Source organism: Lagenorhynchus albirostris, chromosome 1 (assembly GCF_949774975.1).
Source record: "Lagenorhynchus albirostris chromosome 1, mLagAlb1.1, whole genome shotgun sequence".
In the NCBI taxonomy this organism is placed as follows: Eukaryota; Metazoa; Chordata; class Mammalia; order Artiodactyla; family Delphinidae; genus Lagenorhynchus; species Lagenorhynchus albirostris.
In genome coordinates this window covers 17,587,190-17,731,368 of record NC_083095.1, presented here as the reverse complement: position 1 = coordinate 17,731,368, position 144,179 = coordinate 17,587,190, and positions in this window count along the sequence as shown.

The following is a 144,179-nucleotide window of genomic DNA, read 5'->3' as shown; positions in this document are numbered from 1 at the left end:
ATGAATACTTGAGTTTTAAAGTGCTTCCATATATGTTATTTCAAGAAGACATGATCTCCTTTAGGAGGAGAGAAACATTTCTGTTTTTGTTTCTGCTGAAGGTCACCCTGAGCGATTGAAAAGAAAAGCATTCCTATGCATCCAGATTCACCTATTTTTGGCATGGATTTTGTAGCAGAGAAAAAAACACCAATTCCCCACTGCTTCCTGTTCTTAGCAGGTCCAGCTGTCTGAGGGGTGGTCTGTACAGTGATGGGAGCAAAAGCTTGTCACATGAAGAAGGGAGTTGCCCGTGGTCTTTCAGCTTGGGGTTCCTCAGGTGGAATTTCTGAGATTTGGCACAAACTCTAGGGAGAGATTCTAGATTGGAAAACTCCTCCCTTTAATTAATGATTGTGTCTATATTTTAGTATAATTCTTCCTTGGTTGAAGCTATACTTACATTTACGTATTAATTTTTAATATTGGTTTTGTTGCGACATTACCTTAAGATAACACTTCTACAAAAGGAATTATATTTCCTATTTTTTTGTTCCAAGTCAATGTACAATGACTTTTGTCTGAATTAATGTGTAGTTCGGCATCATATAGATTATGGAAATGAGATGGTGGTCATTTCAACTTAAATTTTTTTTTAAATGGATGCAAATTTTCAAATCAAATATGTAACTTAGAAAATATAAAGTTGAATTTATGTTAAATTATTAATATGAAAAATGTAAATTTTATACTTTTCTATCTAGGCTACTTATTTGAAGTACCAACTTTGTTTCCAGAAGTAAATTGATATAATCTAGTCTTTGTGCTATTTTTTTTTTTGAATGAAACTTCTATCTCCAGTACTATTTTATTTGACAGTTGTTTGAGATATTTTGTGTTTCAGGAATGGTGCTATGTTCTGGGTATTAAGAGATAAAAATGATGTACCTGGTATTCAGAGACTAGTGGAAGAAAATAGTGCACTCTGATAGGAACAGAATGAAGGAAGTACAATGACTTTATAAGACAGATTGTTTTAATCTACTTTTTGCGCCAATGTGGAAATGAGAAAGAGGAATGGCTTACTTACCAGCAGTTAATCATGTTCAGTAAACAGGTATTGGTTGGTGACCCTTTGGTATTTGGCTGACCTTGCATGAGTTATTATTAGGGATGAGAGAGCAGAACATTGAAAAGGATAGACTGCAGAGTTAGATGGGGTGAGTGTGAATTGCAATCTAGCCCTCCCTCCCCATCTCTGTGACCTTGGGCAAATGATGAGGTCCCCAGTGTACATGACTCCATTGCAATAGGAAGATAATAATAATCATAGCTACCTCATCAGATTCTGGGGATTAAGAGGTGATACACAAATCACTTAGAACACTGCCTGAAGTATTAATAATGAACATGTGCTGTTGGTTTTGAACTGCAAATTCCATGTAAACCTTACAAATAGAAAATAAAAAAAATAAGTTCTTGGATCATAAGACAAAATATTTTGATAAAGACAAGATAACCCATTTGAAATCAACATTAGATAAAGTATCCAGTATTTGGTGACATTGCACTAACCAATAAGAAATCTAGCAGGATATCAGTGACAAGAAAGATGAAAGGACTCTGGCAAAAAGTTAATTATAGACTTTAAACTTATAAGAGCATTTTCTACACTTGAAATCATGGCCTTTGATAGGTTCTTTAAATAATCTAGTTTAATGTGCACAGGAATCTTATGAGATTTAAAATATTATCCCCATTTTACAGGTGAGTAAACTAAGGCCCATAGAGCTAAAGTGAATTGCTCATAGTTATACAGCTAGCAATACACAGTTTCTGGATTTGAACCCATGTCTTTTAACTCTGAAACCTGAGCAGTTAACCACTTCTTACCTCTTTTGTGGAGGTTGAACATGGCCTGTGCTTACACAATATAAATTTGGATAAGTCAAAAGAGAAGGGGCAGCCATCTCACACTGGGAAATTAGGTGGAGCAAAGGCACAGGGATGAGCAAGCTGTGGTTGGGGGACAGTGAGAAACAGCTTGAATGACTTGGTCGGATTGAACATGGGATTGATATAGTTGGGGATGCAATCAAAAGCATATAAGAAACTCAGCTTAAAGTAACAAACTAATCTGTTCTTTTCCACATAACAAGAAGTTTAGGGGTAAGTGGTTACTAGGTTACTAGGGATAGCTTAATGATGCTACCTGGGCTACCATATTTTATTTTTATTATTTCTCTTTTACATTTGTAATGGAGTGAATTTTTTCCACATGCTTGTCATTTTATGGTTATGTACAGCTTGAAGTAGAAAAATGGAAGAAACTTAAGGAAGAAGCCTTAAAGATCTATGCCAGACACATCTGTCTGCTTTCTTTAGGAAATCTATAGAATTCCCAAAATGACTACCACCCCAACCCCCAACCAAGTAGACTCTTGCCTAGGTCTCACTGGCCTGAATTAGCTCACATTGTCACGCTAAACTACCTGGGGGCTGGTCAACTTTCAGTACAATTTTTAGCTTTGGGGATATATTATATTAACAGCAGCACAATGACTTCCCCTAAATCTTGGCGACTGTAAGGACAAGGGAAAAGAGAGCATGGAAGAGATATAAGATTTTTTAAAGCATTGATTTGGAAGCAATGCTTTTTATCCTTTTCACGTGTTCTTTACTTGACTAATAGAAAAGATTCTATTTGTGTTGAAAAATTTAAAAACAAGAAGAAACGGTGTAAGGAAGTGAGAAACCCTTATTCAAATGCTGCTTCTGCCATTTCCTGAGTTTATGCTCTTATTTACTTATTTGTTAATTAAGAGGAAGCCATAGAGACAAGTATTGGGTTAGTGTAACATGTTTTCTGAGTAAATCCTTGTGGCTTTGAGAGTCAGTAAAACATGGATTTAGATCACAAACTTTACCATATTCTTAACTCTATGACCTGATTAACTTCCTGAACTTCCCTAAAATTTAATTTCCAACTCTGAAAAATGAAGGTAGACCCTCCTGTGTGATATGGGAAAATTGACAGGACGGGTGACTGGCAAAGGAAGGAGTTATTCTAGCTTACTAAATCCCTGCAGTTTTCAGCCATTGTGTTGCCTGCACTACACAGCCCAGGACCAACCTCAGTATGAATATCTAACTGAGTGGGGATGCTTAGAAATCAGGAAACTAAATTCTGAAAGGGACTCACAAAGTTTAACTCTGGTTTGAATAATCCACAGCTAATCTTGGGGATGGCTCTGGCACTGATTTTTGTGGGAAGGCATTCTGGTACCTGCATTTACATCTCTTCTTCACGTTGTTCACTTTCACATCTGCTGCTTTAAGTATTGATGACCATTGCCTCTTGTCCACTTACTGTTTCTACTGCTCAGAACAGGTTTGGCCTGTGCTGTGGATTAAAAGTTTCTTTCTTCCCAACTCTTATGTTGAAACCTAATCCCCAATGTGATGGTATTTGGAGGTGGGGTGTTTGGGAGGTAGTTTGATCATGTGGATGGAATGCTCATAAATGGAATTAGTGCCCTTATAAGAAGAGCCATGAAAGAGTTTGCTTTCTCTTTCTCTCTCCTCATCAAGTGAGGATATAGCAAGAAAGAATCCATCTACAAAACAGGAAACATGTTCTCACCAGACACAAACCTGCTGGTGTCTTGATCTTGGACTTCCCAGCCTCCAGTACTGTGTAAAGAGACCACCTCATTTTTATCTCAAAGAGATTCCTTGTATTTAACATCATTTCCCATTTGTTTTTCATATAGTAGTAACAGCAGTTGTATTTGTATCATAGTAATTTTAAGACAGAGTTACAGAAGGGATAAGGAAGCAAAATAGGTTGTCTTAGACCCAGGCAATACAGGGCCCTTCCCAAAGTCCTACACTTTAGATGACTCTGTACCCTGGCTCTCCTTAGCTTTGTCCCATAGGACAAGAAGTGCGTGGGTACAAGGGGCCTCTTCTAGGTCATATTAAATTGCTTGCAGCCCTAAAATTGCCTGACCCAATGTTCCTGAAACCACTTCTGGTCCTGCACAGGCCTCTTGAAGGCCCAGATGTATAGCCATTATAGCCTCTGGGAGGAGCAGGTGTATGGGAATGAATGGAACATGGATTTTAGGGGATGGGTGTTCACACACATGGGCAGACATCCTTCATGCTGAGGAGCAGAATTGGAGGTGGGAAGGGAAGAGGTGAAGTCAAGGGGTCTCTAGTGATACCCTTGTCTCAGGCCTGGCAAATTGTTAGGGTAAGCCTTATAGTAGAAAGAGAGGGAAAACAAGAGGGTGTGGGTGGGAGGGAAGAAAATGCAAAGGTGCACTTGTCATTTCAGGTCCTTGAAATTGCATTCCTATTTAGGGAAAAGAGAGCTGAATCTTCTGTAAAGAACTTGGTAGGGTCAGATCAGGGAACTTTCTTTGGCTTTACTGCGCCCTGACAGGAAGGAAGCACATATAGGCACAGTGAAAGAAAAAAGAGAGCAGCTAAGTTTTAAGATGATTATAATTGCTACTGGGAAACCAAAGCTGCTGTTGTATCTTGATTTAAGGAAACAAAACAGTCCAGTTCCATGAGCTTTTAGATGTGGCTACTGAGGCAGCTCTGTGTTTCCAATCCTCCCCAGTGTATCGCTACAATTTAACTCCAGTTCCCTGGGGCTCCATTCAATTTCTTGCAAATTCTGTTTCTTATAACCTAGAAGAGCTGGACTAACACAGTTGTCTAGGGGAATAATTATCCCCAACATCACTGCTGCTCTCCTCATGCCTCCAGAGACCCATCACTAAGATGTTATGAGAGATCCCTATGTTTGGGTTTGAAGTTTGCAAAATCAAAACACTTTAACAAACTACAAATTAGCTCCCTGTTCCCTTCAGGTGATTGGAGGCAAATGCTATGAAAGCCCAGCCCATGACTACTTTGCAGATGGAGAAATTGACCTGGAAGCAGTTTTACTGGCCCCAAGCAGTGGCTGAGTCTCCATGTAGTCCTAGGCAGCTGTTTGACCCTGCTTCCTTCCTCCATCTGTGCATTCATATTCCTTGACTGTACATTTTAAGTGAGCAAGTTTTCCTTAGTCTATTTCAAAAATTTGGTACCAAATACAGTATCTAGTTCAAATCTTTTCCCTGCCTTTCTTTTTGGTTGCTTTTGCAAAGTGCTGAGAGATTCAGCTCATTGACTTTGCTGCACAGGCCCATCCTTCTCTGCACAATTCTAATTTCTAACTCCTGTTGAGAACCATTGTGTGAAGCATTGTTAGGCTTCCATGCCCACTCCATCCCCAGCCTTTCTTCCTAAATTGCCAACAGCGCCAATTAGTACCACATGTGGTGTGAGTTTGCACAGTGCCTGTTGTAGCCAAGTCCTTAAAATGTGGCCAAAATGCAAACTGGCCTGTAGACAAGTTCTTGGGTGTGAGATTAGGGGAAAAAGTTTAATCACTGCAACATAAATATCAGCCCTTTTATTCCCCATCCCTCCTGGAATGCTTTACACCTTTTAAGTGAAATAGGCAAAAAGACTTGGAATGCTCCAAAAGAGAAAATATGACAAAATACTTTAAATAAAATTATGAGTAAATCATTTCAAACTTAGCTGAGGAGCATTAGAGTTTTGCACCTGTAACCACTTATCATCATGACAGGAGCAAGTCCAGATCTCCTTGCCCCTCACAACCCCTTGGATCTTTTGCCAATTACAAGAAATCCCATTGTTTGGGTCAGGTACCTTTTTTTGTGAATATGGACATCTAATCCTGATTTCCCTGTGTGCTTCTTCCCCACAGATGTGCTCTATCATTCCAAATTGTAACAAATCCCCTTGAGGGTTTTTTTTTTTGCCACATTTTCTTCTGCTGTAGTTCTATCTTCATGCTGAACTCAAGTCTGGCTCTGTCTTCCCTGGAGAGTTAACAAAGATTCTAGACAAATCTCCTTATTCATCTCTGCCCCAATCTGGGAAAAGTGTGGGGAGAGTAATGACATAATAAGTGGACACTGTTAAATGCTGGAGGCTCTCATAGGCACTTTATTATATCATTGATTTAATGATCAAATGATCCCTGCAATGTAATTATTGTTCCCCCAATTCTAAAGATGAAGAAACTAAAGTTGCTCTAATTTATAAATTTATACATGAAAGTCAAACCCAGGTCAGCTGATCTGTACAGTCTCAACTCCTTCATTGTGCTAAACTTTCTGCTCCATTAAGAGTCCCCAGTTGTTTGTGAGACACATTAGTCATTGGGTCCCTCCCCTCTCAAGAGGAACACCAGGGCAAAGTGGGACATCACAGCTCCAAGGTGTCCTATCAAGAGGATATATGTAAATCACTGGTTCTGTATGTTCACTTATAAATTTAGTTTTCATTTTTTGCTTGTATTGGATTGGCCAAAAAGTTCATTCAGGTTTTTCTGTCACTTCTTAGGGAAAAACCCAAACAAACTTTTTGGCCAACCTAAGAGGAGATCAGCCAATGCACTCTTCAAGAACCCTGAAACATGATATCATGTTTCTTAAAATAAGCAGAAGGCTCTCAGTCCCTGAACACTGTTTCCCACATTGCTATAAGATCCTGTTTCCCCAAGTTTCCCACTTATATGAAATTGCTGGGGCAAATAGGGCATTCGGGGGGAATATTCCCATGCTCTCTTTCTGCCTGATGGCAGGTCATCCTCTTTAAATAACCAGATGTGGGCTCACCTTGTTACATCACTGACATCACTCAACGAAACATATTTGTAGTTGTGCTGGCCAGCTGGTATTTTGGCCAAATCAGAATTGAATTATTTCTCTGTGTTTCTTCTGCTGAGCATGCCAAGTGGTTGTCCAGATCACAATTTGGGCTTTAGCAAGAAAAGAAAAATCTTGCTGACTAGATCAACTAATTTCCCTAATGTATCAAGCTTTCACCTCAAGATTAAAACTGATCATTCTTGATCCAGCTGGGTATAGTCAGTGACCTGGGGTCTGTGTGTATCTTATTACCAACACCCAGCGGCACAAACCACAGCCTAAGTGTATGCATGGAAAACAACCCTAACCAAAGATTACGCGGTTTGGGCTGGGAAAAGCAATTCGTTCCATTTACAAACATCTGCCGGAAAGGTCAGACATAGGCTGGCCAATCTCTGGGCTCTGATTCTGGAGACTATTTTGGTTGCAAGTACTGTGTCCAAGGGATATTAAAATTCAAAGAGAACCCAACCTCGGGCAGAAATTTTCGACAGTTAACTCCAATTCAGTCCAAAGTAAGATTTCACAGTCTTTTTCTAAAGGTGTTAGACCAGAGAGACAAGTGAGAGAATTTATTACTTTTATTCAATTACATAGAGGAACAGTAGAGAGAAAGGATGTGTGTGTGTGTGTGTGTGTGTGTGTGTGTGTTTCAGAGAGAGAGAGAGGGATATTACTGTTAGTACCTCTTAAAGTCAGGATTTTGTTTCCTTGTCTGTCAAAAAGAAATTATTTTCAGGTTACCAATGTGCTGCTAACAAAATATGGGGCATTTTATTTAATTTTTTTCATGGAAAGCTATGCTACCACTCAAGTTAATTTAAAATAAAGTCCCTCATAATAATGTGCAGTTTAAGCAATGAAAACAACAGAGACTATCAGTTTTCATTTCAGAGTATTGGAATGAAACATTCTTTCAGCTTGGGGGTCAGTGAACACATACTGTTATAATTCCATACAAGCCTGTGCTCCAAAGAGCTCATTTCCCTGATCTGATCTGAGCAGGGATGTATCTGTCAGGGAAATTCATTACCAGTCTCCCAGAATTGCCAAATGAAGTGAACCGCTCAGCAGGGCACACTGCACATGTACAAGAAGCAAAACCTACTACTATTTATTGGCTACTAAGAGAAATTTCCTTTTAGGATCCACAAACATGGCTTTAATTTAGTGGGGTTTATTTTGAGGTGGTGGGGAAAAATGGGGAGATAAAAGAGGAGGGGAAGTTTCAGAACATTTTTTCTCATGTAAACGGAACAGCATGTTTCCCCTCCTGGTCTACCAACAGGAGAAAAACACCAATCTAACAATTTTTCTTGCGGGTATCAAATTCTCACCTCTCCATTTGGGCTTGAGTGTGGTAAGGGCTGAATCCAGAGGGTGCCTTACCCTCAATAGCTGGGAAACGGCATTTATCATCTATCTTTTTATTTTTACTGTCTTTATTGTTATGCTAATTACAATCTAGCAATTCTTTATCCATCAAAGTGAAGAGACAGAATTTTTTGCATTTGTGTTTGAGGTTGTGCTTGGATTTGCACGGGTGTTTGTCAGAATGGTATTAGGTCTTCAAACTTAATCAGAATTTTAGCACAGAGAGCTTGTGTTGGTTTGTAATTTGAAACCTATTGTGACTTGAAGCTCAAAGGGCTACAAGAGTGTGGTAGATTAAAGACAGCTGTAAATTCTTTGAGGGATGCAGTCTAATTCTACTCCCCTTAGGTTGGTCTAAGTGACTTATTCAACTAATAAGATGTGAATGAAGTGGCAGCTGGACATTCCAAGTTTAGGTTGTAAGAAGTCTGGTAGTTTCTTCCCAGGAATGCTCACTCTGTTAGCCCTGAACTGCCATGTAAGAAATTTGACAATCCCCCACCCCAAACCAAGCCCATCATCATGGAGGCCCTTGGTCAACATCTGAGCTGAGTCCAGCATTTGGGTCATTCCTGCCAAGGTGCCAGAGATGGTTTCTATCCACTAGACCAGCCTGTCCACCTGCTGAATACCACCAAGTTGACAATGCTTATAGTAAGAAAAATTTCCCAGCTTACGTGTCCATCCCAAGAACCATGAGAGCTAATAATAAATTGTTGCTTTAAGCCATTAATTTTAGGAATGTTTGTTAAACAGTAATAGATTACTGAAAAAAGCAAGATTCAACAATGGAAGCATACTACTTTATACACTAGAATGGTCATGTAGTTCTTGTCTTTTTTTGCTGTATTTTTTATCCATTGAATCTCAGATTGATTCTCACTCCCTCTTAAAGCAACCTCTGTCCCTATTCCTGCCCAAGACAGATTAGATTCTCATTCTCTTTATTAAGCCCTCCTCCCTCAAATTCAGTGCCTTTAGGGGAGGTAATATTTTTTAATTAATTGTATGTTTATGTAGGAAACATAAATTATATATCTACCAATGTAAATCATCATGTTCACTGCTGGAAAAATTTGGGAGCCTCTCAGTTTCTTTTCTGTATTCCTCAAACCTAGCACACATGTAGTTGGAGCTTGATATATGCTAACTTCTGCTAAATTCAAACTGAGGATGTACTCTCTTTTCATCCAGTTAATTGGTTTGATCTGAATTTCTGCATTTACTATTGCACAGTAGTATGATGAACAGTGATAGCAAATAGAACCAAGTGCAAATCCTGGCTTGGCCGAATATAAGGTGCATGAATGGAGTGAAACTTGTTTTCACTTTCTTTTATGATGAAGGTAACCTGATGAAGCCAGAAGACCTGGGGGTTAAATCCCAATTCCACCACATCTCAACAGTTCCTCAGTTTCCCAACTGGTAAAGTAAGAATAATATTATTCAACTTCTAGGGTGGTTATGAGAATTGAATAAACTAATGTGTATAAAGTGGCTTAAAACCATGTCCTATACATAGTAAGCACTAGAAAAGGGTTTGTTAAATAAAATTATTTAAAAATATATAACATTTAGAATAGTACCTGGTATATGTAATAGACATGATGAAAAATATTTTTTGTCATGCCATTGCCCTTTTGTTTGGCCTATTGGCACTTAAAAAGAAGTAACAAATTTATACATTGTTTATCTTTTTAAAATCTTAAGTAATGTGTGGATTGGAAAATAATTTGGTTTAATAATACATGCCAAATTTATGTATGTATGTGGATAAATCCAGCTGTTTATTAATTCACAATTGGCTCATATGAGAAGGCTCTCAGGTGGGCATGAGCCCAGTGTTTTAATTCTCCATCTTTTTTTTTTTTCAAAATTACCTCATTTATTGTTGGTTTGAAAATCTAATACTACTGAATGGTAGTGAGTGATACTTGGTCAAAATCTCACCAGTGCATCTACTGTATACTTTGTTTTCCCTGAAAATTATTCCGGTTATTTAATATTTGAATCACTGCTGGGAAGAGAGGTGAGGGCGAGAATACAAAGAAGGGAGGTAGGAATACAGAAAAAGCAGATACATTATATATTTCCTGGTAATTCCATGTCATTGGATCCAACTCATTCCTGTTTCATACCAATCTTTATACTAAAGTCATAGAAGTTTAATTACATTTAACTTGCTAATTATATTCTTTAACTTGGGTAAATATAGAAGTAGGAATTTCTAATTTTTATAATTACTTATGGGCAGATAGATAACCTAGAAGCTGGCAATTACACTGGCAAATTATACTCTTTGTGTATAGCTACATAAATATGAATATATACATAGATGTGTACATTTATTTCTCTGCATATATTACTGGCATTACATGTTTTATTTAAGCCAATCATGCCCCAAGTAAAATTCAGTGGCCTATAGATAGAGAAACATAAGGGCTTTACAAAAAGTACAGCTAATTTCTAGTAAGACGTTAAGTGGTGATTGCCTTAAAAAAAACAGAAAAATGAGACAGCAGTTGCAAAGGCATGGAATTAAATAAAGCAATTACTGAACATTGTATAAAACAAATATTAAAAGTAGTACAGATGACTGTAATGAGTGAGGAGTCGGGGGCTGTTCTCTGAGGGGTCAATCTGACCTGTCATTTTTTTCTCACATAGCACCTTACATTCTGTACCCTAAGTGTTCATACTCTTGATTTATTTTCTATCAGACTGTGGATTCTTTAAGAGATGAATCTCTGTGTGACTTGGTTTTAACTACAGTGTGTTGAGATGATTTGTTTACCTGGCTGTGTTCTCCACTTGCCTATGATTTCCTGAGGGACATAGAATACATCTTACTCTTGCCCAGCTTTTTATCTCAGAAATCCAGCACATGTCACAGAATTTCAAGTGGAACTTTTCTTCATGTCTGAATTTGTCTAATGACCTAAAGCTAATTGGTGACAAGAAATCCTGTGTTATAATGAGGGCTGCTTCACACATTCCCCATGAGATTTAGCAAGAGCTCCGGAAACTGGCTCTCTGACCACCAGCATGCTTACCCATCTTCTCTGTGTATAAGAAAAGGCTAGAAATTGAAACTTTAAAAGTGTGTTGTTTTTTTTTTTTGTAATGAAAATACAGAGGAGAAGAAAGTGCTATTTGTGCTTTCTGTCCTCCAAAGGTGAGGGAAAGAACCAGATATTTCTCCCTCTCCTTTTCCCTACCCCCAGGTTCAATGAGAGGGAAAACCAGAAGAATGATTCATAAACACTTGGGATTTTTTTCAAAACAGTTTTTCTTTTCAAAATGGTGACTGGCCTCTTCATTCCCATCTAGACTTTTGCTGAGATGTAGGTCGATCCCATGCTGTCACAGGAGCATGGGAGTGTTCTCATGAGAATCTGATATGTAGCTATGAAAAGACTTGTGCTTACTTTTTGCCTGGAAAAGCCAGAAGAAGGGAGAATATCAGTGGTAACCTGATATTCTCTGGTTACAGAGCTGGACAAGAGGGTAGATCTGCAATAGGGACAGCCATTATTTTTATTATGTACCAGAGAAAGAAGAGCTAGTTACTGGTGACCAAGTTTGCTTCAGGACGGAAATTGGGCTTTAAGTCCCCAACGGGCCAAATGGACCCTAGCAGAAAGAGGCTGTGGGTGTATTGTCAAGGGCAGGGACTGAGGGTGTCATGCAGGCAGGGTGGTCACCTTGTCAGGAAAAAGTACAATTCAGTCATTGGTGGGAGGTGGAGTAGGAAGTGCCTTGGAAAAATCACCCGAAGAACTCTATGCTCAAGCGTCAGTATTTTGATACCTGACATAGAAGAGGTACCAGTCACCTGGCTTTTCCTCCAGGACTTTACTCCTTTTCCTGTAAGGACTCCTAACCCAGGAGATCCCGGGCATTGGAAGACAAATTCACAGGAATGGGGGAAGAGCAATGGAAAAACTAGATGGTGCTAAACATCGTACTAAACATTTTACTAAACAGCACCTAGTTTTATTTTAATTAATTAATTAATTTTAACATCTTTATTGGAGCATAATTGCTTTACAATAGTGTGTTAGTTTCTGCTTTATAACAAAGTGAATCAGCTATACATGTACATATATCCCCATAACTCCTCCCTCTTGGGCCTCCCTCCTCCCACCCTCCCTATCCCACCCCTCTAGTTGGTCACAAAGCACCAAGCTGATCTCCCTGTGCTATGCAGCTGCTTCCCACTAGCTATCTATTTTACATTTGGTAGTGTATATATGTCCATGACACACTCTTACTTCGCCCAGCTTACCCTTCCGCCTCCCCGTGTCCTCAAGTCCATTCTATATGTTTGCATCTTTATTCCTGTCCTGCCCTCGGTTCTTCAGAACCATTTTTTTTTTTTAGATTCCATATATATGTGTTAGCATATGGTATTTCTTTTTCTCTTTCTGACTTACTTCACTCTGTATGACAGACTCTAGGTCTATCCACCTCACTACAAATAACTCACTTTCATTTCTTTTTATGGTTGAGTAATACTCCAATGTATATATGTGCCACATCTTCTTTACCCATTCATCTGTCAATGGACAGTTAGGTTGTTTCCATGTCCTGGCTATTGTAAATAGAGCTGCAATGAACATTGTCGTACATGAGTCTTTTTGAATTATGGTTTTCTCAGGGTATATGTCCAGTAGTGGGATTGCTGGGTAGTATGGTATTTCTATTTTTAGTTTTTTAAGGAACCTCCATACTGTTCACCATAGTGGCTGTATCAGTGTAAAATCCCACCAACAGTTCAAGAGGGTTCCCCTTTCTCCACACCCTCTCCAGCATTTATTGTTTGTAGATTTTTTGATGATGGCCATTCTGACCAGGGTGAGGTGATAACTCATTGTAGTTTTGATTTGCATTTCTCTAATGATTAGTGATGTTGAGCATCCTTTCATGTGTTTGTTGGCAGTCTGTATATCTTCTTTGGAGAAAAGTCTATTTAGGTCTTCGGCCCATTTTTGGATTGGGTTGTTTGTTTTTTTGATATTGAGCTGCACGAGCTGCTTGTAAATTTTGGAGATTAATCCTTTGTCAGTTGCTTCATTTGCAAATATTTTCTCCCATTCTGAGGGTTGTCTTTTCGTCTTGTTTAGTTTCTCCTTTGCTGTGCAAAAGCTTTTAAGTTTCATTAGGTTCCATTTGTTATTTTTGTTTTTAATTGCATTTCTCTAGGAGATGGGTCAAAAAGGATTTATGTCATAGAGTGTTCTGCTTATGTTTTATGCTAAGAGTTTTTTAGTGTCTGACCTTACATTTAAGTCTTTAATCCATTTTGAGCTTATTTTTGTGGATGGTGTTAGGCAGTGATCTAATTTCATTCTTTTACATGTAGCTGTCAAGTTTTCCCAGCACCACTGGTTGAAGAGGCTGTCTTTTCTCCATTGTATACACTTTCCTCCTTCACCAAAAATAAGGTGCCTGGGCTTCTGTGGTGGCGCAGTGGTTGAGAGTCCGCCTGCCGATTCAGGGGACCCGGGTTTGTGCCCCAGTCCGGGAAGATCCCACATGCCACAGAGTGGCTAGGCCTGTGAGCCATGGCTGCTGAGCATGTGCGTCTGGAGCCTGTGTTCCACAATGGGAGAGGCCACAACAGTGAGAGGACTGTGTACCACAAAAAAAAAAATAATAATAGGGTGACCATATGTGCATGAGTTTATCTCTGGGCTTTCTATGCTGTCTCTTTGATCTATATTTCTGTTTTTGTGCCACTACCATACTGTCTTGATTACTGTAGCTTTGTAGTATAGTTGGAAGTCAGGGAGCCTGATTCCTCCAGCTCCATTTTTCTTTCTCAAGATTGCTTTAGCTGTTCGGGGTGTTTTGTGTTTCCATATATATTGTGAAATATTTTGTTCTAATTCTGTGAAAAAAGCCATCAGTAGGTTTTTTGTTTTTTTTTTTTTTTTTTTTTTTTTTTTTTGTGGTACGCGGGCTTCTCAGTGTTGTGGCCTCTCCCGCTGCAGAGCACAGACTCCGGACGCGCAGACTCAGTGGCCATGGCTCATGGGCCTAGCCGCTCCACGACATGTGGGATCTTCCCAGACCGGGGCATGAACCTGTGTCTCCTGCATTGGCAGGTGGACTCTCAACCACTGCGCCATAAGGGAAGCCCCACCATTGGTAGTTTGATAGGGATTGCATTGAATCTGTAGATTGCTTTGTGTAGTATAGTCATTTTCACAATGTTGAGTCTTCCAATCCAAGAATATGGTATACCTCTCCATCTGTTTGTATCATCTTTAATTTCTTTCATCAGTGTCTTATAGTTTTCTGCATACAGGTCTTTTGTCTCCTTAAGTCTCCTTTTTGTCTCCTTATTCCTAGATATTTTATTCTTATTTTGCAGTGGTAAACAGGAGTGTATCCTTAATTTCTCTTTCAGAATTTTCATCATTATTGTATAGGAATGTAAGAGATTTCTGTGTGTTTATTTTGTATCCTGCTACTTTACCAAATTCATTGATTAGCTCTAGTAGTTTTCCGGTAGTGTCTTTAAGATTCTCTACGTATAGTATCATGTGCAAACAGTGACAGCTTTACTTCTTCTTTTCTGATTTGGATTCCTTTTATTTCTTTAACTTCTCTGATTTCTGTGGCTAAAACTTCCAAAACTATGTTGAATAAGAGTGGTGAGAATGGACAACCTTGTCTTGTTCCTGATTTTAGTGGATATGGTTTCAGTTTTTCACCATTGAGAACGATGTTGGCTGTGGGTGTGTCATATATGGCCCTTATTATGTTGAGGTAAGTTCCCTCTATGCCTACGTTCTTGAGAGTTTTTATCATCAGTGGGTGTTGAATTTTGTCGAAAGCTTTTTCTGCATCTATTGAGATGATCATATGGTTTTTCTCCTTCAAATTTTTTATATGGTTTATCATTTTGATTGATTTTCATATATGGAAGAACCCTTGCATTCCTGGGAAAAACCCCACTTGATATTGTGTGTGATCCTTTTAATGTGCTGTTGGATTCTGTTTGCTAGTATTTTGTTGAGGATTTTTGCATCTATGTTCATCAGTGATATTGGCCTGTAGTTGTCTTTCTTTGTGACATCTTTGTCTGATCTTGGTATCAGGGTGATGGTGATCTCATAGAATGAGTTTGGGAGTGTTCCTCCCTCTGCTTTACTGTGGAAGAGTTTAAGAAGGATAGGTGTTAGCTCTTCTCTAAATGTTTGATAAAATTCGCCTGTGAAGCCACCTGGTCCTGGGTTTTTTGTTGGAACGTTTTTATTAACAGTTTCAATTTCAATGCTTGTAATTGGTCTGTTTATATTTTCTATTTCTTCCTGGTTCAGTCTCGGAAGGTTGTGCTTTTCTAAGAATTTGTCCATTTCTTCCAGGTTGTCCATTTTATTGACATATAATTGCTTTTAGTAATCTCTCATGATCCTTTGTATTTCTGCAGTGTCAGTTGTTACTTCTCCTTTTTCATTTCTAATTCTATTGATTTGAGTTTTCTCCCTTTTTTTCTTAATGAGTCTGGCTAATGGTTTACCAATTTTGTTTATTTTTTCAAAGAGCCAGCTTTTAGTTTTATTTATCTTTGCTATCATTTCCTTCACTTCTTTTTCGTTGATTTCTGATCTGATCTTTATGACATCTTTCCTTCTGCTAAATTTGTTTTTTTGTTTGTTTGTTTTTCTTTCTCTAATTGCTTTAGGTGTAAGGTTAGGTTGCTTATTTGAGATGTTTCTTGTTTCTTGAGGTAGGATTGTATTGCTAAAAACTTCCCTCTTAGAGCTGCTTTTGCTGCATCCCATAGGTCATCGTGTTTTCACTGTCATTTGTTTCTAGGTAATTTTTGATTTCCTCTTTGATTTCTTCAGTGAGCTCTTGGGTATTTAGTAGCATATTGTTTAGCCTCCATGTGTTTGTATTTGTTACAGATTTTTTCCTGTAATCAATATCTAGTTTCATAGCATTGTGGCTGGAAAAGATACTTGATATTATTTTAATTTTCTTAAATTTACCAAGTCTTGATTTGTGACCCAAGATGTGATCTATCCTGGAGAATGTTCCATGGGCACTTGAGAAGAAAGTGTATTCTGTTGTTTTTGGATGGAATGTCCTATAAATATCAATTAAGTGCCCTTGTTTAATGTATCATTTAAAGCTTGTGTTTCCATATTTATTTTTATTTTAGATGATCTGTCCACTGGTGAAAGTGGGGTGTTAAAGTCCCCTAGTATTATTGTGTTACTGTCAATTTCCCTTTTTATGGCTGTTAGCATTTGCCTTATATATTGAGGTGCTCCTATGTTGGGTGCATAAATATTTACAGTTGAAATATCTTTTTCTTAGTTTGATTCCTTGATCATTATGTAATGTCCCTCTTTGTCTGTTGTAATAGTCTTTATTTTAACGTCTATTTTGTCTGATATGAGAATTGCTACGTCAGCTTTCTTTTGATTTCCATTTGCATGGAATATCCTTTTCCATCCCCTTACTTTCAGTCTGTATGTGTCCCTAGGCCTGAAGTGGGTCTCTTGTAGACAGCATATAATACGGGTCTTGCTTTTGTATCTATTCAGCCAGTCTATGCCTTTTGTTTGGAGGATTTAATCCATTTACCTTTAAGGTAGTTATCAATATGTATGTTCCTATTACCATTTTCTTAATTGTTTTGGGTTTGTTATTGTAGGTCTTTTCCTTCTCTTGTGTTTCCTGCCTAGAGAAGTTCCTTTAGCATTTGTTGTAAAGCTTGTTTGGTGGTGCTGAATTCTCTTAGCTTTTGCTTGTGTGTAAAGGTTTTAATTTCTCTGTTGAATCTGAATGAGATCCTTGCTTGGTAGACTAATCTTGGTTGTAAGTTTTTCTCCTTCATCACTTTAAATACGTCCTGCCACTCCCTTGTGGCTTGCAAAGTTTCTGCTGAAAGATCAGCTGTTAACCTTATGGGGATTCCCTTGTATGTTATTTGTTGTTTTTCCTGTGCTTCTTTTAATATTTTTTCTTTGTATTTAATTTTGGATAATTTGATTAATATGTGTCTTGGCATGTTTCTCCCTGTATTTATCCTGTATGGGACTCTATGCACTTCCTGGACTTGATTGACTAATGCCTTTCCCGTATAAGGGAAGTTTTCAACTCTAATCTACTCAAATATTTTCTCAGTCCCTTTCTTTTTCTCTTCTTCTTGGACCCCTATAATTCGAGTGTTGGTGCATTTAATGTTGTTCCAGAGGTCTCTGAGACTGTCCTTAATTATTTTCATTCTTTTTTCTTTATTCCACCCTGCAGTAGTTATTTCCACTATTTTATCTTTTAGGTCACTTACTCGTTCTTCTGCCTCAGTTATTCTGCTATTGATCCTTTCTAGAGAATTTTTAATTTCGTTTATTGTGTTCTTCATCCTTGTTTGTTTGCTCTTTAGTTCTTCTAGGTCCTTGTTAAACGTTTCTTGTATTTTCTCCATTCTATTTCCAAGATTTTGGTCATCTTTGCTACAATTACTCTGAATTCTTTTTTCAGGTAGACTGCCTATTTCCTCTTCATTTGTTAGGTCTGGTGGGTTTTTACCTAGCTCCTTCACCTGCTGTGTATTTCTCTGTCTTCTCATCTTGCTTAACTTACCGTGTTTGGGGTCTCCTTTTCCCTGGCTGCAGGTTCATAGTTCCCGTTGTTTTTGGTATCTGCCCCCAGTGGCTAAGGTTGGCTCAGTGGATTGTGTAGGCTTCCTGCTGGAAGGGACTGGTGCCAGCGTTCTGGTGGATGAGACTGGATCTTGTCTTTCTGGTGAGTAGGACTGCATCCGGTGGTGTGTTTTGGGGTGTCTGTGACCTTGTTATGATTTTAGGCAGCCTCTCTGTTAATGTGTGGGGCTTTGTTCCTGGCTTGCTAGTTGTTTGGCAAAGGGTGTCCAGCACTGCAGCTTCTGGTCACTGAGTGGAGCTGGGTCTTAGCATTGAGGTGGGGATTTCTGGGAGAGCTTTTGCCATTTGATATTACATGGAGCCGGGAGGACTCTGGTGGAACAATGTCCTGAACTTGGCTCTCCCCTCTTCAGAGTCATAGGCCTCACACACAGCTGGAGCACGAAGACCCTGTCCACCACATGGCTCTGGCCAGTTATGGTAGCCGTTGTAATTCATTCTGATTCTTTGCAACCACCAAGCTGCATTTGTCAGCCCTCCTTATGCCATATGGCGACCTCACGATGGAGTCCTTGACAACTGAGATGAGCAGAAGCGATATGACTTCCTCAGAGCCTTGTCTTGAGCAGCCATGAGACAAGTAAATCTCTGAACACACCAGCCCCAATCTCCAAGTGAGGCCTTAATCATGTTCAGTCACATGTAACTATCCAGATGGTCCCAACTACTGTTAGCACCTAGTTTTAAATGCACGTTTTTATGAATTTTGACAAATGTATACACCTGTGTAACTACCATCCAACCAAAATATAGATCATTACAATCACCTCGAGGAGAAGTTCCCTTGTGCCTTTTCACAGTCCATTGCTTCCCAGTTTCACTCCTGGCCCTAGGCAACCACTGATATACTTTCTGTCAGTATAGATTAGTCTTTCTTTCAAGTTTCAAATAAATAGGATGATAAAGCATGTGCTTTTCTGTTCTGCTTCATTCATTCATTCAGCATGTTTTTTGATATTTATACACACTGTTGATATATCAGTAATTGTTTTTCCTTTTTAATTCTGAGTGGTGTTCTATTATATGGATACACCATGCTTTATCCATTCATCTATTGCTGAACATTTGGGTTGTTTCCAATTTTTTGCTACTATAAATAGAGCTGTTATGAACAGCAAAACCTTTGAGTAAACTTAAGTTTTTATTTTCCTGAGTAAATAACTAGGATTGCAATTTCTGGATTATATGTTACGTATATGTGTTTAACTTATAAGAAGCTGTAAAACTATTTTCCAAGTTGTGCCATTTTACGATACCATCAGGAAAGGTATGAGAGTTCCATTTACTCCACATCCTTATCAAAACTTGGTGTTGTGTTTTTAAAATTAGCTAATTTAGTAAGTGATTCATGGCATTTCCTATAGGTTTACTTTGCATTACCCTGTTGACTATTGATTTTGAGCATTGTTTATGTTTTTATTGCCATGAATATATTTTCTTTTGGGAAATGTTCAAAAGCTTTGCTTTGGGTTACCTTATTATTGAGTTGTTAGTCCTAGTATCCAGTATATACTGGATCCAAATCCTTTGTGAAACAAATGTATCACAAATAATTTTTCCAAGCCTGTGGCTTGTCTTTTCAGTTTTTAACTGTATCTTACAAAAAGAATAATTTTATAGAGCACAAATTATCATGCTTTCTTTTATGTTTCATGCTTTTGGGGTTCCAATTTAATAAATCTATCCCAAAGCTGTGAAAATGTTTTGTTCTGGTTTCTTCCAGAATTTTTACAGTTTCAGACTTTACAGTTAGTTGTATGATCTGTTTCAAGTTAATTTCTGTGTTTGTCAAGAGACAAAAGCCTGTTTTTTCTTTTTTTCAAATTAATATCTATGTTGTTCCATACACATTTGTTTAAAAGACTATCTTTTCCTCACCTGGGCACCTGTGTCATACATAAATTAACTATACATGAATTAGTTTATTTATGAACTATCTATCTATATGCCTTATCCTTATACAGATTTCAAAAGGTCTTGATTACAGTAGCATTAGGTAAGTTTTGAAATCATGCCCTGCAAGTCCTCCAGATTTACTCTGCTTTTTCCAAATTATTTGACCATCCTAGGTCTTTTGCATTTCCACGTACACTTTAAACCAGGTTTTTAATTCCTACAAAATATCTTTTGTGATTTTGATTGGGACGGTGTTGAATGTGTAGATCTGTCTGGGGAGAATTAACAACTTAATAGTGTTGAGTCTTCCAATCTACTGGCCTAGAATATTTCTTTACTTATTTGGGCTCTTTTAAAAATTTCTTCCCCCAATATTTTATTGTTTTAACTCTATAACTCTTACAAGTATTTTATTAAATTTAATCCTAAAGCATTTTATATTTTGAAGTTATTGTAAATGGTAATCATTTTTAAAGTTTAATTTCTAATGTTTATTTACCGGTATACAGAAATATAATTGATTTTGGTATACTGACCTTCCATCCTGTGACCTTACTAGTTCTAGTTGTTTGTGGAGATTCTTCATGTCATTTGTATATAAAAATAGTATTCCTTCTTCCTTTGTAATCTCTATGGTTTAGTTTTTCTTTTTTTACCTCATTTCACTGGTAGGATCTCTGAATAGAAGTGGTAAGAATGCTTGTTTCCCATCAAAATATTAATTGTTAGTCATATGTGTATTATCTTTCAAGGTTAAGTCCCTCCCTCTTTATTCCTAATTGTTGAGAGTTTTTGAGTTTTGTCAAATTATTTTGAATTATTGAATTTTGTCAAGTGTTTCTTCTGTATCCATTGAGTAATCATAATAGATTTTGTCTTTTTTTCACCAGCTAATGTATATTAAAATAATTTTTTAAAATATAAAACAATTCTTGCATTCCTGGGATAAATCCCATTTGTGCATGGTATATTATTCTTTTAAAGTAATACTGCATTTAATTAGTTAATATCTTTTTAAAAATTTTGTTCATGAAGGATGTTAATTTCTAGGTTGCTTTTCTTAAAATATCTTTATGGTTTGAAGTCAGTGTAATATTGCCTATATAAAATGAGTTAGGAAATTTCATAAAAGAATTGATGTAGGAATGGCAATTTTCTCTTTGTCAAATATTTGAGAGAATTGACAAGAGAATTATCCAGGATTAGAGCTTCCTGATATAGCTGCCAAGTTGCATTAAAAGGCCAGGGAATGTAACCAGGCATGATTAGTGTGGCTATGGGGTACAGAGGGCAATGGCATTTTTGTGACCAGGCAGGAGACAGAGAAAATTAGCAACATCACCACATATCCTACCCATCAGCAGTGCCTGCATGGTACTTGGGGGATTCAAAGTACTCACTTCCTTATGGATGGGATTATTTTAGCCTGAAGAGAGGCTTGGCCCAATGAGAGGTATCTCCCAGGGCACTTGGGACCCTGGGAATCTGTGAAGAGGATACAACAAATTCTTAGGGAGTTGGGAATGAGACAGGCCATCCATGCCCTTGTCTTTGAAAGACCTGACTGAGATACATTCACTGCAGGAATGAAAACCAAGATACTCCAGTCCACCCCCATGGGGCACTGGTATGGGGCACTGATATCCATGCTGAATCCAGTCCTGGGACTAGACAGTGATGATGTTGTGTAGTCCATTGCTGATCCAGGGGACACTGACAGATCCTGGGACTGGCAGAGGCTGTGGGAAACACCTGAGACAGAGAGGAAACTCGAAAAGCCTATTCCTATTGGTTGTAAAGGGCCTGATAAAAGTAACACAGAGACAAAACTGGCTTAACCCCTTTGCTGCTGGGACCCCCTCACCTGAAAAGATAGACTGACAACAAATGCTGTGTTGTTCACCTGTGGAAAGCCTCAAAGAGGGCAAATAGTAGTGGTCAGGAGGGTCCCTTTTATAATGCAATTTGGCCCATGGTGGATGAGTGTAGATCACCAAGAATCAAACAAGGTAGTGCCTCCTATCCATGTGGCTGCACCCAACATTGCCACCATCTTAGATACCTTGGCCATGGTCCTAGGCCAAGTCCTAGAGTACCATGCTGTACTCCCTGACAATCAGGAAGCTGATTCCTTAGCCCAGGTATGAGCCTTAGCAACTGACTCTGCAGCAGATACAGAAGATTGGGTGCATAAAAAGGGTGGCCACTGTACAACCCAAGTGGGCTGGCATATTGCCAAGGATGCTGGCTTGCCCTTGAAATACAGTGACTTGTTTAATGCAGTAACAGCATGTCTTGTGTGTTCTAAGCAATGCCTAAGGCAATTGCCAAAGGAGTCTGGAACTGTCCACCAGAGTTCCCAACAAGTAATGGATTGGCAAATTGATTATATTGGCCCTCTCCCTCCGAGTGAGGGTTCCAAATATGCCTTGGAACTCTATATTTCCCCTGTCACTGAGAATAAAACAGGCTGCTGCCTTTGAGGGTTAAAGAAGTTAAGTACCATGTATGGATACCCTTGTTAAATAGACAGTGATTGGGGGTCACATTTCAAAGGTCGTGATGTGCAAGACTGGACTTTTTCTTTTGAACATGACATTCAATGGAGGTTCCATCTGCCCTATGACCTAAAAGCAGCAGGGTTGGTAGAAAGGAAAAATGAAATATTGAAGCAGCAGATTAAGTTGTTAACATGTAAAACCACCTTTGCTGGGTAAACTAAAGTACTATCCCAGGCTTTAATACATTTGAATGTCCAACCATTAGGGCCTGTTGAAACCATTATACCTGGAATTAAACATGCACCATTGAAAGAGGGGAGAAGATGGGGGTCTTGGTCTGGCATATCCCACTCGTACTCCATCTTCTTACACCTGACTGCTGCCTCACTCGGCCACCATGTTTGGTATGCACAAGGTCAAATTCTTAAAGCCGTAGCTCCATGACCATCTAGGGATCAGGCCACAAGTGTAATTCTTATAGAAGGAGAAGAACTTCCCATCTACATTCCTACTAAATGTTTGTCTTTTTGGCATTAGACTTCTGATACTCCTCTTGTATCCAGTCACAGGATGTACTCTTAATGAAAATATCTTTCTGCAGTGTACACTTGTATGCCCGGCAAATAAATCAATCCAACGTTTGGGTATGTGCACAGCTGTCCCTCTCTAGCTCATCAGGATTTTTGTGGTGGACATCAGCACTTCAGGGCGGGGATCAGAAGGTCCTAAATCAGTACATTAAGGAAGAACAATCTAGGAGTAGTACTCTTAATTCATCTGACATTGCCAATACTGATCCAGAAGCCTGGCTTGTGGCACACACTATCAATAACATTACACATGGGCATTCTTCTTTGTCAATCAAACAATGCAAGCAGTCCATCAAACTGCTGCCTGGAAGGATCCTAAAAATATCACCATTAGAACCATGGGTGACTATGCTCAGGTTTGGAATGAGTTCATGTGACTTACCTCTGGATATTTGAACATCAATGCACCCCTATGCTGGGTACAAAAAAATCACTCTAACAGGACCAACTCGATTGCATCGAGGATATAGACTGAATATCAATGGAACTGCATTGTCATTCTGCCACATTAAGGGATAGTGACTGGTTTGGCACTGACTGGTTGTGCTGCCCAGGTATATATTGGGTAGCCCTGAATGGAACTCAGTGGTTATGTGACACAAATCTTTGGCTATGGTTTCCACCTTGGTGGTTGGGCTGTTGCACCCTGGGTTTTACCTGGGCACAGGGGAGAAGCCACTGCTTGGTAACAAAAATTGCCAACCTCTCTCCCCTCAAGACCAAATAGGCATGTTCTATTTTCCACTGGTACAATCATTTGGCTACCATATTTGTATCCTCTATTGGCCTGAAGGACGTTACAGCACACATAGAGGCCCTTACTAAATTCAACCAATAAGCCCTAAATGATAGAAGGCAATGAATATCCTTAATGAATCCTGAATTGTCTCTAGTGAGCAAACGTGTCCTCCAAAATGGAATGACCCTGGTCATTATTACTGTTTTACAAGGAGATATAAAGGCCATTATCCAGAGTGTTGTATGTTCATACCTGATGAATCTGCTAATGTATCATCTTTGTTAAATCACATGAGTGCACATACCCTGAGTGATTCAACTCCCAGTCAAGGAGACTTACTAAATCAATGGTTTGAATCATGGGGCTCTTAGTGGAAATTTTTTTTTTTTACTTACTTTGGGAATCATTACCTTGATCTGTGTTTTCTCCAGCATGTGCCTGTATTGCTACTTTAGTATCTGCCTCCTGTACAGCCAGATGGCAACCAAATAAGCCACCTCCATGCTACTTAAAAACCCTTGCTGACCACTTAGGGCATGTGGTGGTAGAGAGGAGTGTGTAAGATTCTAAGAGTAGTTCTCAAAGGGGTGAAGTGCTGGTGGAGGTCACAGAGAGAATGTGACCTCCAATTGACCCTCAAGCTAAACCAGAGCAGTTGGAGGCTCCTCATCTACTTCCCTGTTCTTGGAATGTACATTCTGCCCACCATTCCCACAGTGGGAACTATTTTCAAGGACACAGTCTTGAGAGAGTAAGGTCTTGAGATCACCAAGGTGGAACATGAGACTGAACCCCATTAATGTCTCTACATAAACTTTTAAGATTCTGGGGGGCACACCCAGGGCAAGTCTCATATGTCAGTTCCCATGATTATTAAACCTGCCACCTACCAATCTGGGGTGGCTGCCTCTTTCTTCAGTCTCTCTTTGCCCTTCATGTGCAGGGACCAGTTTCATATATCACCCGAGGAACTCCCGAGTTTTCAAACCAAAAAGGAAGGCTTTTGATTTTGATTTATTTAAGAGACATAAATGTACTCATGTGTTCTATTTTTTTAAGCATATTTTGGTAATTTGGATCCCTCAAGGAATTTGTACATGTAAATACAATTTTTGATATTAATGGCTTAATGTTATTTATAGTATTCTTGCCTATTTTTTCAATGCCAGATCCCTAGTAACTTTTCCTTTTTCATTCTTAATACGGGTAGTTTGTTTCTTTCTATCTCTCTCTCAATATGTCTAGCTAAAGATTTCTCATTTTTGGTTTTGGTTTCACTAATTCTCTCTATTGTTTTTCTCAGGTTTCTATTTTATTGATTAATGCTCTTATCTTTATCATTGCCTTTTTATACTTACTTCACGTTTAATTTATTCACTTTTTTTTTAGCTTCTTAAGGTGGAAGCTTAGATAATTGATTTTGAATATTTCTTCTTTTGTATCATAAACCTTTAAAGAAATGATTTTTCCTCTAAACACTGCTTTAGTTGCAGCCCTTTTTGGATATGTTGTGGTTTTCATTTTATTTGATTTAAAATATTTTCTGAATTTGCTTATGATTTTTTCTTTGAATAGTGTTTATATATTGGAAATATTATGTTTTAATTTCCAAATATTTGGGGAGTTTTCACATACCTTTCTGTGATTGACTCCTAGTTTAATTCTATTGCAGTTACAGAATGTTTTATGGTTCCAATACTTTTATACTTATTAAAACTTAATTTAATGGCCCTAATATATATTTTTCTTGTTGTATATTCCATATGCACCTGTAAACAAGGTATATAGTCTGCTGGTGTGATGGAAATGTCAATTAGGTCATGTTGATTGATGCTATTTACATCTTTCATATTCTTACTCATTTTTTTATCTACTAATTTTACTGATTATTGAGAGTGTGGAAATATCCAATTTTAGATTAGTCTATTTATTGCCATTCCATTAATTTTTCTTTATGTATTATGAAGCTCTGTTTTAAAATACACATTTATCATTGTTATGTCTTCTTTATGAATTGACATATTATAAAATATCTATCTATCTCTGATTATATACAGGCATACCTTATTTTATTGTGCTTTGCTTTATTGTACTTCACAGATTTGCATTTTTTTTTTTACAAGTTGAGAGTTTGTAGCAACCCTGTGTCAAGCAAGTCTATTGGTGTCATTTTTCCAACATTAGCTCACTTTATGTCCCTGTGTGACATTTTGGTAATTCTCATAACATTTCAGATGTTTTCATTATCATATTTTTATAGTGATCTGCGATCAGTGATCTTAGATGTTATTACTATTACTCACTGACGGCTCAAATGATGGTTAGCAATTTTTAGCAATAAAGAAATTTTAAACTATGGTACACACATTGTTTTTTATATATAATGCTATTGTACACTTAATAGACTACAGTATAGTGTAAACATAACTTTTACATGCACTGGGAAACCAAAAAATTCATGTGACTTTCTTTATCTTGATATTTGTTTTATTGCAGTGGTCTGGAACCAAATTCACAATATCTCCAAGGTATTCCTGTACCTTCTTCTGAAGTTTAGTCTAATATTGTTGTAAGAATTACAGTTCTCATATGCTTAGAGTTTGCATGCATTATTTTTTTCTATCCTTTCATTTCAATCTCTCTGTGTCCTTACATTTAAAATGGATTTCTCATAGGCAGCATATAGTCAGGTTTTGCATTTTTAGTTATTATGACAGTCTTTGTATTTTAACTGAGAATGCAGGACATTTATATGTAATAGAATTATTGATACATTTGTATTTACATTTATCATGTTGCTAGTTCTTTTCCATTTGTCCCATCCATTTTTTTTAAATTCCTTTTTCCATTTTCCTGTCTTTGGATTAGTTAAATATATTTTGCAATTCAGTGTTATTTCCACCATTTATTTCTTAGCTATACCTCTATTTTCTCATTGTTGGTCTCAGGTTTATAATATTATAATTTAAACTATGTAGTCTATTATGTCATAATTTCATATAAAATATATCTCAAGCAGAATACTTCCAATATCCCCTCTCATTCTTTCTCCTATCATTGTCATAATTATACTTCTATGTATATGTGATAACCTCTAAAGTATATTATTGTTATTATTTTTGCTTTAAACAACAAATTATCTTTGAGAAAAATTTTAAAATGAGAAAAAAACTTTTCAATTCTACCACATACTTAACATTCTACTGTTCTTCATCCCATTTTGTGTACAAATTTCCACCTTGTGACACTTATCATTCACCCAAAGAACTTCTTTATTTTTCATACTGTCAATCTGTTGGTGATTCATTCTCTCAGCTCTTGTTTGTCTGAAAAATTATCTAATTTGTCTTTGATTGTGAACATTTTCTCTTGGTAAATAATCTCAGTTTCATAGTGTTTGTGTTTCATCACTTTAAATATGTCCTAATATTTATTCTAGTTTGCATTGTTTCTGATGAGAAGTTATTTTTATTATTCTTATCTTTTTCTATATGTAGTTATTCATTTCTCCTCATTGTCTTTATGAATTTTTTTCTTCATTATATATTTTGTGTAATTTGATTTTTATGTACTTTGGAGTGTGTGTATCTGTATCTCTACGTATCCTGCTTTGGGTTCTTTGAGCTTTGATGTGTGTGTGTTTGTGTGTGTGTGTGTGTGTGTGCATGTGTGTGTGTGTGTATGTTTTGAAAATTTTAAAAATGTTTTTTTTATTTTTTCAGCTGTATTGGGGTGTTTTGCTATTGTTTGTTATTGCCACTATTGTGTTTGGTTTTGCCCTTTTCTTCTTTGTCTCTTCATTTTTTGTGGAAACCCAAATACATGTATTTTAGACTACTTGATATTTTTCCATTGGCCTTTTAGGATTTGTTAATTTTCTTTGTTTATTTGCCTTCCTGTGCTTCATTATTAATCAATTCTATTGCTACGTCTTTAATATCATTGAAACTTTCTGCAGGATCTGGAACTTAATCTGCAGGATCAGGAACTTAATCTGCAGGTAATCTCATTCAGTGAAATTTTCAACTCAGATTGTTTACTTCTCATGGCTAGAAGTTCTGATTCACTTTTATATTTTCCACTTCTATCTTTACTATGTTTATATTTTCCCTTGAATTCTTGAATACAGTTACTGTAGCTGTTTTAACATTCTTGTTGGCTAATTCTACCATCTCTCTCATTTCTATGATACCACAGTCAGTTACCACCAATTTCTGTGGTGGTAGTCTAGAGGTGAAGTAGGCAAATGAAATGAACACTTCTGCTGTGATTGTTTTAGGGAAAGAAATTCTAAAAAAAAATTGTAACTAAAAGCAAACTGCAATGTTGAATATGGCTGTCAGCTTTATTCTACACTTTGACTTTTAACATTAATCAGTCAAATTCTGCATTAATAAAAGTTGACTATAGTTATTCCAAACAAAAAGAAACTAACTTTAAAAAAAACTGATTGATATTTTTCCTGGTCATGGGTAACATTTTCCTTTACATTTGAATGTCTACTAATTTTTGGATACTTGTTAGACATTTTGATATTATGTTGTTGAGTGTCTTTATTTTGTTTTCTTTCTTTAAAGACCATTGAGGTTTGTTTTGGCACACAGCTGTGTTACTAACAGATGAGTTTAATCTCTTTAATCGTGTTTGGAAGCTTTGCTAGGGCCTAGCTAGAATAGCTTTTTATCCAGGATAGACCTTTTTAGTTTTTCTGCTCTGGCTTTGAGGACCTCAAATATTTTCCCTTCTGTTGTGAATTCAGGGAATTTCTCAGCTTGTGACTTTCTGCTCCTTCTTTGCTTGCCTTTTGAAGTTTTACTTTTCACATCTGTGATCACTTTGTGACGTGCCAAGATTTCTAGACTAAACAAGACTCCTCTCTAGTGTGTTTCAAGTTAGAATGGGCTACAAGGAAGACAGCAGCCATTTTGTAGTGTGTACACACATCTCCCAGTTTATCAATTAAATATCCATCTGGCTTTTTCTGTGAAGGAAATTTTCAAATGGACTTAACATCATAATCATTTAACTTTGAATTAATCAAAAAAGTTATCCTGGGTGGGCTTGATTTAATCAGGTAGAAGCCCTTAAAAGAAAGCATAGGTGCTCCTTGAGAAGAGATACTCTAAGCAGCAGCACGGCCTGATACTGCTTTTCCTTTCCTTTGGGTCTCCCTTTCTAACTGCCTGCCTGTGGATTCAGGCTTCAACTCAAGCTCATAGAGTTCCAGCCTACCCATGATCTTCTTTTCCTAACCGGTTGCCTTGCTTCAGAGCTAACTTTATCAGCCCCTACATTTCATAAGCCAATTTCTTGTAATAATTATATATATATATATATATATATATATATATAGTCTCTACTGATTCTAGTTCTCTAGTTTAACCCTGACCTAAATAACATCTGTGGTGTAAGACTTATTATATACTAAATGGGATCTCTCTGCAAATTTCTTAAGCTCATTTCCTGTGTCGCTTCCTCTTTTTATGGAAATCTGCCACATGATTTTCACCTGCTTTAGCATCCTCAAACTTTAACCTTGGCCTCCTGAACTCAGCAGGACTACAGGATTCTGTTTGGATTCCTCCTTTCTGCTAATAATTGCTTCCAGTCAAAACACTAGGACTATTATAGGTTCACCTCATTTTTTCCCTTTTATGAAGCATCATATTCAATGACGCTTTATTCAATGTCTGAAAAACACTCTTTGTGTCTTATTCAATGTCTGAAAAACACTTCTAGTTGTTTAAAGTTGGGAGATAGAGTTACTCCAACATGGCTGAAAAAAGAAATCCTTGGTCTAGACTTTCAAATTTTTAAAAAAGTTTTGGGAATTCCTTGGCAGTCGAGTGGTTAGGACTTGATGCTTTCATTGCTGTGGCCTGGGTTCAATCACTGGTTGGGGAACTAAGACCCCACAAGGCACATAGCATGCCAAAATTTTTTTTTTTATTTAAAAACTTTATTTTTAGGGAAATTTTAGGTTTGCAGCAAAATTGAGAGAGATGTACAAAGATTTCCCATATACCCACTGCCCTGACACATGCATAGCTTCCTCCATTATCAACTTCCCCTACGAGAGTGGTACATTTATTAAAGATGATGAATGAATCTCAACATATCATAATCCACCCAAGTTCAAATGTATTTTAGAATTTTTTCCTAGTGTTGTATGTTCTATGGATTTAGATGGTCTAGACTTTCTAACACCTGAAGTTATACTGTTCTTAGACCTGAAATTTACCATAATCTTCCCTACTGTAATCCAGTGACAGAGAATGGAAATATTTCAGATTGCACTTGAAGGCACTAATGAGGAAATAAATGTATACTAATTGTGCCCTAACAAGTCCATCTGACTAAACTCTCTAATTGTATATATTACCTGGTACATAATATACTCTGAAAAAAATGTCGTTGGACTATACTGAATTGTGATTCCAGCACCCATCTAACACAGCACCTGATAACATAATTAACTTAAAGCAGCAGAGTATAATGGTTGAGAAATTTTTAAAAGCTAGATAAAATCATGTTTGAATTCCACTTCCTATCTTACTAATTATATGACAAATACAAAGGTATTAATTTCTAGTAGTCTAAATTTCTTCATCTGAAATAGGGGATAGTTATAATTCCAACCTCATGGGGTTGCTATGGAATTAAATAAAATAATATTTGTAAAGTTCTTAACACTGTTATCAACACATTGTAAGCATTCGATTTACTTTTGAAATTCTTGGTATTTTTTAAAAAATATAAATATTTAAATAAAACTAACATGTTAAAACCTTTTTTCTCTACTTTTAAAGGCAGAGAAAAGGGTTCCCAAGTTGTTTGGAAGTTTAGACAAAATGTGGTAAGTCATCTAGGTGACCCCCTTGTCAGATACTTAAAATTAATTCAGCAGATGATTGAACTCAAACTGACTTTTACAATGCAGACAACTTAAAGATTCACATCACTTAGATGTTCAGAGGTAAGCAGGTCTCAAGTGGGTGATCAGCTCCATTACTCAAGGATTCTCTAAAGCCTACCCTCCTTGTTTTGGTTTCATCCTCAGGCTTACTTCATTCAAGGTAACTAAATGGCTGCAGCCAATCCTAAGCTTACATCCATCTAAAGTATGAGAACTTCTTGCCACTCAAATACAAAATAAATGCTTTCTCCTTTCTTCAGATGGTACCACTGGAGATCACATGTCCACCTCTTGTGGACAAAGTAATGACTTATCCTGATAGACTCAGGATAGGATTAAATGCCCATGATTGAATCAACCAATGGTACAATGGGTAGCACATTGTAGATATACTTATTCACTTGTGTTCCTCAGGTCCTACCTTTGAGTTGGGGCTTGAGTTAATCCTGCTCAATAAACACTGTTGCTGTTCAATGGGGAAAGATACAATGTCTTCTGCAAAGACCATGTGCAACATCCATATTCTTTGTGAATATTCAGAGTGCCTTTTTTTTTTTTTAAGAAGATGTTGGGGATAGGAGTTTATTAATTTATTTATTTTTGCTGTGTTGGGTCTTCATTTCTGTGCGAGGGCTTTCTCTAGTTGTGGCAAGCGGGGGTCACTCTTCATCATGGTGGGCGGACCTCTCACTATCGCGGCTTCTCTTGTTGCAGAGCATAGGCTCCAGACGTGCAGGCTCAGTAGTTGTGGCTCATGGGCCTAGTTGCTCCGCGGCATGTGAGATCCTCCTAGATCAGGGCTCAAACCCGTGTCCCCTGTATTAGCAGGCGGATTCTCAACCACTGCGCCACCAGGGATGCCCCAGAGTGCCTTTGAATATTCTTCATCATGGGAAATTTACCACAACCTGCCCAAGTCACATGTTTTCACTGTTGATGAATTTTGATCTCTATGTCTTAGGTTTTATGTTTGAGGATTAACTGGAAGAAAAAGATGACTTTCTCCCTGGATTGGCCAAGGTAATTCACTTATTTAATAGTCCTTACATATAAATCAGAATTCTAAGTGCATTACATATTTGTAATAATTTAATCTTCACACACTTATGAAGCAGGATCTAGTACCATCTGTGTTTTACAAGTAACTGAGACACTTAATGGTTGAATAACTTGTACAAGATTAAGAGTCACAAAGAGATTGACAGATCTAGGATTTGAATCCAGCTAATTTAGCTCTCAAATCCATGTTCTTAGTGATACAATAATACAATATTACTTTATTAGTTGAGAACACTTAGTATAGAGGGAGGTGAAATGGATTGTAAAACCTGTTTGACTGATTGGGAAAACTTGCTTTAATTTGCTCTGTCTATCTATCTATCTACCCATTCATCTACCCACCTATCAAATCTACCTATTTTGCTAGGGATGCAATATAAGCGGAAGTATAATAAACACTTCCAAAAGTTTTGGTCTTTTATTTTTAATATGATGCATATATGCAACATGTATTTATTTATTTAATCATTCACTTATTTTTATTCACTAAAAGTTTACTACCCCATATTCACCCCTAGACACTGGACTAATTCCTTGAATTACAGAGATTTAAGACAGTGTTTCTGCTCTTAAGGAGGTCATAGAGCTGCCTCTTAGACCAATGTTCTTGAAATTGTGAATCATGACTCATCAATTAATTTTTTTTGTTTTTGTTTTTTGCGGTACACGGGCCTCTCACTGCTATGGCCTCTCCCGCTGCGGAGCACAGGCTCCGGACGTGCAGGCTCAGCAGCCATGGCTCACGGGCCCAGCAGCTCCGCGGCATGTGGGATCTTCCTGGACCGGGGCACGAACCCGTGTCTTCTGCATCGGCAGGCAGACTCTCAACCACTGCGCCACCAGGGAAGCCCCTATCAATTAAGTTTTTTAAAAAAGAATAAAAATGTCGAGTTCTTTATATGCGATAAGTGTAAGTGTTATGTGTTTATGTATGAGTGTGTTCTGTGTGTACTGGTTTATGGTATAAACTGTGTTTCTTATGTTTCTTATTTTGATCGTGTAGGGCATGTTCCAAAATATTCTAGAATGACTACATTAGAATCTAGTCAATCTTTAGACTTTTCCCAAACATTTTACTTCCTATTATTATGTTGGGCTTACTTGAGGAAAAGGACTGTATGTTATATTCTACTTTATTTTTCCTGGCACTCATTCTAGTAATTTGCTCAGGGTAGCCGCTTGATGCAACTCGTTGTCTTCCTGATTTAATGAAGTGTTTTATTTGGAATTATTGGTGTCTGTTATTGATTGATATCTTCCCTCCTTAGATTTAGTTTAGAAGTCATTTAAACAATATTTATGACTTTGTGATAAAGTTTGGTTGGTTGACCAAAGCTTTGAGTTTTTCAACCAATTTACTTTCTTCTTGGAGACAGAGCCTGAACCTTATGATCAGCTATCACAAGGCATTGACTCTTGTTATCTAACTTTATTAAAGTAGAATTGTCTTGTCAATATTGAGGTAAAATGGTTTTAAATAGTATTATTAAACCCTAAGCTACGCAATAGCTTTACCATTGAACTTTATGCTTTGTGGTTGCTGCACTTTATGGATTTGTTCTCCTTGCTGTCAGCTTAGAAAAGACCAGCTGGAAAAGGCTACATGACCTGAAGACCACAGGATTTTAGCCATGCAGATGACCCAACGTTAGGGAATCTGGGTTGGAAATTTTGTGTGTGGAACAATTTCATTAAATGTCTCATGCTTCTTACCACCTTTTTCTCTTTACCTCTCGAACTTCTGTAGGCACATAAAGATATGGAATGGTTTCTACCATTTTCTCTGAACTAAAAGCGTTCTCTGGAATCAAATTCCTATGGAAAAAGTAACCAAAGTGAACAATTTTTTCTCTATAAGTTTAAGAAAGTGGAGTAGAATAGCCTTTATAGGAGGTTCAGGGCTTTTTCACAAAGAATGCAGGTGTGGTTAATGTTCACATACTCATTTTTAATCTAATTTCTTTCTTTTTTAAACTTATTGACAATCATCTGGAAAAGCAATTCTTTAGAGGAGTTATTCATGCTACAGAACACTCCTTAACTTACTTTCACTGTTTTTAAAATGGGACTTTAAAATTTATCTATCTATCTATCCATACATCCATCTACTTACCATTTATCTATCTATAATCAATTCATTCATTCATTCATTCACTCACTATTTTAAACACAGCTGAAGGAAAAAGAAAACTCCAGGAGGTTAAAAGATAGTAATGGTGCTCCTATATGTTTAATTAAATATTTCACAAAAATTTTCTGAGTAAACACTTGTTTTCTGAGTAAACACATTTTTTTTGGTAATATTGCATAAATATAAATTGGTGCAAAAGACACATCCACACAAACATCTTTCAAAAACAGACTATTGGAAAGCACCTGAAAACATTAAACAGTAGCTCATAGTGTTGTGATGTCTTATTGCTATATTTTGAAATCACTTATTAATAAAATTAATTAAGTTTTAATATAGGAAGAACTGGAAATTCATTTACTATATCTGAAGAACTGTTTCTAGGGGTTTGGGGAATTAATTTCAGTCATTTTCATTTGTTTTTGAGGTATGTGTATTTATAATGAGGCATGTAAATGCATCTATAAATATTGCTTTAAGTCAGAAGGAATTTTCCTACTAGTCTTTGTAGTATTAGTCTTTTGGGAGAATGTGTTCCACTTATATTGACACGTTATTCATTGGCAGCCAAGTTAGACTAATGGTGTTTAAGGTAAGAGCCTTTTTGAGCCCTACCTAGACAAACAGTGGAACAGTTAAATATGTTTCAGCTTTTGAAAATCTTAAATGTGTTTCAGTCTATGTCTATATGTAACCCAGACTCTGGGTCAATGCAACAGACTTGTGAGTACTTCTTTCACATACAAATTGGGGTGGGGTAGTGATATCAATTTTGAGGTGTTGAACTAAATCTGTACACTAGTGTTTTAACTATCAGGGATGCCACCTCTTTTTAAAATGACCCTTTAGATAATAGTCTAAATACTATCTTTCTTAACCACAAGATTTTCAGTCTTTTATCATATTCTCCTCCCCAGGGATTTCTGGATGGTTTGGAATGTTTACATGTTTCATAAATCCAACCTGGTTGATAATTGTCCCAGTTTCTATGTCTAAAGGCCATGTAATCCCCAAAGTAATTCCAACTGACTATCTGTCTTCTTATGTCCTGGCCTTCAGCCAAGATGTTGTGGCGACCACCTTATCTTCCATTAGTGGAAGTGCCTATGATCTTGTCTTTACTACCCTCAATATATCTATGCCTTCTTAGTCTTCTCTGAAACAGAGCAAGAGGAAGGAAAACCAAACCAATCCATTTCTCTCTTGCTCCCCATTATCAACCCATTTTTCAATCAACATAACAATAATTCGCAGAGATACAGCATGACTCTTCATGAAGATATTTTACATTTTTATTTCTTAAGTTTAGCTCACTATAGTTAGTTGTGAGATTTAGCAAATAAAAGTACTTAAACTTATATAAAAATAATTTCTTCTTGCCCTGAAATTTAACCAGGCATCCTATACTTTATCTGGCAACTCTAACTAATACACAGTCTTTCTGCTAGTACAGGTTAGTAAAAAACAAAACACAACAAAACAAAAGAAAAAACAAACAAACAAAACAAAACCATTTTGCATAAGCAAAAATAACCAAACTGAGAATAAACCTAGCCTAAGGAATCTAATCCTTCACCTAAAGAAACAGAGAAATTGTTTGATCCTTAAAATTGCAGTTTTCCATCCTCATTTAGGTACTAATGGTTCAAGGATGTTGGAGTTAAGTTTCAGGCCATCCTGCAAATGACTATTTCCCCTTCCTGCCTGGTTGCTGCTGTGCTTAGCGAGAAACTTTCCTTCAAGGTAGTGCTCTGACTTTCAGGATACTTTCTTAGTTTCAAGGTTGATTAATAGGATGACTTCCTCAGATTCTTCTTTCCAGAAAATCTGAAGGAGAAAAGGATAATCCTCTCCCCATACTCCAGTGTTTGTGGTCTCCAATCCAGTGACTGGGAGTATATAAAGCATATGAAAAGTTGTGTCTGCAATATCTTCAACACTGTCCAAATGGGAGGAGAATGATATGGGAAAAGTCAGGTTTGCCCCAGTGTAAAAATGATTTCAAGTCTAATCTAAATGAAGGGACTTTCCAAATACTGAAGCTCTGAGTTATTTTAGAATTCTTTGCATTAATATTGCTGGGGAGGGGAGCGAGGCCACCTTCTGAGGTTTAGCTCTGGTTTCACTTTAGTATATTCGGATTAATTCTGCATTGACACAACAGGGATTCCGCTTTGACACGGACACAAAAATCTACAAACTCAGTTTGTGTAACTTATTTAGTGTCAGATTTATATCAGTGTCGAAATGCTTTAGCAATCAAATTAATTCAAATCTGCCTTAGCGTCTCTTCATCCCAAGATTAAAAATATTCGCAATATTGTGTTACAGAATGTTTTTGCATGTTTTCCTTACACTTAGCTTACCTAGTTTAGATTTTGCTAATACAACCTTTTGATCAGCTAACTACTGAAGCATTAGATCTATTATCTGTTGCCTCAAAAATTGGTAACAGAATCTGAACCTTTGACCCCATTCTAGCAAAGTAGTAATTAATGTCAGATACATTTTGATAACACTATTAAAATTGTTTTCAACACTTGAGCAGCTAATTAGAGAGAGTAGATTCCTGTATTACTTTACCAAATCTTGTCCCAGGGTGAATATTATCTTTCTGATTAATCACAATGAAATACCTAACACTTTGGAAAAATAATCAAAGAAAGCATATTTAGGTATAGAATGTGTTTATATAGGGAACACACCTAACAAAGTGGCAATTCCTTCTTCTCTGTCATTGAGAGAGCAAAATGGTACTTTGACCCAACACATTCTTTACATGATGATGGCACTGTGTTTTGAGACATTATGAAACTCAGCTAAGGTCATTGTTTGGTCTTGAAATCTAGTACAAGATTAATTTTTCCAATATATTTTGTGGGTGTAGAAAGGATCAGAGGAAGAGTGGAGGTCATGTTAGAGTCTGAGGAAATTTTTCCTTTGACACCTGCTGCCCAGCCCACCTTTTTTATGAGGAAATGTGACTTCAGCTTGATGAGCTAGAAATATTTTGTCTTTTATTTACTTATGAATAAATAAATCCCAGAAATGTCAGTATTTCCAGGCTTGGTAAGTACTAAAGTAAGGCTGGGAAATTAAGACATATTTTGCTCTCAAACATTTTTTCAACATTTCACATTAATTAAAGCCTAAGGTGCATTTGGCAAAGCTACCAAAGTAATTTTAAATCCAAGATTTTAGACTGTCAACACTTGGTCAAAGTAATCTCTAGCCTTTAATATATCTCATGATGACTTCACACAGTATTATTAGATTCTTTCTCTTTAAAATGGATGTGGCATGCAGGGTGGTTTTTTTGTTTTTTTTCTTTCCCTCTTCTAACTGCAAACAATAACTTAATAAATAGATAAGAAAAAAACAGGTTAATTTCAGTTTGAACACTTCAAATTACCATTTTGAATACTTTGAAAAAATTATCAAAACATCAATGAATAAGTATATTTTTTAATTTTAATATTACTAAGGAAAAATTTGTAATTTTATGTTAGAAAGGGAATTGGTGATAATTGGCCTCTACTTAAACACCATGTTGGCTTATCCACATTTCCAAGGTGTATTCACTTCTGTTAGAGTGAGTAGATGCCGGCACACACTCTGGTCATTTCCATTTTGTCTTTGAATATGTGATTCACCTCACCTAACAGTTTCTCACATTTCTTATCTAACTCTCCAAAGCCTACCACTTTCAGATAAAAGCCTCTACTATGATCACATTTCTGACCATTCAAACACATATCAATCTCTCATTTATTTTCCACCATTTTCTTCCTAGTCAGTAAAACACTTAGTCATTCATTTTTTCTGATTACTTAATTATATTCCTTGCAAGTGAATGCTACACTTCAGTATGTATGTATATATCACCAGAAACTTACTAGACATGGTTAGTACGAACTGATCACTTACAGTGTGCCTGGAATGCATGAATTCATTTAATCCTAATAAGAATCCAAGAAGATAAAGACTGCCGTTTTCTCTCTTTCTTAGCAGGGGAATCTTAGCCTTAGAGATGTTTAACATTCTCCTAAAGATACCTAGTTGTTCTACACTGAACCAAGCTCTTTATACTATGTCACTTGGCTTCACAGTAAGGGTCCAGTCAATACTCTAAAGTCAATCGTGAGTGTAGATTGAGGTGAAGAAAGAAATGGTCCCAGAAGCCTTCTGATTTACCTAGGGGAAATGGGCTTCAGAAACTAGTATACCCTCACCTTCTAAAACCCACTCACACAGGCTGGTCAGGGTGAAAACTAATGGTATACACATGAACACACATACACACATGCATACAGAGGCACAGACACCTGTATGTCAGGTGGAGTAGGAAAAGAAGCACATTTAACCAATGCCTCATCTGTAATCTGGGTGTAAAGGCAGGAAAGAATCAGTATATTTCTAATGGGGCTTTCTGCTTCAGGCTGTAGGCAGATAGGTTCCCTTCTCCTCTCTCTCTCCTGCAGAAGCTTAGCTTCCTATTCGCCAATTCATTTCTCTCAAGTTTGTTGTTGGATTTACTTATCATTAGCTTATATATCCTAAAATCTGCTAAAAGTGAAGTTTTTTTCTTTTTTTAATGGGCTGTTGAAAGAGCTTTTTTTTAAAAAAAATATGAGATCATATCTTGGTGAGAAATGCAAGAGTTCTCTTCTGCTTTTACTACCTTAGTACTTTCAGTTTAAAAAAGTGGTCTCTTCCCACGTATATTAAGGAGAGATCGCTACCAAGAAATCTTCACAGCATTCTTCTATTGAGTTATAAATGCAAGGTTTATGACAGCTGCCCAGTGATAAAGGTGAGATTATTACTTAAAGTTTTTACCCTGTTCTTAGACTTCATAGAACACTGGAGAGGATGATGACAAGAAGTCTGAGAAACTGAGTGGCTACAAAATTGTAAGGGCCCCAAATCAATTCTGAAAACAGCCCTTAGGATTACCAAATTCTAAGTTTCTTACTAAGACCTCAGTGGCAGTGGATACTAAATTAGCTCAATCTTTTCTCTTCCAATTTTGAAAACTGATGAGGACTGCCACGTTTCTAGAATAGTTAGGATTTCTTTCCTACATTGAATCAGTGAAGAAGTTTAGAAAACATTACCGTTCCCTGCTGATGTCATGCATTCCTGATTCAAGATGCTATGGATTACACATGGTTCCCTCCTGTGACATTGCTGTAAGGAGACACAAGCTGTTGTCTGCAGAGTTTAAGCTCTGAGATAGTCTTTAGGAAGTCTACCCATGGTTAATATTACTGAGCTATTTGGTACTCACATGCTGTATTTGTCAAGATTCTCCTGAGAAACATAACCAAGAGGACATATATATATTTAGAAAGATCCATTTTATGGAATTCACTTCCACAACTGTGCGAGCTGGCAAGTTCAAAATCTACAGAGAAGGCTGGAAGTTATATATGAGTTGACGTTGCACTTTTGAGTTTGAAATCGACAGGCTGAAAACTCAAGTAGGTTCCTATGTTGTAACCTTAAGGCAGAATTGCTTTTTACTCAGGAAACCTTGTCTTTGTTCTTAAGGCCTTCAGCTGAGTAGATGAGCCTCCCCCCACCCTCTGGGAAGGTAATTTTCTTTACTCAAAGTCTGCTGATTTATAATGTCTAAAAAACATCTTTACAGCAATATTTAGACTGGTGTTTGAGCAAACAACTGGGCACCATAGCCTAGCCAAGTTGACAAATAAAATTAACCATCATGTACGATTTGCATGTAGATTTGAATGATACAGAAAGAGAAGCATGAAGATAGGAAATATAAACTGTTTAGAAATGGGTTTGAATTTTTTTCCTGAATTTTTAAGATTATCTTTAATCAAGGATACATGAGAAATAAGAAGCTTCCCTCACACCCACACAATAACAGATAAAATAAAAATGAAAGGATTTGTGACTACTATGCTGCTTCATTTGAATTATAAGAGCCGGAAATAAAATATAAACTAGAGAGAGTTGTTCTCGATGTTCCTTTGTTTTAAAATCAACTTAAATCAAAATATTTTAGTCTTGCAAACTTAAGATTCAACAATGTTTACCGAACATCCTCTATATAACAGGCACTTTTTAAAACTCTGGTGACAGGGCAAAGAGCAAAACAAACTTTAAATGAACTTCACATTTCAGTAGGGATTGCCTGATAATAAAGAAGTAAAGATGGCACATGTTAGAAATTGATAGGATGGTTTTAAAGAAGTTTATTATGTGAGGTGTCTCTGAGGAGGTAATATTTGAGCTGAGATCTGAATGAATAATGTGAGTTCTATTGGTATCTGAGGAAAGAGGAAACAGCATCTGGAATATTCAAGAAGCAGCTAGAGATGAGTATGGCTAGAGTCAGGAGGAGAGCGATAGAAGGATAGAAGATGATCTTGGGGGTGAGAGAGAGAGAGAGTGGGGACTGAGATGTCTATGACTTTGTGGGCCATGATAAGGATTTTTTAAATTTTTTTTGTGGTACGTGGGCCTCTCACTGTTGTGGCCTCTCCCGTTGCGGAGCACAGGCTCCCGACGCGCAGGCTCAGCGGCCATGGCTTACAGGCCCAGCTGCTCCGAGGCATGTGGGATCCTCCCGGACCGGGGCACGAACCCGTGTCCCCTGCATCGGCAGGCAGACTCCCAACCACTGCGCTACCAGGGAAGCCCCATGATAAGAATTTTGAACTTCACTCTTAGTGAGAAGAAAGCCCTTAGAGAATTAGAGTAGGGGACTGATCAGACTTGGATTTTGATGGGATTCTTCTGGCAGCTCTGTGAAGATTTCTACTAGGTGGTTAGGCAGTGGTATTTGAAAAGAGTTGATGAACTAAGGTAGTAGCTGTGGAGAGAGTGAGAAGTGGTTGGATTCTGCATATATGAATAATATCTATCTGAATAGTTTGAATGGTGCAGTGATACGATTTGTGTAAGGATAGCTCCCAAAGAGCAAAAGTAAGCATAGAAGCACTCATTGGCAAAGTGCATTTTCTTCAGATAAATGTGTGAAACATCTGTCAGTGTTAGGAGGATATACAGGAGAGGGCTTGAGGTCTGGAGATGAGGTGAAAGTGTTGTTGTGTCTCTTACCAGACAGATACAATAAGTGAATCTTCTTCCTGCCTCGGCCTCCTTCTTAAGAGAAGAAAGAGAGAGAATTGAAGGTGAGAGGGAAAGAGAAAGGGAGCAGGACACCTGGATCATCTGGCTGTGACTCCATGTTGGTTCACAGGGCAAAACCCTCTCGACTTTTCCAGATGCTTTGCTATTCACAGGTGGGGTTCACATCCTCTTTCCAACATTTTTGCTTGCCTGGCTCCTTCTCTGCATCCACTTCCATTACTTTCCAGGAAAAGACAGGAACTGCAAAACTACACAGTCTGATTTGCAAGAGGAATGGAAAACCCAAGAGCAACTTATTCTACATAAGGGTGTACTGGGCAGAGAGGGTAGGACTCTTCAGAGTAAGTCAGCACTGTGACATCATATCCTGCAGCCCCTTGCACGGTGACCTGGGAGAGGATTGGCAACAATACGTGGGGAAGAACATTTTGAGTGAGTGAGTGCCTTGTGGAGAAAGTGTTAGGTCCATTGCAGGGTTGGTTTGTAGGAACAAATAACGGAAGCTAAGGGCTTTAATAAAAGTTTTTGTAAATCAAATTCAAAATACTAACTCTACCACACATCTTGGTGTAAATGTATGAGGGAGATGAGAATATTATTTAAAATGTCCTGTCTGGGCCATAACTTTTTTTTTTTTTTTTTTTTTTTGCGGTACGCGGGCCTCTCACTGTTGTGGCCTCTCCCGTTGCGGAGCACAGGCTCCGGACGCACAGGCTCAGCGCCCATGGCTCACGGGCCCAGCCGCTCTGCGGCATGTGGGATCTTCCCGGACCGGGGCATGAACCTGTGTCCCCTGCATCGGCAGGCAGACTCTCAACCACTGTGCCACCAGGGAAGCCCTGGACCATAACTTTTTAAAAGACATATAGTTGATTCTTATTATTCTCAGTATTTATGTTCTATACATTTGCTGTGAACACCAAATTAGCAAATACTGAACAATCCCTTCTAGATGCCTGTAAACCTCTGGTTATAGAATTTTCATAAACCAATCAATGAATGATCTTGTTGTATGTGTGTCTATATTTAAAGAAACTTTATTTAATGTACACTGTTGATTCATTAACTATTGAAATCATGGTCAACAGTGCTATATTTCAAGTCGGATGAAAGTTTTCTAACACCTGTATTTTTCTATGAGGCTCATCACAGCGTTCTTGCTCTAAAGAACATTAGATACCTCTCAGCACTATGCTTGGGGGTCATTTTAAACAGCAAAATCTCCCCCCACACCGAAGCACAGAAATTAAAAAAAAAAAACATGGCACTAAATAGACCGTAAAAAGGATATTTGTTTACAATATGAAAAGTGAAACAAGAAGTCAGAGCATCTGACTTACTTCACTCAGTATGACAATCTTTAGGTCTACCCATGTTGCTGCAAATGACAGTATTTTGTTCTTTTTTTATGGCTGAGTAATATTCCATTGTATATATGTACCACATCTTCTTTATCCATTCCTCTGTCGATGGACATTTAGGTTGCTTCCATGTTCTGGCTATCGTACATAGTGCTGCAGTGAACATTGGGGTGCATGTGTATTTTTGAGTTATGGTTTTCTCTGGATATATGCCCAGGAGTGGGATTGCTGTATCATCTGGTAGCTCTATTTTTAGTTTTTTAAGGAACCTATCATATGCTATTGCTTGTATGTGGAATCTAAGAAAATGGTACAAATGAACTTATTTACAAAACATAAATAGAGTCACAGATGTAACAACAACAAAAAAAACCTTGTGGTTACCAGGGGGAAGGAGGGGGGAATAAATTGGGAGACTGAGATTGACATATACACACTACTATATATAAAACAGTTAACTAATAAAGACCTACTGTATAGCACAGTGAACTCTACTCAATACTCTGTAATGACCTATATGGGAAAAGAAATCTAAAAAAGAGTGGATATGTGTATATGTATAATTGATTCACTTTGTCGTACAACAGAAACTAACATAACATTGTAAATCAACTATACTCCAATAAAAATTTTTAAAAAAGAAGTCAGAACATCACCTTATTAGACCTTGTACAGGAAAGTGCATGCCAGGCAATGGTGACTCAATTTTTCATCACTCTGCATGTGTTTGCTAAAGATCATGAAAACACTGAAGAGTATGGACTTTGGGATTACAAATAGATTTTAACAAACAGGCAAATTTGCAAATACAAATTTGCAAATAATTAGGATCAAATTTACTCCTCTGGTAATGGACTACAGTGAGTTAAAAAATTATGAGCAACACACATTCTAATTAAATTTCCTCCCTTCGGTAATTTGCACTTGAACAGAAAATCCAGGGTCTATGTAATTACACTGGAATTATTTTGCAACTAACTAAGCAATGAATTTAGGCAGTTTGGAGTGTGAATCTTTTATCTGTCATTCAGTCTCTGTGTAGCTATTACCACCAATTATATATTTCTAAAATGGGCACAATAACATCTGCTTTATAAAGTTGCTGTGAGAATTGAATGAAGTATGATATATCAATATCTAGCTAAGTTTGGAGCACCTGGTACATTTTCATAAATGCCATTTCTTTTAACTAAGCCTATTTCACACTCAACTCTGTTGTAGCTTCATGGTCCCTCTTGGTTGTTCTTTCCCTCCATGTCTAGGAGACTCCAAGTGACATAAAGGACTGTTTTTAAGTAATCATTACCCTAAGATTATGATATGCTAATGGTCTTGTTCTTCTTTATGCGTGGTTTTTCATCTGTTTATCAAATATGTTCTTTTGGAGCATAGTGGAGAATAAATTATAAATTAAAAAACAAGCAAATAGATGTACTAATAATGAAGACATGTTTACTTCTTTAGGCTTTGGTAGAACTGGCTTTCTGTGGAAGATGTATAAAGTCTAGTATTTCTTTTGTAAATAATTATATATGACAAGTAAGAGAGAACCTGTGATAGGCCGTGTGCATTTAGGATGGTAGAAGTTATGGTGACGAACAGAACAACAACAATTAAGGATCAGAATTCTAAACTAGATGTTTGCCTATTCTTGTGAAAGTACAGTATATGAAGAAGCATTTAGAGTTTATGAAGAACAGTGGACTTATTGCTGTGGCATGGCAGAAGCCAAGTATTTTTCTGCATTTAAAGTTTCAGTGACATGAAGGAACTAACACTGAATGACAATTTGAATAGTGCAATCATAATAATAACTGAATCATGAGTCTATTTTGAGCATTCATTATTTATTGAACATTCTACTGCAAGTGTACATTGTGTTACTGATTTCTCATTACTATCTTGTGGTGTGGAAGAAATTTATGTCTCTACTTTAGATAAGGAAGTAAACTTAGAAAAGTTATGGAAATAATCTGTGGTCACAATGCTCATAAATGTTGGGGCTATAATTAGAACTCAGGTCCATCTCCAGGTTTTGATTTCTCTTCTCTAAACTTTCATTTATCTTCAATGACTATTTGGATTAGTAATGAATGCTTTGAAATATTCTAATCAAGTTGCTAGGTTTGTATATAGCTTGCGAATGATCAGGATCCCAAATCTTCTTCTAAAAAAGAGCTTCAAAGCCTTATTTAAAAATCTTTACTTGACAAATAGATCTACTTCAAATATGTGGCTCTTTCATCTGGGAAAAGCAAAGTAAAAAGGGGTAACCCAAACCATACAGAGAATAATTGCTATTGCTGGAATGATCATCAACATAGAGATTTTGTTAGAAAGAACAACATAAAATTTAGAAGATATAACTAGATTCAGATAGGAAAGAATTAAAATTATTAAAACCAGAAAACATGTTTCACTTAAATAGAATAAAGCACTTTTTCTTTCTTCCAGGTTTTCCATCCTGACCTACAAAGTATGGTTTATGTTGGAAAATGTTTTCATCTCAGTTATTTTGCTTTCGGGGATAGGTATAATATTAAAACTCATCTTTATCCTGAATGGTTTCTTTTTCAATCAACCCCAGCTTTCAGTGAGTAAAAGGTAAGAGAGTGCCTGTGTGAGAACGCAGAAAACAAGGAGATAAAGCTCTAAGATTTTTTTTTTCCTCTATAAAGAGGCTTATACAATGATTGGAGCAGACATCAGGAAATTAGACCAAATGGTAGTGTTAAATCCATTCGCCAACCTACATTCTCCAGTGAAAAATGACATAACTTTTAACAGTTTGGGTGAAAAACTTAAATATGTGGCTAGGATCCTTAATTCCTTTGTGGGTTACTCCCCTAGTAAGTATTTGCTAAAGTTTCACCATATGTACGTTCCTTGGCTTGCACATCAGATCACGTGTAAAATTTATTTAGCAGGCGTATTCTCAAAACAGTTTAAGCCATGAGAAGTCCTTTTCCATTTCCTCAGTAGGTTTTTATTCCTAGTTATTTGTTTAGGGTTTAGAGGAATATGGGAGCGTGTGTGTGTGTGTGTGTGTGTGTGTGTGTGTGTGTGTGTGTGTAAATGAGTTTTAGGAGATTTTTGGCTTATTTAGAAAACAAAAAACATTCAATGATCTGGTCTTTCATTCCTTGGATTGAAATACTTTCTTAAAGCCAAAATAATACCATTTAACAAAATCAAAGGAAAACATGTAGAAGAGAAATATTTCCTGTTGTTAACCAAATGAATTTGGACTTTCAATTTTACTTCTAGTTAAGTAATATTTTGCATATCACCAATAAAAAAGCCATACAAGACCAAACATTAAATCTTTTTTTTTTTTCCAGAAAGTAAAACACTTCAGCAGATTAGATGCTAAGAAGGTGCTTATAACACAAATTGGGAAAGCTACATGCTTTTACTCATACAATGGGTCCTGTTTCTCAGGAGAATCCTCCTTTCTCTTAACACTCATGGGCAGAGGAAGGAGGACAGAATAGGTGGCTCCCCAGGGGATGCAATACAAAGAATATTCAATGACTCCACCTGTCCAGATTCTTGCTTGCACAGCCTGCCATGGTACCTGACCGTCATTATAAAAGAGATTCTTCAACATCTAATAGAGGTTGGTTTGATAGCCAGCTGAGAACAAGTCCTTTCCAGAATATGACTTGGTGGGGGAGGGGAAGTCAGCCAAAGTGCTCACCGAGGTAAAGACTGAGGCTGGAAGGAAAATACAAAAGATATTTTTGGGCTGCCTGGCAACGTGACTCAGGGCAAGCCTTGATTATGATGGTTAGTCATTCTGATGTGGATTCTCAGTGGAATTCATAACTGACACAGAGAGACAAAAGTTGCTCTTTCACATCCTAGGAAGAAAGCACACACCTAACTTTGAAGAAAAAGTTTGTCAGGACCAATTCTTTGAAGCCATTCTGTTCAAAGTTTTTGTAATTTCAACACCATGTCTCGATGACATGTCTATCAGCATCTGGAAGAGGGCCAGTGGGCCAGCAGACAGGGATGAGTCAAGTCCGACTCAGGAGTATATAATCGATCTGCTTTATCTGAGAAATAAATGAGAATGTCTTGTGATAGAAAACCAATTCACATAAATTTAAACAATAGAAGTAAATTGATTTGCTCATGAAATTAGGAAGTCGAAGGAGATGCGGCTGATTTAGGCATGGCTAAATCTAAATGTTCAAATAAGGTCATCAGGTTTGATCTGTTGGCTTCTCTCTTTCCTTTTCTTTGATCTAGTTCCTTTTGGTTGGTTGCAGAAATGGCCATCTGAAGCTGGAGTTTGTAGCATCCCTGTATGTGTGATTCCAGAGAACAAAGAATTTTTTTTCTGTTTCAATGTCCACATCATTCTCCTCCAAGAGGACTTAATATTGACCCTTCTTGTTTGATCTTAATCTCACTTTAAGCTTTTGTCCACACAGTTATGCTGTGCAGGTGTGGAAAAAGCCTCAGTTTACGTCCATACTCAGAAAAAAAAACATGTGGTGAGGAGACGTGGCTGAAAATGATTTTGGGCAAATGTTCAGGGCTTTACCTCAATCACAATGAAAAAATGGCTACATGCTGGTAACTGCCATTTTATCCGAGTTTCGCCTGATCTGTCAAGTTCTTACTGATCGGCACATGCTCTGGAGAGTTTCATACCTGTTACTAGGCATAAATTCCTTCTCTGTCAATCTCAGTGACTAACTGCTGTTAAAACAATAATTGTCATTTAAAATTAAGAAGGTTTTGAAGCAAAAACATGGTAAGCAGCACAACAGCTGTTTTTTTCTTCCTAGTCATAAAAGGGGACCTAATTTTATAAATTCTTGAAGGACTTGAGCTAATTTACTGTTGTTTGACTTTCTGAACTTTTTAGACAGACAAGAAGTCATTGAGAGAGGGAAAGAGATGGTGAAAACTGAATAAAAAAAAAGTCTGACTAAAGTTTTTGTCAGTACACCTTCACTTTAAGAAAAATGCAGGTAAATCAGTAGCTAGCATATAAATCAGTAGAACAACTATTGTGAAATATTTACTACCAGACTTAAAAATACAATTTTTGGAAAGCAGTTAATCATTTGATCATGAATTAAAAAAGAATCTTGGTGGCAGGGCAGAGAAATTTTTAATTTGGAATTAGAGTTTACTGAGAAAAAAAGAATAAAACAATCTGAAATACAAACCTAGTGTAAGCCAATAGGGGAAAAGTAGGATCTAATCCACAAAAAACCTTACAAACATACTCATACTCAAAACTTTCCAGGAGGAAGCCCATCACATAAAGGAAATATCCTGTCTGTGATATGTTTGCTCTAAAATATGGAGACAGAGCAGTAGTTGACTTAGGCATCCAATAAAATGCACCTCCTGTGAATGGTGCTATTTTACCATTCATCCTTCAGCTCCATAGAACAGCACTGACTGTGCATGAACGATGCTTCAGAAGAGCTTGTGTGTCACTGGAATTATGTTTTATTTATAATAATTGACTCTATTTGGCTTGTGTTCCAGTTTTTAAGAGACCACAGTAGAGGGATCTTGATACATGGGAACGCTGTAGACCATAATGCATCTAATTATGCTGTCTTTTGCCATGGTGAGTCACTTTTAATCTGAAACTATGAACTTTTTAAATGTATAATGATAGTTAATAGTATAACGAGGCTTTCAAACAACTGAACACACACACCAGGTGACTTATTCACAGTTGTACAAGGGTATAATACACAGTGATTTCGTAAATGTATTTCCTCTATCTCTACAGAGGTGCCAGAGGGAAATTAGCTATGGAAGCATCAATCAATCAATATTTATAAAGGACTTACTGCGCTTACAGAACCGTGATAACTTCTTTTAACAAAACAAGAGAAACATAAACTAGGTTACCTTTAAGCATGCTAAATTTTATCACACCATCCGCAAATGCAATGTCTATTCACCAGCGTTACTGTCCATCACGGGCTGGAAGAAAGGGAATTTAAGCTGGGCCTTGAGGACCTGTCACATTTAGAGAATCAGAAACCATGGGTTTCATAGAAGTAAAGGCAAATTATACAAAGATAAGGTGGGAGAAGTGAGAATGCATGTTCAGGGAAGAGGCATGCAATGAGGAGGAACAGAAATGTATTGTTTGGATATAGCAAGCTCAGCTGGGTAAGAAAGGCATAGATTATGGGAAGCTTTCAAATTCACTCACCAAATTTGGAATTTAGATTTAATTTAATAAGTAAAATAAAAGCATTCATCTTTCTGGGTAGGAGAATGATATTTGAACAATCATAATGGGCAATGATATTTTTCCAACTGATGCAAAGCATAAAGTTTGTATTAGAAGGAAAGTAAAGAGTCTAAAAATAGAAGGAAGTTTAAAGATTACTGCATGAACTATTGGGGATTCGGGTCATATGGCAGTCAAATTTCAACTGAACACCAATTGAAACCTCCACTCTTAAGCAGTTTAACTTAGGATCATCATCTATCACAAAGGCATTTTAAAATGTTTGTTATGAAGGAAATTCCTATGGAAATTATATTTTTGATTGAATTTAATGTAAATATCAGAGATGTTATTTAAAAGAAAAAATATCTTCCCATGAATTTGTCTGAAATATTGGAGAGAAAGGAGGTGAAGCTGTTTTTTCATGTTGATCAATGTGAAGTGTTGATTCTACTCATACCGAGTTTAGTCACGTGCTAAATCAAGCCAAGAACTGAGATTTAAATCAGGCATTCACGTCAGATTTTGTTTCTAGGCTCAAACCACTAATTTGTGGGATCTGCTGTATTTTACTCTTTGGGCCACTAACTACTGCTCTTTTGGGGGGCTTTCAATTTACAACTCTAGAAAACAGAAAGATTTATTGTAGTTTTTCCAAACTTATTTATTTCCAACTATTTTTTTTTGTACTAGAATCCCCTGCCTTCAACATTGGAGACAACTTCTTATTTCAATACCTCGACTTTCCTGGTGATTAAATTTAATCTGTATCCCACAGGTGAACAGAGGACTAACCAGGAATTGTAAAGGACTTTATAAATGTAACACTTGTGAAAGTAAAGATAATAATCATTTTCATGGTGAATCCAAGGACAAACTACATAGCCCTCTTTTCATTTCCCTAATTCCAAGCACATTACATTAAAACAACAACAACAACAAAGCCTGAATGAGATTTGCAGGATCTTAAGACTTTAGTAGGTCTGATCTCCTTGGCATGCTGCAGATAATTCAGTATTATCTGACTGCATTTGTACAGCCAAATGGAAACAGAAAAAAAAATCTTTTGGGTTGTTTTGGGGAGATATAGGCAATGATTATCCCAACTGGTTATTGCCTTGAATCTTCTTGATAAGCTGTGGGAATAACATCAGATAATTATGTAATAATAAGTGTTTATGAAAGAAAGAGTCTCAAGCACTCTACATCTATTTGCATAGAATGCCAAAATAAATTTTTAATACTGATGTTCCTTTGGGGTATTTTCTTCTTGAGTAATTAGGAGTCACTAAAGGTATCCAAATTAAATTCATAAATAGAATATTTTCTTGGAGATTTCCAGTACTAGCAATTGTTGTCATGGCGATTTGTAACACTTCCACACAATACTATTATAAACAACCAATTTAGAAAAAAACAGAAGAACAAAGCAAACCAAAATTCTGGCAAATGTAATTTTTTCTACAACATAGACCCAGTCTTACTCTTCTCCACCACTCCTTCCACATTATTCAACTCTGTCATCTAGTCAGGGTGATACACCAGATGACCTTTGAATTGAGCTCAAGGTTTCAAGCCTTGGACCTTTGCTGTTAGTGTTTGTCCTACCAAGGAAATCTCATTCCCATGTTAGCCTCTCAAATTATATCTATTTTTAAATTCTCAGTTAAAATACCATCTTTCCTGGGATGATTTTTTTTTATGCTTCCATTAGAGTTCACCTGGCTTGTCTTGAAATTATTTTGGTGCCTGTCTTATGCTTGCTATTATTAACAATGATGGCAGGGGAAGATTTTGTGTCTTACTCCTTTTTTTCCAATCTCTTGTATTTCTGATACCTGAAGAAGTGTTCTTTGTAAATACAGGTGTTATATAAGTATCTTCCGACCAGAGGTCTACTTAACTGTAAATTGTTAACAAAAACAAGAACAGTTCTGGAGTGTTACCTACCCTTTCACACTTCCATGTTCTTTTCTGTTCGTACTTTAGTTAACAAACTAAAAATGGAGCACCTGCCAAATATAGCTATTACTCTGAAAAGATAATCTCTAGGGCTCCCATGGTTTCTCACGCATGGCATGCTAGTGCAAGGATGGACTTAGGGGTCAAACCAACCTGTTCTTGTGTGCCAGCTTCACTGATTGTTATCTGAAATTATTTAACCACTCTAAGATCAGTTTTTCTCATATGTAAAATGGGACTGGAAAGAGTATTGTGCTGAAGATTAAATGCACAAATGCTGTCAAATGGCTTCACACAGTGCCAGTATATATCAATTGCTCTAGAAGAAGTAGTTGCTTGTAGGCTTTTGAGGGATAGCTAAGTACTCCAAGTCTTCTCTGCCTTACCCATGTTTTTCAACCTTGCCCATTTCTTAATTTTAGGTACATTTTGCCTTGAAATCTCAGCAGACAACAGATTTCCGAGCTATCAAGCCTTTTCTACCATGTGAACCTAAGAAGAAGGACATCTTTTTGTTCTTTTTCTTTTGACCTGTAATTTTTTCAGTTATTTTTCATTTTTTTACAAAATTGAGGTACAGTGATTTACATTCTTAGATTATTTTCAGGAGTACAGCATAGTGATTCAAAATTTTTATAGATTATACTCCATTTACAGTTATTATAAAATATTGCTATATTCCCTTTAATCTACAATACAACCTTGTAGCTTCATTTTATACCTAGTAGTTTGTACCACTTAATTCCCTCTCCCCACTAGTAACCGCTAGTTTGTACTCTATATCTGTCAGTCTGTTTCTTTTTTGTTATATACACGTTTGTTTTATTCTTTTAGATTTCACAGGTAAGTGATAGCATACAGTATTTGTCATTCTCTGTCTGACTTATTTCACTAAGAATAGTACCCTCCAGCTCCATCCATGTTGTTGCAAATGGAAAAATCCCATGCTTTTTTATGACAGAGTAGTATTCCATTGTATTTATATACCACATCTTCTTTATTCATTCATCTGTTGTTGGATACTTAGGTTGCTTCCATATCTTGGCTATGTAAATAATGCTGCTAAGAACATTGTATCTCTTTGAATTAGTGTTTTAGTTTTCTTCAGATATATACCCAGGAGTGGAATTGTTGGATCATGTGGTAGTTCAATTTTTGGTTTTTTGAAGAAACGCCATACTGTATTCCACAGTGGATTTATCAATTTACATTTCAACTAACAGTGTACAAGGGTTCCCTTTTCTCCATATCCTCGCCACTGTTTGTTAGTGAGGTCTGTGGTGTTTCTGATGATAGCCATTCTGACAGGTTGAGGCAGTACCTTGTTGTGGTTTTCTTTGCATTTTTCTGATGACTAGTAATATTGAGTATCTTTTCATGTACCTGTTGTCCATCTGTATGTCTTTTTTACAAAAATGTCTCTTCAGGTCTTCTGCCCATTTTTCAGTTAGGTTGTTTGATTTTTTTATATTGAGTTGCATGAAGTTTTTATATTGAGTTTATATTGAGTTTTTTATATTGAGTGCTTATACATTTTGCATGCTAACCCTTATCAATCAATTCATTTGAAGATATTTTCTCCCAGTCAGTACTCTTTTTTTTTTTTTCATTTTGCCCGTGGTTCCCTTTTCTGTGAAAAAGCTTTTAAGTTTAATTAGCCCCCATTTGTTTATGTTTACTCTTGTTTCCTTTGCCTTAGGAAACATATCCAAAAAAAATATTGCTACAATTTATGTCGAAGAGTGTTCTGCCTATGTTTTCTTCTAGGAGTTTTATGGTTTCTGGTTTTACATTTAGGTCTTTAACCCATTTTGAGTTTATTTTTGCATATGGTGTGAGAAAATGTTCTAATTTTATTCTTTTACATGTAGCTGTACAATCTCCTGAGACTAACCAGGAAGAAATAGAAGATATAAACACACTAATTACCAGTGATGATATTGAATTGGTAATGAAAAAAAGCAACAACAACTCCTGACAAACAAAAGTCTAGGACCACATGGCTTCACAAATGAATTCTACCTAACATTTAGAGAAGAGTTAACACCTATGCTTCTCAAATTATTCCAAAAAATTTCAGAGGAAGGATGGCTTCCAAACTCATTCTGTGAGGCCAGCATCACCCTGACAGCAAAACCAGACAAAGATATCACAAAAAAAGAAAATTACAGGCCAATATCACTGATGAGCATAGATGCTAAATTCCTCAACAAAATATTAGCAAACTTAATCCAATACATTAAAAGAACCATATACCATCCTTGATTTATCCCAGGGATGCAAGAATAGGGACATCTTGTTAAATTTCATTAATTTCTTATCCTCTCCATAGATCAACTTCTCTATCCCAGATCTAAAGACATTAGGGAAGTGTTGATTGTGTTTGAAGGAAAGGCAGATTAGGAAAACAAGGAGTTGGGGATAGATGATGCATTAGAAATTTACATTGGTTCAAGATTAGTTGACCTTTGTTTAAATCTAACAATTTCCTTCTCAAACGATTACATATATTCCTACTTAATAATGACCAGTGCAGAAAGCCTGAGAGACCTTTGAAGTTCAATTGATAAATTATCTCCAGACTTTGTAAAACTATCATCATCCAGATTGCTTACTGTATATTCAAATTCAATTTGGAACAATAGGAAAATTGTAGCCATGTGTCAACTTTAGCTGTGTGTGTGTGTGTCTGTGTATGTGTGTATGTGTGTGTGTGTGTGTGTGTGTGTATGTGTGTGAATGTGTGAGCGAGTGGGTGCTCGTATGCACACATGGGGTACATATGCATGTATGACTGTTAGTAGTGGGTGTGTATGTGTAACTGATTGTAAATATGGCCAGTTGAAAAACTGAGCATAAATGATGAATTCTCAACAGGAGGTTTCTATGATCCAGGAACCTATCTGACTTGAAGCAGTTAATTTTCTCTGGTATGCTACAACACACTGCCAGGGACATATAGGGTTTCTCCCTGGTGAATGCTATTATGATATTTATTTCTTATTCTGCTGCACAAGTGGAGGCAAAGACCACAGGATCTTTGAGAAAAATTATTTCTTAGTCATATCAGAAAAGAGACTGCATTTTTCTGTATAGGGATGAGTTTTTCTTTCATCCCAGTGGCCTTTTTTCAAAGCCCTGAGAATTTCAGCAAGTGGTCTGTCCAGCTCGCCAGCTAGTACACATAGGCACAATGCTGTGTTTTTGTTATTATGCTCTTTTATAGTCTTTTTAGCACTTTCTCTCCCTCTCTCTCTCTCCCTCTCTCTCTCTCCCTCTCTCTCTCTCTCTCTCTCTCTCTCTCCACACACACACACACACACACACACACACACACACACACACACACACACACAATGAAATTACTGTCTATTTTTTCTGGTAAAATTCACAGTTTTTGTTTCACTTTTCAGTTAAAAACATTTATCTTTCTCCCCTTCCCAAATTCACTCTTCTGGAAATTGAAAATTTACTTCTCTGCTAAACTGTAAGGTATGCCAAACCCCAAATAGCTCAGGGATCATAATTCAGAAGCCACTGGTTTAGTCTCTTGTATGAAAAGTCTGTAGAAGTAACCATGGGCCCTGGCATAAGTTTCTCAGGACAGCTAGGAAACTCAGCAGGAAGATATTGAACTTGCCTTAAAGAACTTTCCAAAAGAATTGTCAGGGGCTTCCCTGGTGGCGCAGTGGTTGGGAGTCTGCCTGCCGATGCGGGGGACACGGGTTCGGGCCCTGGTCTGGGAGGATCCCGCATGCCGCGGAGCGACTGGGCCCGTGAGCCACAATTACTGAGCCTGCGCATCTGGAGCCTGCGCGTCTGGAGCCTGTGCTCCGCAACGGGAGAGGCCGCGATAGTGAGAGGCCTGCGCACTGCGATGAAGAGTGGTCCCCGCTTGCCACAACTAGAGAAAGCCCTCGCACGGAAACGAAGACCCAACACAGCCATAAATAAATAAATAAAGCAAACTGTCAACAAGTAAAAATAAATAAACACTATTAAAAAAAAAAAAGAATTGTCAGGGTGACTGCTTCATATTTTAAACCAGGTTGTAATGCAGATTGTGTCTTTTTCAGGTAGGCAAAACCTTTTTTTGCCAGTAGATAAGTGATTCCTTGGGAAATAGCACTTGTTTCCCACCTTTTTTTAGGATTTAAAAAATCCTGGGACTGGGACTTAAGAGATTCAAGTTCTAGTCCCTGATGAAAAGTTAACTAACTGTGCCTTGGGAAAGTGGAACACTCTGGTAGTCGGTTTCCCCATTTGTAATTTGTAAAGATGATCTCTATGGCCTCATCCAGCTCTAAAACCCTGTGACTCTAAGCTATGACTCCTTTCCGAAACACTTCCTCTCCAAACAAAATTGTCCAAAGGTGTTTGCATTTGTTTTGCTTTGTTTGTGACTGGGTGTGTCCTTCATTTTATTACTTCCCCCCTTTATAAAACAAAAAAGGAATCCCCCTGTGGTCTATAAAATGGTTTCATATTGAGTGCTGTGTATAACAGCCACTTTTCCATTTTAATCCTCTAAAAATACCTACTATAATAAAACAAGTGTAGACTGTTACAAAGCCTCTTGCTGACTTGCTACATTGTGAGTGGGCTGCCCTCTATCCACAAAATTTTCAATTGCTAGAAGAGATGAAGTTTAAATATAGCCTGACAACCAAGGTCTGGAGTTGTAATGGCATTTTGTGACCTCTTGATATGTTATCCTATGATGCCTAGAGTTGAAGTGGGAAGAAGCTGTGCTGAATAACTTTATCTCCAATTCTATGTTGATTGTCCTCCTCTCAATAATTTATTTTTGTGAGATAAAATTAACTCATGCATTTTTAGTACATAAATGTGGATACTCCTACAAGTAAATCTGTAATAGGTAAAAGATTGACTGGTGAGATATGAAACAATGGAAAGGCAAGTGTGTTGGGAAGAGCAAAAGGAAAGTAAAATCAGCACAAAAATGGTGATTAAAGGGCTTATTGGTAAGAAGAAATATGAGAACTTGGAAAATGATGGGGCGTGAGACAAGAGGAAGTGGAAGGCCTGGTTGCATCAGCGTTTTTGAACCTGAATAATTGGGAGGAGGGGATGTCATTAGCAGAGACTGGTGGGAAGATCTGTTAAAAGGAGAGTTCAGATCAGGACACAGGGAGTCTGAGAACTTGTGAGGATGCCCAAAGGGAGATGTTCAGCAAACAATTAAACATGAGGGATTTGAGGTCTCTGTCTTATGTAATACACTTTAATCCACAAGAATCAAAAAAAAAAATAGAAAATGTGGTTAATTCAGTATTAAAATATTATAAATGTTTATTTTAAAAGCATATAGGTCTTACTCTGTGTTTTCAATGAAGCTAGCTGGTTCTATTAGAATTGAAACTCTTCTAAACTCAGGACAGTTTATATTGGTAACTGATCTTTATTTTATAAATTATTTTACTTTTTAGCATTTCAATTGACTAAGAGACTAATAAGCATTTTCCTACTTAAAACTAGTTCCTACTGTACAAAATACAATTTAGTTTACCCAGCTATTTATTATATGTACCTACATAGCTAACACTATGCTTAGGGTACTGTGCGATAAGAAGGAAAGATATGATTTTATCTTAGGTATTGGGCAATTTAAATCTAGTTGGAGGAATCAGACATGCTGGGGAAAATGGCAGCATACAGTCAATCAACATTTATTTACTGAAAACTTAAATATATTTCTTTTTTTTTTTGTTCTCAGTTTTTCTTTCTTTTTTTTATTTTAGAATTTGATTTTTTTTATACAGCAGGTTCTTATTAGTTTTCCATTTAATACATATTAGTGTATATATGTCATTCCCAATCTCCTAATTCATCACACCACCACCATCCCCCACCACTTTCCCCCCTTGGTGTCCATACATTTGTTCTCTACATCTGTGTCTCAATATTAAAAAAACAAACAATCCAATCAAAAAATGGGCAGAAGACCTAAATAGACATTTCTCCAAAGAAGACATACAGATGGCCAAGAAGCACATGAAAAGCTGCTCAACATCACTAATTAATAGAGAAATGAAAATCAAAACTACAATGAGGTATTACCTCACACCAGTTAGAATGGGCATCATCAGAAAATCTACAAACAACAAATGCTGGAGAGGGTATGGAGAAAAGGGAACCTTCATGCACTGTTGGTGGGAATGTAAATTGATACAGCCACTATGGAGAACAGTATGGAGGTCCCTTAAAAAACTAAAAATAGAATTACCATAAGACACAGCAATCCCACTACTGGGCATATACCCAAAGAAAACCATAATTCAAAAAGACACATGCACCCCAATGTTCATTGCAGCACTATTTACAATAGCCAGGACATGCAAGCAACCTAAATGACCATCAACAGACAAATAGATAAAGAAGATGTGGTATATATATACAATGGAATATTAATCAGCCATAAAAAGGAACGAAATTGGGTCATTTGTAGAGATGTGGATGGATCTAGAGACTGTCATACAGAGTGAAGTAAGTCAGAAAGAGAAAAATAAATATCGTATATTAACGCATATATATGGAACCTAGAAAAACGGTACAGATGAACCCATTTGCAGGGCAGAAATAGAGACACAGATGTAAATATATTTATTTTCAACAGTCATCATCCAGTGGTCTTCAACACATTGGAAGAACTTATCTGGAGGTTGGACATGGATTTCAAACTCAGAACAAAACCAAACTCATCATACATCTCCTGTCCTCTGCCCCTTCTTTTGTAATTTCTCTTTCTACAAATATCCCCACAACTCTCCATATCACCAAGTCAGAAGTCTAGAATGACTCCTTTCTGTCTACCTATTCTTCTCCTACTCACCCCTGCCACCTCTACTCCCAAGTCAATTTGATTACATTCTTTTGCTTTATATTTCTAAATTGCTACTACTGTTTTTTACTAAAGTCCAAATGGAAAGCTCTTTTAGTTCCAATCTCCCATCTCACCACTCCCTTGATCTCAGTGTTAGGATCCTTTCCATATGAGGTCCTTGGAATTTTCAGTAATACCTTTCTTCAAGTCTACTTCATTTTGCATTTGCTGGGACCAACCTTTCAATCCTACTGTAACAGACAAAAACTTAGTTTTCCTTTACAGTCCCAGTTAAGAGTTACCTCTTCAGCAAAACCTCCTCTGATTCTCTCTAACCTAACTCTCCTACTCTTGAGATCCAATAGTCCCAATGCTTGCCCTTAACAGGGAGCTTATAGGTTGGTTTTACTAGACTCTGATCTCTTGCAGGCAAGTAGCATCTCATCTCATTATTGTGATTATTACTATGTTTATTCAAATCTAGCATCTTATTCAGCATCTATTACACTCTAGGCAATTGCAGATGGGATTGAATTGAAAAGATTCACATTCTATGAACGTGTTTCTCTTTGTTGCTTTTCTTGCATCATTGTTTTTCACATTGGGTATAGGTTTTTCTCTCAGCACTTTTTCCTTTTTTATCTGTACTTTCCCCCTTCCTGTTTTCACTCTCCATACTGCCCCACCACCCCGCATCTCTCATGATATTTATTTATTGAACCAACAGAAAAACTTCCCTTCTTCCTTGTCCTTTTCCAGCTAGCTAACCTTTTCAGAGCTTCCACTACATATCAGACACAGAGCTAGGAGTTTTCATTGATTATCTCTTAAATTTCATAGCAACTCTATGAAGTTCTGTTCTTGGTTTCATATTACAGATGAGGAAAGTGAGGCCTAGAGAAGTTAAATAATTTGTGCAAGGTCATGTTACTGAATTCAAGCTGTACTGCTGGCTGCAAGGTAGGCCAATAAATCAAGAGATGAGGTATTAGGGCAAGGAATAGTGTCTTTATTCAGAAAGCCAGCAGACAGAGAAGATGGAGGACTAGTGTCCCAAGGAACCATCTTCCCCGAGTTAGAATTCAGGCTTCTTTTATTCTAAAAGGGGAAGGTGTCTGACTAGTTGTTGCAAACTTCTTGAGGCAGGAATCCTTTGCTATTGCAGCTGTCCATGTAGGTCTAGTCACAATGTTCCTATAAACCTCCAATAAGGCAAATATTATTCTCTGTTCTGTAACTTTTTCTCTCTACCTGAATGGAAAATTGTTATACCTTTAAAGTTCAGAGCCTTGAGAATGGGCAATTCTGTATATTTCAGGCTATGGGCAACATTCTTTTACAAAAGATGCAGAGCCAGCATGACTAAGCACAGGCAACAGAGTACCAAGGTTAGAGTAAAGGGATAGATCCAATATGGAGTCAGGTTTGTTCTTCTGTATTAAGTCACACAGCAAGTAAGTGATAAAAACCAAGGCAATCTGGGTCCAGAATTAGTCTTAACTACTGTGCTTTGTTACATTAAATAGAATTATGCTACTTAATTTTGTTTAAAGTGATTTATTCTCTCTACCAAACCATAAGGGAATAATGCTGTGGGTAGGTCCCAAAAGGAAATGGAAAAATAATACGGAGAGGATAAATGGGTGAAATTTGAGGAGATTCTGTAAAAGCAATTTGTATCTATCTTAGTTCTGATCTAGTTACCAAGGGAATCTAAATCAAGTACTTCTGACTTAGGTGTTGTTTCACCACGTTAACCTGCAGGCAGTTTGTGCTCTGTGACTTGAAATTCTGCAATAAACGTTCCTCATCCGAAGGCTTCGCATGTGCTCAGTGTGACCTCTCCTGTGGTTAGGTTTCCACACAAACAACACAAGCAGCAGGCAGATGTGAAATATCGCACATACAAGGACCACATGCTTACACAGACCATACTACCCTCTCATATTGCTGGAGCTTGTTGAGCAACTCACTCAACATTACACTATGCTGGATTTCTTCCGCATCCGACTGAGCTGCATCAAAGCACAATACAGCATCTCACTCCAGACCATGTATTAAACACTCCAGCACTGGATCTTTACTGTGTCAGCTGCAAGTGATTCAAGTTAAATCTACTCAAGGATTTCACATTGGATTTTTGCTGGCAAGCTGACATCCCAGATATGTAAGTGCATTATTAAACATAAAATTCACATATTGTTGTACGGAATTTGCAGGAAGAACTCCTGACTGGAAGCAACCTCATTTTGACATCAAAAATCAAGGTCAAGGCTAAGCTGCAAATATAGGTTCTACGAGTGAGTTTCTACGAGTAAGGAAAAAATGGAGTTGCAGTACTTTTGAGTCTTATTACACTATGATTGATGAAGGTCTTAAGCATTGGGATGTTCGTCTTCACATCCAAATCTTTGTGTCATATCATTACAAATAGAAAGTGGAATACTTAAACTTAAGGAATTAAGTCAGAGAAAAGTTGTTTCTTTTATGTTTCAAATACCAGGCAAATTGTGGTCTGTGTCAGTAGTGACACATTTAAATGTAGTTAACCCTCTGCCCCAAATACATACACTCTTAAGTAGAAAATGTTCATTTTGGTCCCATCTGGTTACAGCTTAAGAAAATGGGGTGGCTTTGATGTTTTCTATGTCTCCAATAATGTAAATGTCATAGCATAGAAGGTTGGGGCCTGATCTAACTTTTTAGTCTTCTAGTTTCAACTAATAAATAAATAATTAAGGTGATAGGATTTAGCAGATGATTTAGCAGGTGAATGAAGCTTCATAAATTAAAAAATAAAACAATAATGTTGGTGCTGTGGTCTTAAATATTGGACAGGGATTGCTACCATAAATTGCCATAAATATTTTAATATGGAAAATTACAAACCTACAAAAAAAAGAGAAAAGAATATAACAAATCCTAATGTTTTCACCAACACCAAGCTTTGACCATTATCAACTCAGGGACATGCTTGTTGCCTTTATATTTCTATCCACTCCCCTCAGCCCCATAGCGTTATGCTGAAATTTGTTTCCCAGACTATTTCATCTGTAAATACTGCAATTTGTATCACTAAAAGGTACAATTCTAAAACTGGAAGCAATAACAGTATTTCTATAGTTTCAAATACACAGTCAGGTTTCAAATATCCTTTATTGTCACCTAAAATTTTTGCAGTTAGTTTGTTTTAATCAGGAACAGTGAAACTTATTTCATGTGTATTTTAAGACACTCTTTTATTTATACATTGCTTCTTCGTACTTTATTTGTTGAAGAAATTGGATCATTTGTAATGCAGAATTCCCCACAGTCTGGATTTTGCCAAGAATGTGTTGAACACTATTTTTGACTTCATTATTTTTATTTAAAAAAAAAAAAAACACTTTTGGGTAAACTTCTTTCCTTTCATAAGATTCATCATTTTAGATAACAAAAATTAGAAGATTATTTACCTCAGACTAGGTTTATGTCCTATTTTTCTCTATTGTAAAACATTTTCCTTTATGTTTTTATCTTATGACAAAAGAATATTATGAAAATGAAATGATTTATCAAGTTTTATGAGGGCTTTATAAATAAGTCTTGGTTCCACTGAATGCTATAGCTGTGAAAGAATTTAGGGAGCAGCCTGTTCAGTTGCTTTTTACTGTTGGAAAAACTGAAGCTCACAGAACTCAGGCTAGAATACTTATTTTCAAAGCAAATGGCCTCTTGCTTTATAGAGGCCAAGAGTTCCTCAGAGATGATCAAGTTCCTCAGAGATGCTCCACTTCGTAGGATCAGAGGTTGAGATGTGGGGAGTGTGGGTGGCATATGGAGCATAAGCAGGATCTTCCTTTGGCTCTTCACTGGCATGGCTGACCTCTATTCAGGGATATCCATGGTGCTGCTGCTGAATTTTTAAGCAGTGCAGTTCAATGTAGAATAATGAACTTGGGATTTGAATAATGACTTTGAGCTGAATTCTATACTCTGGCCAATTAACCACCTATACTTTCTGAATTCTACTTTCCTCATTTATATAATGTATGTTGTGTAGTAGACTGTATTCTATCTCAAATATAATCCCTAAGGGAGGATTGTACTTCCCCACTGATATTGACATTGGGCTTGGCCTTGGGACTTTGCTCTGCCCATTCTTGGGAAGGTGAATACATCTCATTCAGAAGTCAAGAATCTGACCAATAGAATATGAGCAGAATTGAGCTGTGTCATTTCTAGGATGTAGTGGTTTACCATATCTCTCTTTTCCTGAAAACTATAGTATCCCAAATAGAGGCTACAGAGCCACAGTTGATTTACAGGACATGCAGAACGAGCAAGAAATCAATGCTGTTTGTGGAAAGTCACTGGTATTTAAGGATTCTTTGTTACTACAGCATAACTCTGCATCCTGCCTGATAAAGATGGTAAGGCATGCTCTATTACCCTTATAGGGTTGTAGTGAAAATCAAATACAGACATGTAATTGGAAGCTTTTAGTCGATGTGAAGCATCTACCTTCTTCGTACCTTATTTCTTGAACATGTATTTTATATCTTTAACTAGAGTGTAAGTACCTCAAGAAAACTTCAAATTATGCTGCATTTTGATAGTTTAGAATTAATGGCCTGAACAACATTTTGTATGCCCAGCATTAAAGTTAGAATTGTATTAAGGGTGTGACTCTGACAAGTATAAGCTCCATGAAATTAAGCAAATCACTTAATTTCTCTGGGCCTCAGTAAAATTGCTATCCTGTCCTGCTTTTGGCAACAAAGGCTATAACTATGTATAAGTATTTGTTAACATCTTAGAACCATATCAGTTTTTTGTTTTGTTTTTCTTTTTAGTTACAGAGGTTTTATTGCATTTTTTCATGCCTGGTAGGCTTCTTTTTCTTTTCTTTAATATCAAAAGAGTTTATTTTTTACACACTTGTTATTTTTTATGTTTAAAAATTCTCAAGAAAAGGTACCCAGAAAGTTAAAACATTTAAAAATTCAAGGTGAAGAGCAGGTAAATTAAAAAGAAAATTTTGAAAATGCATATTAATGCTTATAAAGAAATATTTGATACTGTAATTCTTGATTAGGCAAAAATCAAAATACATAGAATATTAAATACTTTTATAATGCTAAAATATACATCTTCTAGAAGCAGAGAGTTCCTATTCTTACTATCTATTTCACATTCCCTGTTGGTACTTCTGACATTTCGATAAATATCTTCTTAACAAAGTGCTGTTAAAATGTACAAAAAAGTTGAAAGGCAGAACGAGTTTACACTTAAGAAAAGAAAAGGAAAAGAAAAAAAGGGAAAATGTGATGTTTGTTAATTTCATTTCATGTGGCAACATCAGTATAATGTGTATTTTGAGAATGGTGTTTGAAACTGAGTTTATCTCTAGAGCCAGAGTAAAGCCAGTCTGCAGTGCCGACCACTATTATAGATGTTGGGGAAGCCACAGTGAATAAGACAAATCCTCCATTGCCATGGATCTTACTATTGTGGGGTCAGGGATGGGGAAGGGGATGAGGAGTTGAAAATAAACAAAAACATATGTGATATATGCTGAATTCAGAATATAGGTAATAGAGAACCTGCAAAGGGAGGCTGGGGTGTCTGCTCCAGGAAGGTAACATTGGATCAGAGATGTGAGGCAGTGAAGGACATAGAGAATGAGCCCTTTAGATACATGAGGAAGAGCATTCCATACAAAGGGAATAGCATGTAACATATGGGACAATACTTCTCATACCTGAAGAGTTACAATGAGACCAGATGGCTGGAGCTGTTGAGCAAAAGAAAAGAGTGATGGGACCTAAGTTCAAAGAGGTATCAAGAGATGAGTTAGCTGAGATGAGTTCCAGTTGATTGTGTGGACGTGGGATTTTAATCTGATGAACTGGGAAGCTATTGCAGAATTTTGAGCAGAGAAGTGGCATATTTTGACTTAACTTTTGAAGAGATCACTCTGGCTGCTCTATTGAGAATCAATTCCTGAGGGTCATGGGTGGAAGCAGAGAAGTGAGTGAGGTGGCTTGTGCAGTAATTCAGGTGAGAAATCCTTGGACAGGAACGGTTGTGTAGAGGTTCAGGAAAATTGTCAGATTCTGGATATATTTTGAAGGCATAGGAAACAAGATAAGTTGATAATGTAGATGTGGGGTTTAAGAGAATAAGAGGATGATGGCTACAAGGTTTCAGGCCTGAACAGCTAGAAGAAAGGAGTTGCCACCTATAAGGTAAAGGCTACAGGTGGGCAGGTTGGGGGAATGTCCATTGTGTATCTCTAGGGGCTGGAATTTTAAAGTAATGTCCCCCAGGCACTGCATAATGTGTGGTGTGAAGGTTCAATGGCCCTCTTGCTCCATGTAAAATTTTTACTCCTAGTTACTCTGAGCTCTCACTTTTGAGTGACTTTTTCATATGTGACCTTATATACACTTGCTGCATCCCTCCATGCAACAAAAGATCATTGTTCACAGTGCTAAGCCAAACTGAACATTTCTAATTATTAAGCATGCATATTGCTTCCTTAATCAGACTGTAAATATCTCAAAATATGAATTCAAGACTTACAACTCTATCTCTAATTATACATAGAATATTTTTGACCATCTAGTCTTGGCAAATACATGCTTGTGCCAGTTTGGTTTAAACTTGTTTACCTCTGGACAATATCACAGAAGCACAATATGACAGAGCACCCTTCTGATATAAGCTATAGGCAAATTATAGTTTGCTTATAGTTTGCCTAACCAACTATAGGGGATGTGGTTCAGGATAATGTTGGTTGATGAGTATTTCAAGCTATGACGCTGCCTTCCCTTTATGCTTCCCTTTTGTCTACTTCCCTACAAGATCCAGTTTGGGGTTAGTACTGGTCTGTAGTTAATAATGATCATCATCATTATTATAATACAGTATAGCAGACCAAACAGTGTGTTATAGGATGGTAAAAGTATCTGTATCCCAGAGATGCCTGCAAATTCTGAAGTTTGCAGAGAAGTTCCTTTTATTTAGGGAAAAACATATTTAAAGGACATTTTAGATATAAAAGGGTCAGCACTCCAATCATGCTCCAGGTCCAGGCCCTTAGTGACTGTTTTTCTATTTCCTTAGTGCACCAATCCTCCAGAAATAGGTATACCTTTCTGGTCACTTCTCAAGTGACTCCTTCCTGGATAGTCCTTTCTTGACAAAACAGTAACTAATGCTGCTCCCCTAATCCCCTGTGTCCCCTATATTATTATTCTCGATAGTGATTATAAAGCCCTGTTGTTACACATTAGTTATTAGTGTTTTATCTTTTCCCTCTCTAGTGTCAAGTCCTTGAGGGCTGGGATTTCATCTGGTTTATGTATTGCTATACACCCAGACACCAGAAAAGTGTTGATGTAAACTAAATATTCATGGAATGAAGAGCTGAATGAAAGGCAAGTTTCAGGCTGTGAAAAGTTGACTAAAAAACTGTAAATTGCTTTCAAGAAAAGTCGGGTCCATGGCTTTTTTGTTTTTGTTTGTTTGTTTGTTGTTTTTAATTGAGGGATGAGCAGGGTGTCTGGAAGTGATTTGAAGGTAACTGATCAATTGCCTTCCTGAGAGCAGCCTAGACTCTTGGGTTCAACTGTCTTTGGGACTGGTGGAAGCAAGAAGGGTTTCCTTCCTTATAGTGCTGGCTTCTCAAACAGGTAAGGAGCTATGCATCCAAGAAATATTTGGTTCATCACTTACACTGACTGCCACTAAGGTCAGCTGAAGTTTCAGTGGTTCTCTGGTAGCCAAGAAGCTCTTGAACCTGAAGTCCTCATCCTCACCCACGTTTCTTTCCTTCATGATATCATTGTTCCCTTTGTTAAGTCTTGGCAAAATTTCCTGAAGATTCTCCCCTAAGGTGGAGCTGAATGGTCATGTGTATCTCCATCTTGAATTCATGTATTAGCTCATAGTACAGGGCAATGGAGGGCTGTACATAATCAGTTAATTTGGGTGTGGCCTGAGCCATGCTCTTGGTTCATCTCACTTTAGTTTGGCAAGACTGCAGTCTTCTTTTCCATATCCTTTCTTACTTTCTGTGCATTCTTGGTGAACATAAGTATTCTCTTGTCTTATGATTTTACACATTCTATTCCATGGGTCCTGACACATTTCTCTTCTCTAATTAAGTTCTGTTAAGCTAATGCCCTTTAACAAGAGTGTTAAGCATCAGGGAGCCGGGCTCGGGAATCAGGAACCCTGTTAGTAGATATAGCTATAGACAGCTATTGTTTTTCATGAAATTCCCTATAGTGAAGTGTAATATGTGTTGACAACTACTGGTCTGTTTACCAGTAAATGAAAGGAGAGCTTGTGGTCCCATGTTTTGGACCAAATTAGATTAGTGAGAGCAGTAGCTACATGAAGAATAGTGACAAATTAGACAGGGGTGATCTCAGAGATGCATAGAAAATTATATGTCAGAGAAGGGTTTGGAGTGAAAATCATGGTAATGTATGCATTGGCTAAGGGTCCTCAGATGTATTTACTGGAGAGCTCTAAACTCTTGATCCACAGAAATTAAGGGACTGAATTATGGAGAATGGAAAACTAAGGGACAATCAGGTTGTAATAATAATAAGAAAACAGTTACTACTCCATTTATTACTCTGTGCCACACACTGCACTGAATACATTTCATGAATTCTTTAATTTCCATGATAACACTATGGAATAAATACCTTACTCAATGTTGCCATCTCCATGTTAACTATGGCAGGCTTGATAGAAACCTGAAGGTTTTTCTCAGTTCAGGTGTTCGGTTATAATTTCCTTGAACTGTACAAAAATGGACATGGTCTTCAGGAATAAGGAAATATCCTTATCAGCTTGCCCAATAGTCAGAACAAAGTCACCTTCCCAATGAGAAAACATTATTACCTTGGCACAAAACAAAGGCTAATACATCCCTCTTTGATCATGTGGAGTCTCATCTGTGCATCTTATTTTTTCATATATACACATAATTTCATTGAAGTGAAAGTTGGAAGCAGATTATCCTGGATTTCTGGTGTATTTTTAACAATTAAGGATATGTAAAGGGTCTGGCAAAAAAAATGTTTTTACTATTTAGATATACTTTCAGAGTTTTCACAACGGATGTTGTATACAATCCAAAAACACATTTAAAACAATGAATATTCAAGTGCATTAGCTTGATTGGACAGAAAACCAATACAAACTGAATAGAACTAAGGCATTTGGGTCTAGAATTTGATCTCTGCTCCCATTTATTTACATTATTTGGCCCATTTCCTTTACCTTCTTCTCAGCCATCCCTCAACTTTAATTTTTCCATTTTAGTATGTTTTTGTACACTTAGTACTGGTTGTTCTCCTTTGATCTTACACTCTTGATTTATTTTACCTCAATTAAACATGTTACCCTAAATCATTTTAGGCCATGCGGGTGATTGAGGAGCTTAGAAATAAAACTCTTCTTCATTCATTAGTCTATGCCCCTATTCAATCAGAAGAAAAGTAGCCTTCCCTTTCACTCTCTTTAGTCCATATTTCTTTCTCTAGTTCAGATCCAAGTGTATGAGAGTCTATGAAATCAGCTGGCTAAGTGGAGAAAAGGTCAGTGAATTTACCAGAGTTGGTATGTCAGCTTTGGAAAAATATATTTCTTAGTTACATTCTCTTTTCTCCAAACCCAAATAGGTCCCCTAATTGAGTAATATCTTGAATCATGCTTGTGTAGGGGTAGATTAAATGACTTCTACATTTATTTTAACATTAACTTTCTAGATTTTAAGATTCTATGATGTTCAGTGATTACTTGCTGTATAGCTAAGCAAAATAAGGTGATTTTTCACTTACAAAAGAGCTCCATAACGGTATTCAGCAATCAATCTTTGATGTGGTGATAGAAGGTACTAGATTCCTTCCATATTGTCACTCCAGCATCCTTTAGGATTTTCAACTACTAGGCACGTAAGTAGAAAGTAGGGGAGAGGTGTAGAGATGGTATACATTATTTCCATCCAAAATCTACTATCAAGAATTAATCACATGACACACTTTGATGGATTACTGGGAAACCCAGTCCCTGGATAGGTAGCTGCTTCCTATCAACAATTCTAAACTATAGAAGGGGGATCAAAATCTTTGGACAGTTTCTTTCTGTGCCACATATGAATTATGATTTAATTCATAATTATGAATTATGATAAAATCAATTTATCAAAATTGATTTTTCATAGGGTATAAAGGTAATTAAGGAACAGTGGAAAATTAAAATCAACTCAAATTTTAGTAACCTAAATTCATATTAAAACCATTCCTTAGGAAAAAATAAGGAAAAGATAAAAAATTAACATACAATATTTTCTACAAGATGGAGAAATAAATTTAAATCAAGGAACCATCCTCAAAATTTGTTGCAGACTTTTACTGTAAATTAGGTTGACTATATTCCTTGACATCTGTTTTTTTGAAATTAAAAAAAGTAAATCTCATAATTTTAAATTCAAATGTTGGAAGACTTAAGAAATAATTTAGAGAAAGTTTATACTAAGAAAAGAATGTATTTAAAATTTTATATATCAGGACCTCCAGACTGACCAATGTGGACATATCTCATAGGATAATTTATAAAAATACATCAGGGTAGAGCCCTCAGGATGGGCCTCAGCAAAATAAAGAGGAAGAAAAGATCCATCAGCATTTTAAATGTCAGTGGTAAAGACCTTAAGAGCAGCAATTCATAATTACAGGCATACCTTGTTTTATTGCACAAATATTTGCAATACAGCAAATGTGCTTCACAGATATTTCATTTTTTAAAAATTGAAGGTTTATGGCAATTCTGCTTTGAGCAAGTATATTGGCACCATTTTTTCCAACAGCATTTGCTCATTTTGTGTCTCTGTGTCACATCTTGGTAATTCTTGTAATATTTCAAACTTTTAAATTATTATTATATTGGCTATGGTGGTGTGTGATTACTGATCTTTGATGTTACTATTGTAATATTTTGGGATGCCACAAACTGTGCACATTTAAGATGACAAATAAATGTTTACGTGTGTTCTGACTGCTCCACTGACTGGCCATTCCCCATCTCTCTCCCTGTCCTCAGGCCTCTCTATTTCCTGAGACACAACAATATTGAAATTGGGCCAGTTGATAACCCTACAGTGGCTTCCAGTAGTTCAAGTGAAAGTAAGAGTAGCATATCCCTTACTATAAATCAAAAGCTAGAAATTATTAAGCTTAGTGAGGAAGGCATGTTAAAAGCTGATATAAGCAGAAAGCTAGGCCTCTTGTGCTAAACAGTAAAGTTGTGAATGCAAAGGAAAAGTTCTTGAAGGAAATTAAAAGTGCCCCTCCAGTGAATACATGATTGATAAGAAAGTGAAACAGTCCTATTGCTGATCTGGAGAAAGTTTTAATAGTCTGCATAGATCAAAGTAGCAACAACATTTCTTTAAGCCAAAACCTAATCCAGAGCAAGTGCCTAATTCTGTTCAATTTTATGAAGGCTGAGAGCGGTGACGAAGCTGCAGAAGAAAAGTTTGAAATCTAGAAGAGTTAGGTTCATGAGGGTTAAGGAGAGAAGCTGTCTCCATAAGATAAATGCAAGATGAAGCAGCAAATGCTGAGGGAGAAGCTGCAGCAAGTTATCCAGAAGATCCAGCTAAGATAGTCAATGAAGGTGGCTACACTAAACAACAACTTGTCAATGTAAATGAAACTGCCTCCTATTGGAAAAAGATGCCATCTAGGACCTCCATAGTTAGAGAGGAGAAGTCAATGCCTGGCTTCAGGGCTTCAAAGAACAGGCAGACTCTCTTGTTAGGGGCTAATGCAGCTGGTGACTTTAAGCTGAAGTCATTTACCATTCTGAAAATCCTAGGGCCCTTAAGAATTATGCTAAAATTACTCTATAAATGGAACAACAAAGCCTATATGATAACACATCTGTTTATAGCTTAAGTTTACTGAATATTTTAAGCCCACTGTTCAGACCTACTGCTCAGAAAAAAGGATTCCTTTTCAAATATTACTGCTCATTGACAATGCACCTAATCACTCAAGAACTCTGATGGAGATGTACAATGAGATGAATGTTGTTTTCATGCCTACTACCACAACATCCATTCTGCAACCCATGGGTCAAGGAGTGATTACCTTCAAGTCTTATTATTTAAGACATAAATTTCATAAGGCAATAGCTGCCACAGATGTGATTCCTCCGATGGATCTAGGCAAAGTAAATTGAAAATGTTCCTGAAAGGATTCAAATTCTAGATGTCATTAAGTACATTCATGCTTCATAGGAGAAAGTCAAAATATCAACATTAACAGGAGCTTGGAAGAGGCTGATTCCAACTGTCATTGATGACTTTGAGAGGAAGACTTCCATGGAGGAAGTAGCTGCAGATGTGATGTAAATTGCAAAAGAACTAAACTTATAAATGGAGTCTGAAGATGTGACTGAATTACTGCCATCTCATGACAAAACTTGAATAGATGAGTTGCTTCGTATGAATTAACAGAGAAAAACAATTTTTTTTGAAATTGTATCTACTCCTGGAGAAGATGCTATGAAGATTGTTGAAATGACAACAAAGGATTTAGAGTATTACATAGTCTTAGTTGATAAGGCAATGGCAGGGTTTGAGAAGATTGACTCCAATTTTAAAAGAAGTTCTACTGTGGGTAAAATGCTATCAAACAACATTGCACGCTAAAGAGAAATTGTCCGTGAAAGGAAGAGTCAACCAATGCAGCAAATTTCATTGTTGTCTTACTTTAAGAAATTGCCACAGCCATGACAACATTCAGCAACCACCACCCTGGTCAGCCATCAGCCATCAACACTGAGGCAAGACTCTCCACCAGCAAAAACTTATGACTCCCTTAAGACCTGACAGTGGTTTGTATTTTTTTTTGCAATAAACTATTTTTTAATTAAGGTATGTACATTTTTTAGGCATAATGCTATTGTACACTTACTAGACTAGAGTATGGTGTGCACATAAGTTTTATATGCACTGAGAAACCAAAAATATTTATGTGACTTGAATTTAATATTCAATTTACTGTATAGTCTAGAACTGAACCTGCAATACCTCCAAGGTATTCTTGAGGAACCTGCTAATCTCAGCACTGATCATCAGTTATAATAGTGGAAAAATGTTTTTATTTTATTTGTTTTCTTAACTGTGTTTGCTTTTAAAGATACTACTGAGGCTTCTCTAAAAATATTTTTAAAAGGACAATATGTTCTTTGAAAGTTAAACTTTGAGACAATACAATGTTTATATTAAAAAAAAACAATTTAAAGAGATGGTGTAGTTTTCAGCTCTTTAAGACTTATGTGTAACTCAGTCAAATGTATTAAGTTATCTAAAAAAAGAATGTGTTCATCAAAAATGGAGTTGGACAGCCATGGAAGCACAGACAAGAGAATCAAAGAAGCATTGCTTGGCAGGTTCCAGCACAGTAGTGGTAAGAGGGAAGGTGTTGTACTCAGTGAGTCTAATGGGCAACATTCTGTTTCTAGCAGATAAATTTCAATTAAGCCCTTCTAGCCAGGCCAGCTGGCAACTCTAAATCTGACTTCATGCTCAACAAGAAGTGATCTAAGTAAGATTTTCTTTCTGAGTGTTTATGAGGACTAGATACACTGATCAGCTCATGTGCTTCTTCCAGGCTTTGAGACAATCATGTTTCTCATTATACAATAATATTTGTTTTCAGCCTTGTAGATCAGTCTTTATTAATGAATCCATTCTTGGTATGCTGAGCAAATAAAATTAATAACCTATAAGTTTGAGGGCCAGATTCTGGCCTGAGATGAACTGATTAAGGTAATGAATGCCCTTTTCATGTAGGCTTTCTAGGCGATAGCTTACTTGCTTCCCTCAAGCTTATTAAAATCTCCTCTGTATCACTGCAATGAGTAAAACATTCATTTTTTTAATTTTTAAATTTTAGAAGAATCTTAACTATCACTTAATACCAAAATCACTTTACCCAAATGAAAAAAAAATGAAGAAAATTTTAAAATTTCAATTAGATAGATCAAGAATGCTAATAACATACATTGTGAACTTTATTCCCCATTCCATTTTAGCCTTTAGGAAAACAAAAATTACCTCTAGGCATTATTTGCCAACAAATATGTTCATGAATATATTTTGTAGATATGTAAAAGTAGATAGAGGCAAAAACTACAAATTTTACCAACTTTGGTTCATAAACACATGTTTCTTTTATTGCCAGTTACCTCGATGTTTCAAATAGACTAAATGTTTTAAGCAAAGTTGCTATTTTTTAGCAAAATTATTATTTTAGCAAACATATTCTTGTAGAGGCCCTTGCTGCATCATAATAGAAGCGTCTCTTCTGAGTTGTAACAGGATTTGCTTACAGACATCTCTAGTTGTCAGGGACCTCATATGATTTAGGGACTACTCTGGATTCTGAAGCCCGAGTTCATGTCATGGAGGAGGGAGAAAGCCTGAGCAACCACCGTGTATATTATAAAGTGCCTGCTCTGAGTTGAGAGCTCTCATGTCACCAGAGAGTTTGTGCCCCAGACAGAGCACAGACCTGTGCCCCCAATCCAATTATCCTTATCATTAGTGGGAATCCAACTCCCTCTAACTTTTCATCACTCTTAGTCATCTAGGAGACCCATACAGGTTCCTTTGCCAAGAATGTCAAAGTTTTTATTTTCACGCTGATGGAAATCAAACACAGTCACTCTCCATTCCATCAAAAACATTGGCGAGGCCAATATGAGAACACTGGTGGTTAAGATACCTCATGGCTCTAATTTCCATGACCTGCATTTTAAAACTCCGCTCAATGTAGGGAATTCACATGCAGTCTGACTATATGGTAAACATAGTGATACAGCCTTTTGTTGGGTGCAAAGAGTCCTGATGCTGCCTTTCTTGTATTGTCTATAAAATTAGCTGCAAGTTGATTTTGGTTATCAAAATTTACAACATCAAGAATCCATGGTATTTCTTTTCCTTCACAGTTTGAATGAGCTTGTCTACCAGAATTTACTAAGAGGAAGCTTCAGGAGTTGAGGGTTGAGGGAATCATACTTATCATCTGCTGTACTAGACACAGTACATATCTACAGCTGTTTTTATTTCCATGGCTACCCAATGTAGTAGGTGGACTAATCCCCATTTAGGGAAGAGAAGACAGTTTCATAGGGGTCTAAGTGGAAAAGCTAATAAGTAGTCCCAAGGCTTTGTAACTCTGAACCCATATTCCTTCCACATTACAAATTTGAAAATGAACTATTAAGTAATTGTCATAATAATTTTATAGTTCATGATCAAAGATAAGGATTACCATGGTTTAGAATTTCTGATCAGCATGTGATAATGAATTCCAGGGTGAGAAGGAGGCCTAAATAATTGTGCATGTTATAAACCAACCTCAGTATGTCTAGAATTACTGGAGAAGGTGAAGATAAATGATCTAAGTGAAGGAGGGTGTTGACATGGATGAAGCTGGTCAAAGTTATGTCCTATTTCAAATGGAGGCATGTTAAATTTCCAGTGTGAAGAAGATCAATAACATCCGATTTGTGTTTTAGAGAAGATGCTGGAAACCAGCAGACCAATAATTAGCCTACCAAAAGTCAAAGCAAGAAAAAAAATAAGATTCTCAATGAATGACTTATCTGGGGGAAAATGTACTCATTTAGTTAGGTATTTGAAACACTAAAGTAGCTTTCAGTTGCAGCAGTTGGCTAACACTCCCTTTAAAAAAAATTATTTTTAGATAATTATAGTTTCATTAGGCAGTTATAAAGAAATATACAGAGGTACTGTGAACCCTTCACCCAGCTGCTTCTAAGGTTAACACATTGTAAAACTATTAGTAATACACTTCTGAAAGAAAAATATGTTTATCCATGCTTTACGCTGTATATCAAATTTTTTTTGCTTTTTTTTTTTTTCTTGGCTGTGCCACACAGCTTGTGGGATCTTAGCTCCCTGGCCAGGCATCGAACCCGGGCTCTCCGCAGAGAAAAGGCAGAGTCTTAACCACTGGACCACTGGGGAATTCCCTGTATACAGAATTGATCATAATTCCAAAGTGATTATAATTTTAAAATAAGCAACAATATTGTAAAACTACTAAGAGAAAATAAGTATGTAGTTATAGCTTCTTTAATAAAATTTTGAATGCTACACAAAAAGCAAATACCCTAAAGGAAAAAAAATATAGGTTATAATACATATACTTTTGAAAAGTTCTTTATGTTAAAACACAAACAACTAGCGAGCCAAAAACCTATGTGTGATATTTCAGTACTGACCACAGGCAATTCTAAAGGCTTTACCTGACAGGTCTCATGGGGGAAAGTGGCCCTTCACTCACTGGACTTGTTGCACAGACAATGTATTCAGTCTCTGAAGGGAGCTGCAGTTAAGGACTTAGGCCCCCTTGGCTGGTGAAATTTCTCCTGCACTTTACATTCTGGAAGCAACAAGTCAATCATCATGCAAAACAAAAACTGAAAATGACATAGATGTTATGGAGGGGAGTTTCTTCAAGTTTTGAGTAGATGTTTCCAAGGTCATGGAATTCCTCTTTAAAGGAATTCTAAAAAAAATTCATAGTAAACTAGTGGAGGACAGGAGGAAAGTACATGCTAGGCATAGGGACAGCATGTGCAAAGTCCTGGTGGTGAGACGGAGCATATGGGGGAGGCCAGTGGAGGCCAGTTGATGTTCTGGAACACAGAAAAGGATAGGGAATAGATTCCAGCAAGTACAAGACGGTACTCAGGAGGTAGGCTGTAGCCACATCTTATAGCTGAAGGGGAAGCAATAGCGCATGTTCAGAAAGGACAGATAATAAAAGTCCCAACCTTTCCCAACAGGTAAAAAATTAGGAATAGCTTGGAGTGACCGTTTGAGACCCTGTATTCCAAAGATCATTAAAGGGTAAAGCAATCAGATCCTTGTGCATTGTCCACAGTGTGTTACAATTCCTTTGCTCTGGATTCCAAATCTGAATGACCAGATCTGGCTAATTTTCTGTATAATCGAGTTTTGAGATGTAGCTTGTTATATAAAAGCATATCAGTTTAAGTCACTTCCCTACAGAGAATCAATGATTGACTCCCCACTAATCTCAGAGTAAAACTTCTTCTTTTTTTTGGCTTTGCATGTGTGGCCCTAAAGATCTGACCTCTGCTTATTTCTCTTGAATCATCTGCTACCCTCTCTTGACTCCATGCATACCAAGAATTTGATGTTTTCCCAGTGTGCCAGCCTTTCTTTTAGACGGGGCACTGAGATTTTTTTCAGGTGCCTTTCACCCATCCCGTCCCCCTTCTCCTCCTAAGAAATACTTGGCCATCCTTCAGCTTATGTAAATCTACTCTTAAAGGCCCTCCTATAATCCCCTTTCACCTTGACACCAAAGCTATATTTCTATTTCCTTTCTTCACACATTGCATCTTTTTTTTTAAGAAAATATTTGTTTACTACACAATATTTTTCTGTAACAGAATCTCTATTATAATAACAACTGGATAAGTGGAATCATTCAGTGGGCAGATCAGAGAAAGGCATAATAATGCTATTTGACTTTTGCATAATACAATAACTAAATTCTAAATATACCTTTTGTATATTTAGAATTTGTATAGTTAGAATTTTGTTGTAAACCACTGATGCATGCAGATCAACATGGATTTTAAAAGGAAGATTAAACAGGAGAGTTGCTGTAACTGTGTCTTGGTCCCAAAATGATTGGAAACTCTGCCACATTGTATAAATAATTCTACAGTTGGGGGCCTCAGTTTCTACATTTCTAAAATGAGGGAAATGGGTGATGTACTCTTCAAGAACTCAGCTCTCCATTCTGCCATGCTATGTGATATTGGCTATTATTTCTATCTATAAAATTATGGAACTGAATATCGTGAGTTCTAAAGCCTTACTAGAGATTTAACTTGTTTGTTTCAATTATTCCTGAGAATTATCCTCAATTGATGTTGCTTTTGATATTATTTCTTTCCCAAATATATTCTACTCAATAATTGGATTCATATTTCTAAAATATTATTAACCAGATTAATTTAAAATTCCTGATATTTACACAATAAAATAATCTCTATCTAACATGGTATATTTCATGCTGTATTTTATCATATATCTTTGTTATATCCTTTGTTGGCTCTTTGAACCCATCTCAATTTCTCTCTTATCCACAGTCCTGCAAATCATTATGGCTTAAATATGGTTTTCAGTTGTTGCTTACTCATAAAAAATCCATTGAAGGCAGGCTTATCTTCACTTTTATTACGTCCAGTGCTTAACACGGTGATGAGCACATAGCTGGTATGTAGTAGGTTTGTTATGCTTAAACATTCTTCCTCACAGCACTAGGATCTGGGTTTTGAGACTTCCAGGGATGAATGGATTTTGCCGATTACGATATGTATCCTCTTCTCTGAGCCTCTTTGAACCAAAGACAGTGGATTTTCAAAATGGATTCAATATTTTTCAATTTAGAAATAACTTCATCTGAAAACTGTACTGATTTATCTGTGATGTAGTGTAAAGGACACAGACACTCTTGAGTCAGAATATTTGACTTTGTGAGGCTCAGTCTGCTCACCAGTCTAAAGGGAATAAAAATGTCTTCTCAATTGATGTTACTGGCTTTCCAAGGGAATTAGGTGAGGAGGGAGCTAGATGAGAAAGCATTCAAATATTGCAGTGTTGTGAGATAAAAGGGACTAATTTTATTGGCAGTAATATAAGTAGCAGTAACAGTAATAGTAGCAGTAGTAATTATACTATCATTAATTAAGAATCTGGCCCACATAGGGGTGGAGGATATTCTCAGGACTGCCTCACATAGCCAAAAATTTCAGAATTAAGTAAATTTATATCTGTGTGTGTCCATATATATTTGTGTGTGTGTGTTTGCATACACATATATGTATTTTATATTAAGGGTGTATTTCTATCAATCAGTCATTGCTCCCATTCTTCATGACTCAAAGTTTGCACTTTTTTTTTCATTACATATAAGTTGAGTCGTCAAGGCTGAACATAAGCATCGTGTCTTGATGTTTTCAGTTGCAAGAAACTAAACACATTCAAAAATACTCAAGTGAAAATTTGCTTATTTAAAGACATCAGCAGATATCCTGTGGATCATCAAGTGTCACAAAGCATTTGGAAATGGTAGGTAGGAACAAAAGTCATTGCTTCAGTCTCTCATTGAAGTACATTTACACTTCTGCTCATTTTCTCATTTCCTTTCTCACAGCCTCTCTTTTTATTGACATCTTTATTGGAGTATAATTGCTTTACAATGGTGTGTTAGTTTCTGCTGTATAACAAAGTGAATCAGCTATACATATACATATATCCGCATATCTCCTTCCTCTGGAGTCTCCCTCACACCCTCCCTAATCCACCCCCTAGGTGGACACAAAGCACCAAGCTGATCTCCCTGTGCTATGTGGCTGCTTCCCACTAGCTATCTATTTTACATTCGGTAGTGTATATATGTCCATGCCACTCTCTCACTTTGTCCCAGCTTACCCTTCTCCTCCCTGTATCCTCACGTCCATTCTCTAGTAGGTCTGTGTCTTTATCTTTATTCCCGTCTTGCCCCTAGGTTTTTCATGACCTTTTTTTTTTTAATTCCATATATATGTGTTAGCATATGGTATTTGTTTTTCTCTTTCTGACTTACTTCACTCTGTATGACAGACTGTAGGTCCAACCACCTCACTACAAATAACTCAATTTCTTTTCTTTTTATGGCTGAGTAATATTCCATTGTATATATGTGCCACATCTTCTTTATCCATTCATCTGTTGATGGACACTTAGGTTGCTTCCATGTCCTGGCTATTGTAAATAGTACTGCAGTGAACATTGTGGTACATGACTCTTTTTGAATTATGGTTTTCTCAGGGTATATGCCCAGTAGTGGGATTGCTGGGTTCGATGGTAGTTCTATTTTTAGATTTTAAGGAATCTCCAAACTGTTCTCAAAAGTGGCTGTATCAATTTATATTCCCACCAACAGTGCAAGAGGGTTCCTTTTTCTCTACACCCTCTCCATCATTTACTCTTTGTAGATTTTTTGATGATGGCCATTCTGACCAGGGTGAGGTGTTACCTCATTGTAGTTTTTACTTGCATTTCTCTAATGATTAGTGATGTTGAGCATCCTTTCATGTGTTTGTTGGCAATCTGTATATCTTCTTTGGAGAAATGTCTATTTAGACCTTCTGCCCATTTTTTGATTGGGTTGTTTGTTTTTTTGATATTGAGCTGCATGAGCTGCTTGTATATTTTAGAGATTAACCCTTTGTCACTTGCTTTTTTGCATATTTTCTCCCATTCTGAGGGTTGTCTTTTCATCTTGTTTATGGTTTCCATTGCAGGGCAAAAACTTTTAAGCTTCATTAGGTCCCATTTGTTTATTTTTGTTTTTATTTCCCTTTCTCTATGAGGTGGGTCAAAAAGGATCTTGCTGTGATTTATGTCATAGAGTGTTCTGCCTAGGTTTTCCTCTAAGAGTTTTATAGTGTCTGCCCTTACATTTAGGTCTTTAATCCATTTTGAGATTACTTTTTTGTACGGTGTTAGGAAGTGTGCTAATTTTATTCTTTTGCATGTAGCTGTCCAGTTTTCCCAACATCACTTATTGAAGAGGCTATTTTTCACGATTGTATATTCTTGCCTCCTTTATCAAAGATAAGGTGACCATGCGTGCTTGGTTTTACCTCTGGGCTTTCTATCGTGTGCCATTGATCTATACTTCTTTTTTCATGCCAGTACCATACTGTCTTGATTACTGTAGCTTTGTAGTATAGTCTGAAGTCAGGGAGCCTGATTCCTCCAGCTCTGTTTTTCTATCTCAAGATTGCTTTAGCTATTCAGGGTCTTTTGTGTTTCCATACAAATTGTGCCACTTTTTGTTCTAGTTCTGTGAAAAATGCCATTGACAGTTGTATAGGAATTACATTGAATCTGTAGATTGCTTTGGGTAGTACAGTCATTTTCACAATGTTGAGTCTTCCAATCGAAGAACATGGTATAACTCTCCATCTGTTTGTATCATCTTTAATTTCTTTCATCAGTGTCTTATAGTTTTCTGCATGCAGGTCTTTTGTCTCCTTAGGTAGATTTATTCCTAGGTATTTTATTCTTTTTGTTGCAATGGTAAATGCGAGTGTTTCCTTAATTTCTCTTTCAGATTTTTCATCATTAGTGTATAGGAATGGAAGAGATTTCTGTATATTAATTTTGTATCCTGCTACTTTACTAAATTCATTGCTTAGCTCTACTAGTTTTCTGGTAGCTTCTTTAGGATTTTCTATGTATAGTATCATGTCATCTGCCAACAGTGACAGTTTTACTTCTTCTTTTCTGATTTGGATTCCTTTTATTTCTTTTTCTACTCTGATTGCTGTGGCTAAAACTTCCAAAACTATGTTGAATAATAGTGGTGAGAGTGGGCAACCTTTTCTTGTTCCTGATCTTAGTGGAAATGGTTTTAGTTTTTCACCACTGAGAATGATGTTGGCAGTGGGTTTGTCATATATGGCGTTTATTATGTTGAGGCAAGTTCCCTCTATGCCTACTTTCTGGAGGGTTTTTATCATAAATGGGTGTTGAATTTGATGGAACAAATTCTTTATGCCTTAGGTCATCAGGGGAGACCTGAGAAGGGGCTCAGCCCTCACACTGTAATATATAAAAGTGGTCGTCTCTCTCATCCCAGCTGAGGCTCCTGGACTTAGGGGAATTAACCAGTCCCTTAGGTTTCAGAATTATCTTGGTTTGGTTGTTCCAAGCATGAAGAACTAAGTTGTCCTCTTGGTTACCTTTCCTGGCAGTGCACAGAAAGTCAAAAGAGGTCACACCGTAGGGTTAGTCTGAGATAAGAAAGGCATCCAAGGAGCACAGCGTTTTACAACTGGGAAGGCCACAGCAAGCCATAAATGGGGTGCACTTTTTCTGCATCTGCTGAGATGATCATATGTTTTTTCTCCTTCAATTTGTTAGTACGGTTGATCACATTGGTTGATTTGTGTATTGAAGAATCCTTGCATACCTGGGATAAACCCCATTTGATCATGGTGTATGATCCTTTTAATGTGTTGTTGGATTCTGTTTGCTAGTATTTTGCTGAGGATTTTTGCACAAATGTTCATCAGTGATACTAGTCTGTACTTTTCTTTTTTTGTGACATCTTTTTGTGTTTTTTTTTTTTTTTATCAGGGTGATGGTGTCCTCGTACAATGAGTTTGGGAGTGTTCCTCCCTCTGCTATATTTTGGAAGAGTTTGAGAAGGATAGGTGTTAGCTCTTCTCTAAACGTTTGATAGAATTCACCTGTGAAGCCATCTGGGATTTTGTTTGTTGGAAGATTTTTAATAACAGTTTCAATTTCAGTTCTTATGATGGGTCTGTTTATATTTTCTATTTCTTCCTGATTCAGTCTTGGAAGGTTATGCTTTTCTAAGAATTTGTCCTTTTCTTCCAGGTTGTCTATTTCATTGGCATATAGTTGCATGTAGTAATCTCTCATGATCCTTTGTATTTCTGTGGTATCAGTTGTTACTCCTCCTTTCTCATTTCTAATTCTATTGATTTGAGTCTCCTCCCTTTTTTTTTGATGACTCTGGCTAATGGTTTATCAATTTTATTTGTCTTCTCAAAGAACCAACTTTTACTTTTCTTGATATCTGCTATTATTTCCTTCATTTATTTTTCATGTATTTCTGATCTGATCTTTTTTGATTTCTTTCCTTCTGCTAACTTTGGGGTTTTATTGTTCTTCTTTCTCTAATTGCTTTAGGTTTAAGGTTAGGTTGTTTATTTGAGATGTTTCTTGTTTCTTGAGGTAGGATTGTATTGCTATAAGCCTCCCTCTTAGAACTGCTTTTGCTGCATCCCATAGGTTAGGGGTCATCATGTTTTCATTGTCATTTGTTTCTAGGAATTTTTAATTTCGTCTTTGATTTCTTCAGTGATCTCTTCCTTATTTGGTAATGTATTGTTTAACCTCCATGTGTTTGTATTTTTTACAGATTCTTTTCCTGTAGTTGATATCTAGTCTCACAGCATTGTGGTCGGAAAAGATACTTGATATGATTTCAAATTTCTTAAATTTCCCAAGGCTTGATTTGTGACCCTAGGTATGGTCTATCCTGGGGAATGCTCCATGGGCACTTGAGAAGAAAGTGTATTGTGTTGTTTTTGGATGGAATGCCCTACAAATATCAATTAAGTCCATCTTGTTTATTGTATCATTTAAAGCTTGTGTTTCCTTATTTTCATTTTGGATGATCTGTCCATTGGTGAAAGTGGGGTGTTAAAGTCCCCTACTATGATTGTGTTACTGTCGATTTCCCCTTTTATGGCTGTTAGCATTTGCCTTGTGTATTGAGGTGCTCCTATGTTAGGTGCATAAATATTTACAATTGTTATATCTTCTTCTTGGATTGATCCCTTGATCATCATGTAGTGTCCTTCTTTGTCTCTTGTAATAGTCTTTATTTTAAAGTCTATTTTGTCTTATATGAGAATTGCTACTCCAGCTTTATTTTGATTTCCATTTGCATGGAATATCTTTCTCCATCATCTCACTTTCAGTCTCTCTGTGTCCCTAAGTCTGAAGTGGGTCTCTTGTAGACAGCATATATATGGGTCTTGTTTTCGTATCCATTCAGCCAGTCTATGTCTTTTGGTTGGATCATTTAATCCATATACTTTTAAGGTAGTTATCGATATGTATGTTCCTATTACCATTTTCTTAATTGTTTTGGGTTTGGTTTTGTAGGTGTTTTCCTTCTCTTGTGTTTCCTGCCTAGAGAAGTTCCTTTAACATTTGTTGTAAAGCTGGTTTGGTGGTGTTGAATTCTCTTAGTTTTTCCATGTCTGTAAAGGTTTTAATTTCTCTGTCAAATCTGAATGAGATCTTTGCTGGTTAGAGAAATCTTGGTTGTACGTTTTCCCCTTTCATCACTTTAAATATATCCTGCCACTCCCTTCTGGCTTTCAGAGTTTCTGCTGAAAGTTCAGCTGTTAACCATATGGGGACTCCATTTTATGTTATTTGTTGCTTTTCCCTTGCTGTTTTTGATATTTTTTCTTTGTATTTAATTTTTGATAGTTTGATTAATATGTGTCTTGGCATGTTTCTCCTTGGATTTATCCTGTATGGGACTCTCTGTTCTTCCTGGAGTTGATTGACTATTTCCTTTCCCATACTAGGGAAGTTTTCAACTGTAATCTCTTCAAATATTTTCTCAGTCCCTTTTGTTTCTCTTCTGCTTCTGGGACCCCTATAATCTGTGATAGTTATTTCCACTATTTTATCTTCCAGGTCACTTATCCATTCTTCTGCCTCAGTTATTCTGCTGTTGATTCCTTCTAGAGAATTTTTAATTTCATTTATTGTGTTCTTCATCATTGTTTGTTTGCTCTTTAGTTATTTTAGGTCCTTGTTAAATGTTTCTTTTATTTTTTTTTTTTCATTCTATTTCCAAGATTTTGGATCCTGTTTACATCATTACTCTGAATTCTTTTTCAGGTAGACTGCCTATTTCCTCTTCATTTGTTTGGTCTTTGGGTTTTTACCTTGCTCCTTCACCTGCTGTGTATTTCTCTCTCTTCTCATTTTGCTTCACTTATTGTGTTTGGGCTCTCCTTTTCACAGGTTGCAGTTTCATAGTTTCTGTTGTTTTTGGCATCTGCCCCCAGTGTGTAAGTTTAGTTCAGTGGGTTGTGTAGGCTTCCTGGTAGAGGGGGTTGGTTCCTGTGTTCTGGTGGATGAGGCTGGATCTTGTCTTTCTGGTGGGCAGGACTGCACCCCCTGGTATGTTTTGGGGTGTCTTTGAATTTATTGTGATTCTAGGCAGCCTCTCTGCTAATGAGTGGGGTTGTCTTCCTGTCTTGTTAGTTGTTTGGCATAGTGTGTCCAACACTGTTGCTTGCTGGTCATTGAGTGGAGCTGGGTCTTAGCATTGAGATGGAGATCTCTGGGAGAGCTTTCGCTGTTTGATAGTATGTGGGACCAGGAGGTCTCTGGTGGACCAATGTCCTGAACTTGGCGCTCCCACCTCAGATGCTCAGGTCTGACACCCGGCCAGAGAACCAAGACCCTTTCAGCCACACAGCTCAGAAATAAAGATAGAAAAGAAAGAAAGAAAGATTGAAGGAAAGAAAGAAAGAAAGAAAGAAAGAAAAAGAAAGAAAGAAAGAAAGAAAGAAAGAGAAAGAAGGAAGGAAGAAAGAAAGAAGGAAAGAAAGAAAAATAAAATAAGGTTATTAAAATAATTTTTTAATATTATTAAAAATAAAGAAGTAATAAAACAAAAGAAAGGAAAGAAAGAAAGAAGAGAACAGCCAAACCAAAAAACAAACCCACCAGTGATAACAAGCACTAAAAACAAACAAACAAACAAAAAATAACTGACAGACAGACCCTAGGACAAATGGTAAAAGCAGAGCTATATAGACAAAGTCACACAAAGAAGCATACACATACACACTCCCAAAAAGAGAAAAAGGAAAAAAAATATATATATATATATAGAAAAAAAAAAGAAAAGGAAGAGAGCAACCAAATCAATAAACAAATCTACCAATGATAATAAGCTCTAAATACTAAACTAAGATAAACATAAAACCAGAAACAAATCAGATGCAGAAAGCAAACCCCATGTGTACAGTTGCTCCCAATGTCCACCACCTCAATTTTGGGATGATTCGTTGTCTATTCAGGTATTCCACAGATGCAGGGTACATCAAGTTGATTATGGAGATTTAATCTGCTGCTCCTGAGCCTGCTGGGAGAAATTTCCCTTTCTCTTCTTTGTTCACACAGCTCCTGTGGTTCAGCTTTGGATTTAGTCCTAACTCTGCATGTAGGTCGCTGGAGGGCATCTGTTCCCCACCCAGACATGATGGGGTTAAAGTAGCAGCTTAATATGGGGCTCTGGCTTACTCAGGCCACAGGGAGGGAGGGGTACGAATGTGGGGAGTTCCTGCAGCTGCAGAGGGTAGCAAGACTTTGCAACAGTCTGAGGCATGGTGTGTGTTCTCCTGGGGATGTTGTCCCTGGATCATGGGACCCTGGCAGTGGAGGGCTGCACAGTCCCGGGAGGGGTGGTGTGGATAGTGACCTGTGCTTGCACACAGGCTTCTTGGTGGCTGCAGCAGCAGCTTTAGCATTTCCTGCCCGTCTCTGGTGTCCGTGCTGAAAGCTGTGGCTCGCACCCATCTCTGGAGTTCATTTAGGCGGTGCTCTGAACACCCTCTCCTCTTGCACCCTGAAGCAATGGTCTCTTGACTCTTAGGCAGTTCCAGACTTTCTCCTGTACTCCCTCCTAGCTAGCTGTGGTGCACTAGCCCCTTCAGGCTGTGTTCATGCAGCCAACCCCAGTCCTCTCTGTGGGGTCTGACCTCCGAAGTCCGAGCCTCAGCTCCCAGCCCCCACCTGCCCCAGTGGCTGAGCAGACAAGCCTCTCGAGCTGATCAGTGTTGGTCGGCACCGATCCTTTCTGTGGGAATCTCTCTGTTTTGCCCTCTGCACCCCTGTTGCTGCACTCTCCTCTGTGCCTCTGAAACTTCCACCCACACCCCTCCATCTCTGCCTGTGAAGGGGCTTCCTAGTGTGTGGAAACCATTCGTCCTTTACAGCTCCCTTCCAGAGATGCAGGTCCCATCCCTATTCTTTTGTCCCTGTTTGTTCTTTTTTCTTTTGCCCTACCCAGATATGTGGGGAGTTTCTTGCCTTTTGAGAAGTCTGAGGTCTTCTGCCAATGTTCAGTAGGTGTTCGTAGGAGTTGTTCCATATGTAAATGCAGTTTTGTTGTATTTGTGGGGAGGAAGGTGATCTCCATGCCTTACTCCTCTGCCATCTTGAAGGTCCTCCCTACACATTGCATCTTAATCATTAATAAAAATTTATTTCTCCCCAAATCTATGATGGCATTAGGAAAAGTATATTTTTTTAATGTTTATTTCAGTATCCATGCTTAACATGATGGCTGCTACATATTTCGAAGGAATGAAGGCATCTGTGCATATATTAAACATTTATTGCTTGTAATTATCCATTCAATAAATTCCTGTTTTGGTACAGGAAGTAGAGAAGTTCTGATTAATGTATTATGGATTGTTTTTGAATGACTACATCTGCGTCTATTTTAATCATTTTATTCTTCAACTATTTGTATGGACTTTGTGCTTTTACGTACATGTTCAGATTTAAGCTTCTGGAGGAAAAGATAGTGTTTGTCTGGTATTTGTATTCCCAGGTAGGACAAACTACAGATTATCACATATCATTGACACTCTTCAATTTTTTATTTCTTTTGAAACACACAAAGACAGAGATGTTAGTGTGAGTTTTTTACATCTGATCTTTTACCAAATTCTTCTCATATCTCTTGCTCATGGGGTTGTCTCCATAACACAAGAGCATTTTCTCCTATTCCCACAGCCAAACTGAAATGGAAATTTAACTCAGATTGCATTCTTGACATCCCTACTTAGGCTGTTCTTAATCAATTCAGTTGTTATTTCTAAGCCAGTTGTTGTAATTATATTTTTGTTGGCTTTCTTCATTATATTTCTTCTCCAGATGGTCCACAATTTAGGTTTTTGGCTTCCTTCCTAATATCAAACTCTAAGAATATTACACCATCTTCTTCTAAAAACAAATCTCAAATGGTTTCTTACTTGCCAATGGCTAGAGCTTTGAAAGTCCTCCTCCTGGGACCCTTCATATCTCAATGATTTCATTATGGAAGGGAACCCCCCAGGGAGATCCTGTTTTTCATTTCAGCCTGAACAACGTTCTGGCAAAACTCTGATACTGCGGATTAGATTTTGACATCCTTACTTTTATATAAAACATTATAAAAGCATTCTCCTCTGAAAATTCTGCTGAATTGAAACTCATGAACTACCTGACTCATGACAAAATTAACTGGAAAACAAGACTATTTTTTATAAAACAAGCAAGAATAGTCAACTGCAGTGAGAGGCTTGAAGAGTTTATAGCTCAAATACAGAGGCATTTTGAGTATGTATCTAAATTTTAAAGAACATCTTGTCCCTGTTCATTTCCTTAACACAAGGAAGCCCAACACCAGTGTATCAATTCTCTGTGCTTAGTTTTCCTTTTATCTTAAAATAGTACATGTAGTCTCATTTTTCTCCATTGCAGATGAAATAAGTTAAATCATGTAAAGTGCTTAGAAAAATGTTTGATTAAACAAAAAAGCCTCAATAAATGTTAATTAGTATTATTAGTAGTAGTACACATTGATATACTGTGCTAGCATTAAATGTTCGTCATGAACACAAAATTATTGTGTTTATATATAATTAGTGGGATTTGCCTTTGGTGATATCTTCCTGCCTCTCTTTTAAAGAAAATGAATAGTAAGAACCAAAATCACATGTAGTTTATTACACGATCAGCTAATTTAACTTAGTCCGTGGACAGAAATACTTGAAGTGTTATTTAACCCTAACATTTCAAACTTTAACACTTTAACAGTGAGAGAATAATTGGTAAATAAATGAAAGTTTCTGGCAGGAGAAAGAGAGAAGGAATTGAGAGAGGGAAAATGAGAAAAGTCACTGCTTTTAGAAAGAAGGCACATGAAAAGTCTGGGAGAGGGATTCCTTGTCATTGTTAATGACATGCTGGCACCCATGATTTCACTTCAGAAGCAGCTGTCTTAATGGCTGGAGGTGACTTCCAGTCATTCAAAGGGATGATTCTGTCTCAGTTGTCATACAGGTAGATGATGGTGTCATTTTGTGTAAGAGAATCTACCAGAAGTAATTATAATGGTGAATATGGTGGGTCCACACCAGTCCTATTTACCAGCATATACCCTGCCACTATCATGGTGCCTGACCTCTTTATTGAGCTTGTTCTCAATCAATACTTGTGGAATAAAAGAGTAAAAGAATGAATGTAAGTAAATAAATAAATATCACATGATTGAAACATTTATACATTTCATAAATTAAAAATAGTACATATATAGATAGTGGTTCTGAACTTTAACTAAATCACCTGGGAATTAAAAAAAAATCCTGATTCTCAAATTGCGTCCCAGACCACTTAAATCAGAATCTCTGGCAGTGGGATCCAGGCTTCAACATTATTTAGAATAATCTTTTCAGGTGTTTCCACCAGGCAGCCCACATTGACAATGACTGGTCTAGACTAAAACCGATGGAACACAGTAAATGGGATCCAAAAGAAAGCCTGAGGCAAAGGAATCAAAACAGCCTCGTGGTTCATCACTATTGAAGATGAATTTGATTTCAAGTTACTTCACCAAATGCTTTTATATCTGAATGTCCAAATTCTCCACCTCCATATTTTAGGATGGATAGTGATTACTTAAAGCCATATATTGAAACTTAACTCACTTCTATCAGTTCTACTTAACACACTTTACTCACACCATTAAAGTGATAATTTGCCATTAGAATAGATGCACTGCCCTTGCTTTGTGCTACCCTATATAGTCAGAAGCAGCCTAACTGATATCCTTCAATGCCTACTAGAATAATGGGTCATGCTTTGCTTTTTGTGGTATATTTTTTATTATAACAAAGGGTTTTTTTTTGGATTTTATTTTATTTTTAATTTTTTAAAACTTTTTATTTTATATTGGAGTATAGTTGATTAACAATGTTGTGATAGTTTATTATAACAAAGTTAACAATAATAATAAAGCAAACACACATGTATAACCTCTGAGCAGAAGTCAACCTGCTTTACTCACTGCCCCTTTCCAGACAAATACAATCATCCACATCTTATCCTCTATACCCCTCTCTTGTCCATGTCTCCTAATTCTTATTCTGAGAAAAGAAATTCAGAATATTGCTGTATTGGCTCAATAAGCCTTCAAGATTTAGGTCATGTTACTGTTTTTGTTGTTGTTGTTGTTTTTTCATTCATTCAAGAAATATTGACTGAGCTGTATTATGTTACATACTCTCTCAGGCTCTGGAAATAAAACAATAAATAAAATAGGCAAAACAAAGAAACAAACAAAATCCCTGCCCTGTGGAGTTTATATTCTAGTGAGAGAGAAAGAAAATAAACAAGGGGAAGTAGTACAATATACAGTAGTTGAGATGTTAAAAGTGTTAAAGAGAAAAAGAAAGCAGGGCAAGAAGATGAAAAGTATTAGAGGGTTGACATCACCAAGATGGCAGCATAGGAGAATCCAGCCTCTGTCCTCCAACAAAGATCAACAGTTAGACAGCTATCTATGACTAAAATCAGCTCTTGCATAGCTCTGGAGTCTACTTGAGAAACTTCAGCAACACAGTGAAACAAAAAACATGAGGCTAACCGCACAAAAAGAGAAAAGGAAGACAGATTTATTTTGCCTGCATCATCCCCTCCTCCAAGCTGATGTTGCTCAGTTCCAGGAGGGAACCCCCCCCAAGCTAGAAAGAGTTGCCCTTGCTGGGAAAGAAAGAACAGGGTGAGCAATCAGCTCACCAAGCCTTTGGGGGGAACTGCACGAAGGTCTAATTTAATTTCACCCCACTCAGACCATCAAAGCTGAGACAAATAGAGACAGCAAGGAAGAAGGAAGAAAAGCAGGGGTCACCAATAAATGCCAGACAACAGGAGCAATCTCAGTTCAGTGTGACCTGCTTGACAGACAAACTCAGCAGCTTTACCACTGAAGAAGAAACCAATGGCCAGCACAGCTACAGCAGACCCCGTACAGGTTTCACCACATTTTACTCCACAGGTGTTCACGTTCACTAATGCCAGGCACCCTACTCCTTTCTCCTCACCATCCCCATCTGATCCCAGGAACCCTGCACCAGCAGCCAGCCCAGACCTCTGTGGCTGCATGAAAGCAAGGCACTAGTCCAGACCCCTCTGGTTGACCTCCACTGTCATGTACCTGCTCTGGGCTAGCACCTCCAGCTGTGCACTGGCATGTCACTGGCCTGACTCCTGTCACCAGCCTCCACTATGCATACACACCTGGGGGGAGAGTGCACAGCCACAGGACAGCAGGCCTGATAGCTGGGGCCCCATAGCTGCTTATAGGCTTGGATCAGGCCCTGTCTACTCTCATTGGCCTGCATCACTGTGAGCTGCAGCTCACCTGCAGCTCACCTGCAGCTGCTTCTCCAATTGAGCACCTGAAGGCCCCCAGCCCAACCCTTATCACTGGCTTCAACTGCCATATGCCAAAGTTGATACCTACTAGACACAGTAATATAGACTGACAACCAGGGCTCCTGTAGCCACTTGTGTGCCCACAGTTTGCTCCAGCTCTTTCTTTCTGCCCTGGTCCCCACCATTATGTATGTGCCTGCCACTGGCCCCTTCCATTACACAGGTACCCACAGCTGGCCCCCAGTCAAGTGTGTGTATACCACAGACTCTGGGCACTACTGCTGCCTGCCTTGGTCCCTAGCAGCTATTCCTGAAGGCACAGCTTAGGACCCTAATAGTCCTTGCCCAAAAGCCTTTGCAGACACTGTGGACCCCCTACAAGTATTGCCAAGGACCATACATTTGTCAACACTGTGGACAGCAAAGACCTGAACCAAAGAGACACCATGCTGCCCAGGATCTTGTGCCGCTACACCCCACACTTGGTGCCATGCACCACTAGACCTGGAGTCACAGCATGCTCCAGCAGTCCCTCTCCTACACGCGAATGTCTTCCTTCACCAAATCAGTCCATAAAGTCTGGAAGAGATGAATGCTTCTTGAAATGTGCAAACACCAATGCAAAGATACAGGGATCACAAAGAACCAGGGAAAAGTGACTCCACCAAAGGAATCAGTGAACCTCCAGTACCTGGCCCCAAAGAAATAGAGATCCAGGTATTAACTGACAAATAATTCAAAATAATTGTTCTGAAGGAGCTCAGAGAGCTAGAAGAGAAGACAGATAAATAATTTAATGATATCAGAAAAATAATACAAGCACAAAAATACTCAGCAAAAAGATAGAAAACATAAAAAAGAATCAAACAGAAATTTTGGAGCTGAAGAATACAATGACTAAACTAAAGAATTCAATAGAGAGATTCAGCAGTAGTCTTGACCAAGTAGAAGAAAGACTGAAACACAATGAAGAAAACCTATATGATCTATGGGGTACCATCAAACTAACCAATTTTCAAATTATTGAATTCCCAGAAAGAGAAGAGGAGGAGGAGGCAGAAAGTTTATTTTAAGAAAAATGGCTGAGCTTTTCCCAAATCTTGGGAAAGTTTTGGATATCCAAGTTCATAAGCTCATAGGTCAGTAAACAAAATCAACTTAAACAGATCCTCTCCAAGGCACATTATAATAAAACTGTCAAAAATTAAAGGCAAAGAGAGAATCTTAAAAGCAGCAAGAGAAAAAAAGCTTGGGACTTATAAGGGAACCCTCATAAGGCTATCAACAGATTTCTCAGCAAAAACATTACAGGCCATGAGAGAGGGAGTGATATATTCAAACTGCTGAAAGAAGGAAAAGGCGGGTAATCAAGAATACTTTACACAGCAAAGCTGTCCTTCAGAAATGAAGAGAGATAAAGACTTTCTTAGACAAACATAAGCTGAGGGGATTTATCACCACTAAATCTACTTTATAAGAAATGCTGAAAGGAGTTCTTCAAACTGAAATGAAAGATGGTGATTCATAACATAAACACATATGAAAATATACGACACACTGGTAAAGGTAAGTACATAGTCAAACTCAGATTATTCTAATACTATAATATGGTGGATTGTTAACCACTTGATGTAATGTAAAGATTAAAGGATGAGAGTATTTAAAAAAAAAACCTATAGCTACAATAATTTGTTAATGAATGCACAATATAAAAAGAGATAAATTATAGCATGAGAAAGGTAGAGTTTTTTGTAAGTGATTAAATTAAGTTGTTATGAAAATAAAATGGACTTTTTATATATCTATAAGAAGCTTTATGTAAGTCTCATGGTAACCACAAAGCAAAAAGCTATAATATATTCACAAAAGATAGAGAAGGAAATCAAAACATACCACTATGGAAAGTCATCAATTCTCAAAGGAAGGCAACAAGAGAGAAAGCAAGGGATAAAGGAACTCCAAAAAACAACTAGAAAACAGTAAGATGGTGTTAGTAAGTCCTTACCTATCAATAAGTGCTCTAAATGTGAATGGATTGAATTTTTAAATCAAAAGACATGGAGTGGCAGGATGGATTAAAAAAAAAAAAACAAAACCAAGACTCTAGTATATGCTGCTTACAACACACTGACTTCAGCTTTAAAGATACACACAGACTCAAAGTGAATGGATAGAAAGAGATAGTTCATGCAAGTAGAAACCAAAAGAGACCAAGAGTAGCTGTACTTATATCAGACAAAATAAGCGTTAAGCTGAAGTGTTAACAAGAAAGAAAGAAGTTCATTTTATGATGATAAAGAGGTCAATTTATCAAGAATATATAATAATCATAAATATATATGTACCCAACATCAGAGCACCTAAATGTATTACACAAATACAAAAAGATCTGAAGGGAGAAATAGACAGCAATACAATGATAGTAGGGGACTTCAATATCCTAAATTTAACAATGGATAGATTACCCATACAGAAAATCAACAAGCAAATGTTGGACTGGAGACATACCTTAGCCAATGGACCTAACAGACATAATAGAACATTCCATCCAATAGCAAAAGAATACACATTCTTCTCAAGAACTCATGGAGGATTCTCCAGGATAGATCATGATAGTCCAAAGAACAAATTTTATCAAACTTAAAAAGATTAAAATAATACCAAGTAGTTTTCTTTCTGACCACAGTAGTATGAAACTAGAAATCAATAACAGGAGGAAAACTGGAAAATTAACAAACATGTGGAAATTAAACAACACACTCCTGAACAACCAATAGATCAAAGAATTAAAAAAAAGGACATTAAAAAAATCTTGAAATAAAGGAAAATAGGAAAACAACACACCAAAACATATGGGGTACTGCAAAGTCAGTTTTAAGAAGGATGTTTATAGCAATAAACACCTACATCAAGAAAAAAGAAAAATCTTAAATAAAGAAACCAGAAAAAGAAGAACAAAGAAGAAAGAAAATAACAAAGATTAGATCAGAACTAAATGAAATAGAGAATAGAAAAACAACAGAAAAGATCAACAACATCAAAAGTTGTTTTTTTTTCTTTAACATCTTTATTGGAGTATGTTTTTTTTTTATAAAAAGATAAACTTAACGACCTTTTAACTAGACTAAGAAAAAAGAAGACTCTAAATTCAGAAATGAAAGAGGAGACATTACAGCTGATACCACAGATACACAAAGGCTCATAGCAGACCACTATGAACAATTATACAGCAACAAATTTGATAAACTAGAATAAATGGACATAATCCTAGAAATATGCAACATACCAGACTGAATCACAAAGAAATAGAAAATCTGAACAAAACAATTACTAGTAAGGAGATTAAATCGGTAATCAAAAGCCTTTCAACAAACAAGAAGAGCAGGACAAGATGGTCTCACTGGTGAATTCTACCAAATGTTAAAATAATTAACACCAACCTTTCTCAAATCCTTCCAAATAATTGAAAAAGTAAAAAGGAGGGAACACTTCCAAACTCATCTTATGAAGCCAGTGTTATCCTGATACCAGATAAGGATACTACAAGAAAAAAATAATCTATAGATCAGTATCTTTGATGAATGTAGATGCAAAAATTCACAACAAATACTAGCAAACCAAATTTAACAGCACATTAAAAGGATTATACACCATGATAAATTGGGTTTTTCCCCTAGGATGCAAGGATGGTTCATCACATACCAATCAATAAATGTGATACATCACATTAATAGAATGAAGGATAAAATCATGTGATCCTCTCAACTGATGCAAAAAATAATAATCTGACAAAATACATCACAATAAAAACAGTCAGAAATTGGGTAAAGAAGGAATGTACCTCACCATAATAAAGGCTATACATGACAAGCCCACAGCTAATATACTAAATAATGAAAGCTTGAAAACTTTTCCTCTAAGATCAAGAACAAGACACGGATGTCCACTCTCACCACTTCTATTCAATATGGTACTGGAATTCCTAGTCAGAGAAATTGGGCAACAAAAAAGAAATCAAAGACATCCAGATCAGAAAGGAAGCAGGAAAATTGTCTTTGTTTGCAGATAATATAATATTTTATATAGAAAATACTAGAAACTCCATCCAAAAAGCTATCGGAACTAATCAACAAATTCAGTAACTTTAAAGAATATAAAATCAACATACAAAAAACAGTTGCATTTGTATACACTAACAATGAAATATCTGAAAAAGAATATTATTTAGCCTTGAAAAAGAAAAAGGGAATCCTGCCATTTTCATCAACATGGATGGACCTTGAGAGCATTACACTAAATAAAATAAGTCAGACTGACAAAGACAAATAGTGTATAGCATTTTTTATATGTGGTGTCTAAGAAAGCTGAACTCATGGAAATAGAGAGTAGAAAGGGTTTCACCAGGGGCTGGGGGGTTGGGAAATGGGAAGATGTTGTTCAAAAGGTATACACTTCCAGTTTTAAGGTGAATAAGTTCTGGGGATCTGATACACAGCGTGGTGATTACAGTTAATAATACTGTGTTATATACTTGAAAGTTACTAAAAGAGTAGATTTTAATGTTCTCACCATAGAAATGACAGGGTAATTATGGGACATGGTGAAGGTGTTAGCCAATGCTACAGTAGTAATCATTTTGAAATCTATATCAAATCAACATGTCGTACACCTTAAATTACACAATGATGAAAATCAATTATATCACAACAAAGCTGGAAAAAAAGTATTGAGAGGCACATGGAAACAGTCATTTCAAAATGAGCGAAAGAAAGTTTCATGGGGAAAATAATATTGTGGTAAAAATATGAATAAGATTAGGAAATGAAAAATGTAGATATTTGAAGAATGAGCATTTTGAGAGAGGAGTTTTTAAAAACAGGGAAAAAAAGAAATCAATGTTGTTGGAGCGGTCAGTAAGGAAAGTACTAGTAGGATATATGTCAGAGAAATAGAAGTGAGAGGGCAGATCATGTAAAATTTATAGGCCATTGTAAAGGGCTGTGGTTTCTACTCTGGGGAAGGGGAGAAGCCTCTGGAGGTTTAGATGTGTGTTTATTTTTTCTCCCCTAGGAACATCACTATTCTATTACTAACATTTTACTTTAATTTTGCTGATGTTTACAATGTATATGATTGGAATTGTCTAAGATGTACTCTTTTGTTTCTGACTCCTTTTGCTCATTATTATGCCTGTTGAATCCCTCCATAATATTGTGTGCACTTGCATTTCATTCATTCACATTACCTTATAGTATTCCATTGAATGGATATGCCCCAATGTTTGTATTCATCCTGCCATATGTGGTTGAGTAGATTGCAGTTTGGGAACGTTGTGAATGTGTGTTGTTATGAGCATTCGTTTGGTCAAGGCATTTCTGTGCAGAATATTTACTAGAAGTGGAATTTCTGGTTCAGGGGTTCTGTACATATTTAGATTTCATAATGCATGCAGTTCAATGGTGTCAAAATAATGCTTGCAAAGTCCAAAATTTGTGAGATGAGCCTGGGCAAGTTGGCAGGGCAAAGAGATGGAGCCAGTGACTATCATGCTGAGGAGTCATGTTGGGCTGATTTACTAAATAATGGATGGTCAAAGAAGGGCTTTAAGAAGTGAATGACATAATCAGGATTACACTGAAATAGATGATCCTGTCTGTGATGTAAAAGAAGATTTGACAGGAACAACCAATTAGGACACACAGGTATTTGCCTAGAGAAGAAAGGTAGTAAAGACACAGAGGAGGTAACACCATTGAGAAAAACTTAGGAGATGAAATAAGGGCCTCGTCAACTGATGTTGGGAGTGGTGAGTCATGGAGAGAGAGTAGCAAAGACTCCCTACACCGTAGCTTGGACAACTGCATAGGTTCATGGGTCTAAATCAGAAGCAGATTATAGAAGAAAGTATAATTTCAGGAGGAAATTAATAAATGTAGTGTGGGACATGTTGAATTCAAGAGGTTAGATGAAGATCACTGAAGTCTAGCAGGTGTTCACATTAAAAAGTTTGAAGCCAAAGCTCATGGTCTGACTAGAGAGAGAGATTTAGGAATCATCAGTGCAGTTTTGTTTCAGAAACCATCAGAGTTCTGGGTGACTTGAAAGAGTCTGCTGAATCAGAAGAACAATGGGCTAAAGCCAGAAATGTAAGGAACCACAATGTTGGCTGGGTGGGCAGGGGAGGAAGCATCTACAAATATAGACAGCTGTGGGATGGAGGTGAGAGGTAAGCTGTGTATTTAAAAGAATTGAAGGTACTGACAAACTAAGCAGAGAATGGATTCATGAACACTAAGGACTGCAAAATAGCTGTTGGATTTGACAGCTTGGAAGCTACTGCTGACTCTAGTGATAGCAATTTTGCTTGGGTTATGGGGGCAGAAACCAACTTCACGGTTGAAAGTGAGAACATGATTATGTGGAATAAAGTCACGTCTGTCCTCAAGGATTTTGCATGAGAGAGTCAGGAGAGCAGGAGTGACATTAGAAGGTGCTATGGGATCAAGAAGAGTTGTTTTGAATTTAAAAAAAGTTGTTTGGTTATTCTTCATCGTTTTATTTAGACTTAGGATGGGGCACATGAGGGTACTTAAAAAATGAGAAGAAGGTGTGAACCAGAATTGTGTGAGAAACTAAAAATACAGAAAAGATAGTTGGAAGGGCTGAAGAAAGAATCATCAGAAAGAATCTGGGACAGTGTTGCTATCACTATCCAGCTCTTTCCTTTTATGATGGTCTCCATCAATCTCATTTTTAGGAAACCAACTTCACTCAATTCACTCATGTACATTACCTGTCCTGGCCCACATTACATCATATAATGATAATAATATTGACAACAAATAAAGTGTATCGAGTATACCCTGTGATCTAGGCACTGTGTTACACGTTTTTTGTTTTTTGGGTTTTTTTGCGGTACATGGCCTCTCACTGTTGTGGCCTCTCCCGTTGCGGAGCACAGGCTCCAGACGCACAGGCTCAGCGGCCACGGCTCACAGGCCTAGCCGCTCCACGGCATGTGGGATCTTCCCGGACCGGGGCACGAACCCGTGTCCCCTGCATCGGCAAGCGGACTCTCAACCACTGCGCCACCAGGGAAGCCCTGTGTTATGCGTTTTACACATTATCTATAACTGAGAAACAACCACTAAATTCAAAAGTATTTACCCAACTTATAGATGGAAAACTGAGCCTCAGAGTACTATGAACAAATTTCCTAAGGCAACGGTGAGTGAAAAGCTACCAGGATTTAAATCCAGCTCTGCCTGGATCCAAAGTCTATATTCTTTCCACTAAATCCGGCTGACTTGACTCCTGTAATATTTGTGTTTAAGTATGTGTATCATCTTGATAAGAATCTGGCAGGAACCAGTCCTTTTCTTAGCTGTTCAAGGAGGTAAAGTTTGTATCCAGTTCCTCTGATTTTATGCCCTGAGAGTAAAGAGTGAGCTATCTGTAATGCTAATTGTCTCTTGATGCACTAAAGCAGATTCAACTTCAATAAATCAAAGAAGAGTTCCTGTGCCCCTTCCAAGCATCCACAGTAGAGTATTTGATGAATGTCTTTTCTAAGCATTCCTTATTACTGGTTAGTAAAGAGAAAGGCAGAAAGACTGGCTATTTGGTGTGGCTTTCTAATAAAGGGCCCTACAAGCCTTAAGACATAATAAAGCACTAAATTACTTTTATGGCCTTAGTTTATTAGAGTTTGACTTGGCTGAATTTTAGCTAATACAATTTGCAAACAATCTGTGTTTTAAGTAAGTACCTTTTAAATTTCACTGATGCTTCTTTCTAGAGGCATTTGGAAGAGCAAAAGGAGGACTGTCTATATATGAATCATGCCATTAGAGAGATTGTTCTCTGACATGGGCAAATGATACATATTGCAAGGAATGGCCTTCTTTTGAAGGCTACAGACATGTTTTACCAAAGATGCTCCTGGGGAAATTCATGGGGCCAAAGTTATTCTCTCTGGGATATGAAATAATGTTTGGGAGATCCAAGCTAGAAATAAACATTGACTGTTCTCTTTGAGTAGCAGATACAGCAACCCTCCTAACCCCAAGGCGTGACAGGGTGTGTGGATGGACATACATGGCCTTATGTCTCTAATGGCAGCTTGATGGCATCCATTTCAGCTGCAACTTTTCTAATTCACTTTTGGAGCATGTTTATTGGTTTTAAAAGAGTGAAGACTGCCGAGTGAGATATTGTCCAGCTGTGGTTATGACGTTCCTTAAAACACAAAATCATAACCCTTTATCACACCTTGATACTTTAGGTGAAAAGTTCACTAAGGATTCTTGCTTGCTCTTACCCTTATCTGACACTTGGATTGTATTAACATTTCTATTTTATTTTAACTTATCCATTTAACAAATATTTGGTGCATATTCTGTGCTAGGCCCTTGATATACAGTATTGAATCATATTGATTGAGATCGTTTTCTTGTGACTTTGGCATGCTTGTTGGGAATAAATTTTAAGCAAATAATTATAAGGGTATATATGACTTTAGAATTTTTAATCAATGTGGTGAAGCACAAGAGGTCAGGAGAAAGTATGATGGGGGAGATATATATATATATATATATATATTTTGCGATACGCAGGCCTCTCACTGCTGTGGCCTCTCCCGTTGTGGAGCACAGGCTCCGGACGCGCAGGCTCAGCGGCCATGGCTCACGGGCCCAGCCGCTCCGCGGCATGTGGGATCTTCCCAGACCGGGGCACGAACCCGTGTCCCCTGCATCGGCAGGCAGACTCTCAACCACCAGGGAAGCCCCTGAGATATAATTTTTATTAATAAAGACCTCCTTGAGGAAGCTGGCATTTAGAATGACACCTGAGGTAGGAGGTAAACCAGGTTCACTGTAACAGTGAGAACCCCCTGTTCCATAGGACACATAACTCAGGAGAACCACTTTTTTAGTGAATGGAGACTACTTGTTTGAGGTAATCTATTCTGGAAGGAGATTGATGCAAAATGGAAATCAACCTACATTGAAGATACTACTATGTGCTGAAGATTTTCCACACACTATCTCATTTACTTCTCACCAAAAGGCACTAATGTTGGTGTGATCATCCCCATTTTAAACACAACAAGAACAAAAAACAATAAAAGCTGAGGTTCAGATTATCTGAGGTAACATCTTCAGAACTGTTTGGGGATGTCAACAATTTTTTTTCTATCACCAGCATGATCTAAAATGTATTCTGATAAGACTTGCTCTATAAGAGTTAGTATTAGACATAGATACATAGGCACACACAAAAGCACACAAAGATACGGTCATACTCACACATGCATATACATGAACACCTGGGTTTTCTTGGTTAAATACATTGGGCAATTTGAAGGTAAGCAATGTTACCCCAGCTTGTAGTGCAAACAGATATGCACCGAGAATCTCCAAGAAGTGTGCTGGGCCTTTAGAGGGTCAATCAATAGCACCCCACTTCCCAATGTAAATTCAAAATGAATTTAAAGGTAGACACAAGCGTCAGACAATTGGTAATCAAAATATCAGCTTTCCTACCTAAAAAGCTGAATTGGAGAAGCTGGCTTTAGATTTCTAGCCCTGATGGGCTTGCTAATACCTAACCTCAGAATTAGATTTATCCAGCCGGTCTAAGGCAAGGCTGGATAACTAGTAGGCCATACCTATAGGGTCCGGTCCATGTAGAGACCAAGACCAGAATAGATCCTTCCTGAAAAGATGGATACATGAAAATAGGAGAGTCAAAGTGGTTAATTTTAGCATCATCAGCTCCTTCTCACAAATACATTCATCAGACAAGTAATTTTCCCTCAGGAGACGAAGGCAGCAGAGAGAGGCTGGGAGTATTTTCCTAATGGAATTTCCTCCATGTGGAAACAGGAAGGTGAAGGAAAAGGAGTTTCTAACTTATAGGAAGTAGAGAATATACCCCAGATTTTTAAAAATAGATTTTATTTTTCAGGATTGTTTCAGGTTCACAACAAAATTGAGCAGAAAGTATAGAGAGTTCCCATCTATCCTCAGGGAATTTATTTTTTTTTCATATTTCATGATAAAAATAAACATTGAACACTTCACTCAGTGCTACACATAGCTCTACGTATTGGTTAATTTAATGTTCATAGTAAACTTATGATAGAAATACTATTATTGCTATTTTACAAATGAGGAAACTGAGGCATAGAAAATGTAAAATTTTAAATCTTTAGATTTTTATCATTGATATTTCATAGTTTAAAGAACGTATGACTCTAGATAGACACTTGCTTTCCAGGTATCATTAGCCTGAACCCAAATACACTGTCACAGGGATGGGTCTTAATGGACATTACCCTTTTCTTGTTCTCCCCCAGATTTTTTATGATGTATCCCCTAGTGAAGACTACTTTACAGTGCTTGTTAAAGCATCTTAGGATATGTTCTAGAGGCCTGAGTACAATGAACATCTGTCTTTATTTCTCCAATGATCACATTGAGGGTCTCCTGTGGTACTTTGCCAGTGATTTCCCATATTTTATTCTGATCCTTTTGAGATGGGTGATGGCAACATTGGCCAAAATAAGAAATAAAAAAAGCATCATTTGTAGCACAGCTTACTAAATTATTGCACATCCATTTTCTCTAGGAAATTTAATTAATTATTGAGTAAACATGGCTCCCTATTGATTCTATGTTGATTACTTTCTAATATGAAAAATGGAAGCATGCCATGATGTTATTTGAGCACAGCAGATCAGAGGCTCTATTGTGTAACAAAGGGAATAAAGGATATTGGCATTTCTGTGGAAGGAAGGTATCTGTCTCCATGTGAAAGAGGCTGTCTTTCTATAATCTCAAAAATAAATTGTGAATGAGAAGTAATATTAGCAACGAGGTTTAGAATGCATGGAAGACTTCATTAGTCACTGATCTTCCTGATGATAGCACAGTACCCCTTAAACATTATTGAAGTCTATTTATAATAAATGTGCAGAACCAGCTCTAAATACTCAATGTAAACTCTGATTTTCAAATCAGAGGAAGGAGAGAGTAATACATGCTAACCATTAGGCAGATTAAACAAACTTCTTCAGAAATTCATCCCATGCAGCATATCCCCACCTAGAATCTGTTCTCCTGTGTGTGTGTTAAGAAGTTTTATAGCACAACCATTATAATGAGTACAAGGGAGAAAACTTGCTCTATCAAATTTAACAGTAATCCAAAATTAGTGGATTCACAGTCATAAATTTTTTTGAACATCTCTATTAGAGTATAATTACTTTAAAATGTTGTGTTAGTTTCTGCTGTATAACAAAGTGAATCAGCTATATACATATGTATATCCTCATATCCCCTCCCCCACTTTTTTTTTTTTTTTTTTTTTTGGTGGTACGCGGGCCTCTCAGTGTTGTGGCCTCTCCCGTTGTGAAGCACAGGCTCCGGACACACAGGCTCAGCGGCCATGGCTCACGGGTCCAGCCGCTCTGCAGCATGTGGGATCTTCCCGGACCGGGCACGAACCCGTGTCCCCTGCATTGGCAGGAGGACTCTCAACAACTGTGCCACCAGAGAAGCCCCATCCCCTCCCTCTTGCGTCTCCCTCCCACCCTCCTTATCCCACCCTTCTAGGAGGTCACAAAGCACCGAGCTGATCTCCCTGTGCTATGCAGCTGCTTCCCACTAGCTATCTATTTTACATTTGGTAGTGTATATATGTCCATGTTACTCTCTCACTTCGTCCCAGGTTACCCGTCCCTCTCCCCGTGTTAATGCCATTCTTTACGTCTGTATCTTCATTCCTGTCCTGCCCCTAGGTTCTTCAGAATCATTTCTTTTCTTTTCTTTTCTTTTTTTTTTTAGATTCCATATATATGTGTTAGTGTATGGTATTTGTTTTTCTCTTTCTGACTGACTTCACTCTGTATGACAGACTCTAGGTCCATCCACCTCACTACAAATAACTCAATTTCATTTCTTTTTATGGCTGAGTAATATTCCATTGTATATATGTGCCACATCTTCTTTACTCATTCATCTGTTGATGGACACTTAGGTTGCTTCCATGTTCTGGCTATCGTTAATTGAGCAATGAACATTCTGGTACATGAGTCTTTTTGAATTATGGTTTTCTCAGGGTATGTGCCCAGTAGTGGGATTGTTGGGTCATATGGTAGTTCTATTTTTAGTTTTTTTAAGGAAACTTCATACTGTTCTCAACAGTGGCTGTATCAATTTACATTCCCACCAACAGTGCAAGAGGGTTCCCTTTTCTCCACACCCTCTCCACACCTTGTTTGTAGATTTTTTGATGATGGCCTTTCTGACCGATGCAAGGCGATACCTCATGTTCGTTTTGATTTGCATTTCTCTAATGATTAGTGATGTTGAGCATCCTTTCATGTGTTTGTTGGCAATCTGTATATCTTCTTTTGAGAAATGTCTATTTAGGTGTTCTGCCCATTTTGGATTAGGTTGTTTGTTTTTTTGATATTAAGTTGCATGAGCTACTTGTATATTTTGAAGATTAACCCTTTGTCAGTTACTTCATTTGCAAAAATTTTCTCCCATTCTGAGAGTTGTCTTTTTTCTTGTTTATGATTTCCTTTGCTGTGCAAAAGCTTTTAAGCTTCATTAGGTCCCATTTGTTTATTTTTGTTTTTATTTCCCTTTCTCTAGGAGGTGGGTCAAAAAGAATCTTGCTGTGATTTATGTCAAAGAGTGTTCTGCCTATGTTTTCCTGTAAGAGTTTTATAGTGTCTGCCCTTACATTTAGGCATTTAATCCGTTTTGAGTTTATCTTTGTGTATGGTGTTAGGAAGTGTTCTAATTTCATTATTTTACGGTAGCTATCCAGTTTTCCCAGCACCACTTATTGAAGAGGCTGTCTTTTCTCCATTGTATATTCTTGCCTCCTTTATTAAAGATAAGGTGGCCATGTGTGAGTGGGTTTATCTCTGGGCTTTCTATCCTGTTTCATTGATCTATATTTCTGTTTTTGTACCAGTACCATACTGTCTTGATTACTATAGCTTTGTAGTATAGTCAGAAGTCAGGGAGCCTGATTCCTCCAGTTCCGTTTTTCTTTCTCAAGATTGCTTTGGCTATTCAGGGTCTTTTGTGTTTCCATACAAATTGTTAAAATGGTTTGTTCTGGTTCTGTGAAAATGCCATTGACAGTTGGATTGGGATTGCATTGAATCTGTAGATTGCTTTGGGTAGTATAGTCACTTTGACAATGTTGATTCTTCCAATCCAAGAAAATGGTATATCTCTCCATCTGTTCATATCATCTTTAATTTCTTTCATCAGTGTCTTATAGTTTTCTGCCTGCAGGTCTTTTGTCTCCTTAGGTAGGATTATTCCTAGGTATTTTATTCTTTTTGTTGCAATGGTAAATGCGAGTGTTTCCTTAATTTCTCTTTCAGATTTTAATCATTAGTGTATAGGAATGCAAGAGATTTCTATGAATTAATTTTGTATCCTGCTACTTTACCAAATTCATTAATTAGATCTAGTAGTTTTCTGGTAGCTTTTTTAGGATTATCTATGTATAGTATCATGTCATCTGCAAACAGTGACAGTTTTATTTCTTGTCCAATTTGTATTCCTTTTATTCCTTTTTCTTCTCTGATGGCTGTGGCTAAGACTTCCTAAACTATGTTGACTAGTAGTGGCAAGAGTGGACATCCTTGTCTTGTTCCTGATCTTAGAGGAAATGATTTCAGTTTTTCACCACTGAGAATGATGTTGGCTATTTGTTTGTCATATATGGCCTTTATTATGTTGAGGAGGTTCCCTCTATGCCTACTTTATGGAGAGTTTTTAATCATAAATGGGTGTTGAATTTTGTCAAAAGCTTTTTCTGCAGTTATTGAGATGATCATATGGTTTTTCTCCTTCAGTTTGTTAATATGGTTTATCATATTGATTGATTTGCGTATATTGAAGAATACTTGCATTCTTGGGATAAACTCCACTTGATCATGGTGTGATCCTTTTAATATGCTGTTGGATTCTGTTTGCTAGTGTTTTATGGAGGATTTTTGCATCTATGCTTATCAGAGATATAGGCCTGTATTTTCTTTTTTTGTGACGTCTTTATCTGGTTTTGGTATCAGGGTGATCGTGGCCTTATACAATGAAGTTGGGAGTGTTCCTCCCTCTGCTATATTTTGGAAGAGTTTGAGAAGGATAGGTGTTATCTCTTCTCTAAATGGTTAATAGAATTCTCCTGTGAAGCCATCTGATCCTGAGCTTTTGTGTGTTGGAAGATTTTTAATCACAGTTTCAATTACACTGCTTGTGATGGTCTGTTTATATTTTCTATTTTTTCCTAGTTCAGTCATGGAAGGTTGTGCAGTTCTAAGAATTTGTCCATTTCTTCCAGATTGTCCATTATATTGGCATATATTTGCTTGTAGTAATCTCTCATGATCCTTTGTGTTTCTGCTATGTCAGTTGTTAGTTCTCCTTTTTCATTTCTAATTCTGTTGATTTGAGCCTTCTCCCTTTCTTTCTTGGTGGGTCTGGCAAATGGTTTATCAATTTTGTTTATCTTCTCAAAGAACCAGATTTTAATTTTATTGATCTTTGATATTGTTTCTTTCATTTCTATTTCATTTATTTCTGATCTGATCTTTATAATTTCTTTCCTTCTGCTAACTTTGGATTTTTTTTTCTTTCTCTAATTGCTTTAAGTCTAAGGTTAGGTTGTTTATTTGAGATTTTTCTTGTTTCTTGAGGTAGAATTGTATTGCTATGAACTTCCCTCTTAGAAGTCCTTTTGCTGCATCCCATAGGTTTTGGATCATCATGTTTTCATTGTCATTTGTTTCTAAGTATTTTTTGGTTTTCTCTTTGATTTCTTCAGTGATCTGTCAGTTATTTAGTAACGTGTTGTTTAGCCGCCATGTGTTTGTATTTTTTACATATTTTTTTCCTGTAATTTATATCTAGTCTCATTGCATTGTGGTCGGAAAAGATACTTGATATGATTTCAATTATCTTAAATTCCCCAAGGCTTGATTTGTAACCCAAGATATGATCTATCCTGGAAAATGTTCTATGAGCACTTGAGAAGAAAATTTATTCTGTTGTTTTTGGATGGAATGTCCTATAAGTATCAATTAAGTTCACCTTGTTTATTGTATCATTTAAAGCTTGTGTTTCCTTATTTATTTTCATTTTGGATGCTCTGCTCATTTGTGAAAGTGGGGTGTTAAAGTCCCCTACTATGATTTTGTTACTGTCGATTTCCCCTTTTATGGCTGTTAACATTTGCCTTATGTATTGAGGTGCTTCTATGTTGGGTGCAGGGATATTTACAATTGTTATATCTTCCCCTTGGATTGTTCCCTTGATCATTATGTAGTGTCCTTCTTTGTCTCTTGTAATAGTCTTTATTTTAAAGTCTATTTTGTCTGATTTGAGAATTGCTACTCCAGTTTTCTTTTGATTTCCATTTGCATGGAATGTCTTTTTCCATTCCCTCACTTTTTATCTGTATGTGTCCCCAGGTCTGTAGTGGGTCTCTTGTAGACAGCAATATATGGGTCTTGTTTTTGTATCCATTCAGCCAGTTTATGTCTTTTGGTTGGAGCATTTAATCCATTTACACTTAAGGTAGTTATCGATATGTATGTTCCTATTACCATTTTCTTAATTGTTTTGGGTTTGTTATTGTAGGTGTTTTCCTTCTCTTGTGTTTCCTGCCTAGAGAAGTTCCTTTAGCATTTGCTGTAAAGCTGTTTTAGTGGTGTTGAATTCTCTTAGCTTTTCTATGTCTGTAAAGGTTTTAATTTCTCTGTCGAATCTAAATGAGATCTTTGCTGGTTAGAGAAATCTTGGTTGTACGTTTTCCCCTTTCATCACTTTAAATATATCCTGCCACTCCCTTCTGGCTTGCAGATTTCTGCTGAAAGATCAGCTGTTAACCTTATGGGGATTCCTTTGTATGTTATTTGTTGCTTTTCCCTTGCTGCTTTTAATATCTGTTCTTTGTATTTAATTTTTGATAGTTTGATTAATATGTGTCTCGGCATGTTTCTCTTTGGGTTTATCCTGTATGGTACTCTCTGAGCTTCCTGGACTTGATTGACTATTTCCTTTCCCATGTTAGGGAAGTTTTCAACTATAATCTTTTCAAGTATTTTCTCAGACCTTTCTTTTACTCTTTTTCTTCTGGGACCCTTGTAGTTAGAATGTTTTTGCATCCAATGTTGTCCCAGATGTATCTGAGACTCTCCTCAATTCTTTTCATTCTTTTTTCCTTATTCCGCCTGTGCTAGTTATTTCCACTATTTTATCTTCCAGGTCACTTATCTGTTCTTCTGCCTCAGTTATTCTGCTATTGATTCCTTCTAGAGTATTTTTAATTTCAGTAATTGTGTTGTTCATCACTGTTTGTTTGCTCTTCAGTTCTTCTAGATCCTTGTTAAATTTTTCTTGTGTTTTCTCCATTCTGTTTCTGAGATTTTCGATCATCTTTGCTGTCATTACTCTTAAGTATTTTTCAGGTAGACTGCCTATTTCATCTTCATGTATTTTGTCTTGTAGGTTTTTATGTTGCTCATTCACCTGTAACATATTTTTGGTCGTTTCTTTTCTTTTCTTTTTTTTTTTTTAATGGATGGTGTTCTATTCCTGTCTTACTGGTTGTTTGGCCTGTGACGTCCAGCATTGGAATATGCAGGCAGTTGGATAGAGCCGGATCTACATGCTGAGGTTCTCTGTTAGTCCAGTGGTTTGGACTCAGAGCTCCCACCACGGGAACTCAGGCCCGACCTCCGGCCTGGGAACCAAGATCTTGCAAGCTTCGTGGCACGGTGATAAAAGAAAGAAAGAAAGATAAAATGGAGCAGTACAATATCAAAGAAAAATAACAAAATAAAATTAGAAAGATGAAAAATATATTACGAAAAATAAAACTATAGTTGAAACAACCAGTTGCTGGTGATTCCTCCCATCACCTTAGTTGTACATGGTCCCCCACTGGTGCCTGTTAGGTGCCCTAATTGTGAGGATACATGAATTCTGTGTCCTCCTAATATGCCATATTGACTCTGCCCCCCATCATAAACTTTTTAGGGCATTTTTGATGCACTGTACGTAGAGGACTGCATTCACCTCTTAAAAGACTTGGTCCCCTGACCTTATTTTAGAGGCCAAACCTACAAATGGAAGAAAAAGAGCATCAAATAGCTCTTACAGAAACATATGTTGAGTATTTAGTCATAAATCAAGAAAAAAATGCAAAAATTCATTTCTCACAAGAGAATAAATTGACAGCTTTTTAAATTTTATTTATTTTATTTTTTATTTATTTATTTATTTTTTTGTGGTATGCAGGCCTCTCACCGTTGTGGCCTCTCCCGTTGTGGAGCACAGGCTCTGGACATGCAGTCTCAGTGGCCATGGCTCACAGGCCCAGCCACTTCGCAGCATGTGGGATCTTCCTGGACCGGACACGAACCCGTGTCCCCTGCATCGGCAGGTGGACTCTCAACCACTGCACCACCAGGGAAGCCCCTATTTTATTTTTAATTAAATTAAAATGTCAAGAGAAGTTTGAAATGTTCATCCTGGATCTTTATTAAGAGCTGTTCAATAGGCTTGTTTCCAAAGGATTATTGCTAACACTTCATATTTTGTATAAAGTGAAGGGAAGTTTTAAGAAGTAATTTCTCTTCAGCTAAAATGTGCTTTATACTGGAGTTCAGAGGTATGTATATATATTTCTCTATACATTTTCCACAATCATGTGATTTTCAGGTTGAATATTGAAGTATTATTATTAAATTCAAAACATGATTTAGACTGAACAACTAGTGAACTTTAATTTGTACAGTTTTAAAAGTCACTAATTATTTGAAATGGGAACCAAGCAAGTTTCTTCCTCTAAAAGTTTTATTGTTTTGTGAGTGTAACAGTAACCCAACAATATGTATGCAAAATAATTTCACTGAAGCTACACAGAAAGTTCCAACACATTTTATATCAAGCATAATAGTAAAAATAAAATAACAATTATTAATAATTTAATGTGTGTAAACTCACATTGATATGACCCTTCTTTAATGTGTTTTCTGTTGCTTGTTTTCCAACCGTTTACTTAGTGTTTAATTTTGCTTTTTTTAATAGTGCATGGAACACGTTTCTATTGCTTTAGTATCTTTAAGATAGACCAGAGTTCCCAGCTTCACTTTCCCTGGGCACTTCAAAGCTCGTTTATTCTTCTGCTCCTTGTAATTTTGTAATGCATTTGGTTAGTGTGAACTATTGACTATTCAAAAACCGAAGTGTCCTTTCCTTTATTTAGACCCTGCCTCCTCACCGTGTCGCTTTTTTTGGCAAGATGAAATAGATCTGAATTCTCTAGCTTATCTTTAAAATCAAAATTCCCTCTTTTCCTTTTAGAGTTTCTGTTGGACCTGTGGAATAGTTTCTGCCGACAACTCTCTTAAAAGATGGTCAGGAGTAGGTGGACAGTTACTCACATGGCCTGGGTCCTTTGAGGCTAGTGGGGACGCTAGTTTTGTTCCTATGAGCACATTAACAGATATATTTACTCTTTGATCTTTGGTGTAGCTCTTATTTAACACAAAATGGACACTCCTGAAATATTTGAAGTCAGTGAAGATTATATATTTCTGATTTTTTAAAATTACAGGTATGGTATATATTTGGAGAAAGAAAATTGAAACATAGTTTTTCAGACAAATAGAATAATTAGAGCCCACAAATGAAAATATTTGCTATTTTAAGGGTAAAATACATCATTTAATGATTGGGGAGATTTAACTTTGACCAAGTTCCCTCACAGACTCATGGATGATTACCTGAAATGTACCTATGTTAAATCAAATATGAATAGGTATGGTTTAAAAATTGGTAAAAATTAGTAATATACAATGGAGTCTACACGTCTGTTCTTTCATGGTGACTAGTTAGGAAAGAGTTGACTAGGGTAAACTAACCTTGCTTCAACTAAAAGCCCCCTCCAATATTTCAAGATTAAAGAAGAATGAGAGTAGTGACTCCATGATCTTGAAGAGATTCAAAGCACTGAAATTCCTGCTTAGCAAAAGCCAGTGTCTTTACCATTAGTTAATAAAATGGTAGAAACAGTCACAGTGAATGACCATTCTTTAATGTTTAATATACACCTTTGTTCCATCCCAGAAGAGCTGGAGCACAACTGAATCCATGGTGCAACAGCTCCCATCAACCAGGAGGGCAAAAGGGCCAGGCTCAGAGTCCCAGCCACTGGCTACCTAGTTCCAGCTTCATTCCCTGGCTGACAGAGTTGGGCTTCTGAAACGTTATACACTTAGTAAGAGGTAATATTCAATTTCATAATAATGGGGAATGAACCTAGATGACAATAGAAACATTCTTTAGATTCTTTGGGCCTCTGATCCCTCATTTGTGATTTTGAAATAATAATATTGGCTTCATTTAGTTATTAGAATTTTTATGAGTATAAAATAAAATAATAAAACTGAAAGTGGTCTGTAAGATTTAAAAGTGCCATAAAAGGTATGTTACTAATTATTGTAGTATTATTAGCATATTCCAAATAGACTTGGGAAGTATCAATGGTAGATGCTGTCTTTCAATTTCAGGAAGAAAAGAGCAATGATTTTGCTGTTTTAACATGTCTATAATAATCACTTCTTATACTTGAATTTGTTTTTGTTGATTCAATGGAAGACATGTCAGAAAAATATATACCCCTCTATTTATGACCACGTTACGTGTAAGCATCAGCAAATCTTTAAAACAATGAGATTTGAACAAACATAGTGGCATTGGTTAAGTGGTATAAATAAGGAATGTGTGCCTTTTTGTTTTGGAAAGGAGGGGTAATTATAGGCCTCACTGTCTTAATAAATCATTATGTCCTTGAAAATGAAAAAAACAAAGTAGGAACTCAGAGAATCTAGAACTAAAAGCTAGTTAGTGAAGGTGACCATTTCAAAGCTATATTTTGTTCTTCTCATCCTTTACTTTTGGGTGGGTCAGAGAGGTATTTTAGCTGCAGTGCTGGCATTTCACTGTAGTTACAAGGAATTGCAGCCATGATTGCAATTGTTTTGTGATGCCTGTGGTGTCATTACCAAGATGCCATTACCAATTGCTATATGAAATTAGTTATGCATGAAATGAATAGGAAGCATAAATACTAGGAGGGAGAGTCTGAGCACAGACTTCATCTTCATTGTCTTCCAGATCCACTGATGCTTATGCATAATGTGGTCATAAAACTTTAATTTATTTCAGAGTCATAGGCCTAGACGGGATCTTTAAAAGTCATCCAGGACATCTCCCTGTTTCCAAGCCCTTGAGCAAACCTAAAAAGAAAATGAATGAACTCTTTTTCCCAGGAGCAGATTAAAAATCTTCTAACGATTATAAGGCAAGTCGTGGTAGTAAGAGGAATTTCTACCATGTAGTAATGCATGGTGTTTGTTGGCCAATTAATACAATGTATTATATATATATTAAGCACCAAATTAATGTATTTATTGGCTTTTAAATATTTTAATGTTAGAATATAATTTCAGCATAAAGCTTTAGGAAATTAATTGTCTTTGCATGACATGCTTCTTTTTAAGGAATGACATGTTCCTAAAATTTGGGATTAATTGAAATTTCCCAGTAGAATACTTAAAAGCTCAATAGAAATAGTTGAAAAGCTTTTGAAGAACGTGTTACACACACACACACACACACACACACACACACACACACACATACCACTCACGTATTCCAATGCAGTCAATCACTCTGGAAGGTGGGGAAGTTCAATCAAATTTTAAAAACTGGGTTTTTGTCTATTGAATTTACTTAAAATAGGATATACCTGTAGATTATTTTAAGATTAAATTATATTACAAGTATTCTGTTCAATGATGAAAAACAGATTTCCATTTATCCTTGTTGGATACTTATTATAGAATTCAATCGATATGGTTAATGGCTTGATGTAAAAGAAGGAATCATGTTCCATATTTCATTACCCAAGTCATATAGGTTCATATAAAAATGAATCAAATATCTTTGAACCCCGACTGTAAGATGATGTCCAGCAAAGCCAACAGCCTTTGAAAACACATGGTGATGTTTCTTTTCTCTTATAGGAAGACTGCCTTAGTGTGATGGAGCAAACATTGGGCTACTGTGGCTCAATGGCCTGCTCTGTGTCTCAGTGATGCTGTTAGACTTTGGTGGGTCAATTATTCTCTCTTGGACTCAGTTTCTTCCCTGTCAAATTGAGGTCATAACTCTGTCTTTTATTACTGTGAGGATTAAATAAAATAGCACACTCAGTTTTCTTAGCAAATTACTGAACACATAATAGATGGAGTACAAATGTGAGTTCACTGTCGCACTTCCTCCATTAAAATGAAGGGCTACAGAGGATTTTGTCATACAAAAATTTTATGATTATTCGAGGTCTTTACTTGGGGCTAAAGAATATGACCAAGCAAAGAGGTGTAGGAACATAACATGTGACCCAGTATCTCAGATTAGGAGACTATTGTTCTGACATAAGTGTTTGAAGAAATACTATGCACAGGAGAATTATTTTTCATGCTTCTATGTGCATTATGTTTAATATTAGTGAACCAGGATCTTAATATAATTACATATTGAACACTGACTCATAAAATGAGGCAAATATTTACTCTCTATATACAATATATTGTTCTTCTCCTACACCACCTTTTCCCTAGAAAAGCTAAACTATTGTTTGAGGTCTACAGCTTTCACATTGTATAACCTTTAACCTTAGTAGTCAGACTTACATCATTTTCCTCACTAGTAATTCTGAAATTCTCAGACAGCTCTTCCAGCCACACATAGGTAGTATTTTTCCTATTTCTTTTTAACACGGGAACATCATAACGTTGACCTTTGAGGAATTTAGCAATGTTATTTTGACCACTGAATTGTCAAAAGATTGGCATTGCTTCCTACTGCACTCTCTTCTCTGCTTTGCTATCCTGGGAATATACAGATGACGATAATAAAGCCAATAATCTACAGTGTCTGAGGAAGTAATCTTCATGAAAATCAAACAAAAACCTGTGTTAGGAAGCAGTGGATGCAAAGTGAATGAAAGGATAGTAGTGAAAGGATGAGCAGCTCCTGAATAGAGTAAGGAGTCGAAAAATGATCTTGCATGGTAATAGACAGAACAAATTACCTCTGAGGTATCCACATATTGGGGCCAGGATATACCTGTAACAAGCATATTCCTTAAGCCAGAATTGCTTTTCAAGTTATAAGACATGATAAATATAGTGGGGAATAATTGGATGATTGAGAGCAGGGAAGTGGCATGCTTTGACCTACCTTTTAAAAGGATCACTCTACTGCAGCATGGAGGATAGACCAAAAAGGACAAAGGTAGAAGCAGGGAGGCCAATTAAGAGACTATTGCAACAGACACATGAGAGACTATCGAGTTTGGATTAGGATAGTCACATAAGATGTGGCAATAAGTGCCCAGATATAACATATATTTTGGAGTTTTGACCAACAAGATTTGCTATGTACTGAATGTGGGTGTTAAGGAAAGGTGTAAGTCAAGGATGGCCCCAAGTTTGGTGTCAGAGCAATTGAGTAAGTGGAAGTGCCATTTGTTGAGACAGGAAGTACAGAGTTGGAAAGGGAAATCAAGAGTTGTGTGTGGAACTTGTTGAGTCTGAGATGGCAGCTGGAGAGTCAAATGGACATGTGATGGAGGCAGCAGAATATGAGCCAGTGTTCAAAGGAGAGGACTGGGTTAGAGATTGATATTGAGAAGTCATCAGGATATTGATGGTATTTAAAGCCATGGAACTATATGAGATCACCCAGGAAGTCAATAGAAGAGCCAAGTTCTGAGTCATGTCAACATCTACACATCAAGAGGTTATGGGATCTGGCAAAGGAGATTGAAGAGGAGTGAGGTCTCAGGAAAACCAGGAATGATTGATATTCCAGAACCCGAGTGGAGAAGATACTTTAAGAAGGAGTAGATGATACACTGTGTTAAATACTGCTGATGGATAGACTAAGGTCATTGCTAGGAACTGACTACAGAAATTAACAATTTGGATGGCATTAGTGGTTTTAACCCAGTGGATTTAGGCAAAAACAAAACGTGGGGATGAAAACCTAATTGAATATTATTGTGAGTGTAAGACATGATGCATTGCAGATGATGGCAAAATATTTTAAAGAGTGGGCTTCCCTGGTGGCGCAGTGGTTGAGAGTCTGCCTGGCGATGCAGGGGACACGGGTTTGCGCCCCGGTCCGGGAAGGTCCCACATGCCGCGGAGTGGCTGGGCCCGTGAGCCGTGGCCGCTGAGCCTGCGCGTCCGGAGCAACGGGAGAGACCACAACAGTGAGAGGCCGCATACTGAAAAACAAAAAAAAAACAAAACAAATATTTTAAAGAGTTTTGTTATAAAGTTGAGGGAAAAGGAAAGCAGTAGGCATAGTTGATCTATTGTAACAAATCAAAAGTCACTTCCTCCTGGGGATGGAAGTAAGTGGGAAACAGTTAATCTACTTCAAGTCTCAGTTTGATTTTGACACAAAATTTTAAGTGTGGAGGTTGCTTTAAATATATCTAAGCTCCCAGAATGCAAAGTAAGGCAAATCAAGTTTTAATTTGTTGCTCATGGTCATCCTGGAATCTCAGAACCAGCTCTAGAACTAAGATCTAGCAACTCTTTCTAGGCTATCTACCTATCTATCTATGTATCAGACCTACTGTACACAGTTTAAAGCAGGTGTCTAAGATTTTGTGTTATTTTTTCCATCATTCTCAGAACATCTATTGCTTAAGAGTGTTTTTGAATAAATACTTCTAATGCCATATCCAACTGTCTTAAAACACACTATTGCAACTTTTATTGTATAGTTTTTAAGACATGGAAGTTTTTGTGGATCTAAAAGCATTTATCTCCTCAAATGTCTCCACTTTATATTATGCTTTCCTGGCAAGTAAATTACTCTTCTATCCTTAAAACTTGCCAAGTTACTTAAAGTGTAGCCTAAAGGTTCTATGCTAATGGAGTTACTTAGAGTAGATTTGTAAAGCATCACAGTGTTTCTCAGAAAGGTGGCACTAAGTTGTATGCTCTCTCCTCCATCTTGATTACAAATACTTTAGTGGTAATTTTGTCTAATATATAAGCCATAAGTCACTTTTATTTAACTCATTACTGGTGAAATATATTCTCCCAAGATAGTCAAGTTTGTAACCAAAACAATGCCACTTGAACTGGTACAACTCAAAACAGCTTTTAAGGAAAACCTGAGAAACACTATCGACAATCTCAAATTTTTTCAAATTTCACACTGACCTGTCATTTGGAGAACATATTTAACAGATTCATTTACCAAACTGCCATAACATGATCTGTTAGGCTGTAACTATACATAAGAACACAATGTTAAAGCAATCAGATTAAAAAAATAATAAGAAGAATTCAGCCATTATATCAAAGCAGTCACTTTAACTGTTAAGTGCTTTCCATGAGATCAGGTACAATAGTTATTTGATAAGATTATTGTTTAGCTTTTATTATGTGTCAGGAGCTCTTCTTAGCACTTTACAAAGATTAACTCATTTAATCCTCATAATAATTCTATGAGCTTGTTCATATTAGTATTACCATTTCAGAGATGAGAAAACTGGGGCAGAGAGAGAGTGAATGATTTATTTGACCACTGTTACATAGTCAGTGTGCAGTTGAGGTTCAAATCCAGGTAGATATGCTCCAAAGTGCTTGTGTACATCCACTGTGCTGATCTGCTTCTCTGTGAGTTTGGAGGGCAGTATGTTTTATATTTTATTGTGTGGACTTTTGAGCCAAATGGCCTGGGTGCAAATTCTCTCTGGGCTGTTATTAGGTTTGTGATCATGTACAATTTATCTAATCTCCCTGTGCTTTAGTTTCCTCATCTGTAAAACAGAGATTTCCATATATGTAAAACATTAGAATATTAATGAGCATATACTCAACAGTTAGTAATCAGGAGTTATTAAAAATTGTGTCGGGGGTTATAATCCAGCTGTGAGGAATGACAGCACTTTTTTTTTAAGTGGGATACCCAGATAACTAGCCTTTCTTAATACCCCTTCCAGTGTCCAGTTTTAAGATCTCTTCCTTTTTCTTCAGGAAAGGTGATGAGTTTAGAATATCTATATAGCAACCTCACAGATGATGTCAGTATCTGTGGAAGGCCAGACCTTAAGTGTTCATGGAGTCTAACAACACACCCTTGTTGGAATTCAGGTTTCTTGTGTTCTGGATTTGATGGTTCTGTCCCAAAGGTCAGGGAGTTTCCTTTGAGGCTGCAGGCTAGCCCTCTCATGACTCATGATCCGTATTGGCTTCCCATACCCACATACAATATAACTATATCTATGTTATATATTAGTATATATATATATATATATATATATGAATATATTCAAAGTAAAAGCAGAGTGTTGGCTATTATGCAAGCAACACAAGTTGTCTAGTCCTTAAAGTATATCCAACATAGAAATTCTTGAGCTGTCATTGTTTGGGGTTAATTCACCCCCTCTCCTGAAACTAACTCTTAGAACTCAGAATGAATTTTAAAGCTTCTACAAGCTAGCTTACAGCTAACTTGAAGAAGCAAATATCTAAGGTACATCAAAGTATCTTTCCTTTGTAACCTACAGTGTAATATGTTTCTCTATGGCTTTGTTATTGCCCAGCAAACACACCTTTAAAAAGAAAATTGCTCAGTTTTGTAACTTACTTTCCTTTGCCTTCACTTTTCGGAAGAAGTTTACTGTCAGTTGCTTTTCTAAGCACTTCAGTTTATGGAATACTTTAATTTTATGCATGTCTTACTTCAATTTTATCTTCGGTGAATACCCATGTCTTTTCAATAAGGAAACACATACAGACAGCAAATGATTGGTTGTCTTGACCAAAATAATGTCGTACATTGTTTGAAGAAACAACTTGGGCAGCCTAGTACTGTTATTATTTGACTTTAGCTAGATATAGTGAAAGATTTATTTAAAAACAGTACATTTTTGCTGAAGTTAATTTTCCTCTCTCAACAGATACAAAATGTAAATTTTGAGTCCATTAGTCTTTACAAAATTTAGTTTCAAAGCATATATAAATACAGCTGTGTAAAATACTCTGATAGACATAGGAAGATATCAATTTGAAGAAAATATAACTTCAGGTTTCTAAGAACTTGAACTCTAGTCAGGGCATTTGCTGGAGTACAATACAAGCAAGAAGTTCTATGAACAAAATATAGACATCAATGTGCTCAGCAAAGAGATTTCTGACTTGGGGGATAACATATGAAAAAGCTACTCTGGTTTCTATGAGAATGGAAGATTTGAAAATTACAAATTCTGCCTGACATGAAAACCTTTCAAACTATAGACCTGCAATAAATGCTTCTGAAGGAAGAGAGGCAGACAGGGAAGGAAAAGGAACATTACTGGGCAAAACAAGGTGGAGGGGAGTCATGAGCCAGAGAGGGAGCTGAACTTCTGGTTGTTGTTATTATTATTAATTATTTTGGTTTGCCATTTGAGACAGGATTGACTTTTTTGTCTTAAATAAAAATTTATTCTGGAAATGGCAGGTCCCTGTGTAAATGGGGTAGGAAACTGCTGAGGCCAGAATCCCACACCCAGCTCTCACCTGCAAGAGACCCCAGTCCTCCATTCTTAATGCAAGAGACACATTCCCAATGCCTTGTCCTGATTTTACCTTTATGTGATCAGTGGGATTGTTCACAGATTCCCCATGACAGATGGGCAATTTCTTCTCTTTTTTTTTTTTTAACTTGGTTTTGTCAACACTTAGAATTCCCACTCGCCTCTCTCATATTTCTTGAAACACATATATATGTTTGGTATAGCTTTGATTCAGGGTTTAACTAATTTGAGGGCTGAGTTGTGATTGCTAATTACTCAGAGTGTATAAAAAAAAATAGCTTCATAAAAAGTACACACTGAATCAGCCCTGAGCTAGGGTCCAGCAGTCCCTGAAGACCATAGATAAGAGGACTCCGGGACTGCCTTACATTATCTCCAGCACTGTGGTAGGAGGAACTTTACTCCTCAGAAGCCATTTGGCCCAACTCTAATTAATACTTCATCTAATCTTCTAGTAATACCACTAATTGTTCACAAACTGGCAATTTAATCAACAATCTGCTAACAGGCAAAGTTTTTCTTTTCCCCTCTCCACTTTTTTTGTGCTCTGACACAAAGCGAACTTAGGCAAGTATGTCCCGATTGCTTTATTTCCATGTAATTTAACAGCCAGACATTATTTTCTCATAAGAGGTGCTTTGAATTTTTACTGCTAATGAATAAATTAACTAAAAAAGGTTAATCTGCCTACATGTTTATGAAACATTATGCAAATCGTTCTTTGAAAGGTTTAATGGTAATTGAAAGAAATTGAAAACCATGGTACATTTCCCCCAATTTTCATCTATTTTTTTTAAAAGTGTACATATTACACAGATTTTTACATTTTACAGATGTGTATGTAGAGGGGATTTTGTGGGGCTCTGATGTCATTTCTATGGTTTAAGTACATTAATACAAACATGCAGGACCTCCATTTTTGATCAGCAATGGCATTGACTTTGGTAATTAATTTCAAAGTAGAGCTGTAAAAATGAAAAGAATCTGTGTGATTAATATTATTACAGTGAGCAGCAAAGGAAGTAATTATGTTTAGATACACGTTGTAAAGTTTGACAAAACGGCTCTTGCATTGAGTTCAAATTGCATACAGTTTATCACCTGCTATTCGCTTTGGAGGTATTTTACATGAGTGGCACCGGTGTTGAAGGCTGAAAAGATGTGGATCACTATTTGCATGAGTGTCACTTTGTAAGGAAATCTTTGCCTAATAAAGGGACTATTTTTCCCATCCCACCCTGTTCTCTTCTGCACTGAAGGTGGACCTACTTACTGGCTGGTAAGGGCATTTTGAAAAAGAAAATGTGAATGAGTGTGTGTGTGTGTGTGTATGTGTGTGTTTGTGTGTGTGTGTTTGTGTGAAGGAGGAGAAGAGGGCATATGTTGGGAATTACATACTGAAAAAAAAAATCACAATTTTCCTATTTGAAATGCTTTTCCTATTTCCAGAAATGCTTCATATCTAAGAATCTGACGAAATGACAAAGTAGCTTATAAGTCTCTTTCACAGTTTTAAAAAAGTGTATTTTTTAAAATGATCCCCATACTGTGTAATCTCAGGACAACTTTACATTCTTAAAAATTATTGAAGACCCCAAAGAGCTTTTGTTTTTGTGTGTTCTATCCAGAGATGTTCTGGTACATACTTAACAATAGGCTTTATAGAGGGAATAAAAAGTCTGTAGTATTTGCTGGCTTCAAGCCACAAATATGAGGTCACTGAAATCAATTGTGTGTCAGCTCCAGCACACACTGTTGCCATATTGGAAGTTAAAACTCACAAGTTTAAAAATATCAAGGAAAAGGAACTATACGTTTACTCCAACTTCACTTTCCTTCTATATCATCATCATCACTATCAGTGTAAGTTTCAGCTAATACAGGGAAGGGAAGTAACAAAAGTAAGAAAGTATATGATGGAGTTCTTTGGCTGTTAGTGTTTCTTAGAATACCATTGCTTTTTGCCTGCATTTAAAGCAAATTCTGGTTCAAATAGAAAGCATGTCGTCTCAGACCTGTCAGCCAACAGCCTCTCCATAGTCTTAGATGTAACGTGGTTACCTTGTACTGGCTTTAAATCTTGCTGAAGTCCCATGTATTGAGGGCCCACCAGAATTCCATGCTCATGTGGCATTGTGAATGCTCTGTAACAATCGAGTGGCAAGGAATGGTGGTCACATGTGTTGCGCGTATCTCTTCTGATCAAGCTCTATAGTCCCACTGGATTTCACTTATGAAAGAAAAGTTCAAAGATAAGATTAAAAACTGTACGATGGTGACAGCAAAGCATGAAACTGAGCAAGCAGCCCTTCTGAATGCAGGGCTCTGTGCCACTGCTCACACATTCGTCAAGCCGGCCCCGAAAATAGCGATAACAAATCCATTCCACGTTCGTGTAAATATTTTCATAAAAATTGTGGGAAAGTGAGATTGCTTTTTACTTTTACAAACATCTTTAATGTCTTTAATGTCTGGTTTAATAGAAGACAGCTGGAATCTTGTATCTGCTTTTGTACTGAATTTGTTGCAATATATTGTTTTGGTTGAGGTATTTGAAGGTATTTGTGACTTTCACAAATATGTAGTTGGACGATGTGGGCATATTTTAATAATCTTTTTAGAAAATTGTGGATATTCTTATTTGAAATTATACTAAAACTCAATAAGTGGTGGTTTCTTATAAGTTAATTGAAATATAATCTGATACCATGTTAACAAACATTTTTACTCTTTGATTTTTTTTTTTTTTTTTTTTTTGCGGTATGCGCGCCTCTCACTGCTGTGGCCTCTCCCGTTGCGGAGCACGGGCTCCGGACGCGCAGGCTCAGCGGCCATGGCTCACGGGCCTAGCCGCTCCGCAGCATGTGGGATCTTCTCTGACTGGGGCACGAACCCGTGTCCCCTGCATCGGCAAGCAGACTCTCAACCACTGTGCCACCAGGGAAGCCCACTCTTTGATTTTAATCCATTGGTGTGTCTTTGAATAGATCTTTACCCATATGTGATTTTATAATATCACACATTGCTCATTGGAAATACTGACTCACTGAATTATGCAGATATTACAAATTTTGACACATTTCATTTTACAATAGGACTCAGATACTATTTAGTAATATCACTTTCAGTCTTATCAGAAGCTGTCAAGCTCACAGTGACTGATACAAGTTTTCAAAACTTATAATATTTTTTGCTTAAAACTCAAATTGGGGCTTCCCTGGTGATGCAGTGGTTGAGAGTCTGCCTGCCGATGCAGGGAACACGGGTTCGTGCCTCGGTCCGGGAAGATCCCACATGCCGCGGAGCGGCTGGGCCCGTGAGCCATGGCCGCTGAGCCTGCGCGTCCGGAGACTGTGCTCTGCAGCGGGAGAGGCCATAGCAGTGAGAGGCCCGCGTACCAAAAAAAAAAAAAACCCAAAACAAAAAACTCAAATTTTATCACTGACAACAAATGTCAGTTGTTTTCCTTGAAGTGACAAGTTGAAGCTTCATTCATTTTTGAGAAAATATCTGCCTGATACCTAAGTCCACACAAGCACAATGTCAATCATTTTATCCAAGTAAAAATTTTGTACCATGACAAAAGAGGCTAGTTCAGCTGGCAATTCAACCAATAAAATAAGTATTCTTTCTTCAGATAAACCTCACACCTAGATATGCAGTAAAAGAGCATTCACCGCAATTCCCATTTCATCATATAGAGTACTAAAAAGACAGGGGCTGAAGGTTCAAAATATTTAGTAATAATAATAAGTTTTACTGATCCATGAAAGATATTTTAAAGTGAAACTTGCTTTTATTTTTACTCTGTGTAGTGGTGAAGAGTGCGATGAATACTAATGCAGTTTGGTGTCACAACTTTAATTGGTGTTAAGATACAGCAGATGCAACCACCATTGTGTTTGCAACAGTAGTACAAATGTCAACACAGTGGAAAAGGCAAATAATATCTTAGTAGTTTTCCAAAATTATTTTTGGCATTGTGTACCCGGTAAATGGATTTTGGGAATCCAGAAACTACACATTGGCAACTGCTGGTATGAAAATACTGCAGTAGGAGATTTTTATTCTGACACTTGATAGAAATGTCCCTCTGGGCTGTCACCTCCCCTCTCTGAATCTCAGTTTTCTCAAGTGGGGGCAATAATACTTGTTTTGCTAACAATAGATTTACTCTAGGTATCAAAGAAATCATGATTCTGAAAAAGTTTTGAAAGTACAAAGGCTTCCCTGTTTGTCTTTCTCTTCTTAAAATCATTATTGGTTTCTTGTTGCTAATACTAATAACATCTATATTTGATTATTTATTATGGCCCATGCATGGCCCTAACTTATGATATTCAGACTTGAGATTTGATCCGGAAGTCCATATTTTTTCCTCTATGTCACAATACTTCTTCTAAATGCTGAAACCAATGTAGAGAGAAAGAAGTTGGGTAAGAACTGGTTTGACCGGAGAACTTAGTTTCAAAAATTCCCATTCATAAAATGACAGAAAAATCCTTGAAGATCCATGAATAATAGTTACAGAACTGCTTTTATATGTAGAACACTGTAGTGAGTGTATAAAAAATGTTACTTTTCAAGAAGTTATTGCAAATAAATATGCAGACATCTCATCTAGAGCTTTATATGGAAGAAAACAAGGCAAAGCTGTAATGCACCAGAGAGTTTTGGTAAGGGCGCCCTTGCTGTTTTGATTTGGTATTTCTCTAAGTTCTTGTTTATGTGATTTCTATGGGAAGACAAATCTGGAATTAATTTATTTTTGAGTAGTTGTTCATGGGTAACATAGTTTTTTCCAGTAAAAACACTCTTCTCATTGCTTTATAAGCAAATACTGGGTTTTAACACTTGCAAACCCACCAATAAATATGAGATATGAGGAGGAGATGAGGCATAGCAACTAGAGTATCAAATACAACACAAATGCAATCACTGGCAGGTTGTAGTTCACCTGATTTAGGTTCAGGGAAAGTCAGTGGAGTTTTAAGGAAGCTTTTCCAAATCTAATATAGAGGCTTGGGCTGTAATCTATTCCAGCTGAAATAACTCCCCTCCTGAAAACAGCCTCACCTACCACCACTAACCTGAACTGACCTCATCATAGCACTTATCACCAACTGAAATTGTTTGATATATTTTACTGAATCTATAACAACTTCAACAAAAGACATTTCATTATTTTGTATATACCAAAAATACCAATTAAATTACCCTGAATTTAAGTTTTTTAGTATTGATTTCAAAAACCTCTTCAATTGGGTATTTTATAAGTAAAATAAATATATGTCTATCTTTTTCAAAAAATATCATCCTCTTTGTACCATTATACCGTATTAGTTTTTATTTAAGTTTTACCCTGCTTCTGGGATGTTTTTCAAGCCTTAATACTGTTTTGATGATGGTGCTTTTAAAATGTTACCAAAAGGTTTTAAGACATCAACTAGGACTCCTTTTCCTTCTTTAAATGGTTTTTGAGTGATTCATGGATTGAAATGTCGTGGGCTGAGTTTGTCCTTTCATGCCATCAGGAAAAACAGCCAAGTTCACCTATGCATAGGCCACGACGATATGTTACCCCACCACCTGACCTACCATAGTTGAAAGAAGACATCCCAATTTCTGAGATGTTAAAAATATGGGGGGAAATGAAATACAGTCTTATTTTTTAATGTGTGCAGTTTTTTTGTTTGTTTGTTTGTTTGTTTGTTTTCTCCCACTGGCATACAAGCTCCTTGAAGGTAAGGCTCTATCTTTATTGTTTATCCAAGTAGCTAAGTTGAACATTGCTTAATACATGCATTAAAGACACATGATTTGTAATGAATGATGAATAAAAGCTCAATACACACATGAAAGCCTTACAGGAATATGGAAATATGGGATACTTGATTAAACAAAAGCTTTCTCGTTAGAAAGACCGTTAACTCCCTCACCCCATGTGGTCACAGTGGCCATGTGACATGGCATAAATGTTGAAATTCTCTAACCCTCAAAATGGGAATAAAAATGCCTACCTTGTGAATGATGATTTTATGAGTTTTGACCAACAGAGTATAAGGTAAACACTAGTACAGGGTCTGTAGGTCCTACTAAATAAGAAGCATGTCCGTCTTCATCCTTTTGCATCTAGTGTTATTTGCAGCTCTGAGATCAGAATTCTTGTTGGGAATGACCTTTTTCTTGACTCTCAGAGTTTATACAACTGTGGAAAAACAATCTGAAAGAATAGAACTCTTACATTTTCACATCTGGAGTTTGTGTTCTTCCTCTCCTCCAGTCTAATATCTGAAACCTGGAAAAACATGAGTGCTAAGAGACAAGGCCCAGTGGAAGGAGAGATAAAAATAATGTGTCCATTTTCTACTACTCAAAACAAAAAGTGTATGTTACTATTTTGATGAAATGAAAATTAGTGCTGTTTTAGAACAGAGAATTCTCCAAATTCTCACTATCAGGTGTCAGTGTCATGCTGCTGTTTGTTGTCTGCAGAAAGGAGACAGGTGGGACTAAAGTTTGTAGAGAGGACTTGATATTTACATTTGAATTATCACCCACATGCCCTGAAGCTTATAGCAGCTCAAAGGAGGCTCTATTTTCTCCTTTTACAGAGCCAGAGATGAAGGAGTAGACTGATTGGCCTTTCAAAGTAAACTAGATTGTAGGTAGGAAATTGAGGCAAAGAATGTAAGTGCATTCTGTGTCACCCAAAGAAAAATTCAGTGATGGAACTGGGATGGGAAACAATTTTCGGATTTCATTATCTTGACACTTACTATTTAGCCACCATTCCTTATACATGGGCATGTTTAGCTTGCCAATAAATTCCCTGTAGATTTGAATAATTTTACCAATGTGATTGAAAGTAATACTGTATTATAATTGTTTTTTTTTGTTTTGTTTTTTTTTGCCGTACACGGGTCTCTCACTGTTGTGGCCTCTCCCGTTGAGGAGCACAGGCTCGGGACGCACAGGCTCAGCGGCCATGACTCACGGGCCCAGCCGCTCAGGCATGCAGGATCCTCCCAGACCAGGGCACGAACCCGCGTCCCCCGCATCGGCAGGCGGACTCTCAACCACTGCGTCATCAGAGAAGCCCTATAATTAGTATTTTATAGTACTCTAATTTTCCTAATGATAGCTGCTTTATAAACCAAGAGAAAAGAAATGAAGTTAAGGTACTACAAGTTGGAAACAAGCAGAGGAATTCATATTATCAAGTCAAAGACGTTAGGTGAATTCAAAATTATAACAGCTAACACAATATGGAAAAGAGATTGTGAATTCAATAACATGCTCTGAAAACTTAAAAGTAAAATAAATTAAATGGTGAAACCCGAAAGCATAGAAAACAATGTTAGTGATCTCAAGAGAATAGATGTCACTGTTGTTACTTTCAATGAATTGGATAGATGGCAGTATTGTCAGAGTACTTCTATTGCATTTTCTTTTGACAGCTAGAATTGCGATTTTAGTTTCAAACTGAGATAGAGCCTTCAAATAATTCACTAGTTCATGTTTCATTCACCATTCAGTTTGAAATCATCTATAAGCCACATACTTTAAAGGTGTGTGTTTGTGAAACATGTCTTTTATTTTATTGCTTTCACACAACTTAATTCTGTCACACAAATATCTTGAAAAGCTTTTGTTGAGTTTCCAACATGCCTTTGCAGTTCTTCAGTCATGGTGGTCTCAAAATCCAAACTATTCAAGCCTCTGGCTTCATGTTCACCCAATGCATTGGACTGTGAACAGTCTAATGATGTCAGAGAATAGACTGGAGGTGGTACATGTCATGAATCAAAATAAACTCCTTTAAGTAATAGGAGTTTCATTTAAACAAGACAAATAACAATTTTCCATATCTTTTTGTTTTAATTTATAAAACCATGAACTAATTTGAATGTTTAGTTTCCCTTCTGGCTTGATTTGTTTCATGCCAAGTGATACCCAATGGAGCATTTCACCTGGTGCTATAATGGGAAACTTGACAGACCTTAGTATATCACTGCAATGTTTTTCTCAATTATATACTGTTTTTCCTGTATCTTTTGGATGTTTTTCAGATGGTCTTGACTATTAAGTTTCTGTAAATGAATATTGTTCAGAAAGTTCCTTAAAAATTCCTGAACAGGGCTTTCCTGGTGGCGCAGTGGTTGAGAGTCCGCCTGCCGATGCAGGGGACACGGATTCGTGCCCCGGTCCGGGAAGATCCCACATGCCACGGAGCGGCTGGGCCCGTGAGCCATGGCCGCTGAGCCTGCGTGTCCGGAGCCTGTGCTCTGCAACGGGAGATGCCACAACAGTGAGAGGCCTGCGTACCGCAAAAAAAAAAAAAAAAAAAAATTCCGAACAGCAATTTAATAGGCTCATGATAGACTCTATTATCGAGATGGACAAGATTTCCAGTCATTTAGCACATAAAAGTGTTATGTAGAGATGATGCTGGTTGAAATTATTTGATGTGGATATGCTAGATAAAATAAACACTTACAATTTCTATTCCCTGTCTATTTTTGAACTCAAGTGTTGAAGGAGTTTGAACAGTGGAGTGACATATTTTTTGAAAGTGACATATTTTTTGACATATTTTTTGAAAGACTGAAGGATGAGACCAACAGTCTAAGGAAACAGCCAATGATTTCTTAAGATCCTATGAGAGATAATGAATAATGTTTAATGTGAATTTTATTTTTGATTATTTTATATATTGCATGCCTGTATCATTCTGACATACTTGTTCTATGTTTTTATTCATTCATTCATGCAACACCTATTTTCAGTGTCCATTATGTGCCAGGCAACATCCAATTTTAAGGAGGGAGAGCAAACAATAAGTAAACTGGGCAATTAAAGTAAGTTCTGACAAATATTAAAAAAGAAATATGTACAGAATGTGAAAGTACAGTGGAAGAACAGTTAACCCAGACTTGCTAATGAAGAATGGTTCCCTGCAAAAAGTTACAGCTACACTAAATTTTAATGTCTGGAGGATGTTTAGGACTAGTTGGAATTGAGTTAGCACGGGGGAGTTTTTCTTTTGTTTTGTTTTTTTGGCTGTGTTGTGTCTTCGTTGCTGCACACAGGCTTTTCTCTGGTTGTGGTGAGCGGGGACTACTCTTCGGTGTGCAGGCTTCTCATTGTGGTGGCTTCTCTTGTTGCAGAGCACTGGCTGTAGGTGTGCGGGCTTCAGTAGTTGTGGCACACAGGCTCAGTAGTTGTAGCTCGTGGGCTCTAGAGCACAGGCTCAGTAGTTGTGGTGCACGGGCTTAGTTGCTCTGCGGCATGTGGGATCTTCCCAGACCAGGGCTCGAACCCATGTCCTCTGCATTGGCAGGTGGATTCTTAACCACTGCACCACCAGAGAAGCCCCGGAGTTTTTAATCACATGTAGGAACTTTTGGAATAACATGTGTAGTAGATCAATAGCATAGAAGTGTATGGTCTATATGTTGTCCATCAATTTATTTTAGCCAACTTCATAGACCGGAACTAATCCTACAAATTTGAGATATCCTCCAATTGCCTTTGGATATGTGTGTAACAGAATGCAATTAGTTCTTATTTAAAATTTCCTGTGACGTTCTCTGCCTCTTAAGAGGAAAGGAGGAGGTGGTAAATTTCTTTCATTGGAAAATAACCTCATATTACTCCCTACAAAGAGGCTGATGAGTAGTAGAAAGAAAAGGCTAAACCTTCAATATTCTACTAATTCTTCAGTACTTATCAGAATTTTTTTTAAAAGTAAATTTTATTCAAAGCATATTGAAAAGGTAGAGATAGACCCAGAAGCCTAAGCAATAGAAAGCTAAGTAGTGAGGCAGAATAAAGGGAGGAGAGCTGGGAGATACAGGAATCTTAGAGGAGAAGCACTTTGGATAGGTGGCCAAAGCTATTTAAGAATCAAAATAGCTATTACTTAATTTTAATTTGTCTGGGTTTGTGATTACATATCTTGATACGGCATACACTTTTCCAAAGCTGTGAAACACGCAAATGCCTTGCTTTTGAGAAAAATGGAAGAGTAAGGCTGAGTTTCACATATGGTTTAGTGTGGAGCAGAGCAAAGAGAAATGCAAGAAACCAATGAATCACGTGGCATTCTGTGCAGGACCTGGGGCGTCGCAAGGGATATGGGTCAAAGGATTCAAGTCAGTTTTGCACAAATTTCAAAGGTAGGATGACCTCAACTGACATCTGGTTGCCATAGAACCTTTGAAGAATTACAATGCAAAGCTTTTACACATCCAAGACAGCATTAGAAGGTCGACTTTCAAATGTGTGTGTTAGTAAAGTAGTAGCAGTGGCAGCAGTCTCATATTGTTAGTATCCATTGCAGAAATATTGTTACTCATGTTTGGTTTTAAATATATTTCTCAGTTAATTAAACTTCTTAATTACCTTTTGCTTAGGCTTATATTAAAATGTTTTTATATCCTAGGCATAGTTTGGCTAGGCAACAGGAAAAGTAGGCTAAGCTGGTTTATAAATGGTATACTGTCTTAAAACAGGTGACTGAAAATTGACTGAAGTTTGAATACTATCTTCTATTCTTGTAGATTCAAATGGTTTACTTTGCCCTTAAGATCTTTGGTCAGCCATCCCATGCGTGTGCTGAAACCAACTGAGCATACATTTTGATTTTCCAACTATTAGGTAAGTGTTAACGTTCCCTAAACAGTTCTTTTGACTGCAGCCCACAATTCCACAAAAAAACAAGTGTAACTGTAAACTTTAAACTTACTAATGTGTGGAGGAATACTTAATTCTTAAACAGCTCAAAACACAATTCATTATTTTGTTGCACTTTTCTGCCCATTTGCAACTCTTTTAGGGTTATAGAACTAGGAATAAATATTTGTGTTCCGTGACTTTAGGAAATGGATGCTGGGCTGAGGTTGTTGTCACAATTTTGTCTGGTCTTTTCACTGTGAAAACAACAGCAGTCTAGGCTCCTCAAAACTGAACAGAATAAAATAATCCAATTTGCTTTTATCCTTCATAGCACTTACTTTTTGCATTTCGTTTAGTTTGGTCAATAAAAATACTCAGGTCTTTTTCAGTGTGGTCAATTTTTTTCATTATTTAAAAATTTTAGTTTTTAATGTTTAGCATGAACATAAAACCATTCTCAGTGGGTCTCTGGAATGATACTGTGAAAGATTTAAGTAAAACCAAAATCTGTTTTCATTTAATGTCAAAAACAAACTCATGAAGTGATTTTATTCTTATTAGGTTTTATGGCTCTTCGATCTTCATTCTTTTGTGAAACTGAAATTATGAATCAAAACGAAGTAGTGTCTTCTGAAAGCATGCTATAAAAGTAACTGACCTCTAGTCCATACAGTTTGGGTGTGATCATGTCATTTAGAAGATGCTACTTACTGCACCGATTGCCCATAGATACAGTTTGGAATGAAAGATGTCTCCAAGCTCATCACCACACTGCTATCTACATGCAGATGAAAATCTTGAAGAACTTCTCTTGCATGGAAGTTAATTCACCTTGACCCTCTTGAAGTCTTCTCTTTCCTTGGTTTGGATTTTTTGATTCAGAACAAATCTGTTTATTATGACAAATAACAAATTGAAAGGAGAAAGTAGAAGAAGGTGCCTCTAAATATACCAGAATAGTGTCAAATTTTTCTGGGTCCATGTCTTTCCTAAGGGTTTCTAAGAATCTTTTAAGTCCTGAATAACTGCTGGCCACTTTAGTTCAGCCTTGAATTATATTTAATTGAAAAACAGAGTAGGGAAATAACAAAGAGCAAAACTGATGAGATTTGTATGGTTAAAGAACTTTAACTCATTTGATTTTCCTGAAATTCTAGACACAAAGCAATTCCACACACATTGCTAGATGTTGCCTGTGGCTTGTATTAGAAATGTCACTTGGCTGAAGCTCTTTGAGGGTATTACATGTGTACAATGTAGCATTGCTCCTCTAGGGTAGAGGATTTCATTGTATGATCAACAGCCCAAGGACTCCTGCATTGACCTTGAAAAATATTGGTTTCTCAAAGTGGCTGCTGTACTCTGCAAATGTATTTGTTCCAAATTTTATTTTTTCTGAATTTGTCTCCTTAGATGTGTATTATCCTCATACTTTCATCATGGTGCTGAGAGAGTAACATGTCTCTAATTTAAATGAAAAATGAGAGATTTAATTGGAAAGGAAAAGAGGAGTCTGAAAATCATTCACTGATACCTCCTGAATACAACACAAAGCTACAAGACACAAGAAAAATTTGTAAACACAGTTACGAATGTCAAATTCCCAAGCCATTCTTTTTTCTCTCACTTTAGTCCTCTCCTTGCTCAACTCCCTCACTAACCCAAACCCAACATCTATTTATTAGAATATCTTCTATTTACCAAAATTGTACTAATTTCAGTGAAGAAATCAAAGGAGTGAAATTATAAGCTAATGTATGTAGAGGACTGATCACAGTACAAAACCGTAAACAATGAGAGTTTTATAAGTGGTGTTAATGCTTCTTTTATGTGAATACATTAGTGAATGTGTCTGCACAACATATGTATATTAGTGCGTTATCTTTTCATTCTTCCACTAAATGACGTAGATATATATTTGTAAAAATAATCATTTCATATTATATGCACAATTGTCAATAATAATAGTGCCATGAGTTAAGCTATTTGACCTCCTTACCAAAGTATGGTATGTGTAAATGTAATCTGTTTTTAAACAATCCCATCCATTTTCCTACAACTTATATTTAATTATTCCATTTAGGGTAAAACCCAAAATGGTCATATCCCTCGTGCCTTTTGAGCTCTTCTCTTCATCTTTTCTTGCCATGTGCATCAAGAATATGGCATTCTATTAGCTGGAGTCATGCAGTATATATATTCCCTCTGATACGCCAGTTCGAAATCCTGACTAGATACCTGGAATTCCTATCTTTCTGTGGGACTGAAAAGCCATAACCTGCAGGCTTTTAGAGGAGAATCAGTTCTGGAGAAAAAACAATATATTCAGATCATTGAAGGAAGTTATAACTTTTCATCTGGGACATCCTGACAATGTGCAGTGAGCAGGAAGAAAAATAAAGTGGGAGTATCAAAGTATAGTTTGTCAGAAGATGAGCCCTGGCATACTGTCCAGCAGGAACTGACACTCCACTATGTAGGAAGGAGTCACTGCCTTGTTCCCGCTCCTTCTGAGTCCCTTTATTTGCAGACCCTGCTTTTGGAAGTTATCAGTTAGGCAAGTAGTAAATTGTCAATGAGTATTAGTTGATCTTACAAAGCATGCACACATCAGCTTGCAGTGACAGTCTGTAAACTCCTTGATAATGGACTCCTTGATAATCTTGTTAATGGACAAGACACATATTCTCCTTGTTATTACCATACTTTTGTACCAACACTTCCCCTACATGCCTTTTTTAAAGCACTATGAAAACACGACTGTGATGCTAAATGAGAAGGTGATGAAAGGATTCATGTTCGAGGGATGATTAGCAAGCATATGAAAGACTGTCATAAGCTACTATGAGGTCAGGTTCTAATTCCTCAGGAAAGCAGAATGGTGTAAGCAGAATCACTGGAGTGAAAACTGGGGATTTTGTTCAGAAAAGGTCAACTTGTTTAGACTATAAAATTTGTGTAGAGAAGTAATAGCAGGAAATGAAAGATCCGGTCCCAGAATCTCACCTCCTAGAGCCTAGCATACTTCTTTCTAGATTTTAGAGAGATTAGCCTACATAGTTAATTCAATTTATGTCCCTTAAAAATATTGCACATGTATATACTTTTCTCTTCTGGCCATTCATTGTTGAATGAAAACCAAGCTAAATGCCTACTTTCATGGAATTTCACCTCTAATGTGTATGTTTAGGGACGGGGGTAGAGAAGAAACACATGAACTAACAATAAATGAATAAGATAATTAATTAATGTATAGCACATGAAAGATAATCACCCTTGAGTTCTTGTTATTCTGAGCATGAGAATATTGGATAACTTTGGATCAGAGGATGATAAATAGGGATGGTTTGGAGAGTGTTTTAGTAATTAAAGAAGTTTACTTATGAATTGGAGTCAACAGGAAGTGTCATCTGATGACCTGAATCTCAACTGAGGAAAGAGTAGTATGGAGACAGGAGAAACTTCATTTCTTTTAAATATGTCTTTAATGCCTAGCATATGCCATATACACTTTTAGGATTTAGCAGTGATATAAACAGAACTCTTTACCCTCTAAGGTTTACTTTCTGGGCAGGAATGGGGGTGCAAATAAACAAAATAATTAATCAGATACACATTAAAATATGGGATGTGTTAGTTGCTGGTAAGTGCTCTGAAGAAGGATAAAGCAGGAGAGGCGGCTGGCAATGAAAGGATGGTGGTGGTAAAATTTTAAAATCAATAGGACAGATTTCACTGAAGTGGTGACATTTACTCAAAAGTTTGAAGATGTAGCCACGTGGATACTTTAGGGAAGAGGTTCCAAGCAGGAAAAAAAAAAAAGAAATAACAGAAAAGTATGTAACTCCTTGTGCCTGGCGTGTTCAAGGAGCACGAGAGGATCCATGTGGTGGGAGGAATATGAACAAGTGGGCTCTGAAATAAGAGAAAACTGGAGAGCCAGATCATGGGGAACGCTGGAGTGAAATTTGTCAGTTAAGTAGTTGTCATGCTAGCTTAATTATGTAGGAGGTACTTTTAGAGGTAATTTATTCTTCCAAGCAATGCCTTCTTGGTGGTACCTGACCTAGCTCCATCTCCATGCTAAAGATCTGATTAGAAAACTGAGAGGTCAGCAATGAGATGATCTAATCAGTTAAAATATTAGCTGAGGGGCCCAGAGTCAGGATGGAAAGGTGTCCAGCATTTGTTCTGTAGAATTTTCCTGGCTGTGTTAAAGGTACCACATGGATGATAAAAGAAGAGTAATAGGAAATTCCCTGTTTTCTTGCAAACGACCACAAAGTGTTGTGATCTAATATTGAGTTGAGGCTTTTACCATAAAAATGATCCACTCATGTCATGTATCATACAAAGTCAGGGGCATTATTTGAATCATTTTGATGAACATTCAACAATGATTATGAAGAAGGCCACAACTAGAGGTTTTGGTTTTAAGAGACTATTTTGAATCCTACCCTTTTATCCAATTGACCATCTACTCATTTTGCCTTAGATACCAACCCTCCTCCCCCACTTATTTAGCAAAGAAGAACCTCCAGCTCTAATGGTGCCTGGGACTCAATAAGTATCTGGAGAATGAAAAAGTGTGCAGTATGTATTCAGAAATATTGGCTGGTTATTTTATTTAAATACATACTAAATGAATATTTTAAACAATTATTATCAATGGCATGCTGTTTGCTTTAGAAATAAAAATTAAGTAGTTTCTTCCAAAAATACATGGGATAGCTGAAATATGGGTATTCATAATGATGGAATCTGAAGGGTTTATAAGAATTAATTTTTGGTCTAGAGATCTAGACTTATGAATAATTGGATTCATCCTAACGATATTAAGCTGATAAAATTAAAATGAATCCAGAGCAATAGATTTTTCAAGAAACATGTTGGCTATTATGTATAAAACTAAGTAAAAGATTTTTGCATGTCACTCTTTGGTGCAGTAAAAGAACATTAAATTAGATGACAGGAACTCTGAGTTCTGGGTTTGATGATTTTGTTAACTAATTTATGTGACCTTTGGAAAACACTAACAAATCTGTGCCTGGTTCCTCATCTATAAAACAACTACCATTACAGAGTGCTTACACTGGATCTGCATTATTCCAAGTATTCTATATGTACTATCTCATTTAATCGTTCTCCTAATTAGAAGGTTAAATGAAAGTATTATGCTATTTCTAAGGTGAGTTAGCTTTAAACTGTCAATTATTCAAGTCAGTTCATTTATTGCCCCAAGAAATGGAAAAAGAAATAACATGCAGTTGAACACGTTGGTAGCTGACCAGGCAAGAAATCTGATGTTCTTTCATCACCTGCCTTAGCACCTTAGAAGCTGCATGAATATTAAACTAAAATTTTGATGCATAGTCTAGATTTCTCAACCTCTGGCTACAGCGTTGGATATTAGCACATGAATTATGACTTCTATCTGTAATAATAGAATCACTGGGGGAATGTGAGTTAATTAGAATATCGCTGCAAAAGCTTGGGCAATAGCCCATTAAATGTCACAACTTCAGCAAACACAGATTGGGGAACAATGCTAGTTTCTGAGAATATGTTCATATTACCTTGTTATGGGACAACTTACAACTCCTGTCACCACCATATCCCCACAAATGATTGTTACTGTTGGTCTCGAGGGAACAGAGGTATTTATTATAGCAACACAAAGCAATAGTCTATGGATTCCTTTTTCCATTTGCATGAAGACATGGGTCAGATGAGTCTAAGAAAACTTCTAGTCACTCATGGCACAACAATCACATGCACAAAATGATTTTTGTGAATAGTTGTTTTCCTTATCAACAATTATGGTCTTTCTTTTCAATGTGAAATCTTTTCCAGGTAGTTTCAATATAAAGAAAGAAATGCTATTGTGTGTCTTAATAATGCTCACATGTCTCTGTAAGAGAGTTAGGAACAAAAGAAATGTTGAAGTAGATATAAATAGGATAATTTGTTTAAGTATAAAAGGAGAAGGGAAAACAAATTCTTATTTAATAAAGCTTTGAATCCAAGCATGTTTCCTGTTACCGGTAATTATTGCCTAACTTGATAAGCCAGCAAGCAGTTATTGGAAAACGCTTGTGAAAATATAGTATCGCTTTACCACTATCAGCCTATAACTGCCTGCATGAATGGTCAATGCTCTTTATCACTGAATTTGCTTATGTCTCTACTCTGATGAGGAAAGGAAAACTGCGGGTACCAAATTCTGGGAATAGAGCAGCTCAGTTACCATTTGGACTAATTTGAATCCCACAGGACCACACCACATTTAAATGATTGATATTGATTCAAGAAATAGACCTCAAATGAGCTGGTATGGCAGACACACAATTAATCTCTGTTGAAATGTGAATGAAATCATGAGGAGGGAAGCTTGCCAAAGGTTTTCCTAATAACAATGGGATCACCAAGATCTATGATCACTTTTAATTTTTGCTCTAATAATTAACAACAGAAGTTTGGGTCAGGATAGCGGAAGAACAGAAGCACTTAGGGAAACAGGTTGCACAGAATAGATGTAAGGAAAGCCAACAGAGAGCATTCAGTATTAGAGTGTCTGATTATAGAATGTCTGGAAGGCCTAAAGGTAACACATCAAACCATTCACAGAAGCTGGACCATTAAAGAAGTTTTTCACTTGCTTCAAGGTATTATATTTTGAGTAAACTGCTTTCTGTACTATGCATTTTTATCTGAGATAGCAGTGCTTGGAAGACTGTAGTTATAGAAAAACTAAAAATACTAAAAGTTTCAATCAATCTTTTAAGACAAGAGAAGCTAATTAAAATTAGGAAAGAAAAAAGATAAGAACTGCCAAAAATAATAACAAAGAAAAATTAGAACAATTGTTGAAGTGAGGATTGTGTAATTCCTGTACTAGATTCACTTGAATCAGAAGAGGGGAAAAATAAGCATTTTTGTCTTACATTTGACATATTCTGCTTTGCATTAGGACCAAGATTTCCAAAATTTTGGACATTCAAGCTTTTTATATCTAACTTGATGTATTTCGGGCAGTAGAAAATGAGTAGTAGTTGGCAGATGGTAGGGATTGCCCCTTGTGCTGCCACCAGGGGGCGAACTCAGAGAAGGCTCCAGTGTGGGACTCTTCACTTTGCACCAATGGGGACGCCAAGGTGTTCTCACAGTTGGCCAATTTATTGAACTTTAAATAGACATGAGAACATGCAGCTTCGTTGATAACAAGGGTAGAGTACAGGTTTTCAGTTATTAAAGGGTTTGGGTTTTCTGCAGGAAATTAAGAGCAGGCCCATGGGAGACACTAAATCTATTTCCATAAAAATAACGGTTACGGACTTAACTTTAATCTTTGGTCAGTTTTAATCAAGTCAATGATAATACTGGTTTTTCTATATCAGAACTATTCTAAAAGAACTGAATGCTTTCCATCAGACCATACCTAAACTCTGCCTTTCTAGTTGGTGTTACAGGTGGTGACTCCACTTTTAGTTTAGGGGTTTCATAAAAAGTTAACTTATTCTCCAAAAGTAGACTCATTATCAGAGGCTAATAACACAGTTAATATTGTTTATGACTCAGAAGCATCACCAACTTGTTCTTAATCAGCAACTGGAGGATGGTGTACCCAGGGATGGTACCCATGTCCTAGAATCTAGGCTGAAATGATTCACAGCTGAGCTTCTCATGGCATGTATTTCTTGATCTTTCATATATGTAAGTTAATATATTAAAAACATTCATCTGCATGCTGGGTTCAAATATAGTCCATACAGTTTCAGATCATATGCTTAAGTCTCCTGCTCTAGGGCATTAACATTTTCTTTTACTTTTTAAAAAAATAACTTTATTGAAATAAATTCATATACTCTGCATCCACTCAAAGTGTACAATTCAGCAGTTTTTAGCATATTCAGAGACTTGTACAAACATCACCATAAACCATTTAGAACATTTTCATTTACTCCATTTCCCTCCGTCTCCACAGCCCAAAGAAAACACTAATCAATGTCTCTATAGATTTACCTACTCTGGACATTTTATATAAATGGAAGCATAAAATATATAGTCTTCTGTGACTGGCTTCTCTAGCATATGTTTAGCATAAAGTTCTTCATGTTTTAGCAGGTATCAGTACTTCATTCCTCTTTTATTGCCAAATAATATTTCACTTTAAGGACATACCACACTTTATTACCATTCATTACATAATTAATCAATTGCGTTGTTTCCACTTTTTCTTGTTAGCAATAATGCTTATATGAACAGTCACATACATATATTCATGTGGACATACTTTTTAAATTTCTTTTAGATATATGCCTAGGAATAGAATTACTGGATCACATGGTAACTATATTTAACCTTTTGAGGAGCCATCAGACTATTTTTGAAAGTGGTTGCACCATTTACATTCCCACTAACAATGTATGAGTGTTTCAGTTTCTCCACACCCCCACCAATGCTTGTTGCTATTTTTTTTATTTTAGCCATCCTGGTTGATGTAAAGTGGTATCTAATTATGGTTTTGATTTGCATGTTCCTGGTAACTAGTGCCGTTTAGCATGTTTTCATGCACTTATTGGTTGAACTCATTGATCTGTTCTATGTAGAATGTATTTCAGAAGGTAGTATTTGCAATTATACCTACATTTAAATGATAATCATTTAAGGTAGATATTGTATGTTATATAAAGCACAGTGTTAATATATGAGTTACATATAAAATATAAATGCATTTCATAGTAACATGTAATAGCATATAAAAATATTAGACATATGCAAAGATATTAAATACAGCATATAAAATATTTTGACTGTTTCCTGTTTACACCTATCTATTCTGATACCACAATAGTTCTACTCCCTCCTTCCAGTAACAAGGTAGAGAGAGAGGCATCTTTATTATCCTCATTTTGTAGACGATAATCTTGCAGCTGCTCTGTCAGACCTAAACTGCTTAAGTGCATTTATTGGTGAGTTTCTCCACGTACCCTGGGTGTAATGCAGTAAAAAGAAGGATGTGGGTTTCCCTGGCCACACTAAGAAGGCAATTTCTTCCAAATCAGGAAGGGTTTGGATTTGAACAGGACTGAATCAGATTAGATAGATAAGTGGAAACACAAAAGAAACGCCGAAGGGATTTTATTCTTTTATCATTATTCTAATTATCATTTATTCAACATGTGTCATATATAGATAAATGTTATATGCTATAGGTAAGTGTATTTACTTATGGTATAATATTCATTATATGTTACGTGTTAATATACATATTTTATAGGTAATGCACATATATTAATATTATACTTTATATAACATGCTATATCCAATTGCTAGAAATCCTTTCCTAAAATTAGTCCATATAGATGTCAAGGGACCTACCCAGATACCTGAAATCATTCCCACAAACTTTCAATAAATGATCCATGTTCTATACATGTGACTGTGGAAGAAATAGCCAGTTTTCTCTATTATCTATTCTCTTCTTTTTTCATAGTAATAGTGGCTTAAATCTACATTTCTTAACTATACTCCAATAAAAATTAATTTTAAAAATTAAAAAATAATCTACATTTCTTATCCTCCCTTGCAGTTAAATGTGGCCACACACCTAAGTTTTAGCCAATGGATGTGGGTAGAAATACTTGAAACTTTTAGGTCTTACTCTTAAAAAGAAGGCACATGCTTTCACTCCCTCTTTTTCTGACTTTCTGCTGCCTGGAGTTTAGATGTGAAGTTGGGAGCTGGAGCAGCAATTTTGGACCAAGATATGGAAACATTTTGCAGAGTCTGGGAGAGAAAGATAGAAAGATCCTGGACCCCCTTCCCCCAAACCTTGAAGCTGCCATGTCAGCCCTGAACTGCTTAGTTCATGTTCTGTTATTGGGTCTCTCTGTTAGAGCAGCTGAAACTATTCTAAGAAGGAAACTGCTTCATCCACAAAAAATCTGTGCTCTCTGTGGCAACCCTTCAAATATGCAAAAGCTGATGTGCTGTTTGTCTTAAGTATTTTCTATTGTAGAAAATTTTTCTTCAATTCTTTCACCTAGATTTCATGTAACACTGTTCATGGACATCTCACCTTCTTGGACTTATTCTTTATCAATATTTCTCTGAAATTGGGTTACTTAGAATGAAAAACATTACTCTAGACGTGGACTGAGAAGCAGAGAGCAAACTGATTACTCTCAAGATAGGAAGGTTGTTCAATTCAAAATTAGCTTATCTAACAACCTCATTTATTTATTCAGCCAGTCAGTTATTAGGCTGAGATTATATTGTATGACAGTCTGTGGGCAGGGAGCTAGAGCCATCAAAGATGAAGATGCTCTGAATACTTATTGAATTTGCAGTGAATTAAAACATGCCTTCATGACCTGCTCCCCAGTGAGAACTTCCTCATGCTGTATCAGTACAATTAACAAATAAGCAATTTTGCATGCTTCTAATATTTGTAAAATTTCATTATTATTTTCTGACATGGGTCCCACCTGTTAAGTTCAAGTGTTGGTTTGGGAGCTTGAGCATGTCCTGGTAAGAGACAAGGATTTTTATTGCCCTTGGATATTTCTGGAACTCAGAATGAATGTATACCACTGTATTGCCAGGCCTCGCATAGAGGAGTAGGAGAGGGATGGCTTTGTAACTCTCGCCTTCTCTTCTCCATTCCTGCAGTCATTGGAGTATTTTATTTGCAGATTTGTGGCTTCAGTCTGCAGACATGCTGTTCACTAGTATCCAAATTCTTGGTCCTCACACAACTCCTCTTTCCACTACAGCTCCAAAGGATGGGGTGCTGACTGTGACTTTATATTATGGGGTTGCTTCCTTTGAGCCACTTATTCTTTATTCTGCTTAATTTTAGATTCCTTTTGAATTTCTCCCCTTGTTTGCCTGTACTTTCTCCTTGAAAGCCCCTCTGCTAATAGTGTCAAGTAATGTCATTTCCAATACATCATTCCCTTTCATTCCTTTAGAGAACTAGGGCGAGAGGTGGTTAGCAACTGTTAGGCTCCAACCATTGAAACTAAAGAAAGCAACTGCAACGCTGCTGTGAGGGGGCTTTCACCAGGAGCCTGTGTGCAGTTGTGAGCAACTGTAAGCTTTCTTTAGCTCTTAATTACCACCACCCCCACCAAAAGGCAGTGTTTCCTCTCATGCACATGGGATTTACCCGCCTACTTTCCATTAGTGTTAACGGGGGTCTCTATGTATAAATCCTCTCCCCTTCCCTCAGTATCAATGGCGGAATAGATGCCAAGAGAGCTTTCTGCAGTTTTGCTCCTTGATTGGTTTCAGATGATACACAAAGCAAATCTCTGAGCGTGAGCACGCTCACCCTCCACGCTCTGTGCTTCAGGCTTTGTTAACACTCATGGGACTTCTTGTCTCATTTGCTGTCCCAGGAGCGGCCAGAAACCATCTCCCACTGTGCCCCACTTCACCCCCTCCAAGCCATGGAAAAGCACTTTTCTTTTTCTCACATCAGCTTGACTTATTCTATTTTCCTTGATATAAGTAGATCAACATAAAGATCAGAAGCCAAAAAGACACAAAACTACAAATTCCTCTCCCTTAGTTCTCCCAAACACTCTTTAAATTCCTTTCATGTCCTCCAGATGCCCAATTCCGTTTAGACATCCTACCCCACCTGAGACTATTCGCTGGATAGTGATGTCATCTTGATGTGTATTCCTCTCCCCAAATCTATCCTGTTGCTTTTCAGGACACTCATATTTATACCTTAATTAGTTTCAGGATTCCTGGAATCTCCAAGGCCTCACCCAAATATTTAGCTCTCAGCTTGTCAGAATATTATTCATTAGTAGGTAGGAACTGGCCAGGTTTCCATGAATGATACACAGAACTCTCTCCATTGTTATTCAGGTTGCCCTTAAATCATACATCCTACATAGAATACCTTTGCTTTCTTTAATTTTTTATAGGTTGGCTTAAACCTGAGTGTACTTATTAATGAATTTTTCCAGCCACCCCAGGTGTATTGCAGTGAGAAGAGGAGTGTGGGTTTCCTTGGTAGCGCTAAGAGGGCAGTTTCTTCCAAATCAGAAAGTTATCCCAAATTAGGACACAAAACCCCAGATTTTTATTCAGCTGCTGACTGTAAGTGACTGCACGGTTCCCATCCCATCTGCAGGGATGAGAAAGAGAGTGCAAAAAAGTTGGAGAAAGAAGGTGCAATGTCCTGGAATATTAATGGGTGTCATCTCTTTTGTCAAGTAATATAATATATAATATGTATTATTTATATATATATATATGTTTATATATCCATCTATCTTCAATATATATAAAACATGTATAAACATATCATGTATATCATATGACATGGAAAATATCATATATATATATGGAAAATCTCTCCCTAAGCCAAAAGTCAAAATTAAATCTTTATTCTTAAGTTAGTTTTGCTTAACAGATCTGTTTAAAACAGATTAAATTTTTCAGAGATCAAATAAATTGCTTATTTAAGCACTAAACTTTTAAAAACATTACCCATGGTAATGAATATTTTATTTACAGTTTTAACAAACAGTGCCATGTATATTATTGTAGTTGATTTTCCAAAAAGTGCTGTTTTTCAGGGTCATTGTCACATTTTTAATAGCAAGAGATCAGCCTTTTTTTTTTTTTTTTTTTTTAGTACTACTGACATACATCTTTTGTCATAAATCTACAAGGTTTCCCTTGTTCTAAAGTTTCTTTGATGAAAAGAAACCTAAGTCATCAAGGTAATCAGAAACCTCCTCCACTTTAGCCTTCTGTCCTATGGGGTGCTTCCTAATTTCACTTATTTTTCAAGTATTTTCCCTTCCCTGTATCTGACTCCATCCCTTAGCTCCAAAGTGTAGAATAAGGAAAAAATTAAGTACAGAGTAAAAATGTTATGAACAAAGTAACAGCAAAAGTTTCTCATTCTTAATATCCCAGAAACTTCCTCCTCCTCCCATATATCATAATATATGATATGCATGGTGGGAACATTCCTCCCTGAAGTTTGGAGGTCTGGATGGTGAAGGACTATTGGTCCTTTAAGGCTGTTGTTGGCTTATCCATCATTGGACTTATGTTTGCAAGGGATAGGTTATCAACATTAGGTATGACTTCAAGATTCTTTGGTGATTTGTTAATTCCTCTTGTCTAAGACTGTTGAATATCTGTATTTGTTAATTTTTCTAAGAATGTGACACATTTGAGGAAGTAATAAATCTGGTTAATTGACAAAAACAATTTGACTAGTTTCAAGAAATTCTGCATGTCTCTGTGATATAAAGTGTCCACCTTTCCAAGAGCCCCTCAATGGCTTGATAATTAAGAACAAACATCTTCTCTGACAAGGTCTGCAGTACTTGATAAATTTTCTGAGTAGGAATTACGTTGAAAGATGAAGTGAAGTACTTGTGGGGAGGTGGGCGGGGAGCCTCCAAGCCTGACTCAGCATGGGAGGGTATGAAATGTCAATTATTGCTACTGATGTGGGCCTGGTGGGGCTACGGATTTTGAGGACTGCAGTCATGGGACAATCTGGCTGATTATGAAAAAGTGATAAATGCCTTAATGAAAGGGTGCATCTGAATTAGAAATGAAATAATTTGAAAGTCAATGCAGCATAGACTTCGAATTGTTTTTGGCCTACAGGCTTAATACACTGGCATACTCGCATAATAATTAAGCCTGGGAATTAAGTTCTTAGAGAGCAAAGCGATCACTCTTCTTGGACAGGCAGGAAACCTGTAATCCTTATATCCACACAGGTCTTAAAAAAAAAGATAAATTGAAAGACACCTTTGTGTCTTAAAAAGGCCAGTGCTTATGTGTATGTGAAAGGGAAGTGGGAGTGAGCATGCCTGCCTGCTTATAAATAACTACCTTTCCACACAAGCTCCTCATTTATATATGGACATGATTAATGCCTAGGAGTCAGCTCTTTCCACTCAGCAGCTCCAGAGGATGTGGTTTGATTGGTTGTGGGCTGAGTGGTCATTGTTTTCCACATGATGAGAAAGGACCTTACATCTTAAGGGTCTACCCATTTTCCTCCTCTCGGCCTCCACTGACACCCTCCCTGGATTGTTATAAGTGAAATGACAAATGAAGGTAAAATAGCACAGCACACTATTATGCACCTGGTAAAGAAGCTCATTTAATGGTTGTTGCTGTTATCTTCATCAATATCATGAATAACCATAATAAATAGGCACCTTGAGCCATGAACCGACTTACTCAAGAGGACAGTTGAATCAATGAAGGGCTCAATCTGTTTTATTCTCTTTCAAACACATTGTTGAATGCTTATTATGTGTGTTCACTGTAAGTAATTACAAAGTAAAGTAAGACATACATCCATCCTTAAAATAATGCATGATCTGTGAGGGTGAGGAGATGGAACTCAGTGTAGACAAAAAATAAGAGGGATGAAGCAGGGGACAGAGGAAATGGGGAGCTGAGAGGGGTAGGGAGCCCAGGAATAGGACTTTTCCAATTTCATTTTGAAACATAAGGTTGTGGGACGTCTGTTAAAACATCTCACAGTGACTTTGTTGGGAGAGTATTAAATGAGCCAAAAATGGGAAAAAAAGAACAGGTGCTCTAACTGGTATTAGATCCTCTTCCAGCTCATGGGTAAGAGGGAAACTTACCTGGCTTTAGGACAGTATTGCTCAAATTGTGGCCCAAAGGCCCCCTGCCTCAGGGTTATTTGGAGTGTCCTTTCGAAACAGATTTGTGGTACTTGCCCTGAGTTTCTAATCAGCATCTCTTGAGGGTAAAACCCAAAGTTTGCATTTCAGACAAGCTCCTTGGGTTATTCTTAAACCCGCTAGAATTTAAAAGGAGACGTTCAAAAGAGAATGGCATTGGAAAATTTGCCACTGCTCTCATCAAGATTCTTGGTTGGCTCTGGAGATATTACTTGTGGCCTCTTTTCTATCTCTATACTCCCAAACTTAATTAATGTAGAGTATATATCAGAAAAGGGAAAAACTGAATAAATGATGGAAAGAGATGAAAAGGAAAATAAATCATCCAAGGATAACTGTAAGATCTCCCTTCTTCATCCAATTTCTGAGAAGACATTGTAATTATGTGTCAAGGATATATGGCACAGATGGCAAATATCTAGCACGTGCTCCTCTTTTCATGCCTCCAGTCCCCATAGCAGTCATTATTCATGGGTAACAACACTTTTCAGCAGAGCCTTCACATTGTCTCACAATTCGTTCCAACATATCCCTCCATGTAACCACTTCAGGTCAATTGGAGTTACTATGGGCGATGAACTCTTACTGCATATGTGGGCACGCACAACTAATCCCTGTCTCCTTAGAAACAAACAGGTGAAAAGCCAGTTTTTTTTAACAAAAAGTGACTTATAGGGGATTTCTGAGGGTACCTGGTGTTATAAGATGGGTAGGGGACTATGCCCCATTTGGCATCACAATTCCTAAAAATATAAGCACACATTCTCAGGATGTCAGTGGGTTCAGAGAGGGCCCTCGAGGATAGGTAAGAATTTTGTGGATGGTTTAGACAGGTTTTCTGCTGAATCTTGGAGAGAAATATTCTTATACTCTTGTATAAGGTGGTAATCAGGAGACAGGCTCTGATACCAGGGTGCATGGGTCACATCCCAGCTATGTACTTTTCTGATAGTGTGGATGAACAAACTCAGTGTTGCATCTTCAGTCTCAAGTTGCATCAGTGAAATGCAGACGATCCTGCTAGCTACCTCATTGAGATATTGAGTGGATTAAATGAAATAATTCAGTGTCTGGCACATGAATGCTAGTAATTAATTCATGTGGGTACACCCACTGTGCTTCTCTTCTGCATTAGAATACTGTGACACAGAAGGACCGATCAGGGTATGGAACTAAAGACTCAAGCTCAGTTTTAAGCTTGGGTGGCAAATAGGATTCCACCCAACTCACATATGATCCCATTTTATTTGCCAGAGCAGAAAAGCACAAATGTGGGTAGAGTCCAAATCCAAGCATAGGAGAATATGCTTTGCTTGTCGAGACTTCTGGATTATCCCAGAATGTCTAGACTGAATGGCCATGACCAAAGGGGGTGGCCGAGTGACAATTGTAAACAGAAATGACCAACTATACATAGAAAAAATGTCATGGAAGGAATCATGCCTCTTTTAAGCAACACTAAAAGACAGATAAAACTGTTATAATTCTCTTTCTCTCATCCCATCAGCAGCTTAAGAGGCTAGTATCCTCCTAGACTTTTCTGTATGGGGTTCCCCACAGTCCAATTTCCAGTCCTACTATCTGCTGCAGTACCTGCTCTGTAAGTGAGCATTAGCCAGCTTCCTTCCTCTCCATGTGGGTAAAGTAATGAACTGTTGGTTATAAACGGTTGAAAACAAATATTAGAAGGTCATTGTGCTGTTAACCTTTGATATATTGAGAAAGGTGAACTTTAGCAGGGCTTCTAAAGTATTGTCATGCAGGAACTGCTAGAGTACGTGGATTCATCTGTCACTGGTGAAAACATGGGCACAGCATCACTGGTTGAAGGTTGAGCATGGAAATGCTCAACCCTGATTAAACAGCCATAATTCCTCAAGGCTGTGACATGGCTGGCAGGCATGGGAAGCTGGGGCCTTAAAACATAAATTGTTGGAATTTATAATACACTGTCAGTCTGTCAGAAAAAAAGTATCAGATTCTCCCTAAATTCAAACTATTGGCTAATTATTTTAGCATTTTCAAATGCTGATTTGCACATACCTTTTGATGGTCAAGGGGAAAATCATATTTTTTCTACTTTATTAGAAATATGAGCAGTTTGCATATAAAGGTATTACTTAATGTTTCTTTAAAATGCATGTCCTCTTTGATAGCTTGGGTGATTTGCTAGTAGCATTACCTTAAAGTATGGATTGTGAAGTTGCGATAATTAGGGATGCTGAACAGTAGACTTATCCTTGAATTTCAGGCGCTTGCTTTGCGGGAATGAAAAGTCAGCTGGTGAGTACATTTATTTTCTTCCGTGGAGAAGCCTCCCATATATACACTGCACTTATTTAAATTATTTCAAAGGATAAGAGAATGTACAGGTAAATTACTGGAACAAGAAAGAAGACATAAGTCTGGCACTCAGAACTAAGGTGTGGGTCATGCTTGGAATGATCTTGAGTCATTTCTAGAGGTCAAGGTTGTGTCAGTGTCCCATCTATTTTATAGCACTTAGCATATGTATATAGGAGTGATGAATAAATACTAAGTAAGAAAAGATTTGATTAAGAGTCTTAAGATCATAAGTCAACAAAAACCATTGCTGATGGGAATTTCAAAGGGATTTTTATAGGTCTAAGTCACGTTGCCTGGTCAGAGCAGTAAGTATTTCTTTAGCTCTCATTATGTGCCTTGCTATATACTATGGAGGGAAGACACAAGAACAAGATGAACAATTTTGTCGAGAAACTTAACACCTGGGGAGAAAAAACTCAACCAAATAAGTATTAAGTGTATGTAACTCTATGCATACAATTGTTTTAGAAGGCAAATGGGCTTGTATGTATTTCAAGAAGACAGAGGACAATACTGGCTCAACAGTGGGGTAGATTAAATAGAGTAGGTAGGGCTTCACAAAGACCTTGAATGATGAGGACAATTTTTAAAGTGTGATGGAACATTCTTCAGATAGGAAATTTGAAAAGTAAAGGCAACCTAAGACCATGTATATTATTAAGACTCTTTTTGCATTTGCTCCACATTTTGTTATATTCTGTAATTTCCTTTCTCTTTCCTGAAACTCCACTTTTGAACTCCGTCTTCCAGCCTCAGGAGTTAACTCGATAATCCCTAATCTGCATTTTTCCCTAGTTAACTCTTTTCTTCTCTCAGGGTCTATCATGTGCTCCCACCATAAACTGTCTCTATACAGTTTTGCAAGGATTCCATCAAATCCTTGTTCGTGTGACAGCCACTCCCAAAAGGATGGACTTTCCCCTTCCCACACTCTCTTTATTTTCTCACTCATAGGGCCCCCCTCTTTCTCTCACCATGTTATGCACCCATGGAGTCTTAGCCATCTTTGCATTCTTTATCACACCTAACATAGTGCTTTGCTTATACTAGTATATCAATAGAATAAATGCCTGTTGGATTAAATTTCCAGTTCTTTCTATAAATAACAGAAATAACACATAATGCTCAGTGAATAAAAATGTAAAAAGCAAATGCCATCTTCCTGAGGACTGAGCAGATGTGAGCTAATAGATGAGAGCCCTTGAAGATTGGGCCTGTCTTGTTCATCACTGTCTTCCCAATGCCCTTTGCCACACCTAGTACAGAGGAGGTGCTGAAAAATGTTTGATGCATGAATGAATAAAGAGGGCTTCCCTGGTGGTGCAGTGGTTGAAAGTCCGCCTGCCAATGCAGGGGACACGGGTTCGTGCCCCGGTCCGGGAAGATCCCACATG